Raw genomic sequence first — 121,928 nt, forward strand, 5'->3', positions numbered from 1 at the left:
GAAAAGAAAGAAAGAAAGAAAGAAAGAAAGAAAGAAAGAAAGAAAGAAAGAAAGAAAGAAAGAAAGAAAGAAAGAAAGAAAAAGAATCATACAAAAATGCAGGCAGCCAAGGTAATAAAATAGAAGAGTATCTTGATATTCCAAAGCAAGACATGAAATCAGCTATAACAGCAGCAGGAATCTCACTTAGGGTTGTAGGGTCAATATAGAGCAGGGAAGAGAATAGTACCAGAAGAGGGGATGGAAAGCTTTCCTCACTTTGGGAATGGGAACGAAAGTAGTTTTGCTGTGGGTAAAGATTGATTTGTAGAACCAGTCATAAAGAAGTTCTAATAAGGTAATGTTAGGAGGTCAAATTTGCATTGTGATCCACTCTCCAGACAGGGGGCAACAGTAACAATTTTGGAGGCCAGCAGTTTTTCTTTCCCCTGTGGACTTGATGTGCCAAGGTGCAGGGCCCCTGTGTGATGTCCCTCCCTGCTGCAGAACCAGACATATCCCTGCCACACTTGACCACATCTTCCAGATGTGTGGATGGGCAGCTGTTGCATGCCCAAGAGGTCTCTGTTTGGTTGCATAACAGGTAATGGGCCGAGGGCTGGCAGGGCAAATCCAGGAGTAAGTGTTGACAACCTTCTGGGCTATATGCTATCCTAATGTCAACCAAGCAAAAGATGCAGGAGATGTTTGAAGAAACACGTCTTCAGAAAAATAAGCAGGTGTGGAAAGGCTCCAACCCTAATGGGATGAGTCAGTAGTTGAGTGAGGGTTTCAGGTGTAGAGCAGGGGCCTGCAGAGACAAGGAAAAGGCATGGAGCAGCCAAGTTCATGCCTTGGGCACCTCAGAGTGCAAGGGGAAAGTAGAGTTGTTATGAGACACATAAAATCAGTCAAAGGACATTAAAACAAACAGCAAAGTATGGGTTAAATTAAGCGGAAAAAGAACTCAACAGCTGGAACTCTTCCTCTTTTATGCAAGGGCTGCTGTATGATGCAGCAGTGCCAGGGGTGTTGCAAAAAACAGCACTATTGTACAGACATTTTCCCTGACAGTATTTTTACTACATCCTCTTAGTTTTGATGTAGTTCTAGATTCCTCCATTTTCTGGGGAGGTCTGGGCATAAAGAAAAAATAGACAGCCTTTAGACAGGAACAAGGGTTGGCATCAGCTGATCAGGTGCTGGACATCATTTCCTATGTCCTTTTTAGGGTCTAGTTCCAGGCACCTTCCTCCTTAAAACTCTCAGGAAATCCCCAAGTTAGAAGGGCTGAAAATAAAACTAGCCTACATTTACCAGAGTTCAGAAAGGCACCTGAAAATATAGCAGAAAAAGAACTTTTCTCTGCATTCAGCTAAGTCTGAAAGCAGTTCTTAAAGCAAACTTTCCTCACTGTCAACTCATTTCTGTACTGACCTCATTCAAAAGGGAACATCAGTCTGAGACAGACTTTTCCAAGAAAGTGGTCAAGGGGTGCAAAATGGAAGCAGCTCCTTGCTGAGGGGTCACCTCCCTTTCCCCTTTCAAGTGGGTTCTCATTGACCAAGGAAGGTCGGTGGTCAGAGAGGGTGAGTCACGGGGAAATTGGGCAGGGGAATACCAACATTTTGGTTCCAGTGACTGCTCATGCAGCTGCTGGGAGAGCACCAAAAACCACTGGGGCACCAAGCAGCAGCCTGAGAGAGAAGGAGGCGAAGCCTAGGGCTCATCGGTCTGTACAGGAGAAGGATGAGAGCGGAGCAGGTCTGGGATTGCAAAAATGGGAAGACACTGGATGAGACAGTAAGCACAGGCAGGGATGTGGCTCCTAGGGTGGCTAGCAGTAAGCTAGGGGCATGGAATGGACTAGAGACAGTAGCCAGTTCCTGTATCCTTCTGACATAACACTTCCACTGCCATCAGCCAAGACAGGAGAGGACCTTCTGTTGCAGGTGCCCCATCCCAAGGATTTTTGCAGTGCCCACACTGCCCAGCCCTGCTCAGACATCCTGCTGCACTCCTCTGCTTGCAGCAGAAATGCACACAGGTCGTGTCCATCAGGCCAGTTTTCACAGCTAGTATCCCTCAGCCGTGACATTTGGGTCTTCTTGTATTTCTAAAGTAGTTCATTCACTGCTCTCCATCCCTCCTGCTCCAGGGGAAGGGCAGGGCAGAGGAGTTTGAGTTTCTGCAACGAGTCTCCTTTAGCTTGTGATATTCAAAAGGCTGGACAAAATGATAATTATCCCTTTCACTTTTTAGGGCTCTGAACCATTTCTTGTCTCTATCTCACACATCTGCTCTGTTCATTTTGCCCCACAATAGAGCTTTCTCCTCTGTCCAAACTGGTTTTCAGCAAAGTCTGATCCCCAAGACATTTCCACCACCTGACAGGGACTCCACAAAATCTCTCTGTGGAAAGCACCTCAAAGGCTGGAGAATCACACCAGAGGGAGGGGAAGACAGGGAACATATCACTGCTGAAATGCCCAGCCCAAACTGGAGGGAGATACAATCCCTCCCAGGTCCCAAGGGCCACAGCTTTCCTCTCAGGGAGTGAGGCTGCGAGTGCTGCCTTGCTTGGGGCACATGGACATGCTGTTCTACAGAAACAAGCCTTTCCTTCCCACACCCTGTGAAAGGTGAGACAGGCTTCAGGCACAAATAAATAAACGTTGTACTGTACTTGGCTCTCTACAGCAAGGAAATAAGATGAGGGCTCCAGTGTACATGGCTGAGAAAACATTTACCATCCAGGACAAATGCAGAAAGGTATCCTGTCCCTGGCAGCGTGCCCGTACAGTCAGCGGCGTGACACGGGGAGTCAGCTGCGCGCCAGGAGTGAGTCCGTGGGAGTTGTGGAAGTTGTGAATAATCCTGCATGCACCACCCTGGGATGGAAAGCTGTGTGAAGCTCATCACTAGCAGCAGTATATCTCCTTAAGTATATGTGGCTGCCTGTTGACCCAACAAATGTAAAACAGGTGGGCTCTGTATGGGGTATCTGAGGTGCATGCCCAGGACTGTGCCACTGGCTGCCAGAGAAGAGATATTTGTAAGAATGATGCTGCAAATGAGTGGCTCAGAGCTCAAGAGCCTGAGTGATAGGAGACAGCCCAGCTGCCATGGCTGGGCTGGGGCAGGAGCCAGGCTCACTGAATGCAGGCAGCTTGCCTGTTTTGCTGGCTAGAGAGCTCCATATAGGCTGCTTGGGATGTGGCCAGATGCAAGGCAAGGGGCATGGAAGCATCACCCTAGCAAAGATGTAAGTGTCTTACTGTACCTGAGGGCAGGGTGGCACAAACTGCACTGTTACTTTTCTCAGAAGAGGGATTTAAAGTCAGAAACACCAGCCTGCTCAGTGCAATGCAGAAGGAGTGTTGCTAGTGTCCTGCAAAATGCGTGGTGCTAGATAAACACCTGAAAAAGTCTTATTTGAAACAAAAGAGAAACTTATGTGGATGTTATGGGCAAATGCACTAAGCAAATTAACAGTCAGACTATATAGCTTGTCTCAGGACAGCTTCTGCATCCCTGTTCCCTTTTGTGTTTGACTCACAAGTTGTCAGTGGAACAGCTTTGGATGTACTGTCTCATGTCCTGAGAGGAGACAAGGTGGAGGCACTGACATTGCTTGGAAAGTGGAAATAATCTTTAATCATTCTGCTCTGTATTACAGCAATATCCTGATGCTCCTGCAGGAGAACGAGCTCCTGCTGGGAACCATACTCAGTATACCAGCTGGTGGGTAGCACAGGACCTGATCCCGCAGCAATTGGCTTCCCAAATTACCTGACATCTGAGCCAGCCCAGCACTGACAGCACACTGGCTTAGGGCAAGCACAGTGTACAGGCCACCTCTTCTCTTCAGTGTGTTTTGGTGCAAATCTAAATATTGTACCTGTACTAAAGGCTTGTGTCCTTCTAGGGAAGCACAGGGGGACAAAGCCTCACAGCATATCAAAAGTTGCCTGGATGGGGTAAACAAATTTCCTTCTGTAGCTTCATCCAGCCACAAGGAATAACCTGGGAGAGCTACAGGGAGAAGGAGTAAAAGACTGTGTCATGAGAAGGTGGAATTTATAAAAGCCATTCCTGAGATCTTGCAAGACTGAGAAGGAAGGTGAGGCAACAAAACAGGAAGAGGAAGATCCCAGTGCTGTGGGACATCAGATGGAGATGAGATTCCAGGCTCAAGGAAAACAAGGTTGGCCTTTCTGTGTCTGTCTTTTTGGCAGACTTCTACTTTGTATCCAAAACATGGGTCAGTATGACTCAGCTTTCTCCTGCTGCCTCTCAACATTGAGCTCCACAGGGATCAGGAGGTGTCTCTAGTCCAACTCTACACAGGACAGATTGCAAAGTCACACTCAGTTATTTGGGCTATCCCATTCAAGCTTTGAAAACATATCCCCATGTCTGTAAAAACAACAATTTACAAACTTATATACTGACCTTATAAATTAGACTTTAAATTGTACATGCAATCTTATATGCACCCAGGTGGTTGCCCGTATTTTTAAAACTCTGGTCTGAAACTGTTATGTCACTGTCAGTGCATGACTTCAGCTGAATAGTCCTTCAAGGGACTTGGGAGAGAAGCGCCCAGCCAGGAGTGTTATGGAGACGAGTCATACTCAACAGGCCCGTATTTAATAGCTGGACATGTTTCCCCGGTGTCTAACCTCTGCCTCATTTCTTAATCGTTCAGGGGCAGAGGTGATGGTGCCTGGGACTTTTGCAAATACAACACCATCAGTATCATTTCTGAGAAGATGATCTGTCTTGATGGCTTCTGGAACTAATTACTCCTATGAGAATCTTGACTCTGACGTGATGTCTTTTCATATAGAAGCACTGTCCAGTTCACTAAAACAACTTCCTAGATATAAATAAGACCTTTTCTGATTAAAAAGGCTCAATGAGTTACTGTAACCACCACTATTGCATAACCTAGAATTGTATCTGCTGAAATATGAAGGCTGAGCACGCAAAACATTTAAGTCTAAGGGAAGGCAAAATTCCAGCATACAGCCGCTGGAGTTAGCTGAGGTTTGCAAGGAGCTGAAGTTTGGAAGGAAAACCATATTTCCTTGAGTAAATCCAGAATTTTCCTCCTTTCCCCAGGCAGCTGAATGATGAGAGGTCTCTGTTGCTGCTCATCTCCAGCATCCTTCTTACCATGCTGGTTTGATTTCCCATGTGTCCTAACAAGTGGTCTGGGGGGGAAAAAAACAAACAAAAAAAGTGGCTCTTGCCCAAGACCTGCCTACGGAGGGGTTTGCTGTGTGGTCCTTCTCGTGCTCTGGTATGGCAGAACGCAGCATGTGCAGGGACAGGCACAGACATTAATTCTGGCTTCAGGTGTCTGAATGTGCAACTTTGCTCAAGTAATCACCTGATAAATTAGCTCTGGAAGTCATTCCCCCTTCACCATGGAAGAAGAAATGGTTCTGGCTCCGTTTATGAATTTCATGGGGTGCAGGAGGAAATACCCCACCTCTCTATGTGTGCTCAGAGACACACCTTGAGGCCTCCTCCTTTCAGGTGATTTCTGACTTATCAAATCTGCACCTGTCCACAAGCACTACAGAGAAGGCCAAGAGAAGATGATGCAGTTAATACTGAAGTCTTGCTGCAAGGCTGGAAAATACAACCTAACTGGAGTACTAGTTGCATAAAACAGTGTGGAAAGGGAGACAGACCTTCCTGAACATTTTTAATATATTTGGGTTATTTCCCTTCCCTGAAATGTTGCTCTTTTGGCAAAATGAGTTGTTGATATGTTGCTGCCAAGGATGCTTTCATGTTTCTGAGAAAAAGCCAGCTTAACTTCAGAGTGTACTTTTTGCTTAGGATCTTTCAAAGATCCTTTTTTTACACAGAAAATGGTTTTTCCTGAAGACAACCCAGTGCTATGTGGCAATGGTGTCTGGCTAACTCTGCCTAAGGCAGCGAAGCCTGGTATTCTGTTCTTTCAAAACCACCTACACTCAAACCCACATGGATGCAGTATACGTGTCCCTCCTCAGCGAGTCTGCAGGGTGAGCAGGGAGCCAGTTAGACCAGTCATTTTTATATGGGGTTTTAGACCCTATTTCAAGCACATCCCGTAGTGGAAGTCTTTGCTGGCTTCCCAGGTCTTACCATCTCTGTATGCCAGAAAGCACAGCCATGGTCCTCACATTGCCCAGCCCAGTAGCTCCCAGGGATCCAGATTGTCCTTGGGCCATCGACATCTTGGGGATGGGAGCACAGTGCCACTGGGCTGTTGTCATCCCCAGGGCATGGCCATGCTCCTGGCCCTGCTCAGGACAGCAGGTGAAAAACACCCCCTCCAGGCACTGTGACAGGAGCTCAATGGGCAAAGGAGCCAGGGGTCCCCAAACACCTCCACCTGTGCCACTACTGACAGAGGAGATCCAGAAGGCTGGTGGCCCAGTGTCAGGGCACAGCCATAGTGTCAGCCTCATGTAAAGTCCCCTTGCATCTGTACCAGAGGGCCACCAGGCTGGCTGGTACTATGGGATGTGCTGGGCAGACAGTGACTCGTGGGGACCAGACTGTTGCAGAGCGAGGGCAGATACTGTGAGGTAGGAGGGAAGTTGTTCATGGGAAGCTGTATGGGGACACCAGGTTAGGAGGGGATTTTTATACCACAGGTGAATAAAGGCTCCTGAAGGATCATCTACAGTGACACTGTGATACAGGCATAGGCTGTGCTCAGGGTCAGCTCTGCCATGAGCTTACATGTACCCAGATCATACACAGCAGCTCCTGTTCACTTGCAATTTAAAAAGGCAAGAGAAGAGTTCACAAAAGGAAAAGACTAACACTGGAAATTCACACATTAATTTTGCAGATTTCCTCTTTGGTCAATCAGTGTTTTGTTTTCTTTTTTCAGGGGGAAGGTATCCTGGTTTCAGCTGGGATAGTTTTCTTCTTAGTAGCTGGTACAGTGCTGTGTTTTGGATTTAGAATGAGAATGATGTTGATAACACACTGATGTTTTGGTTGTTGCTAAGTAGTGCTTACACTCAGTCAAGGACTTCCCCGTGTCTCATGCTCTGCCAGTGAGGAGGTGCACAAAAAGCTGGGAGGGATCACAGCCAGGAGAGCTCGCTCGAAGTGGGCCAAGGGATGTTCTACACCATAGAAAATCAAGCTTAATATATGAACTGGGGGGTGTTGTTCAGAAGGGGTCAATTGCTTCTTGGTGGTGGGCTGGGCATCAGTCAGCATGTGTGCATCAGACTTACGGGTGAGCGTGAGGCTGCCATTGCACATAGCTTTGATGAGGGTCAGCTACGCGCATCCATTTTCTCTGTACACCTCACTCTGGGAGCATCCCTGGCTCTCCTCCCTCTGACAGCTTCTCTCCAGACAAACTCACCTTCTTCTGAACTGATGCTGCGGCCATTCCTCCCCACTTTTCAGGTGGCACATGCTGCTGCCTCGCCAGGAGGTTGCATAAAACCTGAGTGCAGGTGAGCAAAGGCACGTGGTTGTCACAGCAGTTCACCTCCTTCCTGGTGAGTCACCATGTCCCAGTATCTGTCAGCATGGCTGTATCTGGTGACCAGCCTGAAGCAGCACGAGTGTGCCCATGGGACTATAATGAGCCACTCCCAAGGTCCAGCTGGAATTTTTTGGGCGTTGCTGAGTTTGGTGAGTACACACTGTTTATAAAGGACTTGTTTTCTCTTTGTCCAAATGATTAGCTATGGATGGTGACAGTTTTAGAAATGGATCTTGCTGGGCCTTTCCTGTAAGGAAAGAAAAGGTTGCTCAGGCTCCAGACGGTGCTTTGGTGCTCCCTTACTGGGAATTTGCAAAGTCCCTGTGTATGGGATGCAAAGCGAAGCATAGGAAGAAAAGTCTTTCTCCATGGTGTCTGAGCCTGCCTTGGAAGCAGCTAGTGTAGCCCTAAGCGAAGCTATTTCCAGCCTTCCCAGTTTTGGCCATACACAGCACCATGCAGCTCCCTACATCCCAGGCCTTCCCAATCAACCAGTTTGGCCTTCCCAGCTGCAGCAGGGTCACGTCTCCAGTGACTCTTCCTCAACTGCTTCTTTGCTCCTGCCATTTAGCCAGAAGAGCAACACACTTCCCCAAGGTCCCAACAAAACGACTAATTCTTGGCCAAGGGCCACACATTTGTATTTTCCTTTGCAGTTAGTGTGACTCTCAGTATTCCCCCAAGAGAAAATGAAACTACACACCAGAAATCAACGCAGAGGCAAACCATTTGCAAATCGAGCTCAGTGCTGACCAGCCGTTCCCCTAGGGCTTATGCCGGCAGGGTTTTCTCACCACCCATTTTCATTCCCTCCTCCTCACCTCCAGACTCCGTTGCTCCAAGTACACAGCTGCTCAGGCAATCAGATTAGAGAAATAATCTTTCCCCTCCTAGGATATTTCTAACCCAGTTCATTTCCCTGACCTCATTCCCCAGGTGTTGGCACAAACAAGTGAACCTACACAACACAGGGATCAACCACTGTGGGATATGCTTGAGGGATGTGATATGCTTGGGATATGATGTACTGCTCCAGAGAGAAATCCCTGCTTAGCTGCAGCCTGAAGCTCACCTGAAAAACAGTCCTCAGCTATTAAAAAGATCACAGAGCCGAGAGCTTGGTGTTTGGTGTGCCTAAACAGCTACTTGTTGATTGTGTAGCAGTTCTCTGAAGTGATATTTAGCACGAAGCCCTCATACTTTTTAGGCATGTGGATGTGTCTATAAAAAGCTATTGATTCACTCAGCCAAACCTTATCATTTATGTCTGGCAATACATAAACTGTAATTATTTTGGATAATCTGATTAGTTATTACTTTCTTACTGAGCAGATATATAACAGCAATATACTAACGCAAATATTAAATAGTGTCTATATTAAATAGTGTCTCCATAGACAGATTTCTATGGTAAATCATTTAACTTCGTGGGGGAAAGGAGAATGGCATAACAGAAAACAATAAGAGGAAAAATCAATGTAAGGTTTTTTAAGCAAAGGTAGAAGTCCCCTGTAGCAGCCTGTAATTTTGACATGGATCTCATTGTTGAAGTATACAGGCACTCGATAAGCATTTGTGAAACACCCATGCATTATTTGGTGAGAATAAATGCCTTAGTTTTACTGAAGGGAAACTGGGGAAGAGATCATAAAACCATCTCCAGTTACCTGAAAAACTGCTTCCTACTAATTTTATGAATCTCCTTAAAGATCAAAAGCTATCAGCAAAAGATCCGAAAATTGAAACCAGGTCTCTCAAAGCACAGGTGAGCATCCAAACCACTAGATCATGTTTTCTTTAAGTCAGCTACACTGAAAATCTGATCCCTGAATATCCTGATCACTACAGTCAGTATAAATACTAAGCAGCTAGTCATCTAGAGAATTTGCACAAAGCACTGGAGCAAGTGGGTTATTCCCAGGAGAAATTTTTGCAGCAATTAACATCAGGACTGAATCACTGCATGTTGTACACAACCACTGTGCAACATCCAGGCAGTCCATAAGGATCACTGGGGTGTGAGAATAAGTTTTTATCAGAAACACTTATCATCTGTTACCAGAGTCCAAACATCCATCAACAATCACCTTCACCCTACTTGCCAATACATGGAATGATGCCTGTAGCGTACCTGGACCATAGTAGGGGAGATTGGCCCAAATATAGTCACAGCCCCACACTGTTTTCAAAGATGAAGGAACAGAGTGACTATGTCTCAAGGCACTGAGCTGGATTTATTCATATGACAATATCAGTATCAAACTAGAAATCATTTGTTTAAGATCATGTGTTAGACAGGAGCAGCATTAAATTACAGACATATGAAAAAGAGACCATGCTTCAGAACAGATTCAGTGTACAACATACACAGTATGCCATTAAACACAAATGCTTATAAAGAGTCATCCTAAGCATCAAAGAGAGTTTTATAAAAGTTTACGTTCTCATCCCATGGGATGTACAGAACTATGCAGTTTACATAGTTTTACTATCATCCAAAACATCATGTTTCAAATGTATGAGGCACAGCAAAAACAATATAATTCCATTTCCATAGGAACATAAACACCGCTTGTCACTAATGACACGCTTTCCAAACTGTAGCACTCACAGCAATTATACATGTGTACAATTTTAAAGTATTAAAAAGCAAGAGTCTGGAGCCTGCCCATTGTTACTGTGCAATAGGGAATAACATTTGATCTACCCTTGAAAACTATCATAAATATCCTTGCAATAGCTGTAACAGAGGAAGCAGGTGGAATCACTGCCATGTTTTGCCAGGGCCAGCTTGCTGTGCTACTCCCAAAGCTAGCCAATACAGCCAGTGAAGGATTCCCTCCACCCACAGAGAAATGGACAGCAACCTGCTTAGCTCCACAGCCCAGGGAAGATGCAAAGTTCACACAAATCTGTAACCAAGTGATGCTTTGACTCCAGAGACAGTTGGTAGAAATTAGCTCAGCTTAAGGGATGCCCTGATTTCCAACAAGAATGACCAGAGATGGTCAAATCTTAAAGAGAGAACAAGACTGAACCAGTCTTTGACCGGCTAAATGAAGGATTTTCTTTTTTTTTTGGGGGGTGGGGGAGGGTTTGCTCTAAGGACAGCTCAGAGAGACTGAATCTTATAGCCCACATGCTCAATTATTATTATATTTTTTCATGATATTATTTGCAAGCATATATTATAAGTTTTATAAAAGTGCAAGGCCCAGCACAGGAAGATATCCTGGATTAAGACATTCCCAGCAGTGTTCTTTTTGCCATCTTCTTGTCGGTCAACCAGCAGCTGCACAAGTACCGTTGCTTGGGATCAGCTTATCAGAGCCCCTAAGGGTTTAGCTTAATCATCTGTGCAATTAAACACTATTCACATTTGACAGCCTACAATGGCAATAGTTTTATGTACAAATTTGAAAATCAAGTCTTAAAATCAAGTTTTAAGAGGTAGAGGTCCATTTCTGACCCGTCAACATAAAATGTTACCTAGTCAGTCATATTCTAAGGCTGGTGGTCCCCTAACAATATTGAAGTAACCAGCTAGAGCTCCAAGGTCTATGTAGAGTGATCTTTGCCTCTTTAGCAGGTCTGACTCTTCCATGCTCCCGTTACACAATGAGGAATCTAAAAAGGAAAAAGAGAAAGCACGTCATTATTGCACAAATAGCTACAGCAGTTTATTTTCGTGACTGTAGGTATTACTGGAATAATTGGCCTATTATTTGATTTTACTAATCTGTGGTTTAGAAAATTTCATTTTTAAGGACAACATAAATCAAACCTCACAAAGTATAACAAATCAACTCTAGGGTAAAGAGAGGTAAGCAGTTAGCAAGTGAAAACAGCAAGTGCGTTCAACTATTTCGAAAAAAGCCTCCATCAGCTGGGACAGCTAAGCAGAGCTTCCTCATCCACGGAGCTATAGTGATAAAGGAGAGTTTGGTACAAGGAAAAAACCTGCTAACTGTCTGCCAGCTGAAAATTCTGCTTGATCATAGGGCAATTTTCATCTGAACAGATGACGTCATCTTTGTCTGGGTGTGACAATACAGAACAAATATGGGACTGTCAATCTCAGTTTTTTTAGGTCTTTTAAGTCAAGGTCTGAAGAAACCAGATCTGGTTTGCAATAGCAGAATTCCCCTGAATACTTGTATAATGAGTATCTTGGAATCTCAAGCACCTACACTAAAGTTCTAGTTTAATGGTCAAATATTTTTTTCGTGTTCAAAACAATTGATTCAGATGGTCTGAGCCTGTCAAAGGATTCTGCAACCTCAAGGCAAAATCCAGAAGGTACAACACCATTCTAAATTCAAAGACTATGATTGATTTAAATGTTAAGTAAATTTGTTGCAACCATCATGCATTACAGCACCCAAAACTTTGCATAGATATCTTTTCAAGTACTTATCCCAATTAAATAAACCCCTTATCTGGGGTGACTCTTTCCATGCCTTTTGTCAGAACCTTCCTAATGTATTTTATAAGTAGAAGAAAATAATTTTGAAGCCTGTTCACAGGTTGCTGGCACTAAATCTCCCTTGGTCTTGATACAATCCAAGGGCACACTGAGTTTCCTACCTGGTTCGTGTATTATCCTGATAAAGCACTTACTAATGCACAAGGGCAACTGTGCTCTATCCTACAGTCACTTTTGTTTTTAAAACAAAGGGCTTGCACTGCTGACGCTCAGCAACCTTAGTATGGCTTTACGTGCATCTTTTTCCTTAAGGAGGCAAAAAGTTTTGGTGGTGGTGGTGTCTGTTGGACTTTGCTGTTGTTGACAAATCACTAGTATCTATAAAACATCTCTAGTACTGTGGCAAATTAAGGCAATTTGGGGCAACGATCTATACTTCATGAAGCGCCTTGAATGATTGCCAGGGCTTTTTCAAGAGCCAGTCCTTCCGGAGCTGCAGAATTCAGGCTGAGTTCCTACCCATTGAAGTCAATGGGCGTTTTACAGATCACTTAATGACCTCTGGGTCTGATCTCATCCGACTGGGATTTTCACTGGTCTCTTTCCAGGCGCGTTTTGAGTTTCGTTGGCTTCTTAACACTCACTCAAATCAAGATTTGACGCGAAGTAAAATCTAAACGTGCAAGGTAAGCAAGCCTGATACCATTACCTGTAATGTTTTCTGGCAACTGCAGCTCCTTCCTCCCGAGTAGCCTTTTCCTTTCAAACAATGCCGAGTCCAGACTCTGGCACCGTGGCTGCTCCTCTGGAGGTGGGTGCAAGGCTTCGTGTTTCAGTAAGTCGGCTGCAGACAGCCTGTGATTAGGATTCCTTTCCAGAGCTGCTTCTAGCAACTCTCTCATGGAAGTGCTGCAGTCTTCAGCAATGTCCTCTAAGGGGGGAGCTTGCTTGTGTATCTGTTGGAATGCAAAAAAGACCACTGAAACAGTTATTCCAAAAACAATGGAAGAGGAAGTCACAGATAACCACATGAGTGGTCTGGGAATTCCCCAATTACAACTCATCACCTCCCTAAGTTGAGCTGATCAATTAGAAAAGAACATGCAACTGCACAATGAATTTAAAAACTCCAAGAAACTTCAAGCAGCCTAAAATCCAGTGCAGTGAAAAATCACCAGGTTTCTGTGCCACACTGAAAGAAACAGAGATCAAATTTTGCCAGGCTCCAGTTTTTAACTGCAACTTCTAAGCAAAACAGACAACTAAAAGACAGATGGGCTTGTTTCAATCAAGTCTCACACTGTTCTAACCCTGTCCTTGCAGTAAACCCACGGTCTGTAACTTGCAACACAAATCAAAGAGATGACTCCAGCTCAGCCTCTATTTTCCCCTAAATGATCAAAACCCACCTCTTCCCTCCCTCCCCCGAAGCAAAAAAGATGATATCATCTCTGACAAATATTTTGGTAGTTTTTATATGACTGGAGTTTTCCCAACTTGAGTACAGGAAACTCTTCAACTGAAACTGAGCTACGGTTTTGCTAAGGACACTTACGATGTAGAGGTAGGATGGATATGCAGAACGAGGATATCTGTTCACCCAGGGTGGGATTCCCGTTTGCATATGAATGATTGTAGCTCCCATGCTGTAGATGTCTGCTTTTGTTGTGTGGCCTCTACAGAGGATAACTTCAGGGCTCATGTAAATCTGTGGAGAATAGTAAAAACAAAGATTAGTCATTAAGGGAAAACAACAAGCAAAGATTAATTGTGACATTTTGTGATCCGAGAAACCCCCCTCTAAATGGATGCATGCCAATAGTACCTGAAGCCTAAAGACCAAGCACCATCTGGGGAATGAGATTTTTGTGCTCTGCACATTACCACAGTCAAAGATATAGCACCTGGACAAACTCATATTCCAAGTCTGCCCTCCCCAGACAGACCACAGCTCAGCAGCTATGGGACTTGACTGAGCTGTTCAAGCCATGGCTCTGCTTCTTTCAGCTGGGCAGCAGAAACCTCATCCCTCCACAGCAAAAGGAGTGCCGGTTTGGTTTGTGGGGCACTGCTGGCATTGCTCCATTCTACATGAACAACATGGGTGTGCACTTAGCTAAAGAGAGAGGGAGACCTGCACTGACAGCTATTGAGGTGTGGGTAGGAGTCCACTCTTCAAATCCCTGTTACACTGGATACCATACAACTCTTCTAAACAGAACTGACAGATAAACAGTCTCCTGACTTCCTTACTCATCTTCTTATCCAATAACCTGCATATTGAAGCATTATCTTAAGAAATGGGATAATGAGGAACAAGCCAGATCTAGGCAAAGTATAAATTAAAAAGTCAGGTCCCTTAAGCCCTGTTGCATGCCCTTTCCACCAGATTACCCCCCAGAGCACCTAGCACAAGCATCCCTCTTCTATCCTTTTTTCAAACCAAAAATTTGAATCTTGTCTAAACCAAAATACAGTTTTCATTCAAACATTTCACTGAAACATTCGAATTTGTCAAGACTGAAGAAGGACCTGCTGGGAAGCTCCTGCCAGCTCCAAGCAGTTCGGAGTGCTGCTGGAGGAGAACCAGACAGACAGGATGCAGGAGGCACACCCCATGGCTGGCAGGAGCTGCCCGCACATTTCTGCCACTGCCACTGGATCAGGGAGCAGGTTTCAACACAACGTGAGCCCACGGCACACTAGGTTAGCAAGCCACAGTATTTGCTTCTGGTTTCTACTTTTCCCTCAGCCAATTTCCCTCTAAAGGAGTCAAACAAACTTTAATTAGTTCAAGTCATCCTGTCACAAAGAATCACATTAAAAGTCATTAACTGACACAAGGGCAGGAAGTTAAGTCATCACCACATGGTTCGACTACTTATTAGCACAGATCAAGAACGGCTGCAGGGCTCACGCAAATTCCAAGGAATATTTCCCAGTAAATCACATACCAAATCTGCAAACAGAACTTGTGATTGGAAGTGTGTGCAAAGGTTCAACAAGTGTCTGCAGCTGCTACTAACTCCTATCCACTGCTTTCCTCAGGGCTAAGATAGAATCTCAGTGTGACTGCAACTCTAAGTCTCATAAGGAGCAAAGGACAGAATTTCTCATCTCGTAAAAAAAAGTCTTTGGCAAATACAGCACAACTGGAGTGAAATCTATATAAACAAAAAACAGCTGCCTTTATGAGGGAAAAAGGATGCTGGTACAAGATCCTGTCTGCAGTTAAAGTGTGAAAATGGTCAGGATGCACCTGGATTGCACAGGGACAAAATGCAAAAATGATACCCAAGCTCTGATTCTAGACTGGTCTAAGACTCTGTTGTCACCAAAGCAGACAGCCCAAGCCATGGATACCTTCCCATTTTCATTCCTTCTGACTGCTGGGCTGGCACTTGTCTGCCAGTCAGACTAAAGACACAGCTCAGCTGAAAACCAGTCCTTTCTTCATGCTGGGCTAGTTTTGGTTTAGCATTCCTACAAATGAATCACACCTTCCACACTCAAACTTTAGCAGACCTTTTCCTCCCCTCAAATGGTGATAAACTGAAGCTTACATCTTTTAACAAAGTGACAAAAGCATAACAGAAAGTGTAGCAACTGCCTAGCAAAAGTATTTCCTGCAGAGCAGTTTCATCCCAACCACAGTTTATTGTGGTGTATGACTTGTATGCAAAAGCAGAAACACCAGGTTTTTCACAGTACACAAACTAAACAAAATTTAACTACCTTTCAATCATTTTGGCCCAAACTGTAACTACTCATTTTCACAAACACAATGAAGATTCACTATATTCAGGCTTCCTTTGCTATAGAAATGAACAAAGATTCTAACTCCCAGAGGAGAACACACACAGAAGAAAGATAACTCCACCTGCCACTTTCCTCAAGGACACAACTCCCTGCCAATACCAGATGTAAGAGAAACCAGCCAGCTCTCAGGCACGACGCTGCATGGCAGTGACAGTCCTAATCCCAACTGTATGAAGAAACAGCACTCTTGAACAACTGCACCACCTCTTATGGCTGCATAATAGAGGTATGCAAATGTGGGAGGACTTTGGAGAGTCAAGACCTTACTTTGAAAAAAAAAAATAAAATCAAGAAATCCAGACTACAGAAGGCATTTATGGGTGACTGGACTAGGCACTGTGGAGAGGAAGTTGCCTAGAAGGAAGACTGTGAGCAGAAAAGCCTATAGGAACATCATGAATCCTAGTCTATAAGTCTTTGATTGGTATCTGAAAATCCCCTTTCCCAGTGCTCTCTCTCCAACCTCACCTCCAGCCTGCAGTGCTGTGGCAGGATTGCCACTTCCAAGGACTAGCTACTGCTCCCCTGAGACACTAAACACCAAACACAGCCATATTTCAGAGTTGTGGGAATTATCAGCTTTTTGTGGACATGACTGCAGGTGCTTGACTATGCAGAATCATTTTCCTCCTGCTAAATGAAAGACTAAGTGTTTGTCACTTGGTAAGGTGAAAACAGTGAAGTGTTTTTCACTTTTCATTTGTTCTTACCAACATGAACTTCACCTGCCCTCCAAGACCCAGTCTGCTCCACAAACCTGGAAATTTCCTGTTTACACAAATCTCCATCCTTGGGAAATACCCTACCAGGGCTTCCAACTCATTGTTCTTATTTTCATTAACAGCACACAAAATCCCCTTAAACAAACAAAAAATCCCAAACCAAACCAAAGTAAAAAACCAACAAAGCATATACATTAAACATCAGAAAGTATGCTGCTTCCAGTTCAGTAAGCATTTTAAGCCCTTACCTCCCCTGACTAGAAGGCCAGTGAAAAAAAACATTCAAGTGTTTCCTCAATTATCTTGAAAATAAACAAGCCTGACCTTCTGTGAAATCTTAATTTATCCTACCTTTCCAAGGAGCGAAATGCTCTTTGTCAGTTACACAAGTATCTCCTCTTTACACATGTGGTAGACTATCAAAGTGGTTAAGTGCCAGCATTTCAGCTGAGGTTTCCTGTAAACAATCTCCTCCAGCAACAGAGAGCACGCGAAGCCACATCTGCAGCAGCTATCCAACCTAATTCTTGCTGCTTGGTTGTTTGTTAAAGCTCCAGCCCTGGAAACACTTTGGCATGAATGCAGCCCAAGTGGTGTGCAGGACCTCTGTGCACACTCAAAGTCACTGAGAACATTTAAAAGGCCCCCACCTCCATCACTGTTATGCCTAAAAGCAAATTTATCAGACAATAATCAACTGTGCCACACATAACCCTCGAAGAACCAAAAGGTTACATGTAGATGGTGAACAGAGCTTAGAAATGCTAAGGGATGAAACACAGCTATCTGTAATTTCTGTGGTCTTGATGGAGGAGTCAAAGCACTGTGTTGAGTAGGTCACCTCAGTCCGTAGTGGGTATCTCAGAAGAAATCTTTGCTAGAGCAAAGAACAAATTCCTGTTTGAAGTGTCTCTGACCAGCAGCAAACAACCCTCCCCAGAGTACTGTTTGACTTCAGTGAATAACTGCTAACAAATGGGACTGCAGAGAAAGTGATATGGCTTTCAAAGCCTAACACTTGGTTCTCCATTCAGCAAGTTGAAAAGAAGAACATAATTGAGACCATATTAATGTTTGTAACTTTTCTGTAAGTTTTATAATAACTCTTTTATCCACACTTCTAACCCTCAAGCTTCAAATATGAGCCTAAGTATCACAACCACAAGAGTAATACAAGGTAAGAGCTTCTCTCCCTCCAGCTTCTTACCTCTGTTCCCCTAAGGTCTTTGGGATAGTAAACATCTTCAGTCATTTGAACACTTAGGCCAAAATCCACCAAAACAGCCTTAGTTGACATAAAGACAATGTTGCTTGCTAAAAGAAAAACAAAATTGACAACATTTAATTTCTAGCACTGGCATTTATTTCACAACATGACTGTTTCATTCAGATGCTGGCCTGAAAAGGAAGAGAGATTAGCACAACCAGTCTCTACAGCCAATAGTCCTTCTAGCCAAAACAGATCTGGTAGTCATTTGGTCAAATTTTAAATCATATCTTCAAATCAAACTGGACTGGTTTATGTAAAAGAAGAATCAATGTTTGGTTATTTTCCTAGCTTAAAATAAAAAAAGAGAAAAAAGAGAGGGAGAAAAAGCTGAGGGTAAAGGAGGAAAGTAGAAGACTGGTAGGCATCTCAGCACAGTACTCTGAAAATACTTAATGGTCTCCAAGGTGGAGAGCATGCTGTGCAGGTCTGGCTATGAACAGCACAGTTGTTGGTCACTAAAAGGTGTCTCTACACTACCAATTTAAATGAAGACAGAAACAGAATAACTCAGGCCCCTCCACAGCAGCCACACCAGTCTCCTGCACTGGTCAGCGAGAGCAGCTCAGTGTGACAGTGGAGAACAGACTATGGCTGCAAAAATAATGAAAGACCAAATGTTCCAAACTCCCACTGAACTGCAGCAGTTTCTGCTTAATTCACTTTCCTTCACAGAACTCTGCCTAAGGCATAAATTTGTACTCTGAGGTTTTGTTTGCAGCTTTATTTCTGATCAAATATTTACGAATGTAGTGCTCTGTGAGAGCCTGGAGAAATTCCTGTTTGCTGTTTCAGAAGATGTGGTAAAAAAAAAAGTCTCCAAATTACGCAACAGAAACACATTTTCTCCCAGAGGAAACTGTGGGCCATTTTCCATCTTGACAGTGCCCACCATGACCATCCAGTGGGAAGACACAAGTTTAATTTCTGCGGTACCAACTCCTGAAGCAATGCTTCATATGGTTGCCTCCTTACCAGTGCTACAAAACTAAGTCTGTAGTTTTAGGGATACCTTTGAAGACATGGATTTTAAACATCCCATAACGGACAGTGCAGAGGACCACACTGCCACAGCGCAGCAGGCTCTGCTGCCTGCCTGGGATTCAACCCAGCCCTGGCTTGTTTTGGACTGAAGTTCCCTCCACCAAACAGCCTCACAGTTTAACTGCTCTCCAACCAAGGATTAAAATGAGTGGCAGCACTGAACACCTCCCAAGAGCCAGAATGTCCTTCTCCCTTTCTTGGCTCAGGGTAGTTTTTCCTCTCAATAAAATCCCCACCTCCTTCTGTATCACTGGGACAGACTCAATAGCAGCTCAATAGCAGCAGATGGAGTGAGGAAGAAATGAGAGGTGTTTGGGAAACAGCCTTTTCTATTGATTCCACCTGGCAAGGGAAAACACCTCTGCTCCCTGGAGTGGAGGCTGCCTTGCCAGGCAGTGGGCATGGTTGCCATTTCAGGCCCAGGCTTCCCAGCTCACCCCCAGGCACTTGGCAACCATCAGCCCTGGAGGACTTCTTCCTCATCACCTGCCCTGAATTCAGCAACACAGGAAAAGGCTGGGAAAATAGAAACACACTCATGTCCATTGCATTCAAAATGGACTGGTTCTCCTATCTACTATCTGGGTGCAGTAGGCTTTGGGTTGGTTTGTTTTTTAGACCTTTTAATTAATGTCATTGTTACTGCCAATTACAATAAACCCATGGGAAAGATTCTTACTATAAGTGAGAAAGAATAATTAAGGGAAAAATTAAGCAGTTTTATAGTTGTAAACCTCTGAGGTTCTGACATCTAAAGTACTGACCCATATTAAATTTAAAAAAAAGTGCAAAACCGAGATAAAAATCTAGCAATTCCTGATAATCATCTTCTGTCAACTATTTATTATAATGCTTCAGTTTGAATATTTCTATTTCAAACCCTCAAGTTTAAGTAAATAAACTTGCAGAGAAACATCTTTATTAGAGACACTGTTACTAGAAATACCTGTCTGTAGGGTGAGGTTGTGCTGGGAGAAACAGCATTTAATATTAAATTAAATGTAATGCATTAAAATGTAATTTTTAAGTAATTTAATATTAGTGTATTTAATTTAGATTTAAGTATGTTTAAATATTCTTTTTATTAAATATATATATTTTAAAAGCAAATATATACTAAAATTTGCTGTAATTGTTGAAAGAAAAAAAAACCAGCACAAATTATGTATTTAGTTCCAAAGTGTCACAAACTGAGGAACAGCCATGTACAAATGTAAAACTTAAAAGAAGATGCAAGCCGAAGGTGAGCATGGAAACACTCAGGATGAATTTACATGGAAAGCTGGAAACTTCTGTCTTAACGCAGACTGATAATTTCACTCTTTAGGTTTTTATTTAAATTGAGTTTCTCGCAAACGGCAAAGTGTCTATGACATTCTAATTATCCTCCCCACTGAAGTGAATTAATAAATAACGTAAATAACTATTACCTCCAGAACCTGACCTTGCCACTTGTTCAGCATTATCCCTCCCTCCCTCCCAGAGACATGAAGCTATGTGCCCCAGCTTAGTCCCAGGCTCTCCATCAGGGTCCCAACCCAGCCTGGACCCAAAAGTACCCCAAGGAATCACACAGACGTACGTTTGATATCATGGTGGATAATCCTCTTGGAGTGGAGAAAGTCAAGTCCTTTCAGAATATGCTTTGTCACCCAAATGATTTCAAACTCTCTCATAGGACCACAACTTTCCAGCTTTTCCATGACCGATCCTCCCTCTCCGGCTTCCATAAAGAGATGGATTGTCTCATCCCACAGAATAGCGCCGTATAATTCAGCAATGTTTTCGTGACGGAAACATGCCTGTATTTCAACATCTGATGGTTTGAACTGTTCCACTGGGACCTAGGACATTGAAACAAAACCACAGAAGAGCAGTTCAAAAAAACAAGTTACCCATACTAACACTAGTTATGCTACTGATTAATATGAAAGAAAGTAGCAAAGCACTCCTATCCACTTGTTAAAATGCAGAGCTTTACTTTGATCCTGTGACTTGTTCTTCCTTTGCAGTTGATAGACATCCTGTTAAAAGCTGAGAGAGATTTTGGAATCATGCCCAAATAAAAAGTGCAATCTTCCAGAAAAAGCAATGTAGCAAGAGTTATTCCCGTCAAAATCCAGTGGTTATGCAAAAGCTTTATGCAAACTTCCTGGTGAAGGAGATAAAATTCCCACTGCTTTCTCCATTAGTTTTGTGCAGTCTCATCTGCTCTACCAGAACTATACGCTCACCTGACAGGTGGATCAGTGCTTGCCATGCTCAGCATAGTCTGCGGACTAACCCTGCTCAGGACCATTACTGACCTCAATTCAGTCCTTATCAGCACTGTTTTATGGCTTGTGAGAAATCAAACCTGCTTTAAAGTGAGCACCCAGCAGCACTTTATTTCTTCAAAAAGTACTGACGGCAGATTGCTAAGACAATGAAAGCAGTGTTTGCTTATTTTGCTTACACGCAGAAAATCTACTACCACCCTTTTTATTCTTCTTCCCTCAGACTCATGTCTGTGAACCAAGTAAGAGTTTTTTATTTCAAAGCAAAATATTGTTTGTGTTTTCAGAAACATTATGATGCTTTAATTCTGCAGTGGGTTATGCAGGAGCAGCAAACTCCATCTGTCCCCAAATGGACACCCTGGCTGCAAGGGAAGGACACACAGCTGCCTCCCCAACTCTTCCACACAAAAGTAATACAAGTACTTATTCATGAGCTGGGGGATATAGAGCAATGACCTAGCTGAGCTTTTACTGCCCTGAATATTTACTGCTCCATTCAGAATAGTATGCTAAAAGGCAAAGCTGAAAGAAAATGTTGGCTTGCATAAAAGTAGGGCAGTGCTCAGCAGTTTTCTTGAGACATGTCTCAACTTTAACTCAGTGCCCAAAACACAGTAAGAGTTGCGTGTAGTGAGCTCTCAGGGACTTTAATGGCACTGGAGTAAAGAAAAGCTTAGTTAAAGGACAAGAGCGTAAAACCATCTGCAGCAACGGGGTTTTGCTGTCACCTTCAGCAGGGATGTGCTCTCACACTGATATTTTACCATGTGAGTACAGCAGAACAAGCAGAAAATCTACTCCCACACCACAGTCCATGTGTCAGTTACATATACTTACAGATACTTTCAAAACTCAGAAACTTTCGCAGTCTCAGAGCCAAAAAATTAAAACAAGTTAACAGTTAAAAATGCGCATTTTTCCTACCTTGTGTAGGCCAACAAAACCAAGATGATCATCAGCCAACAGTGAAATTTGATGCAGACATATTTGAAAATATACTCTATGCATTACATCGTACAATATTTGCTCAGAGATAAAATTACTGAACTAACATACCAGTTTGCATGCCATTCGTTTCTTGGTTTCTCTGTCTTGGGCTAAGTACACCTTCCCAAAAGCTCCCCGAGGAATAAAATCAGAGCCAATGTTCCTGTAAGTCAGCTTCCATGGAAACAGGAGCACATCTGAGTCAATCTGATAGCGCCCATTCTTGGGTGTGATCTGTGGAGTTAAATAAATAATTAAAAAATCACGATGAAGTTAAAACCACTTCAAACTTAATTAATTTTATACATGTAGTGAGTAAAAAATTAATATATCACTTATATATTTGCATGACTGCTCAGCAGTCTTTATTTAGAAACATCAAATGGGAACAGCATGTGAGGTGTGGCACTCATTCACAGACCAGGCATCCACGTTTCTCTCCAGTGACTAACTTTCAAAGTGTAAGTTGCAATTAATTGTCTTGAAACAACAACAACAGCAGCTGGGTTAATGAAATTACCCACCTCTTGTTATTAGATTTACCTGCACATGTTTGTCCTTCCTGTAATCTGTTAACTTGTTGTGCCACATACCTGTTACTCACAAGTTATCTTATACAATGTGAGCAAGAGTTTCAGCATTTCCTAATATCACATGTACTGCTAGGGGAGCACATTTTAATTTTCCATCTTGTATCAGAGTTTCTGCTGGTTAGTAAAAGGTTGAAGAAGCCTGCTATGATTTTACCAGCCACCTTCCTCTAGTTTTATATCATAGTTTAAAGAAAAAAAAAAAGAGCAGGAGCGACACTGCTTTATGTGGGTAACGCTGGGAGCTTTTGCTCTTTTGTATCATCAACTAGGCAAGGAGGGCTTCTCCAGGAAGCAATTCAGGGCACCTAAGTCAGTATCTTGCTCTAAATCTTTCTTCAAGTCGGCTCCCTCCCTGTGCATGTGACAGAGAGAGGGACCAAACACCTAACTACAGCCATATGAGTACTGCCTGAGGTCTGATGTTATTTCTTCAGTCTCTTAATCTCTCAGCTAAAGAATTAATAATGTTTTCCATGAATATTCTTCTAATTAATTCAGAGATACATGGTATTGTCAGTATTTGAAATGTCATTAACCTGTTTACTGCTACTTTATCAAGATTCTTGAAGGGATATAATTTCAGATCAAGGATATTTATCACTTCATGTCTGTCACATGGCCTCATATTCAGCTCTTCAGTTACCCTTTTTAAGATAACAGCATATTAAGATTATTTAGTTTAGATTTCTTTTTCAGATGTAACACACAGTCTTTCGTGCTTAACCTACCTTCATGTTTTTCAATTAGGAAAGTATTTTCTTGACTCCTAAAATTGTCATTTGTGATTAGTATCTACACGAAATAAATTAATTCTTTGAAGTTCCTAAATTTGGAGAGGATAAGTTCTTAACCTTTGGCAGTAGGGGGGATGTCTTTTAATAAACAGTATTTTGCTTAGGATACAGAGAATGAGCCCTCCCTCTGCTTATTGTAAAGCAATCCGTACACCTCTAGCAATCTGTACATCTTGCTTGCCTTCTGCATTTCAAGGGGTTGAGACTTTCTAATCCACCATGGGTTACACCTTATCCTGGAAAGGATCGTAGTCTTAGTAGGGTGGATTTGCAGAGCTAGAGAGCAACAACCATGACACTATTCACATTTTCAGGAGGCTTTCAGGACTAGTTCCCAGCCGGGCCCTGTGAATGCTAGTTTGTGGCTGCAATGCATCCTTCAGTTTAGTCTCAACTCAAAGAAATCCAGCTTGTGCACTTTAAGACCCTTTGTGATGTGAGCCATGGATGCAGTCAGTGAGGGTCACCAGGCAATCAGAAACATTCCTGATCCTAACTAAAATGCTGTAGGTATCTACAATGTAGATGCCCCTGCTGAAATGCATGCAGCCTGCCTCCAGCCCTCAGTTGCTTAATGGGATCACGTGGACCTAATAGTACTTGGTTCATACCAATTGTATGCATCTGTAGAAACAATGTGCAAGCAAAACAACCACGAGTATGTAGAACAGTGTCTACCCTAAGTATAGGAAACATTTAATATTACTAAGTGTCATTTCAATGTTACAGAGTTGAAAAGTGATTGTTTTGCAATACTGCAATACTCCCTCCAAATCAGAATAAAGCAATACCCTGTGCTATTTTACACCTGAGCAACCAGTAAGCCTCAGCAACCAGTGTTCACATATAAAACATAATACATACAAGATATTTAAGATGACAGAAATGGAACATCTTAAGAAAATGTAGCAGCAGCACAACCATATATGAACAAACTTCCATTTTATAATTGATTGTTTCTAGAGCAACTGATCTTAAACAGAAGTCAAATGACACTAATATCCAAAGATGCTTGTAGTGCACAAATAATTTTAGGGGAAAAGTGAACACATCTCAAAACAACAAATCTATACTTGAATTTACTAGTGTGAGATATTACATAACATTGTAATTCTTAAAATCACACTTGATACTATGTGCTTTTTCTCATTATGTTACTATTATTAACATTTTATGCAGATAGAGTGAATTTAGTAACTATATCAATAGATCCTGGATCTTTATTTTTGGGAGTTTGCATAATGAACTCTTTTTACTGCATGAACACAAGGCACTGGAAGACCCTTACTGTCTCCCAAACCTGTAAAACATCATAGTTCACAGAATCATAAAAAAGGCTTGAGTTGGAACAGACTTTTAAGATCATCTAGTTCCAACTCCCCTGCCATGGGCAGGGGATGCCACCCACTAGATCAAGTTGCTCAGAGCCCCATCCTACCTGGCCTTGAACACTTCCAGGGATGGGGCATCCACAGCTTCTCTGGGTAGTCTGTTCCAGTGCCTTACCACCCTCGGAGTAAAGAATTTCTCTCTCATATCTAATCTAAATCTCTCCTCCTTTAGTTCAAAACCATTCCTCCTCCTCCAATCACTACATGCCCTTGTAAAAAGTCACTCTCCCTCTTTTTTATACGAGTTGTGAATTTTATAAGCCCCCTTTAAGCACTGAAAGCACAGTGAGTTGTGTATTTTGCTTTTTTACTGTTGGTCTTAAGTTTGTATTCAATACTGGGAAATGTCTTCTAATCTCCAGGAATACCAAGAGGTAACATAAAGTGGATCCTCCTGAAGAACAGATCTTTCTCCATAGCTCCCTGAGAATGCAGGGGCTAGGCTTGGTGGTCTCAGAGCTTCCCTCCAGCCCCAGGGTTGCACAAGAAACCACAGTCTGACTTTTATCCCTGGGACTGGGGTGATCTTTACTTAGATTCATTAAAACCTTCTAATTCCTTAGTTCTACTAAATGTCAAATAAAAAGAAAATGGACTTACCATATTCAAAAGGATTCCAGATTCTTGTTGTCTGCATCCTTTATATTGTTTTGCAGTGTTAGACACCTGATTTGCAAAAGCCAGCAGGTCTTCCACAGTCCCGTATTTGACAGAGGACATAAAAGAAACCTCCCTTTCACAAAACAGTAAAGATTCTGAACGTTCATCATTTTGATTTGCCTCTTCACACATTGTTAATAAGCTGTCTTCATAGACTGCGATGTCTTCAAGGTTTTCCATGATGTCTATCACCTTAGACATATTTAGATCAGTTAGCAAAAAGTCAATTTCCTCTTTGCTATCACTACCCGTGCTCATATACTCCATTACTGTCCACTTTGTAAAACCACTCCTGAAAAAAAAAAAAAAGAAACAAACCTGAAAACACTTTTCACCTAAATTTGTTTTACGAAACTAAGAATGAAAAGAAGTGATGAGGGTGATCAGCAGCTCATCATTATACAGTTAGATTTAAAATTAATGAAGAAAATTAAATTATTAAATTAAAATTATGAAGAAAATCATAACTAGTAGCTTGGGTGAAGAAAAAATGGAAAAGTCTTTGCAAGTGAAATGTATTTAGAAGTTATTAGTGAACCTCCCCTATCATTCATTCTTGTAATTTATTATGATAAAAAGCTTTTCATTAGAGGAACTGGTACAGTAAGGGTACACCACTGTGATGGATATTCAAAAATGAAGGAGCCCCCTCAATACAAATGAAGGAATTCACTGTTTGGAAAGGAATGATGGAGATATTAACATTCTCAATTAGTTTATGTCCAACTTTTTACTGGCAATTTATGTGATGTATCCAGAAAGAAGGGGAGGTCATGGAGCATCCGTTAATATCATTGTACAAAGCACAAGTAAGCCCCCACCTAAGATACACAACCTATACTGTTTTTGTAAATAACTGATCAGAACTAGACTCAAACTAAAATTTTCACCAGTTTCAGAAGAAAGTCAGAAATTGAATAATCATAAAAGCAATGAGCTTTTGAAGCAGTTTCCAGTAGTTTGTTCTGCTCCCACCAGTCATAAAAATAACTTTTTAGGTTACTATTACAACTATTTTGCTGAAGTGGATATATACGAAACTGGGTTCATTATCCCAAAAAGTCCCCTCCTATCCCAGATTTCTACTTTATGTCGGAGAGAGTTACTTCTTCAAATTAAAAATGTATGCATAGTCAGTCATTAAAATACTGACACAAACAGTTTTCAACACATAAATGTCTAGAGCACTTACCCCGTATTTAACCTGGTTACATCACTCAAAACCATTAAAAACGTCTCAATATAATCCCTGAAGTCGTCATGTTTTTTGAACTCGTATTTACCTCCGATGATAATTTCGCAGCGTTCTGTCTCAGTCTATTAAAAATCCAAAACAAATAAAGACATTGTATACCAGCTCAAGCAGAAGGACTGGTTTGTACTTACATAGATCATTTGCTTCACGGAAAGAAAAACTAGTAATCACAAGGCTGAGATAACAGGGGATTTTTCTGCAGAAAAAGATGACAGCTCAAAAAAGAATCAAGCTACTGTATGATCATCCAGATTTCCAAGTAGTAGTGAAAAATAGTTTTTCCATGGTTAGGTCCCGAGTTTTATTCTCTCTGCCTCATGCTTGTTTATAGCAGAGAGAAGAATCTCCTTTTCCTTTAGCAGAACTAAGCAGAGCATGGCCTCTTTAGAGAGCTCTCATTTCCCTTTTTCATAATCCACTGCAACCATCTATTTTGGGCAAGAGATAACAACCAGACTAAAAGACACTTAAAAAGTAAGAAGAAAAAAAGGAAAAAAGAAAAGCAGCAAACACAACCTTATCTGAAGGACAAGCAGCAGACTCGGTCCCCTGAGGCCATGAAGCAATGCCATTTACCCAGGTACAGTTTCTGGTTATGATCACTATCTTTCTTACCCGCACCGCAAGGAGGTGGAAGCTTTGTGGCGCATATTTCTCATGGGTTAGAGTATTTACGTCAGCTCTAATGTGAGGGAAACCAAGTAAAATGACGTGTCTGACTTGGCAAAGAATTCAGACCACGTGCCGAGAATTCAAAAGGCAGGACAGGACAGGAGATGCAGCATCAGAAAAGGCAAGGAGAGTGCCTGTTCCTTTTCCAACTCAGATCCAAACCCTGAGAGTGACGGTGGCAGAGCAGTACTGTGCCCCCCCATTGCCCCAAGATGGACAGAGTGACTTTCACCAATACTCTACACCAGTTCACTCAGACTCCAGTCAACCTACACCCCTAGCATTAGGGCAGCCAGGTTGGAAACCTTGTGGTCACTAGCACTAGTCAATCAGAAAGGACACAGGCTTTGTATCTGGGATGCTCAGAGAGATCCGGTTTTCCAACCTACACAAAAAGCAAAAGATGATATGGGTGTTTCCTAACCCCTATCACCCCATCTTCCTGCTCCATGACCAAGCTATAGGCTGTTAACAAAGCCTGAAAGTGATTACACTTTATTATAAAGGAGATTTCTACTTTTCCCCACTGCATGACTTCTATTCGTTGTGCTTTTTCGGTGCTGAATTGGCACGGGTGGAAAGAAAAGAAACGGTGCAGTCATAAAAGGAACTGAGAGACAACATGTGCAAAGTCAGGTAAAGCTACAAACTAGTCCTGAGGGACTTCCTGAAGAAAAACATGAGCCTCTAGATGCTCTGGTCTTTTGTGGATAAAGACAAGTACATACCACAATTAAGCTAATTTACTCTCTGATAGCATTTTCACGTACATGGCATCTGTACATATTAGACCAAATGTAACTTTCTGTAAGTGCCAGCTCTGCTCTGTTCCTCAAAATATCCCCAAACTACAGCAAAATACTACTAATATTCTTGGCAGTTTCACTGCTACCCAAAAAGCTCTGAATAACTAGAAAAAGTGACTACAACCTGCATATTCTCAGTTCTGTGCTTTTAGTGCTTGAGAAAAACTGCAAACCCTTCACCTTCACAACTACCTGAAAGGAAGTGGTAGAGGTGGATGTCAGTCTCTTCTCCCAAATAACAAATGGTGGGACATTGGGAAATTGTCGCAAGTTGTGCCAGGAGCAATTTACACTGGATATTAGGAAAAATTTCTTTACTGAAAGGGTTGTCAAACACTGAAACAGGCTGCCCAGGGAAGTGGTGGAGTCACCATCCCTGAGGGGATTTAAAAGACAGGTAGACAGAATTGCACTTTGGGACATGGTTTAGTGGTGGGCTCAGTGGTGCCAGGTTAAGGGTTGGACTCAACAATCTCACAGGTCTTTTCCAACCTAAACGATTTTAGGATTCTATTTTTCTCTATATCTAGCAAATTCTAAACACTAAATGTTTACATAATGAAAGCACTATCTAGACTATAAAAGCTGATTTTTTAAATCATGCAGCAATTTAGTATTATATTTCCACCACTGGCAAAAAAGGTGTCAATTTACCAACACGGAATTCACTCCTCCTTTTATCCCTAAAATTCTGTACTAGTATCAGTGGTGAGCACTCACATAATATTTTAACCATTCTATATAACCCAGGCTCATGAAGAAATTACATCACTAAGTAGGTTTTACTTAGATTCTCAGCTAAAAAACTGGTCTTACCTGCAGTAGAAAAATAAAACTATATGCAAGCACCACTTAAATCAGTTGCTAAAGCACAAGGCTCTTTCTCCAGTTCTGCCAATATTTCAACATCATCACATGAGTAATTTGCAAGCCAAAGGTTTATTTCTCTATTTATCATGCACAGCTTTTCAACCCCTTTTGCCCGAGAAGTGTGCTGCCTGAGAGCATACTTATATCCATCATATTAAATAAGAGTAATTGGATACCAGAATTCTGAGCCCCTGTGGGACTTTTTGAGTGTCAAGGATCAACAAAGCAAAAAAATTAAAAAAAATCTACAATAAAAATAAAATAAAATAAAAAAACCCACAAACAAACGGACAAAAACCCCCAAAACCCAAAATGAAAAAAAACTAGCCAAAAACTGCATAGACTGGCTCAACACAATCATACACCCATAATAAAGATCTCTCCGGCTGCTTTTAGGGAATAATGTTTTGATCTAAGTGACAAGTCATTTCCCGTCAGCGATGAAAAAAGCCCTTATGTGCCTTTAAGAAACTTATCGACAGACTTCGAAAAACACAATCCCTCTGGAAGAAAAGTTGTACTGTTAAGGAACAAGAAATGTCAACAACCTCAATTTCGACAGCATTGCACACGTTCACTTGGAAGAAGAAAATCCCCAACTCCCCCAGCGCTGGCAGCGGCAGAGCCCAATTCCAGCTCCAGCCCCTTCCTGCCCTGCAGCCCCCGGGGACAGCGCAGGTGCCGCAGACCCAGCGACCCCCGCGGACACACGGCGGGGCTCGGGAGGCCGAGGGCGGACAGAGACCGACCCCAGGAGAGCACTGCAGCCCCAGCCCTCTGTCCGCCGGCCGAGCTGGGGGCGAGCGGAGCGGGACCCGGCCACCTCCGCCCCGGCAGCGCAGCCTCGTCCCGCTCCATCCCGCCGGGGATCCCGGCGCCTCTCCCAGCGCTGCCCCCTCCCGTCTCGACCCCCCCAGCCCCGTCCCCGCTCACCCTCGGGCCGCCAGGAGAGCGCTCGCCGCCGCTCCGCCCGCTCCCAACGCCGCTTGGCCGCGTCCCGCGGGAAACTCCCGGGGGCGGGGAAGGGCGCAGGTAGCACCGCCCGCCCCTCGCCGAGGGCGGGGGACCGGGGCGGCCCCGGTCGCGGTTTCTATTTCGGTTTCCCGGCAGAGGACGGCCAGCGCCGCCCTGTCCCGGCCTGGCCGTAACCCCGGCCAGCGCTCGTCCCCTGCCCCGGCGGGGGCATCGCTGAACCCCTCTCCTACAGCCCCTCGCCTTCCCGTGTGCACATAGAAGGGATCCCTCAGCTGCACGCATTCATCAAGTTTAAGCATTATCTGAATCAAACCAGCTGACACTCGGGTGGAATTTAGGACAACAATTTCAAGAATTTGTTACTGGCAGTAGGATTAAAACACTGCAGGACACGGTAGTGTGAATTTGGCAATTGCTAAAGTTGGGCAGGACTACTTTTTATTCCTCATCCAAAAGGCAGTTAAGTATTGCAGAACTGTGCTGCCCAGTAGCTCCTCTTCAGTCAGTTTGTTTTTAAAGAGACAAGTAGCACCATTACGAAAACCAGCTGCCACAGCATTAGGAGCTGATGAGTTGAACTTGTCTCAAGGTGTCAAGAGACAAGATGCATGTTCTGTTTATTATCTGCAGTGTAATGATTATCTGCTTACTGAAGTCAGTGGCAAAACTTTCATTATAAAGTTTCAGGACAAACATTCACCTTAGGCTTCAGTGTTTACTAGTTCATACAAATATTTTTCTGTTTATATGATCCAGACACACTGACTCCCTTGTTTAAAGGTTTTATGTTTGCTACCTCTCCTATGTTGTTCAAAATGGTCCAAAGTATGTCACAAATGACATTCTGAAATGTGCAGGGACTTGGACTCACTACAGGACTTCCTTTTCCTTAGCATCATAATTATGTATGTGGAACACTGCTAGCAGGGTTAACCTTTGCTCACACACAGTGTCTTCTCCAGACTATACAGATGATAAATACATTGACAAGCCTCCACAAAGAAATATGTGCGTTGTTTGTTGAGTTTGACTTTGTTCAACCCAGTGCATCTGCTAAAAAATGTCTGTGAGAAAAAGGTAAGAAAGCTGAAGATTATTAAAGAAAGACAAAAGAGAGGAAGAAAATTAAGGGAACTGAGGAAGAAAATTAAGGGAACTGAGGAAGAAGTTAAGCTATAGGAGAGGCCAGGCCAGGGAAAGGGTGGAATTGGCAGCACCTTGAAAGTGGGAGGTTAAGGAGGCTGAGTAACACATCCTTAACGTGCAGCACCTCTCACGCTACGGTACTTGAGGTATCCTCTTTCAAGAACTTGCTTGTGCTATTAGTTTCCCCAAACCTACAATTAATTTTAATGAAACCATTTTCTTTTTTTAGATCAACTTCAAAGGGGGAAAGAGGAGGAGTTTCTCTTTCCACATCAATGAATTTAGGCAGGACAAGTCATAGGATTCCAGAGGAAACTCGCCAGAGAGAGAGGGAGGAAACACAAGTTTCTGCTCCATGGTATGCATATGTAGGATATAAATTGAATGGCTGTATTTTAGGTCAATCTACTCTGTCTTAATGATCATCCTGGGATACAAACCCAAGATCATTAGAGCACAGCAATTATTTACAGACCCTGACTTACTAGGAGGCTACCAAGAGTATATAGAGCTCTACAGTGAAGACCTACTAACACACAAAGTAGCCACACGGTCCCTAACATACAATACAGATGTGCCTACACATTTTATACAAATGCCTGGTTTTAAATATTAAAGAAAATGACTTTTTCTTCAGTCTATACCAGGGGAACCATGCTGCAGGCCAATAACTAGTTGCTGGGCACCCTGCAGCTCTCTGCCCCAACCACTGCATTTTTGATCCCACAGCATGGGACTAGACAAACAGAATCACAGAATCAATTAAGTTGGAAAAGACCTCTGAGATCATCAAGACCGACCTATGACTGAATGTCCTAGTTAGAACAGCTGGGACCGATTCATCACTGGATGGGTGTAGCCCAAACCTGTGTATTCTATAGCCTTCCATGCCATTTCACAGAAACTGTTATCAGTAGAGGCCTGCGAAATAGGAAGATGTTCCTGTCCTCATACCCTTTTATGGAATTCCTCGCTCTGAGGGAAGGACTGAGCATTCCTCATACCCTTTTATGGAATTCCCCGCTCTGAGAGAAGGACTGAGCATTCCTGCCTGAACTGGAGAATATATAAACTTGGAGTTTCAGAACCTTTTCACCACTTGTGGGATCGAGAGGAGGACTGCAGGCCACCGCTCTCAGCCAGACTGCAGATCACTGCTCTCGACTGGACTGCAACAGCACTCTCACCAACAGGTTTTTCCCTCTCCTTTTACTTTGGACTCAGGGGGGCCCAAAGAACACCACTCTGTTCATGCCCCAGGGTGCTGGGTTATATATTTGGGTTTTGTAGGTTAAAACCAATTGTTTGTCTGTATAATTGTACTTATTTTGTTATTTTATTAAATTGTTATTCTGACTTATAATCTCTCTTTTGAGTTGAGTTCATTTCCCCTGCTGGTTTACCTTTAAACCAGCACACTGAACACTGAGTGCCACGTCCAGTCTTTCCTTAAACACCTCCAGGGACAGTGACTCCATTCCCTCTCTGGGTAGCCTGTTCCAATGTCTAATCACCCTTTCTGTGAATAAATTCCTCCTAATGTCCAATCTAAACCTCCTCTGGCTCTTAAGACTATATCCTGTCATCCTGTTGCTAGTTGCCTGGGAGAAAAGGCTGACCTCCACCTGGCTCCAACCTCCTTTCAGGTGGCTATAGAGTGTGATAAGGTCACCCCTGAGCCTCCTCTTTAGGCTAAATACCCCCAGCTCCCTCAGCCACTCCTCAATGGATCTGGGCTCTATACCCTTCCCCAGCTTTGTTGCCCTTCTCTAGACTCACTCCAACATCTCAGTGTCCTTCCTGAATTGAGGGGCCCAGAACTGGACACAGTACTTGAGGTGTGGCCTCACCAGTGCCAAGTACTGATGGAGAATCACTTCCCTAGTCCTGCTGGCCACACTATTCCTGGTACAGACCAAATGGTTTACATCCCCTTTTCAAGTAGCCAGTCTGCCAAAACCTACATTAGGTCTCCATCACCTTGGCCATGCGACCCTTTGGGTTCACCTCCACGCCCACTCTCACCCTCCTGCCCTTGGCTGGTGGGGCTCATGCAAGGGGTCAAAGCCGGCCCTGGGCTGGGCTGTGGCTGCTTCTTCACACAGGTCAGGCAGCTGCCCACAGCCCACACCTCGGGCCTGGCTTGGGAAGCTCACAGAGTATCTTGAATTGGAAGGAACTCACAAGGATCACGGAAGTCCATCTCCTGGTCCTGCACACGACAGCCCCAAGAATCACACCACGAGCCTGAGAGCATTGTCCAAACACTTCTTCAACTCTGTCAGGCTTGGTCCTGTGACCACTTCCCTGGGGAGCCTGTTCCAGTGCCCAACCACCCTCTGGGTGGAGAATGTTTTCCTACTATCCAACCTTAATTCTCTCCTGACACAGGTTCATGCCACTCCCTTGGGTTCTGTCAGCGGTCACCACAGACAAGAGATCAGTGTCTGCCCCTCTTCACCCCTCACGAGGAAGTTGTAACTGCAGTGAGGTCTCCCCTCAGTCTCTTCAGCTGAACAGACCAAGTGCCCTCAGCCGCTCCTCATACGGCTTCATCTCCACGCCTTCACCGTCCTTGTTACCCTCCTTAGGACGTTCTCTAATAGCTTAATGTATTTTTTATACTGTGGTGCCCAAAACTGCACACAATGTTCAAGGTGAGGCCGCACCAGTGCAAAGCAAAGCGGGACAATCCCCCACCTGAACAGGCTGTCGATGCCCCCCCAGGACACGGTTGGCCCTCCTGGCTGCCAGGTCACACTGCCGACAGCTCAGTTTGTTCCCTGTGCGTGCAGCAGGCAGCTGTCCGCACCCTGGGGCTGGCTGCGTAAGTCTGCTCCCTGCCGTCAGAGCTCTACACGCCTCGGGCACCAGCAGCACCAGCCGCAGCAAAATCCCTCCCCCGGCCGCCGGCGCCACAGGGCCGGCCCAGCCCGCGGGGCCGCTCCGCGCCCGACGGAACCGGGCTGAGCCTCGGCGGCCGCCGTGGAAAGCGGCGCCTGCGCAGAGCGGCGCGGCCGTGCGGGCCATGGCGCTGTGGCTGCTGCGGCGACGCCTGCGCCTCCCCGGGCCCGGCGGCCGCGGGCACGCCCGGCTCGGCCCCTCCGGCGCCGCCGCCGCCCAGCCCGCTGCCGAGGAGCCGGCCGAAGGTACGGAGGGGCTGCCGCGGGCCTCGGGGCCGTGCGGGGCCGGGAAGCATGGCGGGCGCTGCCGGGGCGCGTGGGGACGGGAGCGGCCTCCTGTCCCGCCTGTCCCACTCGGCCCCGAGAAAGGCGCCGGGGCAGTGCCGGTGTCCCGGGCGGGAGGAGCTCTCAGGGCCCGGGCAGACCGGCCTTCTCGGGTGCAGCCCGAGGGACAGAGTCCGCTGTCAGTGCCCGGGGCTCGGTTTATTTACCTCAGCGAGGGGTAAATCAGGAGACAGAGGTTGTCCTGGGAGACCCCCTCTGAAAGGCATAGGAAAGGCGTGACTGACGCCGTGTCTTTGGTGCAAGCCAAGAACTGGTGAGGAGTGTCCATCGCTGCTGTGCTGTAGCAGTTCATGTTGGTGTGAGCCTGAGGCCTGTGCTCGTCTTCATGTTTCACAGCTTGAAAACGTGAGGTAGCAAGCATTTCTTGAAGAGAGGAGACGACGAGGCAGTATTATCACAGCTTCTCAAAGCCAACAGTCTTTTGCTGTTTATATCCTTGTACTTGCAGATGTGCAGCAAAGTGGATTAAGACACAACTCCAGATTACAGTTAATCATTCTTGTTTTGCTGCATAACTTTGATCATTAGTCTCATTTATTTTGCTGCATGGCTGTGTAAATGCTTGCATTAGCATCAGCATGCAGAGAGCAGCATATGAAGGATGGGGTTGTTTCTTTTAGGAGCAGTGCTGGTGTATGCATCTTTAAAACGACTGTGAAACTCTGGTACTAACTGGAAATGTTTTGTGGAACAGGGGAAGAAAGCAAAGTGGACTACCTGTCATGCATTTGAAATGCTTACAACCACCATTTGGATGTGAACATGTGAATTTGTGCCATGTTCAGACTGTGCAAAAGACAGAGCCAGAAGATGTCAGAGCACATCTGCTGTAGTAACTAAGTGTGTACAGGCAGTAAATCAGGCAAGAATCACAACCATTCTGGCCTAATGCAGAGGGCTGTGAGAGTGAGAATATCTGGCTTTACCTTCTGATCATGCAACTCATCCAATGCACTTGTGCTTTCTGCATCTTGGTTACTTCACCCTTCTCTGCTCCTGTGGAAACGAGGCTATGTGTCATCTTCAAAAAGCATTTCATTGGTCTTCTGATGAAAAATGGTATAAAAAACTAAGCCATTGAAACAACTACTTTGGTGACTATTTACTAGCCTCCATGAGAGCTCAATAGACTTACAAAATAAAAGATTTTTTTTAAAAAATAAAAGTAATACTAACAAGTATAATTTCATGATAGTTAAGATTTTCATGAAGCAGCTATATCACATGGGTTCCTCAATATCAAAAACATGGAATAAGGAGCTCTCTGTTGAATCTTCCTGTGGCAGATAGTGCTGGGAAATGCTCCCCAGCTTCCCAATCCGAATGTCAATATTAATAGGTAGCAGCTTCACAGACTCTGCTGATGTGATGTGGTCAATGGATTAGTTTGAGAGTTATGCAGGGAAGTGATTATAATTTTGGATTTGGAACATGGCCCCCTTACCTGTATGCAATGAGGAAAAAAGTTTCCATGTTTCTGGATGTTCAGTATTCTTGATTCCATGTAGATTCTGTAGGCTGTCAGCAACAGTACAGGTTGCCAGTAGTGTGGTGAGATACAACTGATCTGTGGGTTTATTGTAGTGGAGCAGATGAAAGTGTATTATTAAATGAAAATTTTGAGTAGGAGTTTACTGTAAAGGAAGGTGCTGAGTTGTAAAAATAGCAAGTGTTGAAATGTTCCGAAGGTAAAAGTACTGGTTTTGTGGTAGCAGAGAGAGGTTATGTTTTTAGTGCAGCTTGCCAAAGGTCTGCCTCATAGCCTAGCTGACAGTTCCAGGCTCTTATGTGTGTGCTAAGTTTTTTGGTGGTGAACAGCAAATTAAAGAACAAAGACTCCTTGTATCATCAAGCTTCCCATGGCATCAAGGGAAGTCAGTATTGCTTTCTTCCTACATTTCCTACTCCTTATTATTACAAATCTATGCATTTGTGACACAAACACACATTTCAGTCTTTTATTATTTCTTCATGGTTTTCTCTTTTGTGCCATGTTGGAGAACCAGCACAAACATTTATTCAGTTGTTCAATCCAGAGGAAGAGATTAAGTGTACTAAAAATCAGTTTTACATCTTTCTGTTTATGTAGAAGAACCCTGATGCTCATTTCTTCTTACAGATGCTGAAGTCAATACCAGAAAGAAGACATTCACTGAGGTCCAAACAGAACGACTGGATCAAGCTGAACGGACTGTTTTAATTAAGTGCCCATCAAAACTTAATGAAAAAAAGTTATTGCAGTATTTATCCAGTCATGGAAATGTTAGAAGTCACTTCTTCTTTGAAAATCGTGTAAGTAATTAACAATGTGAACTAAAATCTAGACTCAGATAAAAAGAAATACCGGCATTTGGTTATATCCTCATACATGCAAGTTAAGCAAATTATATATAATTATATATTTAATCAGTTTTTATCTGTGCTAATGTTTACAAGTTGCTCAGCAGCAGATTTTTATTCAGAAGTCATCTAAGCAACACCTCTGAGGGGTAGCCAGCAACCTGTTTTGCAGTAAATCTTTGAAACTTTGATGTTGCACTGTTCTTTGTTCAAACAATAGAGATAACTATTTTTTATGTGTTTTGAGCATTTCAGTTGTGAAGATAAGTAGATTTCAGAACTTTATGTTTAGTGTTTACTACCATCATAAATATTTTTAACCTCTTGTAGAATTGTCTAAAACATGTTGAGGTACAGAATCTTGTATTCAATTTCAGGGCTGGCATATTAAACTGTCTCAGTACTCCCAGGAACATCTGAATAATATCAGTACAATGAGTTCAAGGCTTGTACGCATTTATCTAATCCTGTATTCGCATTCTTAATGTTTTAGGGCATCAATGCTTTAGTAGAGTTTTCAGAAAAGAGCAGTATAGCCTCGTTGCAGGATGCTGTTGGAATCCCAAATGCTGCAGAGCATCATGTTGTCCCATTTAAATCAAGACTTTTTACTTTCACGCTGAAAAACCCAGTGAGTCAACCTGCTGAAGAGACACCACTTCATCTCTCTCCTCAGTGTCACATTCCAGTGACAGGCCTTATTCAAAAGCTTTGTCTTGCAGACAATGTAAGTAGAGGTTTCTAGGTCTCTCTCAATTAAAAATGAACCATCTTCATTTCAGATTTTCAAGTGGTCATGTGAAACTTAAAAAGCAATTTATTTCTAGTAAAAAAAAAGTAACCCGTATTAGAATTTTATCTGACTGTTTCTCCTACATTGAAACAAATCAATTAAATTAGTCTTTTTAATTGTGAACATAATTTTTCCGTATGAAAGAAACCTGTTCAAAATTTTAATAAATAATCTCCTAATAGCAGTGATATTAAGTGGATGAAAATATATGTTAATAGATAGAAGACCGGTTATTGTATGTTTACAGTTTTTATTTTCTGAACTAGATAAGCAGTCAGATGTACATTCTACTGAATGAGTATCAGCTTACAGAAGAAAATATCAGGCTCCGATTTCTGGCCTGTTCTTTGGTTCGGGATTTTGCACGGGCATATTTTCCAGACAGCACAGTAAAGCCATTTGGCTCTTCAGTCAACACCTTTGGCAAACTGGGATGCGATGTGGACATGTTTCTGGACTTCCATGATACACAAAAGAGTCCTACAAAAATGGTAAGATTATGCTGTGCATCTTCAGTTTATTGGATTTCTTCAACAGAGCAGCTCATTCACATACGGGAATCAGTTTATTTATATTCAGATTTTACATGAGTTCATACTATAGATTGTGAACAAGTTAATTTGAATGTTTGGACTTCGAGACTTTCAAAAGCTGAATGTGACATGAAAGAGATCTTTCTTGCAATAGGAAGAAAATGATTTGGTGTTTATATAAACTTTGTACTGTTAGGGTGAATTTCACTTTGAAAGAAACCCTCATCCTCCAAAATTGATTCAGCAGAGTCAGACCTTCTCATTCTACTATTGCATTTTCTTCTCTGGAGCTGCTGGGTCTCATATCCATGCTCTGTTAAAGCTTGGATTTGATTTTTAAGGTCCTCCATGTTCTAAAGCATAGTAAGTTTGTGCATGTGTGAGCATGTGCATTTTGAGAGGGTTGTCAGGTTCTTTTCCTTAGCTGAAAGAGTTGACTTTATGCTCCAGGAAAGTTACTGGGTTATGTACTGAGGTGCGTATATATATGTATATATATATATATATACACACACACAATAAGAGTGTGTGGAGGTGTGAAGGTTTAGAACCTGGGATAGTGCTGGTGAGTAGTTACAGGTGACACAAATGTTCGTATTTTTGTTGTCTGTCCTGAGAAAATTACCATATTAAAAGCATCTGATTTTCACTGTGGAGGAGCTTGAGGATAAGCTGGAATATGTGAACTGTAGATGTTTTGGGGCCCAGGACCAAACAGGAACTGAGACAGATCAATAGTCAGATACTTTCTGTAACATACTTACTAATTACTTGAATGCCTCATTGATAATACAACAGTAAGCATCAAGACAAGCAGGGATTACTAAGCAAGTGCAGAGGCTTGAAGTTGAAATACAGTCACTTGAATTTGTTGACCAAAGTACAGAATTTGCACCACTACCTCGAGAACCTGAGGGTTACAAGACCAACAGGAAGCAAAGTGATTGGCCAAGTTACTATCTTTTTCTTTCTGTTACCTACCTCAATGCTGAATAGTTACAGGCTCCTTTCACTTTGAGCCAGTCCTACTGTAGCATGCAGCTACACAGCCAGAGGGGATTAGGGACCTCTGTCCTCACATGTTCCAGCACACGTGCTGACTGGAGAGCTGTTGGCGGGAGGAGAGCAGGAACAGTCACCTTGGTGATTGCCAGAGCCACTCAGAAATTCAGCACCTAAAGTGAGTTTGTTGGAAAGGCTGCAAGGTCCATAACTTCTGAATTGTTTCACCCAACTATGAGTGCACTTTTTCTCTGCACCAATCTGGTGACAAGAAAAATAACCTCTGTGTCTCCGCTGATGAGTTAGGTCACTGTAATGCTGTTTGCATAGCATGCGTTCACCCATGACATGTCCCAAGGGGGAGGATAAGTCAGTGTCAAGTATTGGATTAGCAAACAAAATTATCTGAGGCTTAAAAACACAGAGAGACTATGAAGAAAACAGATATTTCATAAGTATGAAGTTATTTTATTGAGGTAAAAACCACAAATATGGCAAATCAGACTACAAAGACCTACAGGACAATTAATTTCTGATGTTGTTAGAATATACCTTCACAATATTTTTGTCAGAAAAACTATATGATGTGATTATTTCAAGTCTTACAGAGGCTTATCTTAATTTTGAAGGATTAAGTAATTTACATGCTAAATTTTTTTACATTTTTAATGAAAAAGACATTTTCGTTTGCATTGCTGGTTGATTCACTAACAACTCGGTGTTCTCTGAGGATTTGAAATGGAATTACTAGTGACTTGAAATTAATGGTATTTTGGTTACGTTCTACCCCTCTTTAATTGTATGCTCCTCTTTTGCAGTTGGAGCATATATGCTGTCTTGGGAATTCCAGAATTACTTGTTTTAGCCAATAGTGATACATAGTAGTACCTTCATTTGAATAAGTAACTTTACAGTAAGTTCATCACTATTAGCCTGGAAGAATTTAATCACTGAAAAAGAATATAAAAGAGAGAGCAATATGTTTTTACCTATTTTAAGTTCTGTGGATTTTGCTTTGAATAATTCTTGTCTTTCAATCTCTAGTTGTACAAGCTCCTTTGTAAATTGTTGTAGTCTTTCAGAAGTATTTTTAAATGTCTCTTTTGTTCTCGAGTTAACAGATTGCTTTTAAAATTCTGTGTTAGAAAAAAGGTCCCTTTGAAATGGAGTTTCAGATGAAAAGATTACCATCTGAAAGATTAGCGACTCAGAGGATTCTTTCTGTGATTGGTGATTGCCTTGATAATTTTGGTCCTGGATGTGTGAGTGTACAGAAGATACTCAACGCTCGCTGTCCTCTGGTGAAATTTTCCCATCAGCCGACAGGATTCCAGTGTGATCTGTCAGTGAGCAATAGGTGAGACCTGGTTTCAAAAAGTTTAGAAAGAATTCCAAAGTACCTGAAATGTTCTGAAAACCTGTAACGACAACTGTTTGAGTCTGCTCCTTTCTGTGTTCTTAACAAATGAGAATGTTGGCTCTGAAATTAAAAAGAGTATTTTTTAACTCCTAGAGCTCAGGTTTTGCTGTGGTTAAGTTATCTTTCTCTAGCATAGGAAATAGGGCCTTTCCTTCTTCCTAAGGGCCTGCATTCACCTGTTTTCTGGGAAGATCCCTGGAAAGGGTGTCTGTGGTCTTCTTGCGGTGCCGCCAGGGGGCGCGGGCTGCCTGGAAATGCCCCTCACGGCTCCGCTCCCTCCGCGCCCGTTCGGTGACAGCAAAGCGTGGAAACTGTCCTGAATTACCCAAAGTTCTGCTTCAGAATGTGCAGAGGTTATTAAGGCAAGATTGAACAAATGTCTTGCAGTAAAGTTACTTTTCTATATGCAGCCACAGTGAAAGTTGGGATGCAGTTCTGTGCAAGCATCCTTGTAATTCACTGCTGGCTGGTTTGGCTGGTTGGGGCTGTGCATCTTGTCTTCTCGTCGCTTGGAGTAATAACAAACCTCTGTGGACACCATAAGGCACCTCACGGTTGACATTTCAGAAGTCCGGGTGTTACAAAATTTTGACCTAGCAAACATCTCCAAAAGGCCATGCTGAATTTTTAGAAGAATACAGCACAAGTTTTGGAGTAAAATCTGCAACTACAGTTTAATGAGCACTTCAGGCTAAAACTGAACCAAAATAAGTTTTACTCTAACACTGTACTTCCATTTTTTTCCTACTTTTTCTTGCCCTCCCATTTGTACACTACAAGAATGTTTGTATAACAATGTGATGAAGCAGATCAAAACCTGACCCATCTGAAAACCTTTATCCTTCCAGATTACTGTTTGGTCCTGCTGAAAAAAACAAGTAATCATTTGAAAATTACAAAATTGACTTGGTTTGCAGATACTCAATGAATTTTTCAGAGCAGCATTTTATTACTCTTTAGGTGAAAGTTGTAAAAGAAGTATTTTATTATATAGTAGGATAGAGATATTATCTAATGTACCTTTAAGGCAGTTGTGGCTGAATTATGTTTTTTCACCTCGATTCTTCATAGCTTGACTCCTGAGTACTTGATGGTGTTTTTTTTGGTTTTGGTTTTTTTCTTCTACTGTGATGTGGAACAAGGAAAGAGGAAACAGTGCAAATGCAGTATTATTATTTACCCAAAACCATATTTTTCTTACTGTGGAAAAGTACATGTATTTCATCCTGGACAATTTCAAGCATTCCAGCCCAAACCATTCTACAATTCTATGATTCTTTTTCTATTTTCTAAAATGCATAAATGTTACTTTTTTTTTTTTTTAATGGATACCTTCTTATAATTAACAATGAACATTGCATCTGATACGTCACAATTCTCTGGTCATTTACATGTCTTTTACTTTTCATTTCTTCTTCAGCATTGCTATCAGAAGTTCAGAACTCTTGTATATCTATGGCTGTCTGGATTCCCGTGTACGAGCACTGGTGTTCACTATACGGTGTTGGGCCCGTGTTCATGGACTTACAAATAGTGCTCCTGGCACCTGGATTACCAACTTCTCTCTGACCATGATGGTCATGTTTTTTCTGCAAAAGAGATCACCACCTATCATTCCAACACTAGACCAACTTAAAGAACTGGCAGGTAAGGACAGCTGTTCCTCTGTTTATTGCACTTTATTGTTTATTTCATCTTTGTTTTCTCTAAAGTGATAAATAAACCCAAGCCATTTCTTTATGCTCTCAAATACTAATGGATATTATGTGTTCCTTAAGTTTGAGGGAATACACAAGTTTTACTTGTATTTTTTGTGAAAATAACGCATTCTTAAATGCAAAATAAATCCATTTTCAGTACAATGGTAAATTCTGTATAGAAGGGTTAGACTTACTCTGTGCTTCAGATAATTAAAAGTAATTTATTTGTTCAGTGCTCCTGTGCTGAATTTTTTGTTTATTTTGTATTTTATTTTTTAGAAGACTTGTAGGGTCTCAAATGTCTCTGAAGTTAAGGATTTTGTGCAGATTGATATGATGTGTATTGTTTTATAGATAACAAATGTTTAAAAGAAAGGCTGTATCTTCTCGTCACAATTTGTAATATCCTTGAGGTTGTTCAGGCCATCTGCAAATAATTCTTGTATCTTCGCAAACCGGCTGTTCTGGCTGTTTCAGACACAGCTTTCAGGGTTGATTATCTTCAGAGAATCTTATGAAAGCACAGAGAATGACACCTCAAGTTCTTAATTCTTCATTCATGCCTTCTGCTTACTGACATACTTCCTTGGAAGCTTTGAGTGCTTTCAGTGGAGAAAGAGGTCTGTGTTCAGTTGCTTTAAAATAATTTTAAACATTTGCATCAGAATTCTATAGAATTTTTTATACGTAAAATACCTCTTCTGAGATTTTACAACAATATTCCTAATTCCCTGAAGTTTTTCAGAAAAAGGCAGTGGATGCTCTGGGTCTGATTTTTTTGCAACTCTCATGTAGGTATTAACCTCAGAGAGTTGTACTGTTTAGTGTATAATACAGCCCTGTATGCAGATACCAGCTTTGTAACTTAAAAGAAGTAATTTCAGAGATACAAAGATGTCAGATACCTTATTCCTGTAGGCTTTTGAAAATGTGCCATTTGCTCATGATTCTTTTCCTTTGCCTGTCTGTAGACTTTTTTCTTTTAAATCTTTTACCACTTTAAGTTGAATCTTTAACCTAAAAGTTCACTTGTGAACTCCTAATTTTTGTAATATAGTAGCATTCATTGATTTCAGTCATGTCTGTTATCTGAATTTCATTAAATACAATGGCATTTTGTTGTTTATTGTGTCAAAATGTGCCCATTTTTTTTTTCAGGTGCAAAAGACAAGCATATAATTGGAGGATATGATTGCTCATTTGTTAGTGATTTAAGGAAGATTAAACCTACAAAAAATACAGAAACACTTGGTAGGTAAATCTCCATCAATTTTTTTTTTAAATGAGCATATTGAAAATAAACTTTCCCTTAATGTTACTCATGGCCCTTGTTTTTCTTTCCCTTAGATGTATTGTTGGGTGAGTTTTTTGAATATTTTGGAAACTTTGATTTCAGAAGGAATTCCATAAATCTTCGAAAGGTAAACGAATTTTTATTGCTCATCATTATCAATTGAATCTCACCACCTGCCACTTGATAAACTACATATATTAAGCAACAATTTCTGTCATTTTTCATTGTATATAAAAAGTACATTTATCCAGAAACTGAGTTCTTTCTTTGAAGGAAGAGTGTTTTCCTCTCGGAGCCTAATAACTTACATACCATTAAGAACATCTACAGTATCATTACCTGGATATGTTGGAAAGCACAAAATCATGTTAAACCTGTATGATTTTACTTGAAAGCCCTGTAATGAAAGTGGCAATTTGAAAAAGTCAAAGCTATTTTGCTTCTGTGAGAGGAAAACTTTTAAAATGTCATGATGTATGTCATAGCAAAAGTCTGTGACAAACCCTGTATGCCAACAGGCTTTGCACTTAAAACTGGGAGTCCAGACCCAGTGAGAGTCTGCATTAAAATTTGCAGCTGAGTTCTGAGTTTGCTTTTGGCACTTTGGCTTTCCACCGCAGTTTGTATCAGCCTACGGTAACTGTATGTACAGCTCAGTAAGCAGGGCACAGCATGATTATTCTGTGCTATTCACTTCACTTTGCTTTATATGTTTAAGTCATTCTATTTATTGATCCGTGTGTGTGTGCGTGCAAGTATAATAGAAATACATGAAAATATAGCTACCCTAACTCACATCTGTTCCTGCTGGGCTGCTGACAGGGTAGGGGTTCTGGTGCCATGTTGCTGTGTGGACACCCGTTTGGGTCCTGTTTCCTGTCGGGCACTGTGGGTCACTGGCACCAGAGCTCTTTTTGCAGTTGTAGGTTGATCTTAGAAATTGATTCATTAAGGTGGAGAACTTCTGTTTGCCACTAAGCCTTAAAAAGACAAGCAAAACCATGAGTTTGGAGCCTGGGCTAGTTAAGGGAGGTGTCTGTGCTGCTGATTTTTTTCCGTTTAACTAGTCTGTCCTCTTGGTCCTGGGACAAGAGTATGTAACACGTACATAGACACTTCCTGGACCAGGAGTAGCTGGTGGGTTCCTTCTAGAGCTTGTGATAGAAGGCTTGAAGAGGTTCTGGAATACCGAACAGGTCAGCTAAGTAGCACTGATAAGCACTGAGATGGAAGTGCATTTAAATAGCAAACCTACACAGTTGTCAACTACATGTGTTGTACAATACCAACTGACCAAAAGTAAACCATGACCTCAATAGCTCTGTGCTTAAAAGACAGACCGAACTGGGAGGGATTTCAGCCAAGGCAGTAATCTTGTTTAGTTACAGTAGCTCTGTGAGCTCTCTGAGTACTGTGGGATGAATGGTTTGAACAGTTCAAGTGCCTGCAATAGTTTATCAAACTGGGCTACACAGGTTCATATGACACACTCATGCTGCCCATACACAGAGATAGGAGAAGGGGTTTGCAATGGGTGAGGTCTGAGGTTTGTTGAAAAGCAAATGGGAGAATGGCCAAAAAGACAGGTTAAGCTGTAGTTGCGTGTTCTTTGCCTTGAAGGAAATCTAAGCTGAATGTGGCAAGGAAAACCACCACTAAGAGGATTCAGAGAACAGGAATCATTCAACAGTCAGGTGGACAGGAAAATTAACTTGATTAATAACGACTGGGTATTTTGCAAAAAGTTCTCTAGTAAGTCAAAACACTTTTAATGCTCATGTAATAAGTCAAGTGATTTGTTATTTGCTCAGCCTATAGTACATATATGCAACTTCTGCTTTTTCTTTACACTGTCTGCAGGGAAAGGAAGTAAATAAACCTGAGTCATCTCCTCTTTATATCTGGAATCCCTTTGAACAAGACCTTAATATCAGCAAGAATGTTAATCAACCACAGCTGGAGAAATTCATAGCTATGGCCAGAGAAAGTGCCTGGATTTTACAGAAGGAAGATAAAGCTCAGAGAATAATCAGTAAAGAACCTTGGGGACTGGCAGCACTGCTGATACCATTTGGAAAAAGTAATTCCAGCAAGATGAAGAATAGGATGAAAGGAATAGGAAGTGAAACAATCAGAAGCCTCTTGGACTCTTTAAAGTTAAATAATGCAAATAGCCAACAAAAAGCAGTGGGAAAATGACTTTCAGCACAGTAGCTAATATTCTGTTTTAGGAATTGTATGTGACATGCAGTCCGAAGAACATAACTTTTAATATTTCTGTTATGGGGAATGGAGAGTCAAATTATCTCTGTTTTTCATTGTGATTCTTTTTGTACAGGTCTCCTTTCTGTACATTTTTCTCCTCCTTGCTCTTCACTTTTCCATCTGTTTTATGAATGAAGAATATTCAAATGCAAGTTTTACCGGTGCATTTTGGAAATAGCCTTCAGACTGACAGGAGCAGCATGGGAAAGAGCCTTTGGGAATTCTGTTGACTAACATACAAATTATATGCTAAGTAAAAGCTCAAGAAACAGCCACCTTTCAGTGAAACCACAGTTTGAAAGAAGATGAATGTGTTGGAACTATTGCTTCCAATCCAGTCATGTACTGAAAGCCAGTAAAACTGAAGTGCATGCATCTATTTTTGCTATTGTTTTCCATTCATGTAGATAGTGTCAAGACAAAATAAAGAGAATGGAATTAGATAGTAGGGTTTGCAGTTTCCTAAAGCATTGCTCTCCAAGGGTAGTGCAACTGTTTTGTATTGGAAAAGTGGGTTTGCTCTTGTATTTACCACCTGATTTCAAATTTATTTAGTCAGCTCTCTTTTGTTTTCTGTACCCATAGGACTGGTCCCCGCCCACATTTGTATAATGTTTCTCATTTTGCCTTCAGCTTCATTTTAAACCTGTATTTCAGGTTCAGGCAGGGGCTCTTGTATGCTCTTCTTGCTTCATCACTCTATTCAAAGTTGCTGCCTACTAAGTGACACCAAAGCCTTCCTGCAGAGGGATCTGTCCCATGCAGAGATCCATAGAAAATCATGTATCATGCTGGAGTCCTGTTCCCAGTCTTGCCTTGGTTTTCACGTACTCAGCAGAGTGGTGACTGTCTCCCTTCCAGATCAGTTGGGCCAGCAGAGTCAGTGCTTTTCATTGACTTAAAACATTGAGTGTTCTGCCTCTGTCCATCTGCCACAAAAAGGAGTGTTTTCAGAAGAAGAGGGAAAGGGGAGGGAAGGAAGGAAGGAAAGAAAACAAAAAGAGAAATGGACAGCAGGCAAACATCAGACTTTACAAGTACATTTGTGAGTATTTCACCTGTCCAGTTTGAGAGCCACTCATGGATTATAACTAAATGGCAACGGTGATAACTCCACAGATTGTTGTCTTTATTCTTAACAGAAATTCTGTAAATGAAATTACTTTGTTCAAATTATCATACAACTGCAACATGATTACTGTTTCAATTTCAATATTTTTAGATTCTTTCATGTTGCAGTGGTATATGATTTTTTGTAGACTTCCCTTCTAATTGTGTAGTCTAAAGTCTTTTCCCTCATGTATTATTCATTGAAAATACTGTAATAGGCAGTAATGCATACTTCCAAAGTACTGGTAAAAAATGGACAAGGAAAGTATTTTCCAGCAGTTGACAGACTAAAGGGTTAGACCTTCAGATCAATTCCATATTAGTTTATTCAGAGTTTAAAATAATACTCAAATATATCTTGTTTCTGATTAATAAATGTTTTCTCGAATAATGACTCACGTAGTCATTATCTCAATTGCTGAAATTGATTCTCATATTAACTTCTTCAAGATTAAGCCTTGAATTTGAAACTTTCTAAATTTTGATATCAGAACTTCTTTTTTGAAGGCTGATATGCAGTTTATTGTAACTTTTTATCGGTGCTAACCGAAAGCCTTTGAAAACAAGCTTGGCACAATGCTGTAAGGAGCCTGCCTTAATCTTTACAGGACCTAGAGGTACATTTTCTGCTGTTTACCCAGCAACAGACTTTGAAGCGTTTTAGAGATTAGGGGAGTACTCAAGTTGTTGTGAGTTTTCTTTTTTCTAGATAAACCAGATGGGTAAGGGTGCAATAATAAGAAAATGGGTTACCAGGGAGAGAAGCAGTGACTACCCACATGTGCTATATTCACAGTGGTCCACTGACATAGGTAGGAAAGATTTTATATGAATTTTGACACGTAGATACAGGACACTTGTAGACAAATAATACATTTTATATTCTGGTTATATGGTTGAGGCATGCTGAAGCACAAGCTTCATTTGTAAATAGTAATAGATGTTCAAGCTGCTTAGTATTCCTTAAAAGGCAGGGTAGAACACCATTACTGTACATGCAGTGCCTTTCAGCATCAGTTTTCTGTTTAGACTGCATGTCCCTTTTGGGAATGGTTCTGAACCCTTGTCATGGCTGCAGGCCAATTTTTGAAAAGAGGTGAAAGAAGCCAAAAGCAGTGTTGTAGCAATGGAATGCACAGGTGATTTTTTCAGATGTCTGCAAGTCCAGGGGGCTGGAGACCGGGGAGCTGCTGACTGAAACCTTGAGGCTTTGAGGATCAGCTCTCATTGCTGATGCCAATAAGCCCAGTGGGCAACTTTCATAGAGGAGGATGGAGATGGAGGGCCGACCATGAGCTTCCCTAGAGCATGAGCTGTGTCTGGGAGAAGAGCTGGGTGATGCTAGAGGAACTGAAGCCACCTGTGGGAAGAGAACCAGACAAGAGAACCGAGATTTGAGGGAGTATATTTGTCAAATCAAGAGAGATTATGTGAATATAATTTCCTAGGGGCTGCAGTCTTGAAGATAGTTAGAAAAAACAAATACGGTTCTGTCAGTGAAAACAAGGGTTGGATATTTGTCAAGAAAGGACTATGATTATGGTCTGCATTTGAGAGCTCATTCATATGGTCCAAAAGCATGTAAACAATGTCTCTGTGAGAGTGAGGCAGAAAGTTTTAGTTACTTCTCAAACTTGGTGGTGATATACTGTATTGTATGGTGAGGCTGTTAGGGAGGTCACGTGTAAGGAACATGAGTGAATTAAACACATTTTTGCCCCTCTGCCCCTTTCCCTTGCCGGGAATACTTTTTAGTGCAGTCTCACATTTCCTGGCTCTTGAGTGGTTAGGGAAACTGAAAACATTCAGAAGTTCCATGCCCTGAGAAAAAACACTTCAAGACATTAACTTCAAGTTAACATTTATTGCCAGAGATTTTTATTTTCCTAGACATTGATGCTCACAAGTGTTGCAGTCATAGGTTCTGCTGCAACTGCCACTGCTCCATCATTACTCTGTAACTTCCTGGGAATCTGAAGCCTTGGCCTACAGCTGACTGCTGGGTGAGCATCTCTGTGTCATGCTTGTGGTGAAGACACAGTCACCAAAACAGACTTCTTGGCTGGTAACAGATGCTCTATTCCTCAATTTCAAAGTACAGTTCCTGTCTGGGTTTCTGTTCTTTAGACTTTGAATCACAGTATAATTCAGGCTGGGAGAGAACTCTGGACCTAGTCCAGCTGCCTTTTTAAGTAGTATCAGCTCTTAGATTATAGACCAGGACTTTTATCTTGTCAGGCCTTGAAATCTCCAAGGATGGAGACTGCACAGCCTCTCCAGACAACCTGTTCCAGTGCTCGACTCTCCCTGTCACCCTGATGGGCTGGGCTTAACAGTCTGTCATATCCTTGTCACTCTTCCTGGCTTCTTTTCTGATCCTGACAAATGCTCTCAATCAGATTGCCATCCATTACAAATGTTCAAGCTGCTCCTTTGTGTAGGAAGCCCCCTGAGTCTCCCCTTCTTTCCCTGTCTTTCCAGAGGAACTCGTATCCATCCATCACAGTGCTCCCATCACATGTGAGCCTTCCCATTGTAGCTGTTACTCCAACAGTGCTGTAGTAACAGCACAAGGAGCTCTAGTTCCTCTTGCTTGTTCCCCAGGCTGCCACACATTTGTATCTGTACATTTGAGGTGGGTACTTGTTAATAATTTTTTATTATTCTTGAGGTCCCTTTTGTTCCTGTCACCCTGTATCCTTTTTTCTCAATCCATGTCCACAAGATGGCATAAGTGGAGGTTATCATTGTCCTCCCTTATTCTTCTGACTGAATGCCTTGATATTCACACTGTGCAAATCCAGATTACAAAGTCCTCATGACATTCAAATCCTGACTAAAAATTAATTTCTAAAAGACTCTGCAGGAAAATAAGAGTCTGTGAGTACCAGACTGGTATATTGTCCTGGCAGAAAAGCCCCAGAAAATACATTTGTGCTGCTGTAGTGGAGCATGATGGAAGCATCCAAGGTAGCCTCAGCTGTGCTGGTGCAGCTGCAGAAAAGCACATACCACCACGTAGAGATACTGGTGCAGGTGTGGAATCATCTTAGAGCACAGTGCTGCATCAATAGGACCTCATTGCTTCCACAACTGCACTAGTGTGGTACAGGATGCTGCTGCCTGGCAGAGCTTGTCCACTTGGATTTGACACATTTCTGGTGCTGTGTCACCTCTGGGTCTAGAGCAGTCGGGCTCAGCTGCAGCCTCACTGTGCTCTGTGCTCAGGCTGGGTCTGTGGTCATTGAGGAATTGTGTTCTTAGAACAGCATGGTCTTGCAGATTTGTTTCTAAGTTTAATTTCTTTTAGGCTCTCTAGCAGGACAGGCTATGTTTTTTCTTAAAATTTTGTCCCTTTGGGAAAAGGAAAGGTAGACAAACAGCCTTTATTGGAATGATTTTGCCAACAAACTAGTTAAAGGCCCATGCCAAGTTCAGCTACAGCAAGTTTAGGATTTCCAGCCTGGGCTGCTTTGAAAATATGATGAATCAACAATTAGGAAGTTTTTTAAAAGTGAAATCATCCTGTTCATTGGAAAGGTCTCTCTTCCAAATGCCTTGCCTTGCTTATCACGAAATTACCACCAAGGTTTTCTTCTAGTACAAAATTCTTCTGAACGTCACGGGTAATTTGGGGTCAGTTTGTTTAAAACAAGGGTTAGGATTTATACGAGGCTAACCTGTGCCTGGAGATAAAATCTCCTTCTCCATAAATCCTCTTAGTTGAAAGTCTTGATCCACTGCTTTTGCAGACCTGTTTCTCATACTTTCTTTAATCAGAGGATTGGTTTGCTTTCTTCTGCAGGACCTCCCTGCTTCTTTTCCCTCTCCTCATTCTCTTTTCATCATATCTCATCTGATCTGATCTGTAAAGAATAGTATTTCACTTGGCCCCTAGTATTTGTGGAGCAATAGTGAATACAGCTGCATTCAAGAAACAGGTAGTTTTTAAAATGTGGCTCTCACATTGCAATGTAATTTTTTTTTTTTTTTTACTACTTCACTTCTTGTGTAGATTGAGTCTCCATACTGCATTTCCCATGGCTCATAGAGGGATCAATTAGCTGGACTTGATGGGCCTCACCTGTGTTGACCATATATTTTTGGGAAGTCTTTTCATTTAAGAAACTTGTTTAACACAGTCTGTAGTATTAGAAAGCAGAAGTTCCCTGCAAATTTTTTGAGAGGTGCTTTATCCTTCAAGATTATTTCTGTTTTCCCTTGTTGTTATGGGGAAAACTGTGTTCAATTTGTTTCACAGAATGACTTCAGAGATAGGTTTTTGTTCCCATGCTGAGCTCTCTTGTGCACACAGATTTGTAGTCAATGTAAACAGTGCAGCCCTGTACAGGAATTTTTGCATGGAACAACTCCCAGAATATGTCTTCTAGGTATTATCCTCCCAACCCAACAGGGGAGGTAAAAGCCTCACAAATTACTAAGGCATAGCCTCTCATTTGTGGTGCTGACTGCACGGGATGGGACAATTCCCGTAATTCTGTATTGCTTTTCTCATGTTGGACACAGGAAAAACTGTTTTCCTGCAGAGAAAAGGTACATATGTTAGAAGTTGGATTGCTGGAGTGAAAAGCAGTATTATTTAAATTCTTTCCGAATATTTCCATCTTAAGTTTGTTTTTTAAGTCCTTCTCTAGGAGCAATTACTAGAGATTTTCAGGATGAGAGCAAGAACTGGGAGCATATACAAAGGCTTCATATTTCAGGTAATCAGATAAATAGTACTTAGATTATCAAAAATAGTTATACAGGGGAAAATAATGCATATAACCATGTGGCAATAAACAAGGAACACTGCCTTGTCTCTTTGAACCAGTTTTCATGCCTTGATTTTCTGTAGTCCTCCCAGTGGTGCACTACTTTTGACAAGGGTTGGATTTGGGAGAGCATACTGAATGGAAACTACAGTACCCAGTACATGGGAGGGTGAGTATTTAGACACTGCAGTAAAAAAAAAGAAGTGTTACTGACTCCATCATGAAATGAAATTCAGAGATTTTGTGACTTCAAAAATACAATATATAGAATTGTTCTGTGGATCTTTGGGTGATTCATAATTCTTCTTTTTGAAAATTTTCTTTGGACACCAATTGAAAGAGGGTTTGCTGTAATTACTTGTTTTCTGAGCTTTCAAGTAAGGTCTCATTTGAAATGACCATGATCTGTTTTGTTGAGACACTAAAGATCTTGGTGATTACAGTTCTGCTCTAAAACCCATGTTTAAGAGGGTTTGCACTGGAGGTTTGCATTGACTTAGGAATCTGGAATATTATAATTTTCAGTTATCCTAAAAATGCAAATGTTTACATTTAGCAACAGTCTTTCACACTTCTACCCTATGATTTTAGTTCCCCTTTTTACTCTAGACAATATTTTCAATCCTTGAAATGTTTTGCAGTAATTAATTTTATATGTCTTCTATGAGATAAATAATAAATAAAATATGTCCTCTGTATCTGTTCAGTAAGTTGCTGTTCCATTGTGCTGTTGAGGTCCTTGAGGAGGTGAAGAATATCATATCTGGTGCTCTCCTTCCTCAGATGCGAGCAGAGATCTGTTCCACTGAAATGAGGATGCATTTCATAGAGAAGTGGTTTTGAATAGTTGATCTCAGAATGCCCCAGTGTCCAGTGAACTATGTCTACAGAGCTCACCAAAGAAGCAAGGACACAAAACCCTGAGAAAGCTCATTGTCAGCCAGCTTCAACTCTCCCAATAGACATTTTTAATTTTGGAGATTTTCCAAGCAGAACAAAGGTCAAACCAAATGCTGTCGAGTCATGGTTGGACATGGAGCAGTTCTTGCCTTCCATCATTGCTTTATGATTAATAATTTGTTTAAGTAAATGGTGGTCTGTGAAGAGTACATCTCTGTCACTTGCAAAACATGGTTTCTAATGAAGAGAGCAGAAATAACATTTTGGATGTCTGACAAACTCTGAGAGATATCTCTTAGTGGGGAGAGAAGAAATTTTTTCTAGCTAGATATCTAAAGTTCCTGAACCCTACCCTGGCAAAAAAATATGCCTTTTATCCTTATAAATTATAAAGGGGGAATACGGGTGTCTCCATTCGTTTTGATTTACTTTTATCCCACATGCATAGGGTTACAAGTATGTGGCAGTTAGGCATAAGTGATAGGATTTTATGCTCCAAATGCTGGTAAGAGAGAAGCTTCAGATCACATAGGTTAATGCAGCCTTGATTCAAAGACACCTAGTCCAAATGTACACTTTTTCAGACCCCACCTACCATTGCAGCAGAAAACTATAAATATTAACCACTGCCAGCTGCTCACTCCTGGTAGGGGTGACTTCCCCTAAGTCAGTGGGGGCCTTTAATTGCCAAGCCAACCTAGGGATTTCTGAACCTGAGAAGGCAAAAAGCAGTTTGTCATCTCCATGCCCCATTCTTAGCAAGTTTTTTTTCCTTCTGACTCCATAACTGCTGGACATACCCTTAAAATTCTTCTCAAATGCAGAAAGAGAGAACAATAATGCTATGACTATTTCTATTCCTCAGGTTTGTGCAATTTATGTATGTGTGGGGGAGTGTGTGTGCACATTTTTATCTAGCATCTTTATTCTGTTTTTCAAAAAAGATTGATGAAATTTTTTTGTTGTTGTTTTCCCTGGAGTTTAACAAGCTAGAGCTTTCAGAGCTGTGCTTCACTGGTTCCCATGTTTGTCCTGGCAAAGAGCAAAATTCAGAGCTGAGCCTTTTTCTGCTGGGTGTTTTTCTTTTCTCCGATAAATGCAAAATATGCAGTTAGTGTCATGAGAGCAGTAGGTGCAGGATTCAGCTGACACTTCCCAGCAGAAAAGTCTCTGTCTTGCCAGGCCTTTGAGAAGACATGATAATGATTCATTTTGGTGATAACACAGCAGGAATACAAGTCCAATTGTTTGCTATGTAGGTCAGAATGGGGTATGTTGGCATCTCTGTTTGCAGACTTTACAAAGATGTCTGGGAATGGGAAGCATGACAGGAAATAACCTATTCAGATATAACTTAAATTGTTCCCCTGATGGAAGTAGGCTATGAACAGTTTTCTGTCAAATACTTGCTGTCTTACTGGCAGAGCTGAACACTGTCTATATATGAGGAGGTTTACTTTTTCACATTAAACAGCTCATTTACTCTTTATTCAAGCTCTGCAATTAAAGTCTGTGTCTGTGCCAAGGAGAAGGCCCTTAGAAATACTCAGTCATGCTGTTTCAGCATGAGTTCCTGACAGTAGCTGATGTACATGTATATATTTAATGTACTTAGAAATCAGGGGAAATTGGCAGATAACTTGGTTAGCTCAGGACTTTTTTTGCAGCCTTGTGCCTTCTAATTCTTTGCTTCAGAAATTTTTTCACCCATCAGTGTGGGTTTTGCCTGTTCAGTCAAAACGGGCTTTGGGGACATAATTTTTTGTAACACATTACAACATTTTGCTGTAAACCTCCTTGTACATCATGCATGAAGATGACATGTCTTCTTGTGGGACTCAATCAACTCTCCCCTGATGGCTCTTCCTTCCAGGAAAGCCTCTGGTTATTGAAGACGAAGAACCAAACTTTTACCTCTTTCCCTATATGAGTGCTCCAAGGGGGAGGGCCCTGGAACTGCTTTTGCATGATACATTTGGATGGTATCATTCACTCTTTGGACCAGACATGTCTTCCTGCAGGTGCCAACACCTCAGGTTCTTGCTTCAAGGTTTGTCCCTCTGATCCTCTGTTGCCATCATCTGCATAAACAGCAGCATTACTGCTAATACTGCTCTGTGGCTAGGAGAAGCTGAAGCACCTTCCTATTTTGGGGAGAATAACTCTTTTCTAAATGATGAATCTCCTTTAAAATGACTGTCAGCTTCTTCTCATACCAGTGGGAGAAATGTGCAATACCTTACAGCATTGCTCAAATATATGTTATGACAAACATTACAGCCAAACCCATACTTTTTTAGGTTCTACACCACGCAAATTCAAGAAATGTATTCTCTCTGTCACATATCTTGAGAGCTGAATAGATTTTTGAAGAAGTTGGAAGCAGTGTTCTAAGATCAGATCATGTACCTATTTTTTTCTTCTGGAAAGAAGGAAATAAATCCTGAAGGCTGGACATGATGTTGTCTAATGACCATACATTTTTCTTGGCGTGTTTATCAGCACAGTGTGGCCTTTTATGAGTCTGTTCTCCTTCCTCTATCAGCCCTAACCATTTATAGCAATTACTTTCTCTGGAATTTTGTAGATTATCTTATGAAAATCTTTCTCACACAGAAAAGATACCGAGTCAGGTGATAATAAGTTTGAAATAACTGTATGTGCAAAGATTTTAAGTTGAAACACAATTCAGAAGGGAAGTGGGTGGTAACTGATACTTTTATTTCAGTCTCATCATGAGAATCTTATTGAATATATTTTTTTATTGCTGGTGAGGCTTAATTAAAACAAAACAAAACAAACAAAAAACCCAAAAAAAACAAAACCAGGGAAATTTTGTCTACTTGCCCAAAGGTGAGATTTCTCTTCTAGTAGGGCTAAAGCCCTAAATAGTGTTTGTTTAAGTATCTATAGCTTAATAGCTTTCAACAGTAGTCCCTAGCTGAGGATCTTGATTGTTCTTGATTATGAAAAAAGGCATAAAGGATAATTATGGGAGGGCATTTTGATTTCTGCTGCTGCACTCTTACGTGAAATGCATGCCAACACAGAGCAGAGCACCATGTTCTGACACAGAGGAGCATCTGTATGGAAACGAACTTGAACTTTCAAAGGGCTCCAGTGTTGAATCTCAAATCTTTTCGGCATCTTTGAAAATTCACTGAAAAAATCCATTACAGAGCAGCTTATGCTGGGAGGAGGAAACGGAGCATGTCTTCTGCTGAAGCATCATGCTGTGATGAATGGCCAGTAGGTCTGGTGAGCCAGTTGTCCATTCCAGTCCTGTCTTTGTGCCTGTAAATGAGCCAGTGTATATCTAAAAGAATGGGAAGTCGTCTGGAAACTTGATCCAACTGATCCAACAAATAGCTCAGTTGTTGCTGTTATAAAAGCATAGATGACTATTTAAAATGCTAAAATAATGGTGATGTTTTTAATTAAACAAGTTATTATAACCTTGTTTAACACTGCCATTACTGTTTGTTGCTGAAATAAATGGAAAAAAAAGGAGTGTAAAGCATGGGCTACATTCTAATCTTCCCATTTAAATATCTCTAACACTAGAATAAGAAGCAGCATGATAGGATGAAAAAAACATCTTTTGTTAAGCCTTTACCACAGACTGTCAAGCTTAAAGATTGTATTTAGATTTGTGTGGTGTAATAATTGCTGTTATATTGGGCTATTTTTATATGCATCTATTTAATGCACTAATTTAAATAAAGATACTTTTTAAAAGTTAGACTTGATCTGATTCCTATAAAAATTAAGGGAAATGGGATCCCTCTTGAGTTGCTCCACTGGCAGTAACGGTGCAGCTGAGAAGATGCTCAAAATCCCCATAACATTCAAAGCTGGATTTCTCTGTTGCCCTTGAAAGTTTTCTTGTTCCTCTTTCAAAGTTCTAAGGCATTTTATGCACATCTACAGGAAAGATTTTTTTCCATAGTTAATCAATGGAGGTAGAGTAGGGGAATTTTCCCATAATCAGTACAAGTAAAAATATTTGGATTAAATTCTGCTGTAGTCTAATTCCATGCAATTCTAGTGCTACCAGAGAATGCCTATGGCTATACCATTTCATCCTCGAGTGAAAACTGTCAACAGCACAGGCTAAGACAAGAGAACATAGGAGACATTAGATTTCCCCGTACCTCTGGGGAGAAACTTGTGCTGCACCTTCATGAGCGACTTCTGACTTTGCACACTCTTTCAGCTGAGGTTTGCACACTCTTTAGCTGAGTTTTTACACACTCTTTAGCTGAGTTTTTACACACCCTTTAGCTGAGTTCGGCACCCTTTCAGCTGCGGCTGCCGCCGAGGGAGCTGCCCTCCCCGTGGCCCTGCTCCCGCATTGCCCTCTGGTGCGGGCAGACGCGCCTGCACAGCACAGCCCTGCGGTCATCGCCCCTGCAAGAGGGACCATAAAAGTGTCCCGCACACAGCCCACATTACTCTGCTCCTCTGTCTGCTTAATGAACACAGGAAACTACAAACTTGGTTTTCTTCTGCTTTTTTGAGTTCTTGAAGCCCGTCAGCAGTAAATATTAGACCAGTTGCTAGTAACTTCTGTTCTCTTTATGTTTTAATCAGCAAAAGACTGACGTGGGCTTTATTCCTAAGGCAACCGCCCCCACCGTGGCTGTACCATGCCTCTTGCCCACACAGCATCCCGTGACGCAGAGAACTTCTTGCAGGTTGGGCTCGGCAAGCTGCGCTCCTCCAAGGGAAATCCCCCTGCATAAGCCGGTCCTTCTTGTGCAATAGCACCGATCTTGCAGCTTTTGCTTTTCTGGCTGTAGAAGAGAAAGCTCTGTCCTCATCCAACATGTCTGTGGAGCTGGTAATAATTCTGCTTCAATGCTTGAACAAGCTGCAGATCTGACTGGGGGATTTTAAAACTACTTGTGCTCTATAGGGAACTTTCAGGGTATGTGCTGTGTCTTACAGTGACCCTCTCAGCATCTCCCCCACTGCTCCTCCCCGGGGCATCCCCTGGGAAGCTGCATTCCTCAGATCATCTTAAGTCCCTGGGGATGGGAGAGCTGGTTGCTCTGCTTTGTGTTGGCAGAGCAAATCACCCCAGTTTTCCAAAAAGGGAGAGAGGAAATCCTGATTGCTGTGATACTCCTGGGTTTTACTCCAATTCTGAAACCCTGGGCAAAATGCTCCATTTCTCCCTGGAATTGGAAATTCCAGCCTGGAGTAGTTAATAAATCTATTAACACAGAAAGGGCCCTATTCTCTCCTTTGCCTATCTCCTCTGAAAAGGCCATGAGTGTTTCTGTGATGCTCAACTCAGGGATACAATACACAGCATGTTTTCCCTGGATATAACACTGGAAGGAGAAGTAGTCCCTTCCTACATGGACAGTGTGAAAAGTGTGCTAATTCTGTTTTTTCCCTTTTAAGGCATTTACACAGCTTGAAGAAATTCACTTGTATTTCACAATGCGTGAGCAAAGGCAGGGGGTGGTCGCTGTCAGCACGTGAGTGGCTCCATACTGCACCAAGCCTGAGAACTGTATGCCTGAGAGCAGGCATGGCTGACGGACTTGGGTTGCAAAACAGCTTGCTACAAGCACCTGGTTTCCAAAACAGGTGAGTTAACTTTCTCATCATCTACTTCAGTTCAAAATAGGAAAACTTTTCATCCTGGAAAGTGATTGCTTCTTGAATGCACCATGGGAGAGCACACAAGAGAAGCCCCCTTTGCCTTTCAGAGAAGTGCTTTTTTGATGTGTGATATTTGGGGCAGTTTGTGAGACTGTGGTGTATAAATGTGAAGCTTAATCTTTGTAAGTAATTACCCTTACACTGGATAAACACAGGCCTTTTATCCATCACCATCTGAAGTACCAGTATGTTACAAACTGGAGCCCCACTCCTCCCTGGATGGAGATCCTTGGCATCCTCAGGGGTTGTCCCTACAAAAATCTTTCTCTGTGCCATGGCTGCTCTGCCCCATGTGCATGTACAGGTGTCATGTCCTTGCAAGTATTACTGCATCTGTACCCATCTGTATCGGTGGTGTGTGCCTGTGTGAGTGCCCAGGCTAGTGAGTTGGCTGCCCCCACCTCCCCTGGTCACCCAGCCTCTGCTGGCAGTGCCACTGCAAGCCCCCACACTAGTTTTCTGTGAGCCCAGCAGGGAGGTAAGGATACACCAAACAGCTGGGTCCAGCCATAGCTTCCTCTGCAGTCAGGCACAGAGCATCCTGCTCTGAGCACTCTGCAGAATGCGCCCCCCTGGAACTCCAGTGCCAGCAGTAGCTCAGGGCAGACACTGCCCTGTGACCTCTTGTGCTTCTCTGTCTTTTCCTTCACGTCTTTTCATCATGATAAAATTGCACAAGTTAGAGTCTGGGCTGTGTGCCATCCCCCCTTTTTCTGTCCTGCTCACATCTACCTCTGAACCTTACTCTCCTCTCTTCCTTGTGCTGGGAAAAGCCCTGTGTAGGCTCTTTATTGAGAAAAATAATTCTTGCTCCCTGTCTACTTCTCCCTTACCCACCAGTTTATTCAGCACTGGATGGCTACACCACTTCCACCTTTCTGGTGTTGAGTTCACATCCTGGGCAAATGTTGCCACTCTTCTGCACATTCAGCAACTGGGAGAAGGGCAGATCCTGACAGTCAGAAGGCAGCAAAACACTCTCTCCTGTCTTGATTTTGAGTTTATCCCTAACATTAATAGAAAAAATCTTTTATCTGCATGGAGTTTTTAAACATAACCAGTCCTTGATGATGGCAAATAGCGTGTTGGAAAGCTCTCCATCTCATAGTGTGTAGGGACAACTTGGACTTGGCCTTGCAGTAGCCTGCAATGCACTGAGAGAGAGTTTGGGTGGTCTGGTCCCAGGAGTAGCAACTCAGTGGGTGGGGAGGTGCTGCAGATCATAATTTTGGAACGACTTCAGCGCAGCACAGAAGACTAAACTTCACACTGCTGTTCCTTGTCAAAAAACATTTACTGCTTAGCTGAACCACAGCCGAGTCTCCTCATCGCTTCTCCGTGGAGTTACACGTGGCACCACAGCATGCAGGGTGTCCTGCTGGCAGGGCACAGGCAGTCCACCAGCGGAGGTGCAAGTGGCTGAGGAAGCTGAGCTCATCTCCCCGCTGGGCATGCGCTCCAGCCAAGCAAGGGTTGTGCTGATGGGCTCTACTGGAGGGTGTTTAGAAACGTTTCACCACAAGTGCTTGGAAAACTTTGAAAAGCAAAAAAGGTGTGTGGCTCTGCCAGCAAAAACATCTCCTAAAAGGAGAAGATAAATTACTTTTTCTATGTGGTAGGCCTCACTTTCCAGAAAGACAAATGCCACCAATGGTGGTGGGAGGGATAATGGAGGCAGCTTGTATAAGGAGGTGATTTCTTTCAGCATGAAATTATGCATCTGTTCCGCCTGCCACAGACCTTGCGGCATCAGCCCTCCCTCCCTTGGCTCAGTTTCTTTCTCTCACCATGAGGCTGCAAGCTGCTGTGCTAAAAATACATATTTTTAACATGGAATAGCTGCTTCTGCAGGAGCACACATCAAAGGCCCCACAGCACTCCTTGCAAGCTCCGAACCAAACTGCCTGGCCTTCTCTGCCGAGGCTGGATCATGAGGCTGTTGATTAGAAAGGGCTTTGCTGATGTCCCAGGCAAGCTAGGAAACCTTTCCCAATCTCTTCAGATTTCTCTAGAACTAAATTTGAAAAAGAGTCTTCCCAGAAGGTTTGTTCACACTCTTGTAAGCATTAGCCAGAGTAATGATACCATTTGTTCTGTGACATTTTCCTAAAATTTCTCATTAGTCCAGGATTATTCTTTCAAGACCTATTGCGTACATGGTAATATCTGCATTGTTTAATCCCGCTGAAAATCCCTATACACTTTTCTGTTTGGGCTGAGAGCTGATAAAGTCTGATCAGATGCTTCTTACCAACTAAAAACTGTCATTCACTAAAGAAGTCTATCAATCATTGAATGAAAAGATAAAATCTTAACAAATTGAAGATGGTAACATCGGAATCACAGACTGATAAGGCTGGGTAAGACTAGTGGGGGCCTCTAAAGATCATCTGGTCAAACCTCCTGCTCAAAGCAGGTCAGCTGGAGCAGGTTGCCCGGAACTCAGAACTGGATACAACGCTTCAGGTCTGGCCTCACCAGTGCTAAGGAAAGGGGAAAGACCACCTCCTCTGACCTGCTGGCAAACTTTGAATCATGCAGCTCATGACACCAGTGGTCTTCTTTGCCAAAGTTACACAGATCTTATTATTGTCTTTCCTGAGGGAGGAGAAATATTTTCTTTCTTCCAGTCTTCAGGAATCTCTTTTGATTGCCAAGATTGCAGAGAAGCCTCACAATGACATTGGCCAGCCCCTCAGCACTCCTGGGTGCATCCCATGAGAGGTCCCATGGGCCTGCGTATGTCCAATTTGTTTAAATGTTCCCTAACATGACCACTTCCACTGAAGGTAATTCTCTCTTACTCCAGATCTCCCCCCAGTCTCAGGGTAGTCCATAACATCCTAGAGCAAGGATGCAATTTTCTGTTAATTCTCTGCAGTGCTCACAGCATGTTGGGTTTTTTTCCCTATTCAGTTCTACAGCATTCTCCAGGAAAAAATTACCTCAACAGCATGTTTTCATGTAATTATAACCTCTATATCTACCTTCCCTCCCTCCCTTTTCCTCCCACTCACCTCCAGCACCTTATTTCTAAATCATCCTACTCCCTCAGTGCCTACGGAGGTACATAGGCAGTGCAGGATGTCTGTGGACTCACATTTCCTGCTCTGAGGGGCACAAGAGTTGCATGCTTAAGCCCTTGAGGCGCATGCTTGAAAATTTCAGCTTCATTTTGCAGAGGAAGTGAGCTCTGGTGAAGGTTTTCCATTAACCTCATCCCATCCCCAGCACTGACATCATCAAATCCCCAGCAAGGGGTATCGTTGCTGCATCTTCGCAGCGAAAAGGTGAACAGGCTCTGTTTAAACATACAAATTTAACTTGCTACCCAGAGTGTGCTTTAGAATACTGTAGAATTTTCCTGAAAGATTCATGATGTTAAAATGTGCTAATGGCAGGCAAGAGCAGCTTTTAGCTGTACATCTGTCAGAGGTGGCATGGGCTGCGGAATTCCTCCCCGTGCTGCTCCCCACTGGTGCTGGAGACCCTCATCTTGGCTGTCCCATGCTTGGGATAGCATAGGAGCCCAGCTGCCCCACCCCAGTGAGCCCAGCATGAGCTGGCTGTGCTCTTGACAAGCCTTGGACAGGTTCAGAGAAGTGTTCCCAGTGGTTGCTGTCAAGCGTGCCGGTCCTCACGCTTCCACAGAGCAGGTGTACCCTGAAATGACAGGTTTTTTTCCAAAGTGTTCATCTGTCTTTTATATTCTCCTCAAGCAGAAGAACACTCTGTGCATTAATACACCACTGCAGCCTTTTCAGAAATATTGGCCTGGCCTTTCCCTGTCCCTCTGCAGAGCCCCTCAGCTGGATAGTGGAAAGGATGAACCTCCCTCTCCATTTCTTTCTATATGTGCCCACATCACCCCAGCAACCTGCCTCGGTCCAGCCTTCTCCCCATCTTCCTGTCTGGTCTGTATTCCAAAACCTGCTTCTTTGCCCCATGCTGGCACTTTTTTCCTTCTCAGCTCTTTCAGTCAGACTGGATCCTTCTCTAGCTTCAGACATGGTGTGACAGTTGGATTTTGGACACTGCTAGCTGAAAAAATCTTCTATCCAAGAAAACATTACCCATGCTGCAGGACAAAAAAAAAGGAGAAAAAATTTAGCAACTTACAGTCCCACTTTGAGAGACCTGTTGACAGTGAGTGTAGAGAGCCAGGCTTCATCTCTAGCCTGTTTCTGCACACCCAGATCGTGTTTGCAAACCCAGAGCAGGTTGCATTTGGCATAAACCAGATGTCTAAAGCCAAGTACACAGTCAACACGATGGGTGCACTAAACTCCTAAACAGACATAAGTGAAGTTCTCTGATTCCAAGCCCATGCTCCTGCCAGTTTGGGGTTCTTCTGAAAAGATTTCAATTAAATTCCATGTTCTGGATCATATAGTTTTAACTTGGAGAGAGGGAAAGTCCTACTTATAGTCTTGGTTAGAAAATGAGATGCATCCCATAAAGTGCTTTCTTTTCTTGTTTGTAACAGAAAATTAATTACCCAGTGTCATTCTCTATTAATCTGCCTATGACCAGTGAGTGACTTTTACAGAACTCAGTGAATTAATCCCACTGCCAAGGCCCACCCTGCTATACACGTGTCCAATGGGGCATGAGAAACTGTTGTGTAGGTCACTGTTTTGGGGCAGAAACCAAACTAACTATGCAAGGGCCTGCTACTGAAGCCCAGCCATGATGACCCAAGCTGCTCTGTGGCACTGCTTCCAGAGGAACAGACTGGATCCACACACAGCCTCTGTTTTGCCCCTGACATGACAAAGGAGAAGCACTGCAGCAATCACTTGTGCTCTGAGGCTGATCACATCTGACTTTCTGCAACCACACTCATTGGATAGAGATGATTAGTCTAAATTCTGGTGCTCTTTGGCTCTCTGCAGTGCCGGGATGCTGATAAGCAGTGACAGTTGCATGACTGCTGTCCTTTTCCATGGTGGATATTGGAGATGGAAGGGTGGAGACATGGTGGTATGCACCAGTTCTTGCAGTCCTGTTCTGGGAGGCTTTTGCCCCGACCATTCTCACTGTCATATAGGACAAATAAGAATTACAGTGGAAGATGCCTGAACATGTAGAATCTTTTTGTGGGTTCACAGACCCATATATCAGTATATTTATCTGTATTTCTCCAAGGAGATGTGACAGATTCGTCATTTGCTTTGGGAGGGTAGGGAAGGTCAGAGTGGACACCTTATGTGGCTGCACCAGGAACCAGGCAATACTGTGTTTTCTCTGTGATGCACTCTCTGTTCAGAACTGTGTCACCCTCCAAATGCCACCAAAGCCAAACTGCCCCCCTGGTAACTTGCATTCTCCCAGTTCTGCCCTGCCAGATCTTCTATCTGTGCAACCCCTTCACTTACCTAATGATACAGCACAAACCATGATCCATACACTCATAACCATGCATCATTCTTCTGGAGACCAGTGAGAAATAATCACCCCTCAACAATGCAAAAAAATTATAGCAGCCTGCTATAGCAGTTGTGAAATCGAAGAGTCTGCATGTGTTAGAACAGTTTGTGAAGGATGCTGTGGGCAGGCGGTGTGCCTGTGTGGTTCCTGCTACCGGAGAGCTGCCTGGAGACCAGCACGTGCTGCTGCAAGGTGAACAGAGGCACCTAGCAGTGCTCTCAGCGTGGTGGTGTTTGGGCTGAGGTAACACACCACAGGTGATGTCAATGCTGGCACCAGAAAGGCAGTTTCCCCACCTCCTTGGGTTTTGTTTACAGAGTTCTAGTCTCAGTTGGGGACAACTATGTTGACATGGCCAGTCGGAAGGTGGCTCTGTTGCAGGCTTCAAAAAAAAAGATGCCATTTTCCTGTCTTCAAAGCCACTGAGCTGTGTAGCCACTGTGTTTTCAGGACACTCCCCTCTTTAGAGGAGAGAGCTATTAGCACAATAGATCAGTGTCATATGGAACACTTAGCAGCAAAAGGTGGGACACCAAAGTGAAGGACATGACATTTTGCTTTGAAGTTTCAGTAACTGGTTGCAGAGAAAAAGTAGTTTTAATGTAAAGTCCAGCATGTCCAGATGGGAAACTGTGGACAATGGAAACTGTCCAGTGGAGTTTTAGCTGTTTTACATATTTAAGAACAGATGTGAAGCCGAGGTTCTGTTATTCCTGGGCATTTCTCAGCGATTCTTTGCCATATATTTTATACCCCAATGCACTTCCCCTCCCATTGCTATAGTCCTGAAGCATTTACATTATAACTTCATTTTACAGAAGTGGAAAAAGAAAATACATTATTGCCTCTTACACGCAAAGTTATTATCCCAAAGGCTTTTCTGGGCTCTCTCTTGGTCTTTGTCATGCACGAGGTGGAAGTTTGGTGCTGAACTTTTTTGTTCCAGCAGAGATTGGGGTCATTCTCACTGTCCACATCAGTTGTGCCAATGCAACAATTTTTGAGGGCTGTAGCATTAACTATAGCAACGGTATGATTTGGGCTATGAAGCAGCAAACCAAAGGAGGAAAGCTGCATCTGTTTAGTATGTGTTCAAGCAGAGCAAATAATTTATTTTTCTTACCCATTTTAAGAAGTGAAGTAACTGTTGGCAAGTGAGGCGAGACACTGGACTAGCTGTGGCCAGCAGTTGCACAGCCCCTGAGCACAGAGGTTTCATTCTGGAGGCCACTGGGACCCCCAGGCACACCTCGGGACAGGGACAGGTTCTGCTGACATGGTAATGAACTGGTGTCCCGGTACATGCTGGCACCTACAGCTAACGAGGAATGGGTTGGACATCACCAGCTCCAGGAAACCCTCCAGTAACACAATCTTGGGAAATGTGTCACCCCCAGAGTGGCAAAATACAGAGTAAAGACATGAAAATAAATGCCTCTAAGGAATAGGATCATTATGGAGTGTCATGGTTACTTTTTGCTCCTTCCAATGTGTTCCATTCACAGCCTGGGACCCTGGGCTATATCCTGCCCTCAGCTCCTTTCTTGGGTATCACCAAGGGGTTCTGTGTCTGGCCATGCCATCAGCCAGTGCCACAGCAGTGCCTTTATATTACCTCTTTCTTTCATCTAAGCTTCTCTTCAAATGTTGCCAGCTACATGATCCCACTGTCAACGACAAAACCAACAAAAAATGTATTTTCTAGCAGCCAGGAAGTTGGCATATTTCTTGATACAAAAAAAAGTGGCCATAGCCTGTTTTGTACAGATGACTTCCTTTAGTTAGTCCAAAAAATGTGACTATTTCAAAGCTGATTTCTGTTTCTAACTGAAGTCCAGAATCTTAATCTCTCTTACTGTTTCCCCTGTCTGAACTGTGCTTGGCTGTGTGCGGAGTGAGGAATTAGGGTTAGAGGTGGAAGTCAGAAGGAAGAAGGATCAATTGTTCCTATTGCAAAAGTAAACAGCAGTAAGTGCTTAATTGTTTCTGTATTTTCTAATCAAGTAGATTTTTCAGACTGCTGCTAAGAGCGCTCAGTAAGTGCAAGGAGCACTGACTGAAACCAAATCAATCCACATCCTCCTCCCCCCTTCAGGCGCTTGTTTTCCTTGTCATCAGTCCAGGATAACGATAAGCTCCTCCAGTTCTCGAGGCCTCTGCTCAGGAAAGGACAGCAAGGATCACACTTCTCAGTGGATCAAAGTGGTGATATCCAGCCCCAAACTGGGACAAGTCTGGAGAAGTGCCCTGGTCCTGGTGCTAGCCATGGGAATGTCTGGATGGAGGCAAAACCTACAGCTTTGTACATCAGAGCGCACACTGTCTATGGCAGCTGTGCATCATAATGTGCCATCACCCATTTTGGAACAAGTTCTCATCCTAAATAAAGCCACAGGCTAGGCTCCTGGCTGCCCACACGTTTACTTCTCTTTCTGCCACCCTCAGGCTGCCCAGAAGTTTCCCCTCCAGTGGGACTTTTAACTGTTCCCTCCTTGCCCTCCTGGAAATGTGCTATTTAGCCACAGCATGCGTCCTTCAGGAAAAAATCTTCAAGTAACCAAAGGCCAAACTGGGCTTTGCTTCAATCTGATTTTTAGAAGAATGGCTGCCTTCAGCAGGAATGGGTTGCCCACACCTGCCCTTGTTTCACCCCCTCCTGAAGATGCTGAAGGGTGCAGTTCCACACAGAGATGTTTGATGCTCTGGGACTGAAATGGGCTGTCCTGTTAATGAATTACATTTCTCTACTTGAAATGGCTTTGTGGATAGTGAAATGGAGAAGGACTGGATGCGTTTCCAGAGACTGGCTATCGTGTGTGTCCTACAGATGATTTTTTCTCCCTTTTGTATCTTCTCCCCAACGTTTCATGTGTTTTGACAAACAAATGTAACCAGGATGCTGAATGATTAACCAGGATTGGAAAGACTTTCTTGTCATGGTGATTTGGACTGTTAATTTTTGGTCTGCATTTCTCTGAGTCACTGGAAGCCTGCAGTGTTCCTGTGTGGGATGCAATGGGCATCGCATAACCCAGGCTGCTACACTGCAGGTTAACTGTGAGCAGAGCAGAGATGAAGAAAGGAATTTAGCGTGGGCAAGAGGCACACCCTCTATTTTGGCAAGAAGCAGGTCAAATTCCTACTCTGATTTACGCTAGTTTATAGAAAAGGCTGTACTAAGTTCTTCAAGCATGTGGTAGTGTTTAACTGTATAAAACTTGGAATCAGCTTCAAGTACTGCATGTGGGGAGATCAAAGCTATTAAACTATATATTTTGCATAGGGAATATCTATGATGAAGAAATAAATTCATCTCAGCAATAACCAACATAGAGAACTCTCTTTGAAAACAAAGGCTGGCATGGTGACATCCCTCTGTTTACTTGTTTTGCAGGAAGATTGATTATTAGAGCTCCCATTTTAACATAAACTCTGCAAAGACTTATGCACTTTGCATGAAGGCACTCATGCTCCTGAGGCCAAGGCAAAGGCATGGCCTTGGCTGGGCTCTCCAGATGGAGCTGGGCTCTCCAGACACACAGCTCCTGGGCAGCAGCTCTGCCTCCCTGGCCAGGGAAAGAATGGGGGCTGCACCTTCTTCTCACACAGTTACATTGAAAATACTTTCCTCCTGGTGTACTCATGCTGATATAACTGCCTCTGGCCATGTTCTTCCAAAAGGCAAAGAGGGAGTAAAAAACCTTTGCTTGGCTTTTTTTTTTGGCATGTCTAATGACCAGTTGCCTAGTCCCAGACCAAGAGGAACCAAAGATGAACTGCAGTGTCTATACTGGAGAGCCTGAGAAAGGTCTGGGTCCTTCTGTACCCCTCGGCACTTCTGCTGACCTTCTAGCCATTGCCATGAAGAGTCCTTCACCACTGAGGATGGCAGCAGTTCTCTCCATCATCCTCTTCTGAGACCTCCTCTCTCCCCCTCCCTGCTTGCTCTTCCTCACCTTGTGCAGTTCAGCTTTCATGTTCTGGTTATTTATCCGAATCCTGCTCTCCAGGGCTGCCCCACGTGGCTATTTTAGTCATTTCCTCCAGCAAGTTCCTGCAATTGTTGGGCTGGCATTGTGTGAGTCACCCACCATGCTTCCTCCCACGCTCCCTCCCTGATGGGAAAAGCCTCCTCCTGCTAGTTTTCCTTTGTTAACCAAAGCATCCTGAAGCAAATTCATCTTTAACAGCATGAAGACCATGCTTGGCTATGGCAACCTGATGTTTTGCAGGTGCCTGCATTGTCGAGCAGAGCAGAGGACACCATCAGAGCAGAGGACACCACCTGCCTGTTGAATGGTGCAGGGAGGGGAATCCAGCTGGGCTGACGTGCCCCTTCCTTTTATTCCTGCAGGTCTATGTGGTCACTTGGTCCCTGGGGCTCTTGACTGGGAATGAAGCCATATTTCAACCAGAGAGGGACTCGGACCTGTGGCTTCACTCCTGCTCTTTGAGTGCAGCCCTAAGCCTGCCTGAGAATGAGTGCCCAACTGGAGTGACCTTCCTTGTGGCCTTTCCTGCATGGAGGACACTTGCACATTGCACCCAGAGTCTGCTAACCCCAGCACCAGCAAAAAAAACCCAGGCAAGACTGTTTGTTTTAGTAGACAAGAGTCACAACTGTGTGGCTCAAAGCTACAAGTCTCTGTAAACAGAGCCCTTTTGGTGACAGGGATGCTCAGTGTTGACTGTCACCACTCTGTGATGGAGAGCAGGGCTGGCAGGAGGCATCCTATCACATCCTAGCCCACCCTGTGTGTGCACAGGGCAGCAAAAGGCTGTGCTGTGCATCTGGGCACCTCATGGCCCTGGGAAATTGCAGCTCACACCTGGCCAGGAATGGTGACTTGGCTTCCCCACAAATGAGCTGCTAGCATGTGCACACTGGAAGTATCAAAATATATGTAGGGCAGGTATATAAATACATGAAGGAAACAGCCCAGCATATTTCTTTACATTGTGTCATGTTTGGTTTTGTCTGTTTGTTTTGCTTTGGGCTTTTTGATGTTGCCATCCAAAACAATAACACATTTTTCACCGCTAAGCACCAAACTGGTATGGGATTAACATTTCTGTTCCCATAAGATTGGCAAATGTTGGCTAGTTTGAGTCTAGCAATTCCTTCCTTTTATTTCATGGAGATATAATGTTTTTCACCCTTGTACTGTGCTGGACAGACTAATCATCAGGGATGCCACTTGCCCACATTCATAGAAGTCTAGCATTATGTTTGTGGGAATGTTACCTTTGGCCACTGGTCCCCAGTGGAGGTGCCCAAGGACACACTCACCCCAGTGTTGCTGTCTTGCAGGGTGTGTGGGTGAGATGCAGCAACACAGAGTCCTTTGGAGTAAGTCTGTATGTGCCCATGGGTGGGTGCTGAACAGACAAGCCTCACAGCAGCCAAACAGACAGCTACCCAGGCAAATGCTCTTCTGAAACTGTCCCTGAAGGATTAGAGACCATGTCTAGGCTTTATACAGCTCCTCCTTTATATGGGAGGAAATCTGGCATTTCTCCCCCATTAGTAGCTGAGGACATTGGTTCAGCTGATGTTATTTCTGCTGCTTGTTAGGTTTGCTCTTCAGTAACCAATGACACATTTCCCACTGGGAAGATACCAGAATCATCACCCAACTGCAGGGGATAATTATCATTTCTACTGGAGCAACTCTGATGTTTCTTATTAGCACCAGAGGTATGTGTGCAAACTTTCAGAGGGAGCAGATGGTGAAAAAGTCCCCCAAGAGCACTGAGAGAGGAGGAAGGTTGGACTGCCACCACCAGAAGCATCTGCCAGCTCTATGTCTGGACAGCATAGCCCTGGACATTGTCAGTCTGAGGCTTTTCTAGCACACAGAGACCTGTCAGAAGGTGGGAAGAAAAGGAAAGGACTGTAGAAAGAAAACTCTGAAAAAATGGCCCGTGAACAAAATCTTGTGACTTCTGTTTATGGTTTCACTCCAGATGCACGGATCCAGTAGTGATGCAGGAGGAAGGTCCAAGCCAGTGTTATCTGGAGGTATGCCATGAGCCATGGGTTGGGCTTGGCCTATCCTTCAGCATCTCACAGAACAGGGCCATGGAGAACAACTGGTTTAAGTCTGAGGAAAGGTGCATGGGTTCTTTTCAATGCAAGTGCAAGGGGCCAAATTTCCTCTCCTAAACACTGTGTCCTTTCCCCGCAAGGAACACAGAGTTACCCTGCACATATGAAAAGGCAGGCGGCACATCCAAATTACTCTGTTCATATCCGGAGACATTACTCTATTCATTCTCTCTCCACCAGACAGCTGCAAGGAAGCTGTTGGCTCTGAGCCAGGTGCAACAGTGCAGCAACATAGAGGTAATACACCCAGATCTTTCCTTCCTTTGTCATTTCTCAAAGCATCTGGGATCTTATTTCCTAAAAAAACAAACAAAATCTGAAAATTACCCAAAGCTCATCAAAATCAGGAGATTGGGATGGCTGAAAGTGCCACCTCACAGATGTTTTGCTACACCTGTGGGCTATCTCACTTTTTCATTTGTTTCTCTAAGGCCTGTTGGGATGGTCATTGTTGAAATAGGCTCCTGTGAGGTCCCAGAACCACTGTCCTGAATTTGGTGCCACACAGGTCCAGCTGATTCCTGGTGAACTTCTATCTGCTCTCTTTCAGTAGGGCTACTGGGCTGTCACAGGAGCAAGAGCATTAATGAGTCTGTTTCCTTCTGAATTTAATAGGCTTGGAAACCCTGAAACCCTGGGGTTTGAGGTGAAGGGGTTGGCAAGCTGGAAAATGTTTGTTTTACTCCCAGTCCTACTTCCTCTGACTATTGAAACAGCAGAGAGAGACAGTGAAGAATTCATTCCCTTTGTATTCCCTATACCCACAACCTCATATCCTTGTCTTCCTCAGGGCTATGGAGAACAGGATCCCTGGAAGTCTTTTTTTTTCCCCAAGACAAGCTTCTCCAGTGCAGCCAACTGAGTGCAGTTACCATGCAAGACCAGAATATCCAAGAATCTGAGAAGTCATATCCCAGGTCTACCTCACAGAAAGCTCTAGTTTTGGCCTGATCTGCACCTACTACCCAGGTCGGTAGAGCAGGTGTCTTAACTGCTCAGGTGTGGTCACATTAACTGTAAGACCAGAGCACCTCACAATGCTGAAAGTGGTTCTCACATAAGTTCCCTTCTACATACATGAGTGAAAAATCATAAGGGTGATTAGTTCAAACAAATGTTTGAAGCAAATTGGTGTCTCCTGAGCTCATTGTCACCAAAGACACTGCAAGACCTCAGTAGCACTGTACCTGCTAGGACCAGGATGCTCAGGGGTCACTTGGACCCCTTACAATTTTGCATTTTGAAATGTGTGAGCCTGTTCTGCTTTAAAGTCAACCCTTTGAGCTTTAAGATTTTCTGGCACTGGAACAGGGATGCCCAACCTGACCTAATTTTACTGATCTTTCTCATCTATAACCTCCACGGTTCATTGACTACAGGATTGCTGGGTTTCTCATTAGCGGTTAGAAAGTATTTTTATGCTCTTGTTCACTCAGCACAGAACACAAAGCAAAATCTTCCAGGTTATTTTTCTCCATTGGTCAGGGCTGCAATCCATGGAGAAGCAGAATCCTGCTGCAAAATTACTTCTTTTCCCTAAGAAAGATGCAACAAAGAAAACTTGAACCAGACCACAGTATTTACATGTAAAATTCTCCCCGTGTTGATATCTTATTTTTTATGTAGGCTACTCAAACTTAGGACTTCTTTAGTCAGGCAGGTTCTCTAAGCACATAGCCCTGAACATTTCATCTCTTGTTGCATTTTTGGGTGATGGAGCTGCCTCTCACAGGTTGGCAGTGGAGCTCTTACTGATGTTTGTGATAGCACAGGGGCTCCAGGGTGTTTTTCCACCACACCACCCTCACTATCGATTGTGGCAATCCTTTCCAGGCTCCTTGGCACCGGCACAGGTGAGGCTGTGCACTGCAGAGGAAGCAGGCAGTGTGTCCTCCCCAGCCATCCCAGCCAAGCCATTGCCGCCTTTCCAGGCTTACACTGGGGCAGTGTGGGGATCCTGCTATACCTCTGCAAGGGAATGAACGCCCAGGCAGCAGCGAGATAAGGAGTGGGGCTGAGGTTACCACAGACCTCCCTCTCCAAGCAGCCAGCAGGCATCAAGGTAGCGTCCCATCTCTGGGACAGCACTATTCCCAGCACATCTACATCTGTGTTCTGCTTTCCAGTCTCGTGCTGAACCCTGTTGCTTCTTGTTAGTCAATTTTTGAGTTTCGTTGCTGCCCCTTCTGATGTCCCATGGCTACTCACAGGCAGGGGCTCAGCTGGGGACTCGCAGTCACTGGGTGCCAGTGTGGTTCCAGGCACCATGTCACAGATCCCACAAGGGGGTGATGAACAGCAACATCTCACCTACGGCCAAGACGCCCTGTGGGGTATTTCCATTCTTCATACACCACAGTGCTTCCCTTTATTTGCTTCCTCTTGCTATTTCTTAAGGGGGAAGAAAAGGAAAAAGAAAATAAGGAGAAAAAGGGAAAAAAAAGGAAGAAGAAAAAGGGAAAGAAAAGGAAGAAGAAAAAGGGAAAGAAAAAGAGAAAGAGAAAGAAAAAGAAAAAGAAAAAGAAAAAGAAAAAGAAAAAGAAAAAAGGGAAAGAAAAAGAAAAAGAGAAAGAAAAAGAGAAAGAAAAAGCAGATACCTTCTCAGAGGCTTTTGGTGAAGATCAAGTGTAATATAACATTAAATATTTAGTGTGTCCTCTCAAAAGGGATTTGATCTTTACATATGAAAAAGGGATGAGACTTAAAGATTAAACAGATCTTTTTAATATCCAGCTTCAGTGACTCAAAATAACAATGCAAGCTGCAGTGACTGAAGAATTTGCATGTGAGGGATTAGGCACAGTGATTAGACATTAGGGACAGAGCACAGGTCTAGGGAAGCTATGCCATATTGAGGGTGTCACTGAGGGAGACACAGAGATACCTGGTAGTAGAAACAGTAACAGCCAAAAGGAGAGGAATAGGAAAAAAAGTGACCATACACATGAGGAAGGGTTGTGTAGCATTCAGGTGTGGTGACCTCATAGTTTCCGAGTTGGTCATTGAGCGAACAACCCATCCTACTACACTACTGTGGGATGTCTCTGTATACAATGAAGCTCAGGAGTCTTCCCAAAGGACACTGAGGAATCCCTCCTGCTAGACACTGGATTGAAACTACCACTTCTGCTCCAGATAGTATATTCAAACAGAAGGCACAATGCCATAGGTATGTATATTTATATATACACCTACACGCATATTAAAATGTGTTTCTAAAGTAGACAAAAAAATAATTCAAAAGGCAGAATCATAGAATGATTTGGGTTGGAAGGGACCTTTAAAAGTCATCTAGTTCAACCTCCCTGCAGTGAGCAGGGTCAACCTCAACTAGATCAGGTTGCTCAGAGCCCTGTCCAACCTGGTCTTGAATGTTTCCAGGGTAGGGGCATCTACCAGCCCTCTGGCAACCTGTTCCAGTGTTTCACCACCCTCATCATAAAAAATTTCTTCCTTATATCTAGTCTCAATCTACCCTCATTTAGTTTAAAACCATTGACCCTTGTCCTATCACAACAGGCCCTGCTAAAATGTCTGGCACCATCTTTCTTGTAGACCCCCTTCAAGTACTGAAAGATCACAACAAGATCTCCTCGGAGCCTTCTTTTCTCTAGGCTGAATAAACCCAGCTCTCTTTCCACACAGGAGAGGTGGAAACATCCCTGTGGAAGAAGAAAGAGAAAATCACAACATGCACAAACTGATGAAAATAAGAGTTAAAAGAGAGGGATGCCCCTGCTGCTTCTCTTTTTGTGCTTTTAAGCAAGTAAACCGTGAGATGAAGGCAGCTCGCGTTAGAGCCGGCAGTTTGTTTCTCTGAATGTCTTTAGGAGAGCTTAACTAATGTGATGTGGCAGTGGCACGAGGCACAACACAGAGCCCTGCCTTGGTAGAGACCAGCCAAACACAACCAGAGCTGTGGGGAGGCTGCACTTCACTGCTGCCCTGGCTCAAGCCCCTTTTTCACTTCAATCTTTCCTAAACAATGCATTTATAGTGTTTGGCCTGGAAAAACATGCTTGTCTGTGAATCAACTTCTGTGAAGTTGATTTCAGCCTTTTTCCCAAGTACAGCTCTGTGCCATTTTCATGTTTGAATGAGCAGTAACTACCTGCATGGGAAAAAGGTGGGGGTGACTCAGTCAAGAAAATAAGCATTCCCCAATCTTTCCACAACATCCCAGTTTCAATTGTGTTGCTTTTTTGTTCTGTGGAGCAAAACCCTGAATGATTTCAGTCATTTCCCTTTCAAAATAATTGCTTTCCTGATACAGCCTTGGACAGCCCAAGCAAAGAAGTATTTTTCTTTCTAGCAGACCTGGTGAAGGAGTGACAGATACCGCGAATGGAGCCCTGGTGAGCTCAGCATTACTAATGCCCATCAGATCCAGTTCTCATCACTGTAGTGCAGTAACTTGTAAATCTTAAAATGTACTAAAGCTGGTGAAACCTGTCTTCAGTTTGCCATTTAGATTTGCCAAATTCAGAATCAGAAGACACTGTTATACACATTGACTTACCAGGCAGCTCAGGCCAGAGGTTCCCTAAATTAATTTGCCTTTGAACTAGAATATTTCTGTTTAAAAATGCATTGTAGGAAAATTTCTGGGGTTTGAAAATCCACCCCAGCCTATGCTAAACCTTTCCCATGTTTGGTCAATATAATTCCTAAAACGCCTTCCCTTTGATCTAAAAGCCCCAAGCTCTGACATCCAGCTCCAGATTTTGCTGCGCTTTGTGGTCCACATTGATGAGCTCCCTGATCACATTTTTATTCTCTTTAGCATCACTTACAGTGGGATTTTCATTGCCTTCCTTTGGATAACTGCAGTGAGGATGTCTCCAGTAGAACAAGTCACCACGGGCTTTTTATACGCAGTTGAGGGAAACAGGTACTTTGAGGATACATTTTTGTCACCTGTTTTTGACCTCTCCTTTAGCAGAAGGAGAATTGCACCCCTAAAGTGATTATTTCTCTGCTTTTTCTTCAAACTGAGTCTAAAGGATAAGTTTAAATATATCTGTGCTTAGTCAGATGAGAACCAACCAAGCAGGCGGTGATCCCAGCCCTCAGAACTCACCTCTGACAAACTCCAAAACCACTCTGAGAGCCTCAAACACTGTTTTACAAAGCACAGTTATCACTCCTTCCAGATACGCCCATCATACTTCCTCAGTCCTTTAGAGTTTCCCAAACCCTTCCTGCAGTGTTTGCTACTATTATTCATAAAGATTCCACTACATCCCACTAGCCCAGCATTCCAAGCTGGGGAGTAAGCTCCCTTCCCATGACAAGGGTGTGGCATTGTCACCTTTTGGCATTTATTTTTACTGCCTTGCCTATGTCTGTGGAGAGCTTCAGGGTCCATTTAGCAGCTCCATGTTGCAATGAGGCTGACACCTAAACAAGGCATGGCATGTCTCCTCTTCCCTTGCAAGGCAGCTCTGCTGTGCCACCCCTACCACCTCATCCAAAACACCAGGATGCACTGAAACATGGAATAAGAAGGGAGACGTTGTTTACTCAAGGCCAGAATGGAGTTTCCTCATCTCTCAGAGGGAATAGTCTCATTAAATGGAAAGCCTTCTTGGTTTGGCTGGGTGAGCCCTGAGGAAAGACTAACTGTTGTGAAAGACAGTTTCTGCGGGAAAATGCCGTTTTCCTGCTGGCAGGGAGGGTGTACATTTGGCTTCCTCTGTGCCCCATGGCAGAGGCAGGCAGCTCTGGAGCTACAGTGACACCAGTGCTGGCTCTAGCCACTGCTGCTGCCCCCAAGGACAGGCACTGGAGCTGCTGGGCAGTGGTGGTGTCTCCCTCCCTCTCTGGTTTCCCCAGACTGCCATATCCCCATACCCTCTGTTCGGGGTCTTCTTTTTGGAGAGCCTTTTTTCCTGCACACCCTTCACCTGCACCATTTATATGTACTTTCACCTCATCCAAAAATGCCTGTTCTCTCCTTGACCTTTCTCAAGGACACTGAGGACAAGAAGCAAGCAAGGAGACTGACAGAGACCAAAACAAGAGGGTCCCATTTCCTTTCCGTCATCAGCTCTTAGAACTATTTGCTGCTTCTGTAAATTCAGAGAAGTCCTTGCTTGCTGTGGGGCTGTGTCTAGATCTCTACTGGGTCCCCAAAGTGCCTGACATCCCCCTGGCAGCCAACAGGAGGAACACAAGTTCTCTTCTTTCCCAAGCAGAAGTACTTGCCTACTCTTTACCCAGCCTGCAGGCAAACATCCAGTCCCTAAATAAGGGGCTGGAATTGCCACCACTGCAAAGCAGTAGAGAAACGTGCAGGGCAGAAGAGAGCACAAAAAAAGACAATAAATGCTCCATAAGTGGATGGTTTGCATATTTGGAATGATCACCTGGAGAGATGGCTGACACACCATCTATCCAGGCAGCTTCAGGCACTTCAGAGCAAACAGCACAGATCCAGCAGAGATAGCTGCCTTCCCATGCTGGAAAGCCAGCCCTGTCCCTGTCAGTCCTATACCCTCCAGCCCTGCCCTGCACGGCATGCACAGCCCTGCTGTCTTATCTCCCTATTGTTCGTGTTCACATGGGCAAGGAGAAACTTCAATCTGTTTGCATATTCATACTGCTTCAAAAGTAGTAGTGAATTATACTAATATTAATATAAGACAATATTACTGTCACAGAACTGATTTTTTTTTCTTCCTGGCTGGGTTTTGACAGAGATCCATGTGTTTGAATTGAATTTTTTCCCCTTTAGTTTTACTACCAATTCATCCCACACTGATTTTTCCTCAACTGTGTCTTAGCTTTTACTTCTACGCAGTTCATCAATAGCAGAGAATTTCCTTAAGAGGTAAACAAAGCCTTCATTGTCTGCAGTTATTGGTTGCTATTTTTTTCCATGTATTATTCATCACTGATCCATATGAAAGTGGGTTATTTTGTTTTTAAAACATGTCTATTCAGGTAAAGCTAAAAGGAAATCAAACAACCTACTGAATAGAAATCTGAGGCAATGAAGGTTCCCAACCATTGATGCTCCTTTCCTTGCTAAGGAAATCTCCACCAGTGCTACAGCTGTTGAACATAAGTCTGGAAAAATGCATTACTCCAGACATGTCAAAATATGGATCTAGTAGGTTTGAGCATTTGGTCTTCCAGCCATTTCCTTGTGTGTAATTAGCATTGATCCTGAAATACAAATCAGTCCTTAAGAAGGACAATACCTGCTAAGTAAATTGCATAGTTATGCACAATTATGTATGTTTTTCTCAAAGATAAATCTTAAGGATTAATTTATGTTTGTATAAAGACATCATACCTCCTTGAATAACTGGGGAGAATGTTGATAATGTAGCTGTTACTACAAGACAACTCACTTAAAAAAGTCCATCTTTGTTCTGATGCATGGTGCAGAGCATGAACATGCTCATTGTAGGCACTGAGACACTGAGACAAAGCTTTGAGTGAGGGCTGTAAATTGTGGCACAGACAGAAAAGGATGGGTCAAGTGAATTATGAGCAAACTTCAAATATCAATATGGATAATATTCCTTTACAAGAAGTATGTCTGCCTGTTTCTAAGGCAGAGTCCACAGAGGTGAAGGAAATGCTCTTTTTATTTCCATTGAACTGCATATATTGAAGGACCATTCAAATCCATCCCGATTGTCAAAGGCATTTTCTTTTCAGATAACCCAAGCTAATATAATGCAGCAGCCTTAGGCTGAATCCAAGCCGAGAGTACAGTCAGGTCAGTTATGTTACTTCAGCTTGTGATCGTCCTCGTAAGTCCTTCATAAAATATACACTACTGTATCTAAGGTGTCATTGTAGGTGACAATGCATGCTGATTTCTGAGAAAGGATTTTCATGCTAAATGGATTATATAGAAATCCTGTCAGCAGGGAGAGTGCGAGAGCACATCATTACTATGTCCCTGCAACCAGTGGGTCAGGTAAAGCTCATTAGATATTGGCCCTTCATTAGGGCTTGAGGCTGTTTCCTATACACCAGCTTTTATCTTACTCTGTCCAGAGTGACCCACAGTGGCACATTCCTCAAGAGATCCCCTGCCTGATGTGACCAGCTTGGGGTGGTGGCTCCTGGCTCACAGGCAGTGAGCCCTGTGGCCACACAGACAGGGAGAGCAGGATTTCTGCAGCATTGCATACATACAGCACTGATGCCAGGCAGCTTAGGGCAAGACAATCAGTATCTTTGGTTTAAGGCTCTCGATGATCAATGTGCAGGGCCAGAAGTTGGACTCAGTGACCCTTGTGGGTCCCTTTCAACTTGGCATATTCTGTGGTTCTGTGATTCTGTGATCTAACTAGAATGGAGAGCTGAGGAACAGCTTTAAAAAGCTGGGAGAAAGTGGAGCATTTCTGTATTAGGTATTCGCAGGTCAAAGGCTTTTCCTGAGGAAACCTGCCCATTTAAACAGAAAGCTGAGAGCACACAGGTTTTTCCTACATCTTCCACTGAGAGTGAAGGGCAATCTATGCATTAGCACTAAATTGTTTTCAATTTCTGTAATGGCTTTACGTAAGTAGCTTTTTCTACTCCATGTCAGTACATTTGACAGCTGTTAAATGCCACTCTTGTCAAAATGGGCTCTTGTCCCTTCAGTCCTTATCCTGGTAAAATTCCCAGTTCCCAGCTGAAATCATGAATCTTATGCTGCAGGTGAGCTGTTGCACTGGTCTCTGTGGTCCTGTGAAGCATCTGCGGGGTGTCAGGGATAGCCATGGCCAGCCCAGCCAGAAGCACCCTGAGTCCTCTCTGGAAACCCCATCCTGCTCTTGTGCTCCAGAGAGTTTATTGAAAAAAAAACCAAACAAAACCCTAAGCTGTTTCATACTCTTTGTGTGCCTGAAGACAATAACCAAAATAACTCTCTGCTCCATTATAGCACCCAGGGCCTCCAACTGTGCAGTGCTACAGGCTGTACGAGAAGCAAACCCTCGACAAGAGCAGCTCCAAACTGATAGGTTCAGAAAGACATATTGAAACTATAAAGGGATTAATCCAGTAGCTTTTATTATCTGACATCTTCTGAACACTTCATAAATAAACCTTCATTCCTGTCTCTTCCATGTCATGCCCCTCCCAGGGTCTGGAGGGTCCCCAGAACATGCCAAGGGAGACTCTGTAGACGGAAGTCAACGTGAGCAGCCTGCGGTCAACCCCCCAAACCTTAGGGTTAGACACTAGGTTCATCTACAGCAAAGACACAAGCATTGCCCTCATTTGAATGTAGCATTTGTGAGGAAAGGAGCGGAGGCGGGTGAGTGCTTACCTGCTGCAGTGTTGGCAGCACATTTCAGCTGACTGAGCATCTGACTACTGGGCTGCCCTCCACTAAACCCACCTTTGACCCCACCAGCCTTTGACACCATTTGGTGTCCATCCAAACAAGGAGATGCACCGGGGGGAGGCAGCTCTTACTCCCATAGAACTGGCTTTCTGATGTTGAGATCAAGCACCTCCCCTCTCTCATTGGCAAGGGTTAACTATGGTGACAACCAACTGTACCAATCTTCTCATGCCCAGGCAAGGGGCACAAACGAGCTATGAGCAACCAGGTTTACCACTGTCAGCTGCTGCTTCTGCTCCCTGCCATTGCTGCCATCAGGACTCAGATGCCAGCAGACCTGTGTCTTCTCTGGAGAGCACTAAGGGCACCTGCTGTCCTTCAGCTATTAAATAACAACACTTAAAACTACTTTATACTTACGGGAGTGTCTGCCAACATGTAGACATAGTGTCCTCATAGTGGGAAGGAGTCCTGTAAAGCACACAAGAAAGACCCACTCCAGTGTGTCCTGCATTTCTGGGGTTGCTGCAGTCCCTTTGCAGGAGGAGTAGGTGACCCTGCCTCTCTGGGTTCATCTCACTTCAGTGGCACCAGGCCTCCTTACAAAACTTTTCACTTCTCCAGGGGGTGAGATTACCAGCCTGGCTGGATGGAGCTATTCTATCTCCAAAAGCCTTATCAACAGCAATTTGGCTAATTTGCCCATTATACCAACAGCAAAATGAAAATGTTGCTTGCTTTCTGCACCATTGTCTCCTGGTGTTCTTTCCCCATTATTTTCTTCTTTTTCCTCACTGTAGTCATTTAAACAATTTCCAGTCTTCTGCTGAGGTGAAGTCATTTTAAGACGGCTTCCTCCTGTTTAAATTAGGAGAAGAAAGAAGGGGGAAAGAAAATCTTTCTTTGCTTTGCTGTCAGCCCTCCAATATGAGCAAGTAAAAACTGTGTTCATTGGAGGTAAGTCCCTTCACCACTCTGGCAGGAGTACTTTGCCTATAAAGGTACTGTCACACTGCAAATCTGAGATACGGACTTGCAAGGCAGTCCCACGAATGTAACTGCCAGGCCAAAAATATCTACCAGCTGTTCTTTCACTAAAGTTGTGGTAGTGGTTATAAGTTTTCAAACTCAATATTTTCATTATATTGATATTTTCCAATCCTATGTTGAAATATATTTGTAGTTAGAAATGCTGATATCTGAAAGATCAAGAAATAAAATATTGAAGGAAACACATTAGTTTACCAATGCAGGACAACAACCATCAAAACAGAAACAGCCACCCCAAAGTACAGCTGCAGCAGCAGATATCAGCCAGGACACACTCCCCAAAGGGCTGGGACCCACAGGAGAGGATGCCCCTGCAGTGCCCAACACCCTTTTGTTCCTCAGCTACAGAAGTGACCAGTGGGACCACTTGTCCTTTTGGCTCTCTTCCTCTGGCTGATCAGCCCAGCCAGGTCTGCTTCTAAATGAGCAAAACTTCTTGGGTCAAATTTCTGGAGCTTTTTTTTTTTAGTATCACTGCTAATTGACTTCTCTAAGAGATGGGAGAGTGAAAAGATTTACATTGATAATGCTCCAAGTAAGCAGGAGATAGCAAGGACAGTTTTGGAAGGTGCAGCATCCCAGTGCTCTTCCATAGCTTCAAGCACTACCACAGCAACTAATTAGTGTTGTTTATTAGTGCTGCATTCCCCTAGCTGGGCGTGCTGCAGATTACCTCTGTTATGGCTCTCCTTACTGCCCCAGGAAAAGCCCTGGAAGCAAATGTGCCTTGCAGCATGCCCTGCAGGTCAGCTAATCTTGTGCCTGTGGCTTCAGACAAGGAAATCGCATGCAAAAATGCATCTGTGCAAGGAACTGATTAAGGCTTTTCATCTTCTCTGCAGTGAGATATTTATCGCTGTCTGATGACACCAGCCTTGCTGGAGATGCTGAAGACATAGAAGCTCAGAGTGATGCAGCAAAGTCTCCTTGCTGGTGAAGCCTGAGTGGGAGCTGTGGTGTGAGCCCATCCTGAGCCCATCCTTGCCTGCAGCACAGACTCCCCAGCATGGCCAGCAGCTCATAGGGCAGTCTTGCCTTCACACCATGTGGCTGGGAGCCCAGTAGGCACTGCTCAACAGAGATACCCAGGAGTGAGTCTGATGAGAAACACCACATGCCACCAGTGCACCATGAGCATCACGCTGCTCCAAAGATGAACAGCATATCAATGGCAACATCTGCTTACACCACATCTAGTGCCAGCTCTTCTCTACAGTGACCACTGGCTGAGCATGCAGAATCAAATTCTCTGGGGGGGAATTAAAGAGCAATTTGGTTTCGTCTGGCTGAAATGGGATAAAAGAGGATCCAGGAGACATGCTCCTGTGTCGGAGACTCCTCTCACAGGTGGGAGGATGGGACTTTGGCTGTGTCTAAGGCTGGACTGACATTCTGGAGACACCTCCATGTGGTAGTTGGGAGAGTATAACCTCGCTGTCTCTCCTGGGTAGCTTGTACTTCAGCACACTCCTGTGCCATGTCCACCTCCCTCACCAAGTGGACTCCTGCTGCAGTCACTGCAGTGCTCCTGCTGCACACCTTACTCCTCGTGCTTCACTCCTGGTGCAGCACCTCCCCTCAGCTCAGCCTGTGTGTGCCCCTTCCAGCACAGCTGGTCCTGCAGCAGGGTACCAGTCTGGCCTGATGCCGACTTGTGAATTACACATTGTGTTAATTGTAGTTCTCAGAAGAAGTGCACATGGTCTGTGGTTCAGAGAGCTTCCTAACAGGCAGATGAAGCACTCACAAGTGAGAGACCACCTCATGTGCAAGGGCACCCTGAAGGGGAAGCTGAAAGACATTACCCAACAGCTCTTTAATTTACCTCCTAGATTTTGATCTCCTTAGCTTCATATTTTTGAGCTTTTCTCCTCAAACAAGAGAACTGCTAATATTTTCCTTAAATAAACTTTCACATACAGCATTTTCACATAATCAGATTATTCCAGGAGCTGGACTACAAAAGAAAAGCCAGAGCCTGTTACAAGAGGTGTGAACACAGAATCCCCCAAGCATCACAGTGCTATCACTTGGATAGATGGGAGGCACATTTTTGCAGGGGGGGTGGTTATCCCTCATTTTCAAGATTCACATTTTGATCCAGTTAACCTCTCGAATATTTCTCAGCCCTTCCCAAATTTTCTCAGAGCCTCAAGGGACTGGTGATGGGAGAACAGTGCAGGAGGAGGAGAACACACCACGACAGCACAAGATTGCAGCAGATGGAGAGGAGAAGCTGTAAAAAGAGCAGGGTCACTGAAAGGACAGTGTTTCAGATCCTGGCTGTGGCAGGGATTCTCTTTAGTTTGATGCTAAATTCTGTGAACTTGGTTTTTGCCCGTGTTTTTGAGCAGGCATGGATAAGACCACCAGCACCAAACATATCACCTGCATTATTCTGCTGTGAACTTCTGAGGTAGCAAAGTCAGATGAATCAGACGTAGGTCAAGGGTTGCTCTTTGAGTCATCAGTCTGACAATGACCCTAGTGTGTCTTAAAGCCAGCATAAATTGCATAAAACCTCTCATGTTTCTGATCCTCTAAGTGTAAAATGGAGCAAACAAAGTATTTCACTCAAAAAGCCTGAAACTCATGTTTGGGTGACATTTTGTAAAGCAATGTTTTGATTAATCTCATATCTGTGGATGCTTAGGAAACGAAAACAGAAAAAAGCTCTGGTCTTTGGTTTCCTAAGTTCAAAATGATTTTATCTTCAGACTGATACAAGCAGCACTACCTTTCCTTTCTTTAAGAGGCATGAAGGGGCAGTAAAAAGTAGATTGGGACTGTGAATGTCTAATTCATGCAATTTTTTCTCTGCCATTTTGCTCAGCAGTTGAGCCTAAATGGGAGGAGAAAGAACAGGTTTGCTTTCAGGCAGCTTTGTTTCCATGGGACTTTGAGTTATCGATCAGTTGACATCAGCACCATAACAGCTGATGTGGACTTGCTGCAGTTATATTCATGGCACCGGCTGGGTTTGCTAATGCACAAGAGTTTTCTGCCTTAATATTCCAACACTGGCTGTGGTTCATTGTTAAGGCTCCTCTTGGATTAATTTACTTAGGAAAGCTATGCCAGCCTCCAGTGCGCAAACAGTATCAGTGCAGAGCATTGTGAGGACTAGATCCGGCTGGATATTTTCCAGCTGAATATTTTTTTCCATTTGAAGGTGCCAGTTGGTCAAAATGGGAATGTTCTGTGGGAATGTGTCAATTTTGATAGATGGGAACCGCCAGGGGAGTTAAAACCCTTTAGTTCTGTCATGGGCATTCTTGACACAAAGCCCCTCTGCACCAAAGAGCCCCAGAACTCTACAGCAGCTCACGCAGATGCAGGGCTGAAAACAGAAGCTGGTTTCGCCTAAGGACCCCCTCCCCGTTTTCCTCCAAGCAGCCTTCCCAGGGAAGCCAGGCTTGTGCAGACAAACCAGGCAGGCTTCTCTGTTTCCTCACAGCAGAGCTTTTCTAAGCTTTTTAAATCTCCTGAGTTTTCCCAGAGTGTAAGTTTGTTTTGCTGTTCTGCCTCAAATAAGAATCCCTAAAAAAACTCTGTTTATAGGCCATTCTGGAATACCAGCACACAGAAATGCATTGGAATAATCAACAGTTAACTACTTTGCTTCTGAGAATTCATAACAAGTGCAGCCATATCTCCTTCAAAGGAAGACGTGAACACAATGGAAAAGAAATATATAAGGACACCAAGGAGACAAATCCGAACAATAATGGAAAATGCTGTGTGGCCTGAATTTTGGCAGCACACCACCTTGCCTTTCTCTTGCTGGACATCCTCTGGCCACGGCTCACTCACATCTGGGCAGGGGAGCCACCAAACAGCAGTGGGACACAGCAGCCTGGCTTTGTGCTCAGAGAGCTAGTGGTGCTCTGAGATTAAAGCACCTGTGATATCTCACTCATCTCCTCCTATGAGGACAGAGTGTAGTGGGTTTCTCGCCCCATCTGCAAACAGGAATCAGGATGCTGGCTAGTGCTGCTGGTGATCCTGCTGTGACAATGTCACATCTTCTGGAGCCTGGCCTAATTCATTTAATTTGAGCTGCCAAGTAGTTCTCAGAGAGTAAGAGCTTCAAACTGCTCCTGTCTTAAACAGATTTTAAGAGATTTGCTAAAAGCAAAAGACTCTGTATCCAGGCTACTTCCTGCATACAGCCCAAAATGGCCCAACAAGGCTTTTTTTTGTAGAGAACTGAAATGCATTGCGAAGGGTGTGGTAAAGAATGAAACCCACGTGGTTTGTTACTTAAAGTTTAACAAAACCAGCTTCAAACTCAGGAGCATCTGTATGAAGGGGTAACACCTGAAATTAAGATACTTGCACCTGAGTTTTGCTCAGGTAAATGTTCCCACTCCTGTCTTCACAAACACTTTTATTCGGTGGGAAATTTCACTGAATCACTGTCCCTTTCCAGGAGTCCTCCCTGACTACATCTGGAACAGCAATTCAGCACTGAAAACTTGTATCTGCCAGCCTCTGCATTATTTTCTGTAATTTTACCATGCTTTCTTGTTACTTTTGTTGGGAGTGGTTACTGTGAGCTGTTTGGTCTAAGTGCAAATCCAAGTCTGATTATCAGAACTTTGCCAAAAATATCATTTTTTCCCCATCACCTGTAAACACCTGTGCACTGCCAATCAGTGCACATCCCCAGTGTGAGGCTTGGATTTCTGGAATATGAACAGGTAGGAATGAGTTTTGGTCTGCTAGGGGTAGTGTATAATTTGAATACAACTATTTTTGCAGCTTTGCTTGTGAGTAAGTTTCCATAGGTCAAAGGAGCAGTTACAACACCTGAGAAATCCTATGCTAAACACAAATTTCAGGAAAAAAATCAGGAATTGCTGTGGCCATACAATTGAGGAAAGTTCAGTTTCCTCTGACCTTAAATGCAGTTTCTTTATCTTTCCTGGGAACTCCTGGTGTTTTGCTTCTTCTGATGTTTACCCTAGAAAGTGTATGCTCATCCTTGTTCATCTTCTTCATTAAAAATGCAAAGAGGATTTACACCAGCTTTTGCAAAAAATGTGCCTTCTAATCTGCCAAGTGTACACAGCAGAAATAGGTCCCAAACATCCAGGATCTTACAAGAGAAAACATATTAAAGTGTATCAAAGAGGAATCTAACATGATGTTTTATTTCCCTTTCCATTGTCCTTCCTTTGTGCAGTTTACTTCTTTAAGTTCGACTTCTGTTATCGATGGCGTGTATTTGTCTAAGAGGGGTAGGCAGATGTGTGCCAGAGGTTTGTGCCCTGCCGTGAAAGACAGGTCAGGACACCTCACATAACAGAAGCCTTACCACCAGGAACTCCTGGTTGGAACTGAAAAACCAGACAAAGGGTTCCAAGGAAAGATGGTTTCTTTCAACATGCCTATAGGAATAGAAACAGAGGTGTGGGGATAAAATTTCTTAGGAACTTGAGGCTGCCAAGTACAGGCAGGTTTTCAGAAGAGCTGAGCTCCCATTAGCAAGTAAAATAGTGGGCTAATTCATCCAAAGAACTCTGGACAAGGGGAAATGAGCTCTTCTGGGGATCTTGTCTCATACAGTTATTATAACAACCCAGCCTTAGTGCCAAGTGTATGAAAATCCATCACAAGGTGATTTGCCAAAGTGATGCAGGGAGTCTGTGATACATATGGGGATCAAATCCTCATCTCTGACACAAAGTACATTATTCAGGCCTCTTACTTGTTTGGAAAGCACAAGATTTAGCCTTGGCTTAGCTGTCTTGCTGTAGACCAAAAAAAAAAAATAGAGCTCAAAGCAAATCTTGCAGACTCTTAGGGCCCTTTTACATGTTTCCCCAGGTGAGCTCTGGGGCTAGCTTAGATGGGGCATTGAGCAACCTGGTCTACTGAAAGGTGTCACTGCCCATAGCAAGGGGGTTGGGACTAAATGATCTTTAAGGTCCCTTCCAGCCCAAACCATTCTATGGTTCTATGATTCTCCATAAGAGGAAATATCCTCAGGGCTGATATGACCGTAATGATGTAGAGACAGCCCCACATCATACTACCCACCTGGGCAGTGCAAAGGGCTTTGAGCCTCAGTAAAATTTTAGGTCTTCCATGCACACTTCATAATTTTTGGACAAATTCCTCTGGGGCTCCTAGGTGAGATGAAGGTTTGGAGAATGCCTGTGAGCAGGCTGGTGAAGCATCTTACCTCAGGTCTTTTGATATTATGTCCAGGGATTCTTCATGAGCTGCAGGTGGATATTTGCTCCACTGCAGAGCTGCAGGGGCTTGTAATAGAGCTGCACAGACTTCATTCAGGGGGAAGTTCTTTGGTGGAATTCCTTAGATTAACCTGCTTTTATCTGTAAACTCATTCAGTTTTAACTTGTCACATCATGTGGTGGTTTATGTTCACTGATGGTAGCGGCTGATGTAATCTTACAAATGGAACAGAAACAAGTACTGCAATCTAGAGAGAAAATAATTCAGATGCATGAGATTAAATTTGCTTTTTTTTTTAGTTTTGTTGTTGTTGTTGGTTGGTTGTTGGTTGGTTTTTTTTTTTTAGTTTTTAACAACTATCAAAATTTTGTGTCTTATAGTCCTTGATATTGGGAGGGGTTGGTTCAGGGCCTCAGTTTCCTGGTGTACTTTGACTAAAGAAAACATTTGGGTTTTTTTACAACAGAAGTAACTACAAGATGTCAAAACTGAAGAGTAGAAGTATGAAAATATGGTCTGCTACCATTCCCAATGGGCTTTTTTTCCCAAAAGCTTGTGTTTTCTAGATCAATCATGAGGTTTTGTGTGAATCCTAATGGAAGATTTTCAATGGTGTGAATTGTAGCATCACTTCAAGAAGCAGTTCCCTAATTCAAAAGAAAGAGAAACTTTTTATTTCTAGGTTTCAGTTCACTTTATTAAAAAAGGAAGAAAACATACAAAATAGAAACTATTCAAGTTTCTTTAACATGTAATTTCCCATCTACAATGTCTATTATGAATTCTTCACCCCATTATCTCAGAATGAGTGGCCAGTGTAGGAGTTCTGGATGCTGCAAAATTGTACTTCATTGTACAGTTCATTGCGCTTCACATTTCCCTTGCATTTGTTGCCGAATTCATACGAATGCTGACTGAAGAGCAAAATTGAATCCCTAAATAGTTCTAGCACAGGCTGTATTTTATTCTGCAGGCTTTAATGAGGGGCAGGTGAGCACCACAGCTTACAGACCTCAGCCAGTGTGATTACAGTGCAGAAATATCCAGCATTGCACAGAGGGTGCTGAAAGGGGACGCTCCTCTACAGATCAGGAATAATTTGTTGCTGTTTACACTTGGAAAACAGCCATTTCAGCTAAGAACCATAATGTTAGGGTTGGATGAAGAGGGAAGGAGCTCTTAGGAAACTATGTGAAGCTGACTTTGTTTTGGAGGCAGTGGGCATATCTGTGGTCTGTACTGCAGCAGGACACATAAGGCGGGCAGCAAGTCTGAGCTGCCTCAAAGCACGAGAGAACTATAACAAACTTCATCAAACAGGCAGGTGTTCAACTTCCAGATGCTGGGTGCTGTCTCAGACCCTAACTCTGGCAAAGGTTTCCGACCGAATGTTTTTTGTTTTTATTTCCCAAATCATACAAACTTGAGGGAACTGGTGGTAAATTTGGGTCCAATTTTTGACATGTCTAGGAGGAGAAAGGAAATGAACATTAAACCCATCCCTCTGTTATTACTTTTCTACACATCCCAAAAAACAGGAGCAATGTGGAACACTGAAATGTCTTGCCTTGACATTTTAGAAACAAAACTCTAAATTTCCTTTATGTTTGTTTTTAAAGTGCTGTTTCTTTGTAAATTGAGTACAATCTGACCTAAGAGATAAGCTAGAAAAACCAAACCATGCATTAGGATCAAAAGCTTTCACTTAATGCAAAATTATTTCTGCTTTTCCCACTCCCACTTTTTTGTTTTTAGTTTCTCTGGAAAAATGGACTTTTTTCAGGTCAACCTGCAGAGCAACATCTGCTGGCCTCTCTTCCTCCTGCTGTTTCCTATTGAACCAGCTAAGCAAAAATGAAAAATATACCCATCTGTAGCACAGAAACTTCCTTTGTGCATGCAAAGATCCCCCATCCAGGTGCAGCAGGGAGCACCGCAGAAGCCCTTTCTGGCAGTGTTGGTGCACAGGTCTAGTGCAGACACCAGTATTTGCAAACTGGGAGACCTGGGCTCTTCCAGGTGGGGCTTCCCCCAGAAGGGCTGTAGCAACACCTGTTCCTGCCCTGGGAGCATTTCTCATGCCTGCTTTCCTCGTGGGGTCCCATGCAAGGGTGAGGTAGAACCTGTAGCTGGAAAATATCAGTGGAATTGATATTATGACAATTACAGCAATGCCAAGGAAAGCCCACTTGAGTGGAGCGAGCTGCTTGACTGGGGGAAGGAAAGGCTTTTTGATGAGAAAAGGGTATGTTGATGGGATATTTGGGGACATTTTCCTCCTAGCTCAGGTGCAAATCCCTGCCTGTGGCACAGATGCTTGGGATCTGTCCTGGTTTCAGCTGGGATAGAGTCAATTTTCCTCCTAGTAACAGTGCTGTATTTTGGATTTTGTATGAGAATAATGTTGATAACATTGATGTCATAGTTGTTGCTGAGCAGTGTCAAGGACTTTTCAGTTTCTAATGCACAAGAAGCTGGGAGGACCCATAGCTGAGACAGCTGGCCTGAACTGGCCAAAGGGATGTTCCATACCCTAGAATGTTATGCTCCATATATAAATTGTGGAGAGTCAGCTGGGAGGAACCAGGCTGCTCAGGACCAGGCTAGGCACTGGTCACTGGGTGGTGAGCAATTGTATTGTGCATTTTTCCTATCATCATCATAATCATCATCATCGTCATTGCTGTTGTTGTAAACTTTATTTAAATTATTAAACTGGTCTTATCTCAATCCACAGATTTTGCCTTATTTCAGTTCTCCTCCCTCTCCCACTGGGGAGGCTGGGGAGAGGGAGTGAGCAACTGCTTGGTACTTGCTCATGGGCTGGGGCTAAACCACAATAGGTTACCTACGACCTACCCAACAAAAACCCATACACCCAAGTTTAGGTGAGCTAGGCTGAGCCAGGCATTGTGGGGAGCTTAGAGAGCTCAGTCTGAGCGCTGGGAAGCAGGCTAACATCTCTGGAGATGCCCCAGTCAACGTAAGGAACCTGCAGGCTGAACTGGGTGACAGGCTCTGAACCACTGCCGGCTGTTAAAGACACCAGACCTGTACCCCAGAGTGAGCTCTCTCAGCCATCCCTGGGTGACCCAACAAGCTGCCTCCCCGTGCTCCTGGCCAGCACCCCAGGAGCAGAACAATGGCTGTGATGCCCCAACCAGCTGTCAGCTCCTGCCGAAGGACTGGAGCTGGCCAACCTGCCATGGGATACTCTGCTGACTTCCTCCTGCCCAGCACGGCCCCCGATCCGCCCTGATCCTCCCCTCCAGGGCGGGAGCTCAGCCCGCGTTTTTCAGAAAGGATGATTACATCTGCAAAGCACTCGGGAGCGCTTTGGGATGAAGAGTGTTATGTAAGTGCAAGATAATGTTATTTATAGATCCAGGTTTTATCCAAAATGGAATTAAACTTGTGTTCCTGAAGCCTCTGCTATCAAAGACAAATTGGAATTTGTCCCCTAGCCTCCAGTACTTTGCATTCAATATTTTTTTCTTAGTTTAGCCCAAAGTTTAAGAATGAGTTTTATTTACAAATCAGACCTCTCAGAAAGTAAAGGGATCTCTTTCCCATCAGCTGCGAGGTGGCTGTGGAAGCCTGGGTTATAGCTGTGCTTTGCAACCACATCAGCTGTGGCAACGAATGTCATAAACGAGGAAAGGAAGATTGAGTTGGATTAAACAACAAAACCACAAACGAATGTGCTAGGCACAATATTTTGCCTGCATTTAACACTGTCCGTGTCAATCCATGAGCTGCAGGGAGGGTATCCAGCTTACATCACTGTTGGAGGTGGCACTTGTTCAGTGGACTAAAGTTTGTGCTCCCACAGAACTACAGACCCGGTGACCTTTTAAAATCTTGCATTATTAACTTAGAGAGCTTTATTTGCTCTTTTGAAATATTAGATTCAAATCCTTCATATCTGTACTTTTTACAAGCCATGGAAACCCATATTGCTGGGATGCCTGATGAAATCCAGGCTAACAGGTGTTAGGAATACTGTTTTATGAGGTATAGCACCTTGCATAGGTTAGTTTGTGCAGTTCATCTGCTGCCCCTCAGTTGTCACAGTATCTAGCATGAAATTCCACACATGCCTTTTATTTAGGAAAGAACACAAAAGTATGTTATCTTATTCCTCTGGAATTTTCCACAGTTATTTAGCATGTTAGTTTAAGCATAATTGGTTAGTGGGCTCTTGAAATTTATATCTTAGCAGTACTTATTTACATCAGGCTAAAAGTAGTTCATTTCTGTTGAGGTAAATGTGAAGCATTAGATTGCAAACGTACCTAATCCATCTCTCCTCCCCCATGACTAGAAATCCTGTGGTTAAAATAACACAGCCTCTATTCAGAGCACAAACTTAGAGCTGCTAGCAGGAGCAGGCTTGGGATTTAAACAACTCTCAGCAGATGAGTCTGTTCAAGGGTCTTTTTCGGGTTTGTTTTTCACCCTACTTCTGATCCATGAAAGGAAACCAGGCTCTCTCCTCTGGGCAAGCAAGGTAAAGATTTTCTTCATTCTGTATATGGTTGCATGTGCTTGTAAAGGAGCTTATAAATGTGATTGCAAAAATGCTGTTGCAAATGCAATTGTAAAAATGTTGCTGTTATAAAGCAAGAAGTGTTTGGCAAATGGCTTCACAACCTTTAACTGTTCTTTTGGTCTGGCTATTTCCACATAACACAGAAGTGATGAAATGATAAATCTTGCACAGAGAAGCAAAGAGCAGTGATTTTTCCTCACACATTAGAGAGGCTGAGCATGTAGGCAACATAGGAAATAGCAAATCCAGGTGCTATTGCAATCAAGCCAGACTAAGGAAAAACTGGCATTTTGTTGACTGCCAGGTATAGTCCCTCCTCGGTTTGTCCAGCTGCTCTAATCCCTTTTGGGAGGCTGAGGCTGTGCTGGAGGATGGCACTGAGTCTGTTTACAGAGTGTATGCTAATGCTGCTCCAGCGTGACTCGTACAGTAACAGCAGAACCGTGCTTTCAGAAATGTTTGGATGCGGTGTGCCAAATAATTAACTGCCTTTATTTGCTCTTATTGCTTTCCAAGTCATAGGGGATGCAGAAAAGCATCATCTTTTCCTTGAATCCTTATTTTATTTGAAATCCAGGAAACAAGCGTGATGTCTGTGCTAATGCCTGTGGAACTGTACTCCCAGTGCCAGAGTCCGTTAACTCTCCCAGCCCTGTGCTGTGATTCACAGGGGATCCCAAGTACCAAATCAGTCCTCCTGCACCATGGTGTTCAAACACAGCAGGTCGAGCTGCTGGGTAATATGGAAACACCATTACTCAGATTTTTGCTTGATTTAAAAAAATGCTGCCCCTCCCTGCCCCAAGGCATGGGGCAGTGTGGGCACAGTGGCAGGGGGAGAACTGAGGCACTGAACAAACACTGCTCCAGGTGCTACCTTTCCAGGGCTAGAGAAAGCCTTGTTTCCCACCCAGAGATACTCCCTTTCCTCTTCCCCTACTTTCAGCTCCCTTTACCTTTCCTTGAGTGAGACAGGATGGTTTCACATTGTCCTGTCTGCAATCACTGTCCTCCCACCTAGTCCCTGCTGTCCCACAGCCATGTCACCCTGGCAGCAGGCACTCCACTCCTCTGCTCAGCCAGAGAAAAGAGGAGGACTCTGCTTAGCACACCAGGTCCCTCATAGCACAGAGCTGCCACACTGAGGGGAAGCCTTCCGGCTGGCAAAGGTGCCCTCCACCCTTGAGCCAACAGTGCTGCTTTGTCCTGAAGGGAGAAATGCGGCTTTATCACTTGGGTGCCCGGCACAGGGAGGGACAAGCAGGGCTATAAGGAATACAAACACTCTGCTTTTCCCAACACTCATGTAAGAGCACGCTGTGGCAGAGAGGCAGCTCAGAGGAGAGAGAATATGTGCAGAACAAAGAAATGCGGTCAGGCAGGAACTATAAAATTCCAACATAGAAAGTGGAGCTGATGTCATTTTAACGTCCCAAGCAGTGCCAAGAATTCTAAGCTCCATATCAAGATTCAGTGCAAAACCCCTACAAACTCACAACTTGTTCTTGTGGAAAAACTAACTTTTATGGAAAATATGCATGGGAACATGCCAGAGGAGTGTGTTGCTTTATTTCTTTTATTAATTTTGAATACATTAGTTCAGAGAGCAATCTCATTTTAGCATCAGCTGCCTCTATCCAAGAAGCTGAAGCTGACATATCCTGCTCGCAAATACTGGAGGCGAGGGAACTGTGGTTTTTCGAAGGATCGGTTGTTAGTTGGGAATAGCTGCTTGAGTAGGAAGGGGTGTGGGAAGACTCAGTGGGATGACTGAGTTAACAGTTTTTTACTGGTGACATATCTGAATCGTGATCAGATGCACCTGAATGGAACAGCATCATCAGCTATTATAACTCCGAATGCGTCAGCAGTGGGATTGCACGCGGCTCCTGTGATAAAGGTTACTCATATCTGTCCTGCTGTAAGACCGCCTTTGCTGCTGCTTATAACTTTGTCAGACTTGAACAGTTTAGGCTGAGTTCTTCCAACTTGATTGTCTGCCTTGGGCTAAGTTCTTTTCTGGAAAATTTCAGCCAAAACTGTCCAGCCAATTTTGTCCATTCCAAGAATGAGCACAGGGAAAAAGGAATTGTTGTCCAACTTGAAAAAAATGAAAGGAAGAAACGGGAGGGGGGAACCTGGTGATTCTTTCCTTGGATAGTTCTTATCCCTCTGCGCTTTGGAGCTAAGATCTGAAATTTGGCAGCTCTGTCTTAGGAATGTGATTTTTTTTTTTTTTAACTTTGCAAATCTCCTCCAATTTGGCTTAGTGATAGCCTTTGAAGGGAAAAAATAGCAACTTATTAGGGACGTGCTAGGGCTGAGTAGTCAAAATCCACTGAGATTCCTTCTCACATGAGCAAGCTCAGCCCAGTGCTGACCCCAGTGCTCCTGTGCAAGCAGTCAGTGCTACCAAGTTTCTGCTGATCCTGCTGCTTCCCCACAGATCTGCAGGGATCAGGCTACCTGTGTCCCCTCTCTGCAGTCTGAGAACTATCCCCAGCTCCAGAAGCAGGATGAAGATGGGCTGTCCATGTAATGCTGCTCAGGGCAGAGGTGTTGGTCAATGCAAAGGCAGACAGGGAACAATACACTCTGATTCTTTCCTGGCACAGCCAGGAGGCAGACAGGGACTCTGGGGACACTGAGCTAAGCAAACATCTGGTACTGGGTTGCTAAAGCTGAAGGATTGCATGGGACTGGGATGGGGTCACACGGGACTGGGATGGTACTTCACATAGTACAAGTGAGGAGTCAGGGGACTTGAGAGCAGGACAGGAAGGTGTGTTGTCAAGATGTGAGCCATAGGGACAGAGTTTGGACACTGCCAGAGCTCAACATGAAACCTGAGCTGCTCTATCCATGGTCCCTTTTTCGGACTATGAGTGTTACCTCTCAGAATTGGCTTCAGTCCTGCTCTCCCTGAAGGGTCTTCTGTGCCAGGTCTTGCCGAGGCTTTCCCCAGTCTGCAGTCAGTAGCTACACGGTGTGCCTATACATCTGCAAGTGCCGTAAGACCCTGCTACCGAATGTCCACTTCCATGATTGGAGCTGATGGAAGCTCTGCCTCGAGCAAGTTCAGTGTGCCTGATGCTGAACACTTTTGCACAGCCTCAGCCCCAGCTATGTCTGTTGGTCACCCCTCGGTCTCAGCTCATGACCTTGAAGCACTGGCCTGTAGGACCCATGAAGCCTGCAAGGGTGGATGTGGGCATGGGTCTTGCTGCAGGGAAGGCCCAGCACTGTGGTGGGGGACAGCTGGAATGAGTGACCAAGGCAGAGCCCTGATAAACTGATGCTTGGTGCAACCAAGATATTTGCTTACATGCCTCTCTCTGTTTCCATTTTTTTAAAGTGGCTAAAGAACCACCACACCCTTAATGGAGGTACCAGAGCGTCCAGATACTATAGGGAGATGTGTCATTGTAATTCCCAATGTTGGGAAAATCAGTAATTCTTACTAAGAGGAGGACTTGGGAAGAAAATAAAGCCTAGGACCACACTGAACTCTAAGAAAAAAAAAATAATTCTAAATAACATTGCCAGTGAAGACAGTCCATGCTGTACCATGGGATAAAGTTGAGACCTCTGACAAAACACTGTGTGATCACGTAATAAGCGTATCATAACAGATAGCACAAAGGAGGCCTAATTCTGGCATCTCTTCCCTCATGGATTTTTCAGTCATAACTGTACTCTTATAGCCTATTTTTATATGCAATGCATATGCAACATTTGGGGACAGATGGTGAAATCTCAGTGTTCATTGTGCCTCTTGACGTGATTTCCACATCGGAAGGTAGGGATCTGCAGTCTGCTTGTTTCCGCTGCTGCTGAAGTGTCAAACAAAGGTGATTTCCTTCACTTCTTGTATGACTATAGACTGTGGAGCATCCTGAACAGCCTCTCCTTCCACAGAGACAGGCAGTTAAGTTTCATTATCCTGGAGCCCCATGCATACACCAGGACTCAGCTCTGCAAGACTGTGTAAAAACAAAGACCAGAAGAACAGGAGCTGACAATGTGAGAAGACCAGAGCTGCCTACAGACAGCTACTGGGAGAGGAAGGAGTTCTAAAAAGCTGTGAGACAGTGCTGGCCAGCGTGTTAGGCAGTACTTGCTTCACACCAGCAGCCTTGCCTTTGTCAAGGATGCCACAAACAGGAGTTTTAAGCAGGGATTTGCAGGAGAACTGAAACAGAAAATGAAAAGGAGTGGTAGATACTTATGGGCTTCTGCTCCAAGTGTCATGGAAGAAAATGGATACTCATAACCTTTGATGCCAGACGAATGCGGATGGGTGGAGTGGAGACTGACAGTCAAAGGACCAGAGATGCTTATGGGGGATGTCATTGTGAAAGTAATCACAAAACTAATAAATCTAGGAGGATGTTGCTGTTATAACTTTGATGAGATGATTACAAGTGGGGAGCAACATCATGAATGAAGCAGACAGGTCTGTGCATAAAGTTTCTCACACAGATCTGAAAGAGCTACATCCTCCTCATCTGTACCCTGGATGGTCCTACTTCACACAGGGGATCTGCCATACCTTCAGATGCATCCACAAAATACACATCACCTGGGTTGCATGACCTTTACAGAATCCTTCAATTTCAGGGACACTTTGGAAAATGTGATTTTTTTGGTGCTCTGTTGTTTTTCAACTCAAATGCAGAAGGGGATTGAATATGCAATCATATCAGGGGAGAAAAACTCACTTCTGATAAGGCAAAGGCCTTACCTTTTTCACAAAAGAAAAAAGGCTAGCACAGGGTGAGGAGGATGAACATTTCAGCCTTTTACACTGATGAAAACTATTTGGGAAACCCTTATCCAAACATAAATTCAGGTTTGCCACACTGAGACAAGTGTTGTGAATTGCCCTAAGTCCCTTTTAATCAATTCATTTATAACACTGTTGTGAATCCCATCATCCAAGTCTATGTAAGAGACTTATGACATACAGAGATTCCTAATAACCTCAAGCTCACTGAGGGTTTTTAGCTGCTTGTGGCCTTTGAGCATGCTTTCACTTTTATTTAGATGTCTTACCCCTCAGCAGTGAATTTCTTTTGTTTTCTCTTCTGCTACCACCGGATGGCTGTTCATGCCCTTGGCATTGTCTACCTGAAGGGCAAGAAGCACGTCCTTGTATCCCACCTCTGACAGTGCATGGCGCTAAGCTTTGGCTGTACCAAACTCATGGCACAAGGTGACTCCAAGTCTGTAACCCCCACAACAAACTCATCTGAGTTGCCATCCGCGAGCCTCAACCAAATCAAGCAGGATTTTAAAGTGAATCTCTGTTGTAATAAGCAGCCCTCTAGCACCAAGGCTGTGATTGTACGTCCATTAAAGACTGTCCATTAAAGACATGTGATGGGTCATGCGTGACCAGCCACACCCACCTTTTTCCCCTTCTCCTTAGGCACACAGTCCTGCTGCTGCATGTTGGGTTGCAGCAACCTGCTGAGCTAAACCTGCACTTCCATCCCCAGCCATCTCATCAGACAAAATGCAGAATGGCTTACTTACAGAGCACATCCAGTGCTGGGACTGCCAGGGTTTGCATCCCTGCTGCACCTGGCCACTAGGCAGAAATGGTGTTGTCAAGAACCTGTCTCAGAGAAAGAGAATCAAAGGAAATTGTATTCTCCTCCTCTGACGCCTTCGCTTGTAATGGATTGTTTCGGCCTCTTGCATATGTGTAATCAAATGCTGCTGCTTTTCACATGCTACAGCTCACTGTGTTTAAACTGAGACGAATCTCCCTTAAATATTTATTTAAACAATAACATCCCTTGAGCTCTTTAGAAATTGCTCTGCAAGATTGACCCCAAATGCTTTTCTAAAAATTTATTTGTACTGCTTTTCTGCCTGCTCACTGTGCTGTGGGCCAGCACCTCCTTCTGTCAGGGCTACAGATCAGAAAGCCATTGCCTGCTCCACAGGACTTAGGAACCCAGCCCTCAAATCACGCCAGCAGCTCCCAGAGTCGTAGGGCAGAGTTTCAGCAGTCATATTGTTTCTGTCCCGTGAATTCAACAACCCTTTAACGTTCAGGAATAGGCTTCTTTCAGACACAGATACTCCTTTTTCAGGTGCTCTGAGAGCCATCTCTTCCTACTGGTACCCACACACAACAGCTGAGGCTGGAAACAGAGTGATGCCAACCCTCTGTAGCTTGCAAGAGCTGGGGAAGTGAGGGAAAGCTGAAGCTGCTGATACCTTTCAATATAATTTAAATTATAACTTCATAGCCTGCCGTTCTGGGAATTTTCTGACCAAAAGACCCTAAAGACACATAAAACACACAACATGCTCTATACTATTCAATTGGAGTCTGCAAATCTAAGAAGGACTCACCACCCAAAATAAATATATTTTTATATTGTACATAAAAGAGAGGATTCAAACTCTTCACTAAGCAGACCATTTTTTTGTATTTAGTTTTAGCTAAAGGTGGACTTTCACCAAAGTGTTGGTTGTATTAATGTTATCTGTTAGAAAGTTTGCCCTAGATTATCAATGTTTAAGAGCAAATGGTGGAGAGCTATGGTCCTTCTTCTGCATTTCTAATTCCACATTCTTCCAGCATCTTGATTAATCAGTTATTGGCAAAATCTTCATAGCCAACATGGGTTTGGGTAGAAACTGGATTACTCACTAGCAAAAGTAAGTGCAAAGAAAATAATTCATTATACTGCTATTTAGCTATAATAGGCTCATCTCCTCATTCTAGGCTCTGTGTGGGTTTAGTCACAGGAGTTAAACTGGGGAGAAGTACCAAAGCTTCTCTGAATAATTTTTATTCTTGCCCCCATTTTTTATTATTAATTACATCAAGGCATATCTCCAAGGAGACCAAGGGCAATGCCATCAGTCCCTTAGGTTCCCCCTAAATCTGCGCTTGCTTTGCTAAGTGCATCACAGTTCAGCTGGTCCCTTGCGAGGAAGAGGCAGGCTACATTTTGCTTCAGATCTTTCTTGTTCTGAGTGCAGATTTTAAAAGACTAAATGAAAAGATACAGCCTTTTGAGAGTGAATGGTACTGGTGAAACTGGGAGATAATCAGCCTTTTCTGGTGGCTGAAGGTGATTGCAGAAACAGTTTTGAACATCAGGAGGACATTGAGTATTACTTTCCTCCCACAGTGAATGCAATATGTGGAATGTTTGCCTGAGACACAATTTTCCTTTTTCCAGTCTGAACTGGAAAGACCTCCTTGTACTTTTCTCTGCATTAGACAAGGCCACCATCAGCAACATGGATGAAGTATCACAGTTCAATAATTTCAAATCAATACTTCATTACTTTGCTCTGTTCAGAGGAAGCACATTTTTTCTCTCCATGGGTATATAAAGCCTTTATCCAGCTCGCATCCAACCAGCCATCTTGTGTCAGTGTTAGGGTCAATTCCCTCCTTTTAATTTCCTCCCATTCTTCATTCGCAGCATCTGGAGTGAATGTATCTGAAAGAGGATTTCCAGAATAAAGTGAGGGGTTTTTTTAATATCTTGTCTGTACCAGTCAATCTAAACAGCTACTTAGTAGCAAGAAAGGGGTCTTTTGTCCTCTCCTTCCAAACTTCTGCCTTGCATAGCCACCGGTCCCAGCATTTCCGTTTCATGGGAACTTCTGGAAGTCATACCTTTGTTCACAATCAGGTCAGAAAGTCAGATTGCAGAAAATTTGAGGGAACTACATAGTCCTGCAACTGTTGTTTCAGATATGCCCAGTTCACTTAATTCCAGAAGCAAAACATTTTGATGGTTCAGAACTGAAACAACTTGTTTGCAATTTGGTCTGAATGAAAAACTCTGACTTCCTCTCAGTTGACACTAGTCTATACCCTCTCTTTTCTGCTTTGGCATCTCATGCAGGCTTATGCTTGTCTACAGCTATTTTTCATCAGCTGGGCTGCAGGCACCTATAAGCTATGGCAATCATACTCCTGTGTCATTCCACTGGAGATGGGAATACTTCTTTCACCATGGATTAGGCTTCTCTCATGATCATACACAGCTGTAATGGAAAGTATTCACCCAGAAGAGGGACTTTGGTGGTGTGACTCAAAGCACTGCAGCAGAAGTCCCATCTCCTTATGGAAGCCCCTGGAGACCTGCAGTAAGGCACTGAAAAATGCAAGACTGAGGAAACCACTCATGTACCATGACCTGAAGCTGTGCCAGAAGAAGCAAGCCCACTCCTTTCACTGTACTGTTGTAAGGACTGGAGCTGCCTCCTCGACATGGTGATACTCACTTCCCAACCTCCATCCTCCTAGATTTGGAGAGGGAGCTTGAAGTGTGATGCTCCACATTTGTGCTGGCTGTCCTACCCACAAAACCAGCTGTTTCCTTCTGCCCAGTAAGTGCTGGAGAGTTGTGGACAGCCTGGGCATGGGTCAAAAGCAGAATCAGGAACTGTGACCACTGTACCAGGCACCTCTGCAGGGGTCTCAGATGTTTGCATGGCCAAGGTCTGCTCAAAGAAGCATTGCTTTAATTCAGCCATGTTTATGTGGCTTTGTGAGCACTGAAACAGCACTGTTGTTATTTATTAGGTAGAATACTGCCCAGTCCTGGGCCTGAACTCTCCAAACCAAAGCCTAGTATATACAATCAGTCTTGCCTCTCTCCAAACAGCATTCAGCATCAATCACAGCACTGTAAATTGTTTACACAAAACTGGAGACATCATAACTTATGAAATAGCTCTCTTGTCAGTCAGATAAGTAAATATTTCGAAAGACTGTGAACATCATGGCAAGCTCAGACTGCCCAGACCAGCTCCAAACGGATCCAAGTTAACAGGCGACCAGATTTGCCTTGCCTTTGATGTCCCTGCTCCAAATCAGGTTGAGAAGGGATCTGAAAACAAGCCTCCCTAAGGGAGGCTAATGCAGTTTTAAAGATGCTCAACCTTCTGTAGAGATAACAGGAGGAAGAAAACAATGGAAAGTGTTTGCAAAGGAACTGCCTTCTTGAAGCTGTAAATTTGAACTTGAGGGAGTTAGACCCTCCCCCTCCTTCTCCATGTCCTTCTCTCTTAACCCAAACAAAGTGAATGCCAGCAAGTTTCTTCTTCAGAAATGATCCAGCATTCATTCCTTGGGCCATAGCTAGAGGCTGCTGGGGTGGGTCCCAGTCTGTTGGTGAAATGGATCCTGGCAGCACCTTCACACAACATCTTGTTTCAGGCAGCCATCCCACAGGCTTTGGGCATGAGAAAGGGAATAGTGTTTGCATTGACTCCCATACTTCCATTACCTGCCTGTGGTAAGTCTCTATGTTTTTGAAAATAGACTATTGCACAGCTAACCGCTTCGGAAACACTTGGAAATATGTTGTTTTATGAGATATTTGCTTCCAATCATTTCCAACAATTATTTAGGATCTTTCTCTTTTCAAGTTCACTGAGTTGTACCAGTTCATCTCCTTTTCAAAGGGATCGTGTTACAGGCAGGAATGCAGAGTTGAAAGGACCTGAGTCTTTGCAATAGGAATTTGTTTTGGAAGCAAGCGAGTTGGAAGGAGAGGAAATGGGCAGCCCACCAAGGGCTTCAGCAGGATTATCCTACCCTTTCAGCAAGCCACAACCAGGGCAACTCATGAACTGAGGCTGAGCCTGCTTCCAGTTGGGGGTAGGAACAGACAGACTGCTCTTACCAGCAGTTTAATACAGCAGAGGATCTAGTCATGTTGTTTGATACCTCATCTGAAAAGTCCCTCAGGCACAGACCTCAGTAATGTGAATTACAGAATCATAGAATCATAGAATATCCTGAGTTGGAAGGGCCCTCCAAAGATCATTGAGTCCAACTGTGGCAGCCACTACAAGTATTGGAAACATTCACATAGGTGAAGGTGGCTGTAGGCTACTGCTGTTGAGTTGCTGAGGTGCTGAGGAGGGCACTCCTCTGCACAGAGCCCCACTGAAGGCCAGGCACAAAATTCACCATCAGCTGAAGACTCACAGACTTGAAGTTAATGTGGTGCTGAGTCATTGGCTCAACTGCATGCTTGGCGTTTATTCCCTTGCTACCTGACTGGCACCTCCTGTCCTGCATTTTCTTTAATAAGATTTTAGTTCTTAGTCTTTCAAGTTACTTCAACACCTCCTGTTGCTGGTGTATCTGGGTAGTTGTCTTAAAATATATGTTTCCTTGCAGTGTTTGTATCACTTATTTAATGTCAGAGGCATGTGTGAGGCTGTCCATGTTTGCAAAAAGACAGGGTTTTCATCCCAGGACTACATGAAATGCTGCCAAGACAGCACAGTACAGACATAAATAAAACATAGGTTGTAGAGACCAACTGTCAGTGGTTCTCAGCTCCTTAAATATCTGTTCCTGTTTGTGCACAACCATATTTACTGGCATGCCTCAATGTATTCAGTATAAACTGACGACTGATTGAGAAAACAAGTTTAAACCCCCCCCAAAACCAAAAAAGAGTAATTTTTTACTGTGGTAGCACAAGTGTGTAGATGCAGAGGGGAGATGGGAAAAGACTGTAGAAGTAACACTGACCTGGTGGACAAAGGCCAGTGCAAAATGCCATCAATATGTTCATGTCCCATAGGTGCAGAGAGGGTTCACACGCTGGAGTAAATGTGTACGAATTCCTAGATACACATGATAGAAAAGGACTGTATGCAGAAGGAAACATTCTGGGAATCTGCCAGAAAGAAAGGTGCTATTCTTCAAAAAAGAGCTGGAAAAACTCCAGCTCTGGGTCCATATCCAGCTCTAGCTTCCAGCCACAAATACTAACCTGCACTAATGCAGATACCACACCACCATAAGTGCCACAGCTCTTATGGGATACATACCTGAACGGCATTGCTTACGTGGCTGTCACTGAACAGGGTGTCCTAGTATGCTGGAAGTACCTGTGGACATTCCAGGAGGAATAGCCTCCCACCACCTCAAAGTCCTCAGGACTCCCGTGCTGTGCAGGACCCCACAGCTCACACAGCCCATCGCAGTTGTGTCCCTTCCCCCATACTGGGACAAGGAGTGAACCATCTTTTCCATCAGTCACTGGATACATACTCTGCTATCTTCTTTCTGAGTAGGTGATGTGTTGGTAACTCTGAGGGAGGGTTGGGGAAAGGAATCAGAAGGTTTCCATCTTCAAACTGTAGCTAGGCTAAGTCAAGACTGACACCTTTCCTGGGGGCTGTTTAGAAACCAGGGTGATTAGGCTTTAGGCTTTGTTATAAGATGAAGGTACTATGGAGCTGTCTCTGTGCTACTGTTCCTATTGACCAGCACCTAAAACAGGAAGTTTGGAGTGGGGGTAGGTTTGCCCTTAACTAAGTGCATTTCTTTTCCCATCTTCATTGCAACGTGTCACTGTTTTTTCAAGCATTAGTGATTTTTCTCCCCCCTCTTAACATTGTCTCTGATTTCTGTGTCATGAGGGGGAGTATTGTCAGATCACATTCTCATGATGGGAGAGGCAGAAAATCCGTTCTGTATATCATGTGACCTTGGCTTCCAACACCACAAAGGATTTCTTCAAGCCCTGCTCATTATCTCGTTTTATACTTTAAAAGAAAAATGAAAATGCTGGTGACAAATGGCCTCGTTTATCACATTTAATTGACTGACTGTTCTTTTAAGCCTCTGAAACACACATTTTGGGCCAAAGCACTGGAAAAAGAACATGCCATTTACCCTGGTCTCCTGCCAGGTCACATTAAAAAATGTTCAGGAGTTTTTTTCTAGACTAGTACATGGAGCGGGAGTGAGTGGGTGCACTCTCACCCCAGAATCCTTTCCTCCTGGTTTCCACCAACTCCGGCAGTGTCAGCCCTTTCCCAAACAAGCAGCAGAAGTGGGGTTGCAGTGAAACTGTTACGGGAAGGGCAAAGCCATTTCAAAGTCGTATGTGAAAGGTATCAGTACTTCCCACTTAAGGGAGTGCCTAGAATGGACCCGGGGGGTCTCCCTTCATCCCAGAACTAACAACAGAACTAACTAACATCTTCAGTGACAGCTTAGGCAAGGGGAAAATGAAACAATGAGCTTGTTTCAATTATGGCAGGTCTTATGCTGGCTGTAGGTTGCAGGAATGACAAAATGGAGATAAGGACTGAAAATCCCAAAGATGCAGTTTGGGAGGGATGAATTCACACCTGTCCCCCGTGTCCCTGAGCCAGGTTGGGGCTGACTGCCCTGGGCTGCTGGTCAGCTCCAAGGGCCTGCAGATTATGATGGGTCATGGGCTACCTGAGTACCTATAATGTCATACTGTTGCAAACAAAAAAACCCAAACACCATTTTGGAGTACATAAATAGAAATGCAGTATGTAAGACATCTCCCTTGCCTCAGTTCAGCTCCTCTTTCTAGTGTGACACTGCACCTAAAGATTTTTTTATGGATGGAGATGTTATTCCTCAAGAAAGGTTTATACAGGTATGAGTGGGAAGGTAGGCTAAAGAAAATGGGTTTCATTAAAAGAGAGATGTCTAAAGGCAGAAAAAATTGCTTTCAAGCACATAAGCTCACAAGCTGAGCAACAAGAAAATGAATAAACTGTTCTCTGTCTCTGCCATAGATATCAACCACATGCTAAATTTTCAGTAAGAGTCTGTACTGAGTCTGGTTGGGAGGGAGTTTAGAAAAATTTAAGACAGATTTAAGAAATGTTCCGAATAGTAAGTGTAGTAAAACACTGACATACTTTATCTCAGGAGACTGTGGATTTTCTGTTATTAAGGATTTTTAAGAACAGGTTATCCAGACATCTGTAAGGACTGACCTAGGTATGTGGTGGAAGGATGGACTGGAGCCAGCCAGAGTCCCTGGGGTCTGTTTGCATGACATTTTCATCATAGTAATGTGAACACAAGACTCTTCTTATAAAGTACTAAAAGCACCACCCTGGTTTCTAAACAGCCCCCAGGAAAGGTGTCAGTCTCGCCTTAGCCTAGCTACAGTTTGAAGATGGAAACCTTCTGACTCCTTTCCCCAACCCATCCTCAGACAAACCTGTTCAAAAGGGCCAATGAACCTGCAATTCACAGAAATCTCTCCCTGCCTGTTCTCTGCTGGCCTGGGATCCCTGAGCTGGAAAGTACAGTGACAGGACCTTTGTCCCAAGATGCACCTGTGTCCCATGCCCTGGGAGAGTCATTCCTACATTCCTGCTCCTTCCCATGGCAACACACACAGGGTACCCCAAAGCCCAGTGCCACCCTCCAAGGCTGCTCACCCTCGAGGAGACCTGGTCCCTCTGCAGCCCCAGCCACCCCACACTGACCACCAGGCGACTTGGCTTTGCATCCAAAGTAAAAGATTGACACAAATCCTGCTGTCTGCCAGTGGTGGCAGTAGGAGGCTGCAGGTGTGAGCCTGCAGTAGGAGCCTGCTCTGGTATTTTAGACACCCAACAAAATTCACTGCCAAGTTTTGTTCAGCTAGGTGGGAAAATGCAACAGAAGGGTGTTTCCTGAGGAATGCAGAAGAATCCCACCATGCAGTTCCTCTTTAACTACACAGCACATACATATATATGTGTATGGCTTTGATTATACCTATGTGTATAAATATATATATATATTGCAATTATACTGTTGATATGTTTTCTACAAGCACAGTTTCTGTAGCTAAGACATGTTACACATGTGGCAAGGGGAGGAAAGAAAGAGAAGGAAGGAGAGGAAACTGCTGCTGCACACAGCGGCTCTCCTCTAACCCCCATTTTTTAAGCTGATGGAATGCACCCTGCGACTGTTTATACTATTTAAGGAAAAAGGTTCCTATACAAAATCCTGTGGTTTTGAAGTGATCCTTTTATAGGCATAAAGAGATTTTTCCACATCCCTCTATTTGATTTCTTTTTTTTACTCAGACCTGGCTACTCCAATAGATATTTGCAGAATATCATGCACTGGAATCAGACACTTCATTCCTATTCTTGGTACTAGAGATCAAATATCCCACCAGTTTACCACATAAAGCCATGGGGATGCAAACTGAAGTCAGTTTAGCTGTAGGGCAGTGCAACAGAGTTAAATTTGGTCCCACACCCATCCCAAGGGATTTTGAGCTGGCAATGACCCATCACAGAATCGAACATGTTCTATGTCCTGCAGAGGATTTGCCTACTCCTGGGCTTATCAGTGTGGTGAATATTAATGGAATTTGTAATCTTATTGATTTGGAATAACTATATGTTAACCTTGAGTTAATAATGCAGGGTTTTAGGGGGCTTATCCTAAACAGAAGTTGGATGCAATGCACAGCCTGCACCTGGAACAGGACCTGAACACTCATCTCTCCTGTCCCAGAAGTGGGAGACGTGGCATTCACATCTGTTCAGGCCCAGAAAGCAGTGAGCACATCCAGCATCCTGGACAGTGGGTTGCTGGCAGCGATGTGGGACGGGGTGGTGATGTCTGGGGTGTGGTTGTGGGCTCTCCTGCAGGAAGACTTGTGCAGGCAGCACACATCACGTGCAGGGTCTTGGGTGGGAGACATACAGCACAAGAGCAGATGCTGAGCTTCTTGGTTCAGCTAAAATATTGGGATATGACAAAGCAAAGCAAAGCAAATCTTAGGGATTTCGAAGCAAGTCCATAGACACCTGAGAGTTCCCTGTCTCCCTCTTCAGGCAACAGCATCCTTGAGGGCATCTGGGCACAAGTGCTAAGCTGAGGATCTAAAAGCAGTGTTACACAGCTCAGTGCTTTGTAAGGATCAACAAAATCTTCAGTTTATTCTTCCAGACTATACAGTCATATACTGTGCTGGAGGTAGCTTTCTGCACATAACTACAAGCCAAGGAATTTACAGAGCTCCAGTAGCCACCCAGTGCCAGATGTCTATTATCTCATCACACACACATGCTGCACAACGATGTTGGTGCTAATACTTTCCTTCATCACTGCAGAGACATGCCTGGTACCACCAGTTTGTGCTGACATAAATAACAACCTGTCCAAGCATCTCCTCTACAAGCGCTGGGGGAAGGGGGAAGAACGTATGTTCCAGATGGAAATGCAACCAGGGGTTGTGCCTTTGGTGGCTTTGAGCTATGTAATTTTATCTCAATGCAACCTGAGAGGAAGTGATTCCTCCACAAACTGCATTGTATTTGGCTGCTTACACTTACTTTTTTATGACTGTAGTGGGACTGGTAATAGGGATGATGAAAAAACTACTGCAAAGCAGCTGAGACCCCAGTATAATATAAAAAATTAACCTGCTAGGTGGTTCCCCCTTGACAGATGAGGTATGTTCACTTATTCCTGCTTGAAAGTTATGTAAATCTCTGACTTCAGAGGAATAAATTTTGATTTACTCCCACACTGAATGAGTGGGCAATGCTGAAGCTGAATTTTGGATCAGTGGTACAGATCTCAACTCTACAGGTTTTCAGGATTTTCAATTTGAAATCATCTTTTAACTGTATGTGCGGCCACCACAGAAAATTATGTGATTCACTTCTGATTCCAACTTATCTAGGAGGAATGAGTAAGCCCAGGCTGAAGATATACCGACAGAATGAGGATGAAAAACTAAATGGTGCCTGCTCACAGAGGGACAAACTCGTAGCACCCTCCCAAATTGTGGGTGGTCTATTGTGCATTGCGCTAGTCAATGAGAACATTATACTCATACACGCAAACGTAATTTGAAAAACCATTATATAAACAAACAAAGATTGTATTGTAACCTCATCATTTGCACACACTGAGCCTCGGCCCTCCCTTCCTCTTGAGTACATAGTAGCCTCTTCAAAATCCTGAAATTTGATTTTAAAAAAAGAATGCAGTGGGCGTTAACTTAGCGTAGAAGTACACAAGACCATTGATGACTCTGTTTTCATCTACACAGAGCATAAGGCAACCAGATGATTTATTTTTATTGGCACTGCCGGCAGATAAGCTTCCACTATAATGAAGGAGAGAAGTGTGGGTTGGCCCAGTCTGTCAGTCAGAGCGTGCCCAGCAGAAAACCCAATTCAGTAATTACATTCTCCTTAAGGACATGCTGTGGAGGAAGGCTAGGATCCCTGCTTCTCCCATGGCACTCAGAAATAACCAGGAGTGGTCCAAGTCAACAAAGGACTCGGGTTGTTGTTGATTTTTGCAAATCCTGTGGCATGTCATGGGACATCACAGATATGCTACAATTGAATGAAAAATGTTCAAATTAAAATAACAACTAAACTCTGAGACTGAAAAATAGAAATTCTCTATAAATGTGCCACCAACCCCTTCCCAGACTTCAGCAGAGTGAAGGTAAGAGCAAGGTGGTACATCTTCTCTTGGAGAGCTGCAGCCTGCAGAGGCTCACCAGCTCCCAGGGAAGCCCACTGGCTTCTCCCCCTCTCCCAGGCAGACATAGCTCCATGTGCCCCCTCCCCCAGTGGCTATCAAACCTGTTTGCAAATACCTCAATCTGCTTCACCCTCCCCTTCAACTACCTCACTGCATCACCACCTCCTGCCTGCTTCAGCAAGGGTTTCTGGTGCACAGAGCTCACAGTAACAAACTTCCCTTTGACAATACCTCTCCTGGCTTCTACATAACTAACACTTTGGGTTCACCTGGACTCTGGAATTAAGAGGACAAACTTTTGATGGATATTCCCACTCTTGCCAAGTTATGGCTAATTTATCCAGATCCTAACCTTTCTTTGAAGGAGACCTTGACTACCATGCAAATTACATTTTTACGCTGTTCATCTGAGATTTCAAGTGGGAAAGGAGGTTTTTTTTATTAAAGACTGCTAGAGAATTCTATCAAGTAAAAAGGCCATGAATACAAATGAATGATCAGGAAAGAATATTAAATGATATTATCAGCCCTGCAGAATTCCTCCATAGCTTTAAATTTCTGTGCTGGGAGTCTGTGTGCCTTCACAGTAGTTGAGTAGTACTCACGCTTCCTGGACAATAGCGGCATACTTTGAATTCACTTCTGCTTGGAAACAAGGCAACTCTTCTGCAGCTTCAAGGCCAACAACAAAGACATCTCAAAGAAGAGCAAATCACAGCTCCATATACACATGCACATGCTTTCGGCAAGTCTGAAAGCATCTGCAGTGGGGAGCAGAGCTACTCAGACTTTTGAGACTTAAAAATGTTCTTCCCAAAACTAAAATTTTGTCACTGTTTTTTTAAAGTCGATTGTTGCAGGAAAATGTTGCTTTTGAACAAGTGTTCTGCAGTGTATTTAAAAAAGTTGTAATTTAAGTCTGCAATTTTTAAAAAACAAAATACCTTAAGAAATTTGAATGTCTTTTGTCCAGCTCTGGTACCAGGTACATAACAATTCAAAAAATATCAAATGGTGTTCTTATATTTGGGGTTTTTTCATCTCGTTTGTCCATCTCTTTTGTACCCCCAAAGGCTGGGTACCTCCTGCCTTTCCTGCATGCCTTACTGAATCATTTCACCTTAGTGGCCCCAGGACCTCAACACCAACATCACTCTAGTGCAACCTGCATTTTGGAGAGGGGTGAGCATCCCCCCATGCCGCTATGCAGGGGGGAAGCTGCACCCTGGACCACACACGGGCCTTTATGGGACACTCCAAATCAGATCCCCGGATGAGTGCTGAGTCCAGGGATGCCCCTGTGCTCCTTCTCCTTCCTGTTTCTCAGCCAGAGCTTCAGAAAGGTCTGAGTTTCCTCTACCCAGCATCTGGGCACGCTCAGTGCTTTCTGCTGCTGGCATTGCAGATCAGGCTTCAGAGAGCAATGTGCTTTCCTTGATGAAATCTGTTTGGAAACGGTAAAGATCTGAGGGCTCCCTCAGCCAGAAAATCAAATTTGGTTTACCTGAATGTCAGGTCATCTAGGATGGAGTTAATAAACAGATGGGAATGCATGGGGACAAATAGTGATGGAATGGCTTGTGGGAGCCTGTGAGGTCCCGGCACGGTCCGGCCCTTTGAGCTGCCTCAGCACTGCCTTGTGTGCCCCACTGCCCTCCTAGCAGCCAGGACTCACCTGGGCAAAGGGCAGATGGTGCTGGGGACAGACCCAACTCATCACATGTCCCAAACCCATTGGGATTTCATGGCCTTGAAACACCTCCCCCATCAGGACTGGGTGACAGTGGCCATCAGAGCCACATGCTGCCCAGTGCAGATGGACAGACAGCACAACCTCACAAGCCTCCTCTTGTTGGGAAGTGCAGCTAAAACATCTAACTGGTTACTTGACCTGTCAGTCAGTTGGCCAGGCCCCACTGCTGCTGGGCTTCCAGTTCTGGGGACAGCAAAATGGACTGACTTGTGATGCCGCGCTCATCCTACCTGCATCCTTAACCACAAAGCCAAAGTCCTTGGTTTTTTTCACCCTCTGAAAATATCTGTAGAGGTGGAACAAAGTGGATTATGCAAGGAAACCTTCCAATATAGTAGTTCTGAATATGCTGAACTGCCTGAGGAAAGATTCCTGCTCTGTTTGCCCTCCCCCCCCAGTGAATCCTACACATAATCTTTCCCTGGGCACATCCTACCCAGTTTGGAGTCTGAGCACCCTATGCTGAGCTCAGAGTTTGTTTCCAGCATGGGAGAGGAAGGCAAACCCCTCTATGAGCCGTGGGTTTGATCTAGGACTGCTTGCACAGGCAGGGCTGTGCCCACACTGTCAGGAAGCTGTGCAGTGAGATACCTTGCTTTGGAAGAGGGGTCAGGGACAAAGACGAAAAATGAAGAAAACTGCTGAAAATGTGACTTCTGGTTGCCATGGCTGTAATCCTCCTCATAGCACCACAACACCGCAGCTGAAAGAGAAAGAGAAGTCAGGGGCTCTGCCATGGGGATTTCATGGTCTTCAGAGAACACCTGGGGTAATGGCAGGTGTTGCAAGGGACTCCTCGGGGCAGGCACAGGTTACAACAATGCTCCTTTCCACGAATGTTTTGGGGCCCTGGCATGCCTAGGTTTGGACTCCTGCTGCTGCCAAGGCATGAGTGCCCCCAAAGCAGGGACCCCACCACTGTGTCCTCCACCCCTCTCCTTTTGAGCATCACACCACAAAATGGATGCAGTGGGGAGGGACCTCTGGAGGTCCTCTTCAGATTCAGGTCACCAGCCCTTACCCTGTTTGCCCATCTCCTTCTAGTCAAAAATGATATTATTCCTTTCAGTTGCCAGAGGCGGAAAAAAAATATGACTCAGATCTGATTTTGTATCACTGCAGTCAGATTTTTTGTGCTGTGCAGGGGAAACAATGAAAGGTGAAATCCCTGTAGGGAAGCATTTGCAAAATTCTGCGGGAAATTGGTATTACGGATAATTGTTTCCTGCTGAAGGGATCTAACAGAACTTTGCAGAAAAGCTGCCCTTTCCAGCAATATCCACTGCAGCATAGCCAGCTACAAACATAAATATCTGTCTCTATCATAAATATGCTCTGCTGCACATTTTCCTCCTGCATCTGAAATTTAGTATTGGTCAATTCCACTGGGATTTCCTTTAAAAGAGACACTTTAGTGTAAATGATAAACCTGTTAAATTGCAAATGAGGTGAGATGGTGGGTGCTTTGGCCTCTGGAGCACCAAGGCTTTGATTCTTAATGGTATCTGTTGAGACTTACCTGTTGAAAATGTACACGGAAAATTATTGACTATCGGAACAAAATCGCCCCTCCTAAGCAGGTTCATGATGCCAGAAGGCACTTTTTTTTCCACAGCATTTGGCTGAGCATAAAAAAAGATACTTATGAGCAGCTTCTTTTTTGTATCTTGTTCCTACTATTTTGAGAGTATGTCCTTTATTTCTCCCTGTTGATGGTACTCCTTAAAATAAGTCAGTATTAGTAGAATATGACCATTAATGTGACTCTAGCTTTTACCATTGTATACAGTGATGGATATGCTTGTACATAGCCCCAAAAAAATCCTTTTATTTTCTCTAAGCCAAGACACCATTGTTGGTCTACTCTGAACTGCAATAGTGTTCACAGTGGATGGGAGAGTAGGTCCTCAGACAAACTCTCCTCTTCACTCTTCCATTGACCTTATCAAAGCAGACTGATGGCACTTGCTGGATCAGATACTGCTGTCCATTGAATGAAGCCCTCTTGCTCAGCTGCCTCTGACAGCTCTAAGTTTGAAGCAGCAGAAACTTTGACCAGACAAAAGAAAGCTTCTGCTTATAATTATCTTATAATAAGAACAAAACCAAGAGCACTGTGACTGGTTTATTAATAGTGTGCTTTGCTGCTCCCAACCTTTGCAAAATCTATGATTCTGGCTCTCCAAGAATATTACTACTTGGACCTATTTCATATGGATCATGAAGGATAAAGACATTCCTGAAAACTCACTTGCCAGCTCTGCTGCTCTGCCAGCAGCAATAATTTGAGAAGGAATCATGGTCCCTTTGAGATATGTATCACAGCCTGGCTGGAGGATGGGGCCCAGCCAGACACACGTGCATGGACAGATCTACAGGAGATTCACTTTCTGTTCCACAGTAGTCCTCATCTTCCCTCTTCTGCTATTCTGCAGTTTTCCTGCTGAGGACACATGTAGGCAGAAAAGACATCAAACCTCATCTTTGAAATCATTTCAGAAACATGCCTCCACATCGGGCTCTGCTCCTGATTGTGGGAAGAGGCGCCAACAGCAGAAGGCTGGAGCAGGAAGTGGTTCAGATCTCATGTTTTCCTTACATGTCTCAGTAATAGCTTTATGAAGAACTGGAGCATTTTTGCAGAACTGAAGAGTGCTGATGGCATCTGGCTTAACATGATAAACCGTGCTTGTCATCCTAAATTTTCTGACTATCAACTCAGCTCATCTGTTAGGTGGGTATAGTGGCTCCCTGACATCATTGGGAGTGAATGTGTTACATCGATCAAGCTTTTTACAGTCCAGCTTGGAATTAGGTAAACTGCAGTAACTGAAGGGCTTAATGAGGAAAACAGCTTGTGCATGTAGAGCCCTACCTAAGACATGTATTTGAAAACTGCAAGTGTCTGTCACACAGAGCCCTAACTGCTTTATCAGATGAGAGGAGAGATTTGGCAAAGCTTAATGGTCTCATGGCAAGACACGTGAACGTGGTTGAAAAGATGTCTGTCAGAGCACCCAAACAGGTCAGGCTGCAGGAAGGGGTGCTGCCATGCCAAATAACCAGTTCCCAGCACGTGTGCCTCAGCTTTTCATCCACTCAATGCGCTTCCTTGGAAGTAATTGCTTTTTCAGGAACAGGGTGAATAAGCTGCAGTAGAAGAGCAACTATGCTCTCTCTCATTCCCTGTAAGTCACTGGAGTTTGATCACTAGATTTCTGTAACTAAAAATAGTTACAGAAGTTACATTTTTGAGCTCTATCTTGAGGAAAGAGGCACATGGACAGATATGGTCTGCAATACAGTAGAAGTTATTGGAGGAATTTTATACCTTGTTAGGAACGCCTTTAAGTTTTTCTTGCAAAGATTTATTGACAGGTGGGAGTATGAGTGGATTTAAGCATGGCATGTCATGACCCATCCAGCTTCCACACATGCAGGAGATGCCAGACCTGAATTCAGCATTCCTTGTCAGGCCATCAGTAGCAAGGGCAGTGGAAGAGAGATCATCCATCTGTTGTGAAGGATATGTCAATCACTTCTATTCTGGACCCCTGCTAGGGAGCAGAAGGATAGTGCTGCATGAGGGAAAACGTACTCAAGCCAGGCTAGTGGCAGCCTCTTCCCTCATCAGCATGAAGTCACCTTTGTGCCGTGCTCTTCATGACTCTCTAGCTGTGAAGAGTCAGTCAGCACCACCCTCCTCCATGGTGGCTATACCAAGGGGGAGGACCAGCATCGGCCACAGTCTGAGCAAGAGCAGCTGTGGTTGCTGAATGCAGAGCTCAGGGTACAGCCACAGAGCGTCTGAGTGATCCCAAACACAGCTACCTCATCTCCAGGGCTGGACGGCCGAGACACAGGAGGCAGGCTCTGGTGGCCAAGCTCAGTCAAGATGGCAGCACCCAGAGTCAACCCATTGCAGAAGCCCAGGTTTTTAAGGAGATACAGGGAAGGGGCATACAAAAGGGGGAACCTAAGTCCTTAGGCAGCTGTGAATCGCTGTCTTGGATTTAGGCACCTAAGTGCTTTTTTGGACCTCATCCCAAATACTTCATTGAGTGAGTGTTGCATTAACAACAACCCAGTCAGAGAATAAGCAGCAACAGAAATGCTCCAAGCTGCTCTTTTAATGCATCCTAGAATGTGAACAAATGATTACTGCAGAAACAGCTGTACTGGGTTATGGTGTCATTGCCCCAAGCTGTTTCCTTCATCACTTGTACAAGGAAACACCCTTCAGCAGAACTTTCCTCGCTGGCTTCACTGCAAAACCATCAGCCTAGTGAAGTCCAGAAATCTGTCCAGGCTAGTACCACTGACTTGGTGTTCTTGGTGTTGAAATGGGTGTGCAGCTCCCACTATCCAGGCATCTGACCCTGTTAAAGAGGAAGGTGGCTCTTGACAGGTAGAGGAGGACAGCCTCTTAAAGTAGTATTGTTATTTTTGTAGGGATTGTTTGTCTCTATTATTGAATATGGTAACTTATAAGGACCTGAGCCATGCAATGAGCTTTGCAACTCGCTCTTCATCTTCCCTTCTGAGATGTGTCAATTACCTACATGGTTAGTGGTGCTGCTCATGACCACTAGGTTTATGTTAAATAGAAGGAGAACAGAGGCTCTTCTAGAAATGAAGGGAATAAAAAGATATGGCTGTGTGTGCCATTTTTCACTTTAGGCAAGTACTGACTTTGGAGGATACACATTCAGGTGAACGCTGCCTGCAGGGCACAACAAAAGGCAGAGCTGAAGTAAGAAGGCTCAGTTCTATTTTAACTTTCTCCTTGGAGTGGATGCAGCTTGACTTCTCTGATGTAGTCTGCCTGGCTGTAAGTTGCACGTACAGAGGAGGGTTTAATCTCCTTTCAAACAGCCATTAATCGAAGGCTGGCTGGCTGCTTTTCTCCCAGAGCACTCCAAAAGAACTTGTACAAAGGACCTCCTTCTAGATTCAGGTCTTTGTCAGATGAAGGGAAATCTTGTGAGGTTTCATTCCATCTACACAGAGGGGTGTGGGACCTCCAGAATATCGACTTGCCTGTGGGAGTGACTGGGTTTGGGCACACTGGCAATGCGATTAAAGAGTGTGTGTGGTGTAAGTGTCCCACAGCACCCTGGTCTTTTAAACAGCCTGTCTCCTAAGGGGAGCCTGCATGATGCTTCTGTATCACAGTGCTGCAATATGCCCAAACATCAGGGGTGAAGCCAGGGGAAGAAAGGATGTGATAAATTAAGGCTTCAATGGTGCCTGTTTCTGATCTGAAGTACAGAAAATATAGTGAGGTACAGGTGTAAATTCCACTGATAAGTCTAGAAGCCCTCTAGTGAATTGGGGGCTGTATAAATTGTGCAGAAAGTGATCACAGAACTAAACCACTTAGTAAAACACACATGGATACCTTTTGATTAATCTGAATGAGGCTCCGATTATAAAAAATCTTCTATTATTTTGGTGCTTGGTTCCATTTTCTCTCTGATCCTGGACAGAAGGAGGGAAATGGAAGAATTCAGCTTGACAAGGAAAGCTTTTTGGTATGAGAGTTTGAATTTCTCTGCCTTCCAAGCAAGATTTCTTTGTAATGTTAGTATCAACTCCTACAAGATAATTAATAAATGTCAATGACTTTCAAATCCAAATACAGTCCCTACAGACCTGCAAACCTTTAAGTTGCAGGCTGAGATTCTGGTGTTGGTGCTGCAATCCTTTGCACCGTTGCTGTAACTTAAAAAGTTATTGAGCAAAACTGTGTTTCTGTAATGCTGTTCCGGTAAGTTCCTGGTAAAAGTACTTTCCAAAAAAAGTGTCTCCTACCTCTCCAAAAAGCAATCCCAGTGGAGAGCAGGTAAGAAATAGGGATGACATCAGCATCTGCAGAAGTGCATACCCTGCTGTAAAAGAATAAGAGAGCAAATGAGAGTTAAGTTCAAGACTAAAATATGCATGCACAAGGAAAGTTTATTACTGTAGGGCTAGAACATATCCCCACTCACTCCTGTAAAACTGTCCACCAGTGAGTGGAAAGGAAGGAAAGCAGCTTGGCAAGGTGACTCTGTATGACAGGGATGCTCTGCACAGCTGTATTTTTAGTTTTTTGGTTTCCCGCATGAAGCAGAGGTGGGTCTGTACCACCCCCACAGATAACAGCACACTCCCTGTGTGATTTCATAGTATAGTCAGGCATTTGGAGAAGATTTTTCTATGAGGAATGGATTTGAGTCATAATCCTTTGACCCCGTGGCCCATTCGAGACAGCCGTGACATGTCACTGCTCCCTGATAACGATTCTCCTGCTCCCTGCTCCCTGCCCCTGCCTGCTCCCGTGGCGGTGAGCTGCTTTGGGGTGGGTGCACGTCCCTGGCCTCCCTCCAGAGCTCTGGGATCTGTGCAATCTCCAGTGTCAAGATGTGTTTGGATACGGAAAGCCACGACACTCTGTTATATATCAGATAGATAACAGGAGCATCCCCTCGCCTGAGGAGACAGATGCCTGGTGCTGGGTGTTGAGCAGCCAAGGGCCTGTCCATCTGTGGGCTTTCTGCCTGCTCTTTAACCCTGGATGACAGTCACATCTTCAAGGGGCTGTTCTTTGGAAGATAAACATAGCTTTTCTGGTTCAAAAATTACAAGTCATTCTCCTGGTTTTTTTCTGTAACTGAGAAAGACTGTAATTTCAGCTTTTCGGGTGAGGCTCTTTGTGGGAACGCACTGACATGAAGGGGTCTTGCAAACTCTTGTTGAACTTTTTGAGCGCTCCCATTACAAACAAGCCTTTCTTCACTCTCTGCCCTTGCTACTGTGGTCAACTTCTCTTATGAAAAAACCCAAACAACCTACTATAGATAGCTTTCTCCCCTTGATCTCACAAAAGCAGCTTATATAGATCCACAGGAGGGAGGCAGTATGTTAGAAAGGACAGTGCCGCCTTTTGAAAGCTAAGATTTTGAAATTTATGTTACCATAGCTAAATGCTGAAATTAGTGAGTTAAATAGTTATAATTCAGTCCTTATGAAACTAATATGGAAGTATGACACAAAGCATTAATAAAAAGAGCCTTTTTATTGTGCATTAAAACATACTATTTCAGGGACGTCCTCCCTTCCCCAGAGCGAACCTGCGCTCTCCAGGGAAGGGCTTGCTGCAGAGGCTCCATCATGAGTGGTACCCAAAGCCATTCTGCTCAAAGCACAGCAAGTGCTGGGGGAAGGACAGTCACTCAAAGGCATTTATCTCCTGCCTTCTGAAGGCAAGCAGGAGGACTACCATGCCAGTAGCTGGCCCACAGGCTAGAGCCACAGATCCAACTACCCCTCCTGTTGCATGCCTTTGTCTGGCTGCACACAGGTCCCTCAGCACTGCTGTGCCTCTCTATAGGGCAGTGACTTCGGCTGAGGGAAGGGGGTAACACGCTCTTCTGCCATCAGTATATATTTTTGTTTGTTCCTAATAAACCTCAGGGCTTCAGTTATATCTTGCAGCAGTGATTTTCACAGCCCAGATGTATCAGTGTAAATAAGTAAGGATCCTTTTATCTGTACTGTATTTGCCATCTTCCAGCTAATTGTTTATGCATATATGTTCAGGAAAGGCAGAGGACATTCCCAAATGACCTCTACAGTTTCTACATTACTTCACATACTTATCACCCTGCCACTTGTGCTTCTCCTCCCTCAGGTTCTCTGCTATTTCAGACTCTATTCTCCCAGATAAAGACCTGCTCAGCACCCATTATGCATTTGCAAGTTAAATTATATTAATATGTTTGCAGCTGTTTAGAAAATGAACTTGTTTTTTTTTCCCCCCCAAAGTAAATTTGAAATTAGTTTCATGAAAAAAAAAAACCAAAAAAATTTTAGCTAATGCCTATGGGTAACCTGAGTTTTCTCTCAGTCTTCACTGTAACTCAAACAGGTCAACATCTGAACCTGGCACAGTAAATCTGGAGTCACAGCAGGATGGTGCTGAGCTGTAGCTAGACAGGTGATGGGAGGACAGGATGGATCCCACTGCTTGGGTCTTGACTAGACCTACACTGGACATCAAACATGACCCAATGCTGCTGAGTGTTGGCCTGGAGCTGCTGAGCACTCACAAGTAATGGTGAAGTGGGCATTTCCCCGAAGATTATCAACACCTTGTGGTAACATATGAGACCTGATCAAACACTGATTTTCTTTTAGCTTATTTGAAGTCTGTTTCCCACCAGCACTAGTCCATGCAGTGATGCTAATGGCATCCACAGCTTTTGCTAATTTCGTAGAGAAATCAAGCTAAAACCTTGCCTGTGCTTTCCCAGCTGCACACCTCTTAGCCATGATCTCACTTCCCAGTGCCTGTGAGACTTCGCTCCTTAGCGAGTGAAGGTCACATCACTCGCAGGAGCAACGATGTGGCTGTCACAGCCCAGCCTCCATAGGCAGCTTTGTGGAGATGGATGGAGCTGCTGTAACATCTGCATTGTACCATTTGTGTACCCTTGTATGTAATGCATCAAACCTATATTACTTCATTAAGCAAAGGTAGGGATTAGCCTTCTCTAGAGTAGTAAGCATTCAAATTTTAAACTAAGAAAAATAGGATAGATCCAACATCAATATGCTTTGCTACTGCGTAACTATTCTCCTTTCATCTTCCCCTACCTTTGACTCTCTCTCTCCCCTCGACACCTTGCTGGGAGGCCAGCTGGAGCTTCTAACCCTTCTCAAGAACTTTTCAGCTGAACGACTGTACAAATATTTTGTTCAGGAAACTCTCCTGAAAAACAAGGCTTAACTGTTCTGTTTCTCAGCTGGGTGACAGGGGTAATTACTGTGATAACTTCCCATCTCTCTTGGGTGTTATGATGAGAAACTCATTAGTTATTTGCTGAGTACCCTGAGCCAAGTCCTTGAATGAAAGAGCTGTAAGGATTATTTTAACAATATTTAGCACTTCAAAAGTTTTGGAAGCACTACCTAATTTTCTCAAATGTAAACCAGCTAAATCTGCAAGGTAATTTGTGTGCCACACCTCTTAGTCTTTTCAGCAGTCTTCACAATGTTCAGGAACTCACACGGTATGGGTGTATGCTTCCTCTGTGCTAACTATTCTTTTATTTTTTAGCTCTTTCTCCCCATTTTTCCCTCCCTCCATCACACTTTCATATGTCATACTTTAGGACTCTAAGGTGTATCCAACAGATACAATAGCTGAGTCCTCACATTTAAAGGAAAATATTCTCCATCAGTGCACTCCTTCTCCTCCCCAGCAGCATGTGGCCCAACACCTCGCACAGGCACTGACTGCTGTGAATAAAATCATCTTTGCAGAATGGTAACCGCTCGACATCGTAAACTATTTCCCTCTATTCAATACACACCCACCTCATCTGCTTCTTTGGGATGCTTAGGAAGCAATAAAGCAGTTCGAGAAAAGAATCCTCAAATACCAAGTCAAAATACAGTGAAAGAAGCACCAAAGAACTGGCAAATGAAAACATCCCCTCTCCATGGCAATGCTTAGTGTTTCCCTTGATGCAGCAATAAAATATCTGAAGCTTCTCTGTTCCAAGCTAAAAAGAGGTGCCAATTATATAAACAGGTGATTACTGTCAGAATGGGCAATGTGAATGTTTTCTTGCAAAAACGTAATAGCTGTTTTGTTTATGACTAACATCTGTTCTAAGTAAGTTTAATATATCATGGCTGTAACATGCCATATAGGATGGACAAGAGGAAAAAATAAGCAGGGGTTTAATAGCACATCTGTGGCTAGTTAGTTATGGTAAACTTCAGGTATGTGGTGATTTCAGCATATGTTCCTAAATATTTTCCCAGCAACTGGATCTAAGACAAAACCTGTTACAGTCTTTTGGGGAATAATTAATGCACCTAATCACTTCAAACCACACCAAATTATGAAGAAATCTGCTTGATTTCATTGTAAAAAGCACTGATGAATGATCACCTCCAGAAATGGGACTCCAAGCCTGCAAAAAGTTTGGTAGAAATGGCAGGAAAGCTCTGGCCCTGAGCAGCAACATTAATGATGGGACATAAAACATAAACAGAGGACTCCCAGTCAGGGAGGTTTTGAGGCCAAAGAGAATTATAAAGACATAAAGCAGCAATAACTTGTACCGAGCAGAGCAGGACTTCCCATTCACTTGTCACAGTGATGACACGCTGCAGTGCTATTGCTGAAGAGCTGGCTGGCATGCAGCATGTCTCTGTGTTTTTCCTTTTCCCTTCCCTGTGCATTAATTCATCTGTATTTCCCCCCCCTCCCAGCCTGTCTTGCTCGTGTTTGTGTGTTTCTGTTTTCCACGATTTCTGTCCTCCACGATTTCTGTCCCTAATGGCCACTTGCAGGTGCTGGTCGTCATGTCCTAAGGAGCCGAGTCCGGCATTGCCTGCTTGCCTGGGCATGTGGACCTGCTCTACCATGTCCCACAGGATGCTGATCTGGACCTGACCACTGTGACACAGGGGATGCCCCTACTGCTTGCTGGGTTCATGCAGCCCCACTGTGCTCCTGTCCAGATACCCACCTTAACTGCACAAAGACACTGTTGGCTTTTGATCTGTGGTTTCTTTGCACTTCTCTTCTGTTACCCCATGATGACACTCTGCCCCATCACACTGATTTTCACCCATGTCAAGGGTCCTACATGGCAGGACAGTGCCTTTAGTGCTCTTTTCTCTTACACAAACTCCATTTGTATGCTTCTCATGCAGCCACATTTAGTTCTTTCAGCCTTTTTGAGGCTGAAACTCTAAACTCAAGAATGTCTGACTGTGGTCCCCTTCTCTGGAAAGAGCCAGGAGAGAGATATCTCTAGGTGGCCTCAGGACTGTAGGCTTTGCAGGGGAGCAATGCTCCATCAGTTGTGCACGTTGACTCAAAAAGCAGAATTGCATTCCTGCCTGCTCTGCTTTCCTGCATCTTTACCCTTCCGGTAGTCACAGTCTGCACTGCAGTACAACCTGAATCCACAACCCCACTGACCCAAGCACTGAGCAAAGGCAGAGCAAAGCAACATCTGCCCAAAGAGTTTGCTCTCTAACAGGCAGAGGGCAAGACGCAGCAGAAGCAAAGGGAGTCCCCGAAAGCTCTGCTGACACTGAGGAGCACAGCCCTCAGACTTCCCAAACAACATACTAACAGCTCCATGTGTTACACCAGCCCTCTGGGCAATCCCACTTGGACATGAATTGGGGCTGGCAGCCATCATTGGTCGTTAATTGTGATCCAGCCCAAGACATCCCTCATATTGCCTCAAAAATCATGTTTGCTTTCTGGTGCCCAGCTGTGGAGCTATGTTCAGCTCAGATTTTCAGGTTTTCCCTCTGTAACAGGAGAGCTAGAAGCATGGGCATTGTTTTCTTCTTTTCGGAGCTTTTACTCTGTTTTTCAGCTTAAGGCCCTTTGACTTCGCTCAGGGGAAATCTTCACTGACTGCAGGACTCCAGACTAATCTGCAGAAGTGCCTCCTTCCAAGGGTTGCACCTCCCTTTGCAGTCCACAAAGTGTTCTCAGAAGAGATGTAACAAAAATTAGCCCAAGGTGCAGAGAGGCAGACCCAAGGTGTGTTGTCCTCTGTGCTTTTATCATGTTCTCCACAGGCTGTGACCTCCTGAAGATTTAAAGATGGCTCTTCCCTTCACCTTGACATTATCAGTAAATGATCCAATTTCTTTCACTAAAGTGGTAGGTCCAGCCTGTCCCCCCCACCTCTTTCCATCCCCTAAAGCCAGCACAGCAGCTTTCCCAACAGAGAGCCATGAGCTCCAGGAGCAAGGACCTGCTCTGTGTGATGCATCATGAGTATGCAACTGGGAGTAAAAGCTTTTGGCTCAGGAAGAAGGGGTGTAAACAGGACTGTCTCCTAAAACCAAGGAGAGCAAACAGCTCAGAGCTGTAGCCATGCAGATGAGAAAATCATCCTGGAAATTTTTTCATACAACACAGTGGAGACAGGTATTTGAAAAACTCAGAACTCCCAATTTGCCTGTTGGAGCCAAGATATTTAAATAATAAACCATAACTTGTGTCAGCATGGCTTCCTTGATGGAAACCCTTGCTATCGCCACATGAAGCTGCTCTTTGACAAGACTTAAACTTTCTGCTGATTGACTGTGTCAGCTACTAGGCTTTACCATGGGAAAACGTGGGTGTTTTCCAGCCAGCAAAGCCACAAAGAACTCCACATGTACCCTTCAGGGACAGGGTGTAAGGGGTCTTGCTGAAGGTCCCCCTGCTGCTGGTGGCATTGTCCTTGGTGGCAACATCATGTGTCAGCAGCTGCAGGCTCAGATCCTCACTGCTGGAAGACAAAAGGAGATGTCCGTAGAAAAGCAGGTCAATGACAATTACTCCCAGAGCCCTGCAAAACCAGGGCGCCAGGAAACCTGTATGCAGTTCTAGGCTCTCCCACAGACTTCTCCTATGACCTTGGACTCATCGTGTAACTTTACTGCCCTTGTTTTCTCACTATTAACTAGAACACATATTGAATAGGACTCAATTTATGAACATGCGTAAAGCGCTTTGATAGCCTGGGGTAAAAGTCAATTAAGACATGGTGAGCAGCTGATGGGCCCAAGCAATTACCGAAGTAAATGATTCACAAACACACTCTTTTTGAGAATGTCATTAAACCAAAACAGATCTGCATATTATTCACCTGTTTCTAGAGGCTGAATAAATTATGGGGAGGGGAGAGGTGGGGAAGCAGGCAAGAAGCAATGCTTCAAAAATGCTTGAAAACTATGTTGAGGACAAGCCCTTTGGGCGCACCTCTGGGCGCCGGCAGGAACACCAAGTTTTGGAGGGGTCTCTTCTTGTCCCTCTCCATCCTTGATGGATCCCTTCTGCAGATTTTCCTTGTGCTGAGAAAGCTGATGCCGCTCATCTCAGATGAGCCGTGAGCTGAGCTCAGCTGCGGACAGAGAAGGGGCAGGAGGTGCCAGTCCCACTTTCAGGAGAAG

General features: G+C 43.7%; 3 protein-coding genes across 8 annotated transcripts in view; 2 read left to right on the forward strand and 1 right to left on the reverse strand.

Annotated features, from left to right (window-relative positions):
- Nucleotides 1-9,713: 9,713 nt before the first annotated feature.
- On the reverse strand, nucleotides 9,714-34,093 carry MAP3K8 (mitogen-activated protein kinase kinase kinase 8). Of its 5 annotated transcripts, none has more exons than XM_027648558.1 (9): nucleotides 33,905-34,093; nucleotides 26,673-26,797; nucleotides 25,421-25,772; nucleotides 22,112-22,276; nucleotides 20,359-20,620; nucleotides 17,673-17,779; nucleotides 13,480-13,632; nucleotides 12,634-12,880; nucleotides 9,714-11,125 (listed from the first exon to the last, which is right to left on the reverse strand). In XM_027648558.1, exons 2-9 carry the CDS (start codon nucleotides 26,705-26,707, stop codon nucleotides 10,992-10,994), a joined length of 1,455 nt encoding a protein of 484 aa, XP_027504359.1. In that variant the 5' UTR covers nucleotides 26,708-26,797; nucleotides 33,905-34,093; the 3' UTR covers nucleotides 9,714-10,991. The 5 variants fall into 5 exon arrangements, with proteins under 5 accessions (XP_027504359.1, XP_027504355.1, XP_027504358.1 ...); XM_027648554.1 differs by lacking the exon at nucleotides 33,905-34,093 and adding an exon at nucleotides 33,575-33,670; XM_027648557.1 differs by lacking the exon at nucleotides 33,905-34,093 and adding an exon at nucleotides 30,759-30,970.
- A 1,279-nt stretch (nucleotides 34,094-35,372) lies between these two features.
- On the forward strand, nucleotides 35,373-51,884 carry MTPAP (mitochondrial poly(A) polymerase). Its single transcript, XM_027648492.1, has 9 exons — nucleotides 35,373-35,511; nucleotides 36,572-36,744; nucleotides 37,286-37,519; nucleotides 37,852-38,076; nucleotides 40,266-40,477; nucleotides 41,961-42,187; nucleotides 43,399-43,491; nucleotides 43,588-43,661; nucleotides 45,395-51,884. Exons 1-9 carry the CDS (start codon nucleotides 35,388-35,390, stop codon nucleotides 45,731-45,733), a joined length of 1,701 nt encoding a protein of 566 aa, XP_027504293.1. The 5' UTR covers nucleotides 35,373-35,387; the 3' UTR covers nucleotides 45,734-51,884.
- A 38,757-nt stretch (nucleotides 51,885-90,641) lies between these two features.
- JCAD (junctional cadherin 5 associated) overlaps nucleotides 90,642-121,928 on the forward strand; it is a 60,931-nt gene continuing 29,644 nt past the window's right edge. The window contains exon 1 of one of the 2 annotated variants that reach the window (XM_027648454.1): nucleotides 90,642-90,861. The gene's annotated coding sequence lies outside the window, so the exon portion shown is untranslated. The remainder of the gene's footprint in view (nucleotides 90,862-121,928) is intronic. The other variant, XM_027648451.1, reaches the window with a different exon arrangement.

The sequence above is a fragment of the Corapipo altera genome, unplaced genomic scaffold (genome assembly GCF_003945725.1).
Source record: "Corapipo altera isolate COAL_440 unplaced genomic scaffold, ASM394572v1 47, whole genome shotgun sequence".
Lineage (NCBI taxonomy): Eukaryota > Metazoa > Chordata > Aves > Passeriformes > Pipridae > Corapipo > Corapipo altera.

Coding starts and splice junctions, on each gene's coding strand:
- MAP3K8 (XM_027648554.1), bottom strand. CDS start 33,601: ATGAACCTGTGTCAGGAGAGAATTAAG. Junction 26,798..33,574: donor TGTGTCAGGAGAGAATTAAG/GTTGGATAGTAG, acceptor GATTTTTAATAG/ACTGAGACAGAACGCTGCGA. Junction 12,881..13,479: donor ATCCATCCTACCTCTACATC/GTAAGTGTCCTT, acceptor GCATTCCAACAG/ATACACAAGCAAGCTCCCCC.
- MTPAP (XM_027648492.1), top strand. CDS start 35,388: ATGCAACTCATCCAATGCACTTGTGCTTTCTGCATCTTGGTTACTTCA. Junction 36,745..37,285: donor ACTTCTTCTTTGAAAATCGT/GTAAGTAATTAA, acceptor TTAATGTTTTAG/GGCATCAATGCTTTAGTAGA. Junction 38,077..40,265: donor AAAAGAGTCCTACAAAAATG/GTAAGATTATGC, acceptor ATTCTGTGTTAG/AAAAAAGGTCCCTTTGAAAT.